Raw genomic sequence first — 126,683 nt, forward strand, 5'->3', positions numbered from 1 at the left:
CTACCACCAGTGGTGCTGGGACTGTGCCACTGAACTTCAGCCTGGGGAACAGAGCAAGACTCTGCCTCAAAAAAAAAAAAAAAAAAAAAAAAAAGAAGGAAAAAAAAAAGAACTAAACATGGTGGGCACCTCCATGCTTCCAGACTTTCACAGCAACTGCACATCAGATGTGGAATACTCCTGTGGCCCTTCCTGCCCTGGGACAGTGTCCTTCTCCAAGCAGTATCAGGCAAACCCTTGGCAACTGCCGGTCGGTGGTCACCATGGACCAGTGCCCAGGGCTTCTTTGCAGAACTATCCCTGTCTTTGGGAAGATTTGATCATTCATTCAACAATTATATCAGGGCCAAGTATGTTGGTTCACGCCTGTAATCCCAGCACTTTGGGAGGCCAAGGCAGGTGGATGACCTGAGGCCAAAAGTTCAAGAACTGCCTGACCAACATGTCGAAACCCTGTCTCTACTAAAATTACAAAAATTAGCAGGGTATGGTGGTGCATGCCTGTAATCCCAGCTACTCGGGAGGCTGCGGCACAAGAATTGCTTCAACCTGGGAGGCGGAAGTTGCAGTGAGCTCAGAGCGTGCCACTGCACCCCAGCCTGGGCAACAGAGCGAGACTCTGTCTCAAAAACAACAACAACTACAACAAACAATTGTGTCAGATACCTTTAAATGCTCACCTCCCTTTCTAGATCCTTCTGTCACATTTCCACTCTGTGCCCTAAAGGACCTACACTGAAGAGAGGGCCCTCTGACCTACTCCTCATCCATGCCTTCTTCGACAGCTCAAGCCCCTGATGTGTGCCAGGCACTCTACTGGGTGTCTCCGTTTCCTCATCTTGACACGGGTATGTAACTCTTTTCTGAGAGGAAGGAATGTGACAGACATAGGACTGTATCTGGAATGGGATAGACCTGTCCAATTTGGAAATGCACATGTAATGTATCTATCGTTTTTACAATGCAAACTGCAGAAAGATAGGTTTGAGGAGATATTGGCTGGCAGGAGCCACAGAAGATGGAGAGTGTGTTTTCTGAAAGGAGATGGAAACATCATTCCATTCAATGATTGAACTCATAGGACAGAATGGGGCAAAAAGTCTCCCAAGGGGAAGAAACCGAGGAACAGAGACAACTAGCCCTTCTTTTGTGGCGAATTGGCAGGAGAGGAGCAGGTGGTGATGTGGGGTCTTTATGAGGCTAGGACACCACAGAGCCCTGCTGGATGGAACCCGGCATCTAGAACACGTGCCAGGGCATGGTCAGCAAGTGTTCCAGGGGTTAACAGAGGCAGCCCAGGGGTGTGTTAAATATGGCAAGCTCACCCTGCTGTCCTCTCAAAGGTCACCATCTTTAAAGAATTAGGAGATCTCATTGGGCAGATGGGAAAACTGAGATTCAGAGTGCTTGGGAGGCTCAGGGTTTGAGTCGAGGTGGGGTCTCTCCTGGAGCAGTTACCGTTCCTGCTCTGGGCAAGCCCTGGTGGACTTGACCCATCCTCCTGTGACTCCCTGGCAGCTCCTTTTCTGCTCCTGAGTTCAGCTCTCTGAAGAGGAGGAACAAGGCTATGGGCCCGTCCCCCTCCCATGGCAAAGCCTGAAAAGTCCCAGAGAAGGGAGTCAGGAAGGGCAATGGCGTCAGTGCTCAGAGCATCATGACTGTATCTGCCTCCCTGAATGCCTTGGCATAGCGCCAGGAGGGTGAGGGGCAGGGTGGCACGGGAAGAGATCTGGGAAAGGGAAGGGAGGGTCTTGCCCCTGCTCTGCTGCCAACTTCCCATGCGGCAACAGACTGTCCTCACAGGCTATAGGGTCAGGAAGTGACAGAGGCACAGTGAGAGGCAGGGACTGTCAGGGTGGGGATGCCCAGCTACTCCAACCCCCTCCTGTATGGATGAAAAGCTGGCTCAGAGACAGGAGTGGGGGTGGGAGCCCCTTCTGTGGTCCTTTAAGAGAAGGATTCCTGCAAGAGGTGGGGTCTGAGAAGTGGCGGGGCCTAGAGGTGCGGATGAGGACAGGGCATCCTGGGGAATGGTCTGTGAAGAGATGGGAAGGCGGTGACCAGGGAGCTCCAGAGAGGCAGGAGGAAAGGGGACCAGTAAGCGAGCAGCTGGAGGCAAAGTTAAGATCCTGGTGATGTCTGCACTGTCCAGTGCAGTAGCTGGGGCCATAGTGGCTGCTGAGCCCTTGCCGTGTGGCTAGTCACTGAGGGCCTGAAATTTTACCTTTGTTTAATTTTAATTAATTAAAGTTTTAAAACCGATAACTGAGTCAGTTACTAGAAAACTTTTGAATATGTTTGGAATGATGTGCATGCTATTTTTTGCTATAAATTTTATGAAATCTAAACACTCATCAAGCATTTCTCATGAAAACTTAGCATCCAGCCAGACGTGGTGGCTCATGCCTGTGATTCTAGCACTTTGGGAGGCCAAGGCAGGAGGCTTGTTTGAGTCCAGGAGTTTGAGACCAGCCTGGGCAGCATAGCGAGACCTGTCTCTACAAAAATTTTTTTAAAAATTAGCTGGGCATGGTGGTGTGTGCCTGTGGTCCCAGCTACTCTAGGGGGCTGAGGTGGGAGGATCTCTTGAGCACAGGAGTTTGAGGCTGCAGTGAGCCATGATCACACCACTGCACTCCAGCCTCGGCAACAGAGAAAGATCTTTAAAAAAAAAAAAGAAGTTAAGAAAATTTAGCCTCCAAATTGAGATGTGCCCTAAGTGTAAAAATATACATGCAATTTCGAAGACTTAGTATAAAAAGAACATTATAATGATGAATAACGTTTATATCGATTACATGTTGAAATATTAATATGTGGACCATATTGAGTTAAATACACCAAAATTATTTCCACCTTAACTCTTTTTGCTTTTTTATGTAGCCACTAGAAAATTTAATGTTACATGTCTGATAATACCTCTTTAAATTCTAACTTTGGTGGTATGTGTTCTCTTTTTTGCTGAGTATAGTTATGTGTTTATTCAATTGATATTTTCCTTTTGACTTTGTGAATTTTCTGTTTTGTTTGTGTGGTTCTGATTTTGTTTGGTTCTACCCTTTATTATTTTACACCTTCTTTTTAACTTAGGTTTACTTTGTTCATCTTTTCCTAAGGTTTCACATGTATGCTTATAATTAAGATTCATCCATGAATTTTCTTTCTCCTATTGTCCTTGACAGATTTTGTGGTCAATCTCCCGCTGGCCTGATAAAATGTGTGCCGAGCGCTCGTGTCTTCTTTATGCTTCAGAAGATTTGTCACATACTGAAACTATTTCCTCATTAAAGTATGTATTAATACCTTCAGATTAAAAACATCACATATGTGACTTGCATTATGTTCCTACTGACAGTGAGGAAGGTCTTGAATGCTGGCCTGAATTTAGCATTAGAATCTGTACGAGCCCCTAAGTGACTCAGATGTAAGTGCCCTGGGAGGTCTTCCTGCTCCCCAAGAGTAAATAGGACTCCTTCTGTGTGCTCCCAGAGTACCCTAGGTTCACCTCAATGTTAGAAAAAAAGGTGCTATGATTCTAAGGCTTTAAGTCTATTTTATTCAAGATGCCTAGAGTCTGTGACTAAGATGTGTGAGCTGGAGTTCTGTTTCTAGGCTGCGGTATCCCCCACCCCTACCCCATGGTGCCCAGAGAAGTCCCGGTCCAGCCAGGCATGAAAAGCAGACATTGCCCACCCTTCCCACATCCCTTCCCCTGGCCTAATCTTAGCTCAGGCAGGCCCAGGGCAGGCATCATGGGCCCAGGCGTCTATAAGCTTCCTGTGCTGGCAGGGGGCGCCCAGGGGAGCACAAAGCTGGGGATAGCTCCTCAAAGGTGACACCCATCAGACCTGTCAGGTCTGATGCCACAGAAGGAAGACACAGGCCAGTAAAATATGACCCTAGTTCCTGTCTAAAAATGTCTGGACTTGGCTACCTGCACGTAGAGCCCACCTCAGGCTCCCAGCTTTGCTCAAAACTCCCCAGCCCAACACAGATTTGCCCAAGGGAAGAGGAAGCTAGGGCCACATCCCCCTTCCCCAGGTCTAGGGAGGAACCAGATCAGCTTCCCTGGCCTGTTACATTTCTCTCTGTCCCCAGTTTCTGTGGATCCTTTCCATGGCACAGGATTTTAATCAGTCCTTGAAATCATCTTTGACCTGGTCCTTGTCACAAGGAGAGAATCTAAAGGATGAAATTCTAAGCAAGGTAGTTTCTAGGGGCTGGAGAGCTGGACTGGAATTGCTGGGTGGCCTTGGGAGAGTCACGTGGCTTCTCCGTGCCTGCTTTACCAAGTAGGAAAACTCTCCTGGAATCTGCTCTTATGTCCCACACCTTTACAGAGGGAAAGCAAGCTGGGGGGCGCTGCATGCTTGAGTGTGCAAGCATGCAGAGGTAGGAGCTCTCAGCACCTGGCAGCTGGATCCCAGACCCAGTAAGAAAATGGCTGTCCTGGCCAGGCAAGGTGGCTCATGCCTGTAATGCCAGCACTTTGGGAAGCCAAGGTGGGTAGATCACCTGAGGTCAGGAGTTTGAGACCAGCCTGTCCAACATGGTGAAACCCCATCTCCACTAAAAATACAAAAGTTAGCCAGGCATGGTGGTGCACATCTGTAGTCCCAGCTACTCAGGAGGCTGAGGCAGGAGAATTGCTTGAACCCAGGAGGTGGAGGTTGCAGTGAGCCAAGATCGTGCCACTGCACTCCAGCCTGGGAAACAGAGCAAGACTCTGTCTCAAAAAAAAAAAAAAAGAAAAGAAAAGAAAAGAAAATGGCTGTCCTGTGGCAAGCTGGGTTTGCAAATCAAGATGGTAAGGGAACGTTGCTAAAAATCTGCTTCCCGTTTCTCTTCAAAGACTCCATTCTCTTTGAACACTTGGGGCACCTTACCTGTCTCTCTATAGGAATAGACCTATCTTGCTAATATATTCAGTCAAAAACATCTATGATGAAAAATGCAATTTTTCAAAGTTTTACAATTCCTAAAGCACATTCTCATTTTTTCTCTACACCAGATTCTGAGCATACTCTTCCTCTATAGACCAAGGTCTTCCCTGAGATGTCACCCACTAAATACTCCCTCTCTGGACCAAACCATCTCAGGGATGCTACAGCCTCACAAAGAGACCAGCCTCCTGCACCTTTCCAAAGTCCCCACCCATGCACTCCCCTTACCCAGGCTCACTGTAGTTTCCAAACATTTAGTAATGGAACCCTTTCTTTAAACGGATCCCAATGTATAAACCAGCTCTCTGAAGGAGGAAGGTGGGATGTTTAGAATCCTCCTACTCAATACCCCTCCCCCCAGCCCTCTCTGGGCAGCACAGATTGAAAAACAACTGAGGCGCAGAAATGACTGGGAGCCAGAAGGATTGGGCCAAATAGCATAGGCCATTGTCTTGCCATTGCCTTCAGGCAAGTCACTCCCCTCTCTGGGATTTAGGACCATTTTGGTCAAATGAGAAGGTCGGGATGGGTGGGTCTGAACTTCAGGTAGCTGTCCCCGTCTGGAGTGAGTCACTGCACACCTGGAGGGCTTTGAGAACCTGCTTACACACTAATTGCCCCAAAATATGTTTCCCGTCGTGTTTCACAATGTCTGAAATCCCATTAGCACTTCCCTTTGGATCCTCAGTATTTTATGTTCCCCTTGGATCTTGTTAAACTACAGATGTGTATCTGTAAGAGGCAGAGAAAGTTAATCAGATAAGACCTTAGTGAGCAGGAGCTGCCATCTGGCAGATATGGTATTGGGATGCCACCCTAGAGAGTCAACAGCCTAAGAATCAAAGACCAACTTTACCAACTTCATAACTTTCTGCAACTGACATGGACAAGATTCACCCAGTGCAGCCAAGCTTCCCCTACGAACTCATCTCCCACCCCTGCCCCATCCCTGCCTCCTAACCCAGCCAGCATGCTGTTCCAATTCAACTCTAACAACAATGACTGACCAAGCACCTACTGTGTGTGGGTGCTATTCTCTGGGCTGGGGATTCAGTCACGAGAGGACAGAGAAAGCCTCCACCCCCAGACAAAGACACACCATCAACAAGGAGACAACTGGGGGAGACAATTCAACCCCTTCTGGTGCTCCTCATCATACTTTTATATAAGCTTGAGAAAAAAATGCCAGTTGTCCATATCAAGCAGTATTATTTTGGGTGATGGCTTTGGTGAAGGACAGGTAATTATGGGGGAATCAAAGCCCCATACAGGGCCCCCTTTTGGTGTTGCCACTGGCAAGAGATGGGCCTAAGGCAGCCCCTCCATAATAGAGGAGTACTCTGACCTCAGAGGACTGGATGACCCACCATTTAATGGGAGGCTACTGCGTGTCAGTGCTGTGGTGAACCCCTGTTAGCTTCAACAGGGAAGGTACAAGGTTTGAGAGTTGGAAGAAGAGACGTGGAGCCAGCAAAGGAGGCATGGGGCTTTATTAGGGGCCTATATACAGAAAGGCCAGAGGTGGTGGACTGGACAGGGGAACCACCTTACATAAACAGTTCAGCAGCTGCAGGCTGGAAAAGAGATCCACCTTTCCACAGCCCAGTGGCAGCAGGCTGGGACAACGTAGCTGCACAGCCCAGTGGCAGCTGGATAGGAAAACTGCAACAGCTTGCACACAGCATGCAGTTTACATCACATTTTCACTTAACACCTTCCCCTTAACAGCCTCCACCTGGTAACCTTCATTTAACCCAAAACTCAGGGCCTCAATCTCCCGTGTGGCCACGGGACAGGCCAGGGGCTCAGATGTTCCTCATAGACAAGGAACCAATCTCCTGGTTGGCCACGTTGGAATACCCTAGCTCAGAACACACATTCAGGTGCATCTGCCATACAGGGTCATTCTAAGGGTATGCTTGTTATTGCTGTCAGGGGTGTTTACCCTACAGCCAGGTGCTGTGCTAGTCACATCACAGTGCTTGGCTCATTTCCTCCTCACAGCAACCCCACTAGGCAGGCATCACCCTCATTTCCCACATGGGAAACTGAGGCTGGGACAAGCTGTGTCTTGTTGAAAGTCACACAACTGTCAAAGAGAGGAGTTTGGATCCCAGTCCAAGCAGTCTGACTCCACATCCTCTTAGTTTCACCACCCTGCCTTTGAGAGAGAGACAGAATGAATGAATAAATCACAGGGTGCTAGGCATGCTTCTAGGACTTGAATTCAAAGGGAAGCCAAAAGATCATCTGAAACTGCAGCCAAACCCTTCCCCAGTTGACATAACAAGATCAAAAAGCTGCTCATGGCCCTTGAGGTTGGTTAAGCATAGGTGAACTCAGTCTAATTAAAACTGAAGCCCAGAACAAATCAACTCAACCCAAGAAGAATCTGGTTGATCTGCCCCTCACCCTAACCACCTGATATAGTTAGGCTCTGTGTCTCCACCCAAATCTCCTCTTGAATTATAATCCACATAAATCCTTACATGTCAAGGGAGAGACCAGGTGGAGATCATTTAATCATGGGGGCGCTTCCCCCATGCTGCTCTCGTGATAGTGAGTTTGCACAAGAGCTGATGGTTTTATAAGGGGCTCTTCCTTCCCCCTTCACTTGGCATTTCTCCTTCCTGCCTGCCTTGTGAAGAAGGTGTCTGTCTTCCCCTTTGCCTTCTGCCATGATTGTAAGTTTTCTGAAGCCTCCCCAGCCATGCTGATCTGTGAGTCAGTTAAACCTCTTTCCTTTATAAATACCCAGTCTCAGGCAGTTCTTTATAGCAGTATGAAAACAGACTAAAATATCACCTAACAGAGAAAAATGCTTATGTGTTATGAAAGAAACAAGCAAATAAAGGAAAAATTATTTTTTTATAGACTACATTCAAATAAAGTTTTTAAAAGTATTCGTATATATGAGGAAGTAGGAAAATACGTAGTGGTGTGCTGGAGCCAGTTCTGTTCACAAAAGCCAATTGTGCATATCTTTCTTAATTGCCTGTTCTGTCATGCTATATTGTGCTGGCAGCCTGAACTCAGCTATACTGAGAATATTTATACATGATAATTGGCAAATGCTACAAATCAGGGCTGCTGCATTGTTGCCTTGCTGCTGCTGCCTCTTCAGAGAGCCGATTGTTAAACATTTATAACATACCAATGAAAATATGACCTATAATCAAGAGAAAAAATAGCCACTAGAAGCAGATCAATAGATAGCCTAGTTATTTAAGCAGAAAGGGACTTTAAAGTAGCTATTATAAATATTTTAGGGAATATACAGAAAAAGATGGGCACAAAGGGTGAAGAGATGGAGTTTTTCAGAAGAGAAATAGTAACTCTAAAGTGAACTAAGTGGCTATAATAGAAATAAAAATTTTATTATCTGAAATAATTCATTTATGGTCTTAGACACTACAGAAGAAAGGATGAGTGAAACTTGTAGATCAATGCCAATTATGCAAACAAAAGCAGATAAAGAAAAATAATTGAAAAATAATAAATAGAGCATCAGTAATCTGGGGTTAATACTAAACTATCCATGTGTACGGTATTTGGAGTCCCAGAAGGAAAGGATAATGTGGAGGAAAAAAACATATTTGAAGAAATAATGTTGCATGAAGAGAAATATTAACTTATAGATCTAAGATGTTCAGTGAACCCTAAGCAGGATAAGTCAAAAACAGACAAAACATCCTAGGCATATCACAGTAAACTTGATAAAAAAAAAAAAAAATGAAGAGCATTGTGGTTTTATAACATATCTACAAATTACTTGATACCTATCCTTTCAAGAGGTGATGCCTAATTCATCCCCCATGAGTGTAGGTTTAACTTAGTGACTTCCTTCTGGTAAAGTGGGTGGCAAAAGAGACAGTGTGTAAGTTAAGACAGGGTCACAAAAGGTGCTGTGGCTGCCTCTGTGCTCACCCTTAGATTACTCACTCTAGAGGAAGTCAGATGTCATATAGTGAGGAGACTCAAGCAGACCCATGGAGAGGTCCACATAGTAAAAGAAAACAATGAGGGTTCTTGCCAACAATTAGCAAAGAACTAATGCCACCTCCTGCCAATGGCGTTTTGAGTGAGCCATCTAGAGGTGGATCCTCCAATCTCAATTCATCCTTTAGATGACGGTAGTTCCAGCCAACATCTTGATTACAGTCTCATGAAAGATCCTAAGCAAGTACCATGAAACTAAGCTGCTCTCAAATTCCTAACCCACAGATAATATAAAATAGTTGTTTAATTTGTAAATCACTAAGTTTGGGGGATAATTTTTTACATAGCAATAGATACCTAATGCAAAGAGAAAACCTGAAAGCAAATAGGGGAAAATGACACATTATATTCAGAGGAACAACAGTAAGAAATAACATTACTTCCAAAAAGAAACAATGCAAACTAGAAGATAATGAAACAAGATTTTTACCATGGTTTAAAAAAAACAAAAAACCTGTCAACTTACAATTCTATATGCAGCAAAGGTAGGCTTTAAAAATAACATCAAAATGAAGCATTTTTCTGATAAGTAGAATATGAAAGAATTTATTGCCATTATAGTCACATTAAAAGACATGATAGAGGATGCTCTTCAGACTAATGGGAAATTATGGCTGAAGGAAACACATCTATGGAAAGGAATGAAGATAGCTATAACTATAAAATACTCTTCTTTTTAAATAAATTGAGAAATTTGTAAATTCTGTAAATTTGTAATTTTTTTTTTTTTTTTTTTTGAGACAGAGTCTTGCACTATAGCCCAGGCTGAGTGCAGTGGTGCGATCTCGCTCACTGCTACCTCTGCCTCCTGGGTCCTGGTTCAAGCAATTCTCCTGCCTCAGCCTCCGGAGTAGCTGGAATTACAGGCACGTGTCACCATGCCCAGCTAATTTTTGTATTTTTAGTAGAGATAGGGTTTCACCATGTTGGCCAGGCAGGTCTTGAACTCCTGACCTCGTGATCCACCCACTATGGCCTCCCAAAATGCTGGGATTACAGGTGTGAGCCACTGCACCTGGCCTTGTAAATTTGTAAATTTCTAATAAGAGAAAATAAATTCTGCTTTTAGACACGATGCAGTAACAGGGGCTGCATATACCCTCCCACATGAAACAGTAACAAAAAATGACAAAATATATGAAATATGCTTTTCAAGACACTGGGCATCAAAAAGTGAAGAACAGTGATTCCTGAGATATGAGAACAAATGAGGGAGACCTATGATTGCCCCAGCATACTGTTTGAGTTTCCAGGATACTGGGGTAATGGAGGTTTCAGGTAGACCCTGGTAAACACCCTGAGTTGAGGAGATAGAGACAAGAGTCCAGGGAGACTGAGGCATCTAGAGTTTGCAAGACAGAGCACTAAAGAGGAGAAGATGGCACAGAGGAGAGACGAGAGATCTGCAGAGATCACCCATAGACTACCCAGCAGGGTACTGATCAGCAAGGAACAACTCGAGATGATTCAAGGGAACAGTGTCTAAAGCCCACACAGGGCTGGGAACAGTGCCTGCTTCCACCAGCCAGACTGGAAAATCTCACAGTTATAGGACATTGGGTAAAGCACTGAGAAGGGTCTTACCCTAGTGACAGGAAATAACTAGCTCTCAACTAAACACTGCTGGTTCTGTCTAAAAACATCTTAAAAGCAAGACCTGAGTAACTTTCCAAGTAACTTAATTGTGTCCCAAAACAAAGTTCAAGAATATTTATAGAAATACAAAAATTTTCAGCACCCTAAAAGGATAATTCATAATGTCTGCTAGACAATCAAATTACCATGCTGAAGAGAAGTGGGAAATACGATTTATGGAGTAATCAGTTAATAAAAAATTTACCATTTCTTTTATTGTTAAATAGTTCTTATAAATGTATTCTGTTTGTTAAAAAGTCAGAGACATTAAAGACATTAAAAAGACCCAAATTGAACTTGGAAAGATGAAGACGAAAAGTACACAGTAGCCCCCACTTCTTCACAGTTTTAATGTCCACAGTTTCAGTTCCCTGATATTAAATGAAAAATTCCAGGCCGGGCGCGGGGGCTCACGCCTGTAATCCCAGCACTTTGGGAGGCCAAGGTGGGTGGATCACGAGGTCAGGAGATAGACACCATGGTGAAAACCCTTCTCTACTAAAAATACAAAAAATTAGCTGGGTGTGGTGGTGGGTGCCTGTAATCCCAGTAATCCCAGCCACTCAGGAGGCTGAGGCAGGAGAATGGCATGAACCCGGGAGGCAGAGTTTGCAATGAGCTGAGATAGCGCCACTGCACTCCAGCCTGGGTGACAGAGCGAGACTCCGTCTCAAAAAAAAAAAAAAAAAAATTCCAGGCTGGACACGGTGGCTCATGCCTGTAATCCCAGAGCTTTGGGAGGCCAAGCGGGAAGGATCACTTGAGATCAGGAGACAGACCAGCCTGACCAACATTGCAAAACCTCATCTCTACTAAAAATACAAAAATTAACTGGGCATGGTGGCACACGCCTGTAATCCCAGCTACTAGGGAGGCTGAGGCAGGAGAATTGCTTGAACCCAGGAGGCAGAGGTTGCAATGAGCTGATATTGTGCCACTGCACTCCAGCCTGGGAGACAGAGCAAGACTGTCTCAAAAAAGAAAAAATTCCAGAAATAAACAACCAGCAAGTTTCAAATTGCACGCATGCCTTTCCAAATAGTGTAATGAAATCTCAGTCGTCCACTTGTCCAGCATACCCATCCTATATATGTGGCAAACACATTACTAACTTCATAGCCATATTGGTTATCAGATCCACTGTACTGCATTGAAGTGCATAGGTTCAAGCAGCCCTTCTCTGACTTAATAATGGCCCCAAGACACAGGAGCAGTGATGCTGGCATGTTGTTACCATTGTTCCATCTTATTATTTGTTGTTGTTAATGTCTTACTGTCCCTAGTTTATAAATTAAACTATCGTAGATATGTATCTTTAGGAAAAAACATAGTACAGTTGTCTCTTGGTATTCTCAGAGGATTGGTTCCAGGACACCCCCCTCCCCAGCCCCCATGGATACCAAAATCTATGGTTGCTCAAGTCTCTTACATAAAATGGCATAGTATTTGCATACATAGACTAAAAATAAAATCCTGAATCCCCTACCAACTGAATGGACTCCCTCTTGCCCAAGGGGACCCCAGAAAAGCCTTAAAAACAGTTCCTGGAAATGACAGGAGGTCAGACACCCCTCACTATATCTCCTCCCTTTTAGAGTTGAGACACAACAACAGACCACCATTGATATTAAAACAGACTGTAAGACTGACAGAACAGACTCTTTGTGGCAATAAGATAACAAATTATAAACAGGACCTCAGGCCATGCCAAGCAGGGTTAAGTTGCATCCCCCTACACTTAAAGGAGAAGCTATGTTCTAACTGCCACAAGGCTTTTCTTTCTAGCAGGTAAGCAAGCACTGGCCTGGAGACAAGCAAGATTAACACAACTTGTAGCTCCATCAGATGCTGGGTAGCTGACCCCAGTCCTTGTTCCACCATAGCTTATAGCTTTGATTGGACAAGAGGCGATTCCAATAACCTTCTCCTGATTATGGAGACCACTCACCGTGGACTGGTTCTGGCCGAGTTACAGAGGCCGTGTGTTGAGTGCCTTTGTGTCCCTGCCTCCCTTTTGACTTATAGGGCCTTATTGTAATACATTTAAATATGAAGGTGCCACCCTAAGGTGAACATGGGTTGTATGTTATATGCATGTTTGCATTCAGGACTACCTTCATGAATATTTATAATTTTCCCTGTAACCTGTTGAATATGTATATTTAGCCAATCCTTTCTGCACAAAGTTGCTACCCCAACCCCTCCTCCTTCGAAGGGCCTGGCTCTGGTCTTTGCCTGAGGCTATGCGGTCCAGCCTGCAGGATGGCCACCTTGCAGGCTATAACTTTTACAGGAAAAAAAGGCGCCTTTTCTACATTTATAGATCTCATGATTTTTAAAGTTAACACATATAATCTATGCACATCCTCCCATATACTTTAAACATCTCTATATTATTTATAATACCTAATACAATGTACATGCTATGTAGTTAGACTGTAGTTTTAAAATTTGCAGTTTTTGATTGTAATTTTCTATTACTTTTTAAAAGAAAATGCTTTTGATCTGCAGATGGTTGAATCCATGGATTAGGAACCCACAGATACAGGGGGCCAACTATACATAGAGGGCTTGATACTATCCAATTTCAGGTATCCACTGGGGGCCATGGAATACATCTCCAGTAGATAAGGTAGGACTACTGTACGTATTATCTGTTTCCATTTATGTGATGTTTTGGAATTAGCAAAACTCATCTATGATGTTAGAAATCAGAAGAGTGGCTGCCTCTGCAGGATGATGATTACCTGGGATGGAGCTCAAGGGAATTTTCTGAGATGATGGAAATGATCCTATCTTGGTTAGGATTGTGGTTACTAGATGTCTTTACTTGTCAAATTTCATAGAATTTTACACTTTAGGCCGGGCATGGTGGCTCACACCTGTAATCCCAGCACTTTGGGAGGCCGAGGCAGGTGGATCACAAGGTCAGGAGATCGAGACCATCCTGGCTAACATGGTGAAACCCCATCTCTACTAAAAATACAAAAAAATTAGCCGGGCGTGGTGGCAGGCACCTGTAGTCCCAGCTACTCAGGAGGCTGAGGCAGGAGAATGGCATGAACCTGGGAGGCGGAGCTTGCAGTGAACCGAGATCGCACCACTGCACTCCAGCCTGGGTGACAGAGCACAAAAAAAAAAAAAAAAAAGAATTTTACACTTTAGACCTGTGTATTTCTTTGTATATAGATCACACCTCACTCAACTTTTTAAAAAGAGAAGAGGAAGCACAGAGCAGGAATATGGGTATGCTGTTTCTTTAACTTTCCTGTCCTTGACCTTCTCTACCACTGGGTTCCCCTCATTCCAACAGTCAACATTCCCCATCCAGCATCAGCCTAGGTCCTGTTTCCTACATGTCGTTGGGTGACAATGTTCTGAGCAACAATCGTAGAATTGTTCACAGCTTTCTCAATTTGGAGCAGAAGTTGTCACTTGTTTAAAAATAACTCAACATACAACTTACAAAATTAATTTAAAGAAAATAAAAAATTCTTGAAAAGTTTCGCCATATTAAGAGAGAACTCGTATCTCTGCAAACACACATGGTAGTCCTCCGACTTAACCTGGAGTCTACATTCCTAGGCCCTAGTGGATGCCTGAAACCTTGGATAGTCCCGAACCCTATTATATACTGTTGTTTCCTATACATACACACCTATGATGAAGTTTAGTTTATAAATTAGGCACAGTAAGAGATGAATAATAATGAATAATACAGCAATTATACCAATTAGCCAGCATTGCTACTCTTGTATTTTGGGGCTATAATTATGTCAAATAACAGTTACTTGAACACAAGCATTAAGATACCACCACAGTGGATCTGATAACAGAGATGGCTACAAGTTACTAACAGGCAGGTAAGGTAGGCAGTGTCCATATACTAGGCAAATGGATGATTCATGTCCCAAGTGGGACAGAGTGGGATGGCGTGAAATTTCATCACTCTACTCAGAAAGTCGTAGTTTAAGACTTTTAAGACTTTGAAAGCCAGGTGCGGTGGCTCATGCCTGTAATCCCAGCACTGTGGGAGGTTGAGGCAGGAGCATTGCTTGAGTCTAGGAGCTCCAGACCAGCTTGGGCAACATGGTGAAACCATGTCACTACAAAAAAATGTGAAAATTGCCAGGTGTGGTGGCATATGCCTTGGTCTCAGCTACTCAGGAGGCTTGGCTGAGATGGGAGGATCACTTGAGCCCAGGAGGTCGAAGCTGCAGTAAGCCTTGTTCACGCAACTGCATTCCAGCCTGGGTGACAGAGCGAGACCCTATCTCAAAAACAAAATACATGAATTGTTTGTTTCTGGAATTTTCCATTTAATATTTTTGGACTTCAGCTGGCTGTGGGTATGTGAAACCTTGGATAAGGGGGAACTTCTGTCCACAGTGACAGCTTTGAGTCCTGCTTACACGATGCCAGCAATGATGAAGAGTCATCAGGAACAGAAGATCTAGAAGAAACTAATAAAAAGCTAACCAGATCCAACTTTTAGTTCAGAAGAAATCGATTTGATAACAAAAGAGTTGAACAAAGAGAAATCTAAATATTCCAAACCAGAGGTTGGGGGCTGAAATTTCAAGAAGGATGGGATCTCTGACAAGCGGCACTCCCCATACGGTCATTCATCAAGGAGTCAGAAGTCAACAGAAAAGAGTTTTTCACCTATCTCTCCTCCCACACAGGCAGACACTCCACTTTGCTATAGGGTTTCTTTCCTCTGCCTCTTCCTTCAATAAAGATCTTTATAGCCAGTGTATCCAGGAGGGCAGTTCACAGCACCGGGACCTCCTCTTCCTCCTGGTCTTTCAGAAAGCATCTGTGAATCACCTTCAGCATACTTGCCACTGGAAGATATCTTTGGCATTTATCCTGAAAATACTAGTGAATTATCTTCAGTGCTGACTCAGCTTTCAAAAGAGCCTGCTACCGAAAATCCAGAACCACAACAAGAAATGTCGGAATTTTGTCTGTCTCCCAAATTTATTTTTAATTATCTCTCATTTTTAGTTTAAGGAAGTGCTGTACCTTCAGTGATTACACTTCTGCCTAAATGAAAGCTTCACAGTATTATAATTCTTGAGCTAGTGTTTTGTAAATAAAGCTGATTTACATATTAATCCCATTGAGTGAATTATTTACTTTATCTTGTACTCTCTGGATAGTATAAATATTGTGTTTAATTTGATTAATGGTCCATGACACATGAACAATACTGGAAGTATCACATGCACAGTGCCGAAATTGAACATATTTGAAATGGCAAAGACATTTTTATACGTCAAAAGGTATATCACTGTAGTTTTAAGACAAATGTGAAGTGGCCTGATGTTTTTATTAGACAAAATAACTTGATGTTTACCTGAATACATTTAAATTGGAATGTTTAAAACAATAGAGAGTGAGAAAGTTTAATAGGACTATCTCATTATTTTAAGCCCTGTTAGACTATATGTAGCCTCTCCCCTTCTTTATCCCCCTACACAGATAACTCCCTATCCGTAAGTCCAGGCAGAACCTAGAGAAGGTTGGTAATGTGGACTAATCATAAGAATGTGCGTTTAAAAGCTCAGGGCCAGTACTTAGCAGCTGACCTTAGACAAGTCATTTTCCCTTTTGGAGCTGTGGTTTCCTTTGTCATGGGCCATGATTAACACCAACCTCTAGGAACAATTGAGATAATCAGTGGGAAATCACATCATTAAAAGAACTACACACAGGATTTAGAGAGGCAGCGTCTTGTGTTTGTTTAACATACAGGCTTAGAAGCCACTGCCTAGGTTTGACTCTAGCCTCAGTTTCTAGCTAAGCAGGGAAACCAAGTCTATTTTCACATTTTTTAAAGGGATGGACAAAGGGATGATTTCATCACTCAGAAAGTCACAGAATTTAAGACTTATGAATTGTTTTTGGAATTTTTCATTTAACATTTTTGGACTTCAGTTGACTGTGGATAACTGAAACCATGGAAAGCGAAACCGCAGATAAGGGTGGGGAACTTCTGTATATGCTAACGGCTTCAAGTCCTACCTAAAAGATACCAGCAATAATAACTATTTTTTAAAGGAGACAATCATAACATCTCCTCATAGGTAATCATGGAGAACGAAGGAGCTAACTCAGATGGAGCTCTTGGCGGGTATTTGACTTGCTACAGTTGCCCAGTGTGATGGTTAATATTAGGTGCCAACTTGATTGGATTGAGGGATGCCTAGAAGACTGACATAGCATTGTTTCTGGGGGTGTCTGTGAGGGTGCTGCCAGAGGAGATTAACATTTAATACAGTGGACTGGGAGAGGAAGACCCACTCTCGATGTGGGTGAGCACCATCCAATCAGCTGCCAGTGCGGCCAAAACAAAGCAGGAGGAAGGGGAGGTGGGTTAACCTTGTTCGCTGGGTCTTCTAGCTTCCTTCTTTTTCCCCTGTGCTGGATGCTTACCTCTGCTCCTGGTGCCCTTGGACCTCAGACTCCAGATTCTTCAGTCTTTGGACTGTGAGACTTGTACCAGTGGCTTGCCGGGGCCTCTCAGGCCTTTGACCACAGACTGAAGGCTGCACCATCTGCTTCCCTGGTTTTGAGGCTTTCAGACTCGGACTGAGCCACTACCAGCGTCTCCCTTCCCCAGCTTGCAGACAGCGTACCGTGGGACTTCGTCTTGTGAGCATGTGAGCCTATGCTCCCTATATACATACATATATCCTACAGGTTCCGTCCATCCGGAGAACCCTGACTAATATACCCAGCATACATTAGCATGCTTATTTCTTGAGATACTGACCACTCCTGTAGCATCAGTCAGTCCTGTGTTCACTGCTATGTGCTGGGAAGTCCACAGGGAACTTTAACTCACCAAGTGCAAACTCAAATCCACCATCCTCTCCCCAGCCCAGCCATTCTCCTCCTTTCATCACATCTCCCCTTGCAACCTCTGCCACTCTACCCCGCACCCCTCCCTTCCTCCATCCCTAAGTCCCCACCCTCCCTGAGACGCCAAATCTGGGGAACTCTTTCTCCCTCTGCAGAGTCCACAGTTTCTGCCACCTGAATCCCTGGGCCAAGGCCCCATTGTTCCAGGACCATGCAGTGGCCACCTTGCTGGCACCTGCTCAGTCTGCCCTGACACCCAGCCGCAAGGAGGCTCCCATGGCACAGCTCCAGTGTGGCCTCTCTCCAGCTAGGTCAGCACCCATGACTCCTGTTTCTTACAGAACAAATCTCATCTCTAGCACAGCAGGTCTTGCCCTTGTGGAGAGATTTTTCCCTTCTTGGCCGTGTGGTGTGCTGTTTGAGGGGCAGGATGAGGATGTGGCCACCTCCTGACCATACCATCACATACCTGACTCTAGGCCTTTGCTCACGTGGTTTGCTCTCCCATGTTTAAGGTCTCCTCCTCACTCCTAGGTCTAGCTTCCAGCATCCCCCATTCAGGGCACTGAGCTCCCCCCAACCCCCATTGCCACCCTACCGCCCGGCAATGCCAGGGCATGCTAGCCACAGCCTGCTGCATGTGCCAGCTCTGGCTCAGCCTGCTTTTTCTCTGCCCCATAAAGCATAAGCAGGACTGGATACATAATCTCCAGGGCCCAGTGTAAAGTGGAAATCAGGGTCCCTTGTTCCAAATCATTAAGAATTATGAAATGCATAAATCCTAATTGAGGGACATTCTACAAAAGACCCAACGAATAATCCTCAAAAATGTCAAGGTCATCAAAAACAAGGAAAGACTGAGAAACTGTCACAGCCAAGAGGAGCCTGAGGAGTCACAATGACTGTATGCCATGTGGGATCCTGAATGGGATCCTGGAACAGAAAACAGAAGGACATTAGGTAAAAACTAAGGAGATCTGAATGAACTTTAGCACATAATAATGTATCAATGGTTCATTAATTGTAGTAAAGGTACCATGCTAATATAAGATGTTAATAATTAAGGAGACTGGTTGAGGGGCATATGGGAACTTTCTCTACTATATTTGCAATTTTTCTGTAAAACTAAAACTTCTAAAATGAAAAGATGGCCTTTTAAAAATTCACAATAAAAGAATTTTGAGAAGGTGACAGTAGAGGCAATAAATATAACTTATTTATTCATTAATGTCCAAGACAGAATTGAGATTTGAATCCGGATCTGCCTGAGCCCAAGGCTTTTGTGGCTAACTGCTTACACTGCCTGAAGAGCGGTGAGAAGACCTAGGAGGGGTTGGCGGAGAAGACTGGGGAAGCTGGATGGAAGAAGAAGGTTGTTACAGTACTTAGTAGAGGTTAAGAGTCCAAGTTTAAAGACCCAGGCCACGTACAGTATGATTCCATTTATATGAAATGTCCAGAAAAGGCAAACTCATACAGAAAGTAGATTAGTGGGTGCCAGGGGCTGGGGAGGGAAGAATAGGGTTAATGGTATGGGGTTTCTTTTGGAGGTGATAAAAATGTTCTCCAATTAGGTAGGGGTGATGACTGCAAAGCATTGGGAATATACTAAAAACCACTGGATTGTGCACTTTAAAATGTTTAAAATGGTACTTTTTATTTTTTTGAGACAGTATCACTCTGTCGCCCAGGCTGGAGTGCAGTGGCACAATCTCGGCTCACTGCAACCTCCGCCTTCTGGGTACAAGTGATTCTCGTGCCTCAGCCTCCCGAGTAGCTGGTATTACAGAGTGCGACACCATGCCCGGTTAATTATTGTATTGCTAGTAGAGATGGGGTTTCCCCATGTTGGCCAGGTTGGTCTTGAACTCCTGACCTCAAGTGAGCCGCCCGCCTCCGCCTCCCAAAATTCTGGGATTACAGGCGTGAGCCACCGCGCCCAGCCTAAGAGATTTAGAATCCTACCTGACACATAGCAAGCACTCAACCTTAGCTCTGATAATATTATTACAAAGAGATGGTAAAGCATTAAGGACTTCAGGCTTAGGCGCTTCCCTTCTCCAGGGTCCAGGTTTTTGGGGTCCGTTCTGGACCGAACGACTCAGGGAAGACATCGTGAACTCATTCCCAAGCCTTCCCACTCAAGATCCTGCAAACGGAGTCGTCTGAGAGCCCTCTACCCTGACGACCCGGGGCAAGGACCCTGTCGGGGCGGCCCCAGGTGGGATGGGGCCAAGGCAATTCTCCCACTGCCGGAGGAGGAAGACTGGCGGCTACCGGGAAGCGTAAGCGGCAGCGCGCCGCCTGGTGGCACCTTCGCGCACACGGTCCCGGAGGAGCGGGAGGCGTCAACCCCAAGCCGCCAGCTACTCCTGCCAGGAGCCCCTACAGCTGCTTTTAAATCGTAATTGTTATCAAATAGTGAGTTTTTATACAGTCAGATTATTGGCCTTATTATTCTTAATCCTGTGAGGTAGTCATTATTCCTGTTTTACAATTGAGGAAACTGATGCTTGGAAAGTTTCAGTAACTGGCTCAAGATCCCCCAGCAGGTAAGAACAGCCCCCAGGTCTAGGGCCACAGCTGTCCAGATCCAGAACTCTTTCCTACACACTCCTGTGGTTTGAGAGAAGTGAGGGTAGCCGGTGGAAGCATCTGCAGTCCCCACTAAGGGTCAGAACTGGCTCTGGGACTGATTTCAAAGCAGATCTATGCCACAAAGCCTGCTCCACTTCCAGCCTCAGAACCCCCAGACCCAGGGAAGGTGGGTCTCACATAGCAACTCTGTAGGCCCTTTGACCATCAACCCCTTTCTCCCCAGCCTTATTAATGTACCCACTCAACCAACGTTGCTTGCATCCCTGCTATGCCAGAAACTGTCTTCAGTGCTAGATATATCGTGGGGAACAGGGAACACAGGGCCCCTGACTTCAAGCAACTCACTACCTCGTCCTCATGCTTAACCCTAGCAGGACGCCTTTGCTGTGAGGCCCACGGCACTGGGTTTGGGAACACCCTAGCAAATCTTAATCCTGCTATCTTAATGTGTCATCCCATGGGCAGGGACCCTGCACATTCTTCACCCATCCCAGGGAAAGTTATGGCTCAGGGGGAGTCTGACTCCCTCTGAAGCCCCCACCCTGGCCTCAGCTGAGAGCCTGCATTCTTGAGATGCCAGGGCTGGAGAGGAACCACATCTGCAACCGCTCAGCTGCAGGTGGCTGGAGAAGGGCCAGAGACTTGGTACAGGAGCAGGGACACAGAGCAGTTACAGAGAGATTCCCAACATGCAAAGTCCCCTGCCCTGATGCTGGAGTCCTGGAGGGAGAGCAGGGCCCAGGACCTCCCATGAGTGTATTTCAAGAATTGAGAGAGTGGTTAGGCTGCGAAGGGAAGTGGGGCAGGGACTGGTAGGAGAGGGGGTAATGCCCTCCTTTTGCTTGCCCCCTATCCTCAGTCTCCCTTCTCTGCAGCCAGGAATTAAACAAAGACATGAAACCTGATCCTTGGACTAGAAAGGCCTGCTGGGTACACTTTACCACCTAAACAGCAAAGTTCCAAGGACTGGAACTTTTAAGAAAAATCTCCAATACCCCACAGGCCTGAAGGAGAGAGAGAGAGAACATGCTGTGGTCTCTGCGTGCTGCCCCTCTCTGCTGAGGTCCCTGCTGAGCTCTCCAGCATAGGCACAACCTTGACCATGTGCCCGCATCCAGGGGATGACAGATGTGGGTCTTGGTACAGGCGTGCCTGTATGTGTTTCCTGGCAGTAGTTAAGTATCTAAATATCTATTTGTCTTGGCAGTCATCTGCCTATTCATGTTTTTAGCTGTGTGCGCCTGTGTGTTTGCTTTTTTAGGCATACATCTTTGGTATGTGGGTGTCTTTGGAGTGGGGTGCCTATTTGTAGGTGTGATGTTTCTGGAAGATGAAACATCGCACCTGTGTCTTTGTCGCATGTTTTCATGTGTGTACCTTTGCAGGTGTGTATGGGTGGGTAGGTGTGTGTGTGCATGTGTATTTGCAAGGTGGAGTTGTTTGGCTGTGCTGAGCTGTTGACTCTCATCCACTGCCCTTGCCTGGGCTGTCAGAGGCCAAGCTAAGCAACCTACCTTTGCCCCACAGCAGCCTTTCTCAATTGACGGAAGTCCTTCCCCCAGGGAGTCCAGGTCCACCCGTTGCCACTCTCCTGATGCTGGGTGCCCAGTTAGGGAGATGTGCTGATGGCATGCACGATCTCCCCTAGATACTCCAGACCCAGACTTGTGAAGGGAGTGTGTGTGGAGAGGGTACTGGGTAGCCCTGCCTTCACCTCACCTCTGGGGAAACAGCTAGGACAGTCCCCTTCGCACAGCCCAATCCATCCCCAGGGAAAGTGTTCGAGGGAGGCTCCCCCGTTTAAAGGGTTTCTTTCCAATCCCATCTCCCCTGTCCCCTTTGCTCAGTCACTCATTCACTCCAAGTAGTGTGATCTCTGGCAGGTGGCTTTACACCTCTGTGCAAAGTCCTCATCTGTAAAATGGGATGTAAATGGTGCTTACTTCAGAGGATTGTGAGAATTAACTGACATGATGCATACAGAGTGCTTAGCCCTGTGCCTGGCACAGGGAAGGTCTTTGCCTATGTTAGCTGATCCCCTTATTCTGACCTCTCTGGGTTTCAATCCCAAGACACTGCCCATCCTTCAAACCTCACCTGTCCCCACGTGCTCCTCGAACCACCAGTGGCTGGTTGGGACTTTCCCCCTGGAATCAGACTGGCTGGGAGGGGAGAATCTTGGAAAGAGATTATTGATTTTGCACTGCAATTTCCACACAATTTTAAACATTTAATTATATACCCCCTTATGAAATAGTTATCCTTTTCCTCCATTTTACAGATGATGATGAAGGCAGCATCCGAATTGTTAAGTAACTTGTTCAAGGTCACACAGCAAGTAAGGGGCAGAGTTCAAGTTTACACTGAGGCAAAAATGGCTGTCCCACTGTCACGTAGGATGCTGGTTTACAGCAACCCAGGATCAGAGTGCTGGAGGGTTTCCAGGGGTCTGGTTAACAGTTCTGCCGAAGATCATACAGACAAGCAGAGCCAGCCAGGACAATCCTAATCTATACCCAGCTTCACATTGCTGTAAGCCCCAGCGTAACCAGGACTTGGGTGTTCTCATTTTGGGAGCTTTTTTTGGAAAGATCCCCACATGTGGAAGGCAGAGCGCATACTACAGACAGGAGAGTCAAAAGTGAGAGTCCTACATTCAATCAGAGGAGAAAGCTGACATGGCCAAGCCAAATGAAGGCTCAAAGCCAGATTTCCTTAATTTGGGCCAGCGAAAATTGGGCCGCCTCCACGTCCAGTCATTCTCCAGCGGCCGGGTTTTTCAAAGCTCTGCGCCCGCCCAGTGTCTCGAGAGGAACCTCCCCCGGGGTACCCCAGCTCTGTCGCGGCCGCGCCCAGATGGCCGTCGGGTTCCCCCTCAAGGCCCCCCTGCCGACTCCGCCCTCTGCCGGCCAGGCCCCGCCCGGCCGCTCGCGGTCCCCTCGGCTGAAGAACTCACTCCTGCGAGCGAGCGGCGGCGCTCAGCATTGTGGCAGGCGGCTGGGGCCGGCTGGGGCGCCGGAGCCGCAGGCAGCCGCGGGGCTCCGAGAGGCGCGCACAAGGGCTGGGACTGCGCGGCGCCGCCGCTGCGAGCGCCACTGAGCGGCCGCGCAACTTCGGAGCCACAGCGCCGGAGCCAGGCGAGCGCTCGGAGACCCGGAGCCAGAGGGGCGCGCCGGAGCCTGGTTCGAGAGCCGGCGCCAGGCACCCACCGCGCTCCGAGTGCCAGGGGGCCCTCCGCACAGCGTGGCTGCCGCTGCCCCCACGGAAGGCACGGGCTGGCGCGGCCGGGCGCCGGGGAGGACGGCGAGGAGGCGGCGGCGGCGGCGAAGACGGCGGCGGCGAGGCTGGGGCCAGGGAGACAGCCCCGGGGGAGAGGCGCCCGAACCGGGCCGCGGGAGCATGTGGACCCGGAGCGGAGCTCGGGTCGCGCTGCTGCTGGCACTGCTGCTCTGCTGGGACCCGAGGCTGAGCCAAGCAGGTAGGAAGCGATCGGGCCTGGGGGCACGGGGCTAGGGGACCCTTGCGCCTCACTCTACCCTGAAGTTGAGGTGGTCTTTCGTCGCATCGATGCGCGCAGGGAAAGCGGCAAGGGCGCCCAAGTTAGAATGTAGATTTGACTGCCTCCCAAAGTGGGCAATGGCGCATCCACATAGCGGGAGGGGGGCGCAGGGAAGGGGGTTCACAGTAAACTGAAAACTCCCTGCTCGCTCCTGAAAGGGATCCCTTCTTCTCCCTGGAAGGGGTGTCGGAGTCAGGGTCTGAGTCTCCGGGAGGATCCGCCTCTTGGGGACCCCCGGCTCTCCGCGCGCCTGGCGTCCGCCCCGAAAAAAATCTGTGGCTACATAAGCAAGGTGTGCGCTCGCTGCCTTATGCCAGTAACTTACTAGTCTGGTCCCGGCTCGCCTAGGCTCTTACACGCTATAGGGACACGAATCCGCAGACCAGAGGGAGAGAGCGAAAGACCTGCTGAACACGGGAAGGGCTCCGGCAGCCGGGGGAGGCTGGCTTGCAGGGCTCCTGACGCGGGGAGGGCTAAGTCCTGCACACATAGCTTTCCCCGAGATCGCTGGGCCCGCAGGTCTGGATTTTTTTTTTTTTTTTCCTGAATGTTGGTGTGTGTGTGTGTGTGTGTGTGTGTGTGTGTGTGTGTGTGTTGGATGCGGGCGGGGGCTCCTAGGGATCCTGCGGAGTTTCCTTTTAAATGGGTCACTGACATTCTCGCTGTCCAGGGAACAGACTAGGTGCGCTCTCCTTGGTGCAGCGCCCGCTCTGGACCCACAAAGATGACTTCAGCGGACTGGTGGGCTCCTGAAATAAAGTCCCTAATCCGCCTCTCTCGCCGTGGATGAATACGTTTCTCGCTCGTCCTGTAACTGGACCCGGCGTCGCTGGCTGGGCTGCGTTTTCCCGGGGAGGCTGTGGACTGACTGGAGCCAGCCTCTCTCTGGTACCTGAACCCAAGCAAGTGGGCTAGCCACGGCCGCCGGGCGCCTCGGCTCCGGAGCCGGGTGGGGACGGGGACTCCTGCACGGAGTCCTCTCTGAGTTGAGGCTGAGAATGGAGCAGGAAAACTGGAGCGGAAAGTGGACGAGATGACGCAGCCCTCCCCACCTCCTACCTCCTGCTGCGATGTTGACATCCGCCCTTCCCCCCTCCATAGCCAAAGATTCCTCATTCTGGAATTAGTGATTCCCACGGCCAGGAGTGAGAGCTTGGCTTTAGTACATTCCCCACTTTTTTTTTTTTTTTTTCCTGGTGCAAGTACTGTGCAGTAGAGTTACAACACTCAACCATTTGATCCAACTTAATTATGATTTGGGCAGACTCTGGTATTTAAAGCAGTGTTTTGAAGTTGGAAGGTAATGATGGGGATGGGGGAAGGCAGGCTGCTGAATGTCCAACCTTGTTTTAAAGGGTGCAGTTAGACGTGGGAGGTGCTTGGTTGGGGTGTTGGTTTCTGGTTGGAGGGGGGTTGAGCAGATGATTGAAGGGTAGGGTGAAGTCTCTGTAAATGGCACATGGGCAGGGTTGTGTCTTGGGAAGCTGCTTTTGTACCAGCAGGACAGTGGGATCAGGAATAAATACTTAGGTTACCAGGAATGAGAGGCTGCAGTAGGAGAAAGACAAGACTGGTTGGCCTATAGTTCTCTGGGTGGGTGGGCTTGGCCAGGAAGGCTGGGGGTGGCCTGCATTTCCTGCTTAACAAAGCATCCAGCCCCCACCTTCCCCAGAAGAAACCCCAGGCCCAGGGCTTTGATGGATTTGGGCACGAATGGTGCCCAGTCAGAAATGGCCTCTAATACCCGGCTTTGATTTCTCACCAGCGAGCAGAAGCGGTATTGGAATTGTGCTCATTACTTAGCCCGGCAGGAGCTGCCTGCCCACCAGCCTGGAGAGGGGCCAACTGGTGGGGTCTGCCTGCAGCCTTCTCATTGCCCAGAATGTGTGGCCCTTAGAAACCTGCCTTCAGAAGGGAGAACATGTCCCTTCCTCCCACACAATCTTTTTTCTCTAATGCCACAGGCACAAAGCATCATTCTTTCAGAATGTTCTTTGGGTTTTTCCAGTGGATCTTTCACAAGCCCCATTTCACTGATGGGGAAAATCAAGTCCAGAGTGTTGGCTTTCTCCAAATCTTGCCTTCACTTGGCCACAGATTGAAGACTTGTGTGAAGGGCTCTTGTCCAATAGCCAGGCTGATTCAAGCCCAGCAGACCCTCCCTCCCATTCTTATCCACCCACCCCTCTGCCGTGAGCCTCATAACAAACTGAGGCAGGTGAGGCTCTCCCTCCAGAGATGGATCTTTACTAGGGGTGTCCAAGCTCCCCTCAAGTGGCAGGCACCTCTCTCTCCTTTTCCCCACCCTGACCCCATCCCTGGTGAATATGGGAATGAGCTCCCTTTACAGCACTGAGAATTTTTTTAAGCTGTAAAGTCTGATGGTGGAGAAATCAAAACTGGAACCATAAAACCCCAGACCCTTAGAAGGTGATTCAGCAAGTGACTAGCCAGAAAAAAGGCCACTTCAAAAGCTCTGGTTGGCCCTGGAAATCTCCTCCCACCCCACCTTTCAGTCCTTCCTGGAGCTTTTAATGAGCCTTTCCATGGCCTCTGGCTGGGATGGTTGAGAAGGAGTTGAGGTGTCAAGATAATACTTCTTTTTAAGGTGCAATTAAAATCAGAGTTTTTGTAGTGTCTCTGCTTGGTGTGTGTGTGTGCATGTGTGTGCTCGCGTGCACGCACTTGAGCACACACAATGGTAGCCTGTCCTCGTCTCCCTCTGCACTCACTGTAGCAAACACCCATCTCACTTAAACAAATGGAAAATCAAGTGTCTTAATGGGTTTTCTCATTAAAGTGAAAGTACCACTGCAGGGGAGCAATTTCTCCTGTAATCTCTCTCCTCCACCTCTCTCCCCTCCCCCGCAAACAGGGAATTCTGTAGGATAAAACAGTTCCCCTCTTTTCCAATCCACTTATTTAACTGTTGACACTTTGGTACAGGCCAACTTGCCCAAGGTCACATTGGGACTCACCGGTAGCACCAGGACTTGAACTGAGGCCTCACAACCTCAGTCTAGTGCTTCTAGCTCCTTCATCCCACCTGGACTAGAGACCCACCATCATGGGTGTGGGCTTGAGACTCTGAAATTGAGGCACCACTTAAGGCAGGCAGCTAAAGATAATATTGCTTCGATGGCTGCTTTAGACTGGAACTCATGGCAGGATGGAGGAAAGAGGTTGAGAGTTGGGAGGGTGGAGAGGTGTTCCAGGAGAGGGGAACAGGGCAGAGCCGAAGGTCTGCCACCAGGCAAGTGCCCAGAGGTGGCTGTCCCGACCCCCAGCATTGGCCTCCTGAGCAACTGCCCTGACCTGGGGAAGGGAGACAGGTCCCAAGTCAAGCTCCCTTGGGCTGCATGGCCAAATAAACATTAGCATTTTAGAGCTCTGCACCCATTTGTAGAGTTGGGGACAGAATATGTTTTTACGTTTTACTTATATTCAAAGCTTTGGGATCCAGTGTCCTGTCCTCCCCCACCTCTCTTTGTTGTTGAGTTTCTCCTGGACCAAAGGTCTTGTGACCCTTTTCCTGGGTGTCAGGCTTAAGATGAGGCCTGCCTCCTACTCCTGATTCCCTGAGCCACGGAGGTTTTCTAAGGAGGTTTGTGGACTGCCTAAGACTTTGGGGATGGGCTGTGGGGAGGTGGATCCTTTCCATTCCAAGAGCTCTCAGACAAGGTGAGTGATTCTGAATAGACAGTGCTGGGAACCTCCCTCCCCCAGGGCCCACAGGCAGCAGGTCTTTTGACCCTCAGAGTTGGGGTTGGGTGGAAAGCAGACAGCTTGGAGGCCACTGCCGCCTTCAGGAAAGGGCAGAGGGGGCTGGGTCATAGGCTGGGACTTGGGGGTGGGAGCCTGGGCCCATGGAAACTGCTGCCTGGGCAGATGGCCCCCAGAGGGTAGGGAAGAGAAAGCCGGCGCTCAGGCCAGAGCTGGCGCTTCTCTGGCGTCCTCCTCCTTCTCCTCCTCACCAGTTTCCTAAACAGCTTCCACAAATAGAGTCATTAAAGCTGTGAAGGCAAAATGAAACCAAACAAGTGCGTTCTGTGCTTTTCTGTTTCTTATTTTTTTAAGGAAATTAAAAATACCGTAATTAGAATAATACAAGGAGAGAGCACTTTCCGGAAGGCCTAGGGTATGGGCACTTCCCACCCACTGGGTTGGCTACAGAGGTTGGGGCTGGGGCGCCACCTCCCGCCCCGTTAGGGTCTGTGATCCGCCGGGGGCGCCGCGGGCTTTTCCCCCGGCTCCATGCATCCCGGCGCTGGTCTCGGCCCCCGACTGGGAGTTGGGTGGCGCTGGATTGTAACTCCGGCCCGGAACCGCCGCAGCCGCTGCGCCCCCGCGGGCAGACAAGCCCGGGCGGAGCGCGCTAAGCCACAGGTCCCCGTGGCGTTCCTCCTGGTCTTCGGGGATGCTAATGGCAGCGAAAATATTTGCTGAAGTGCCGGCATAAATCAGCCGCCTCCTGCTTCCCCACCCCCACCCCTTTTGTTTCCTCTTCCTTCTCTCCAAAAAGCGCTGGGCTGCTGCGAGCGCCCGAATTTACCTTTTCCAACTAAGCGGCCTGATTAGCATCTCCGCCGCTTGGGGGGCTGGATTCTACCTTCTCTTGCGCCCCCCACCCCCAGTCCCCATCTCCACCTCCCTCCCCAGCCGAGCTAAATCGGTCCGCTGGAGCCCCGGGAGCTCTAACACCACCGCCTAGCGAGTGAGTGCGCGGAGCCGCCCTCCTTCTCACCTCCCAGAACAGGCTGCCCCCAGCGCTTGCAACTTACCCCTTCGCGGCGCCGCACCGCTTGGCTCGCTTCTCCAAGAAGGCAGGCTTGTGGGTGTGAGAGTATGTATTAAGGAGTGTGTGTGGGGGGGGTGAGAATGTGTATTAAGCAGGTGGGCGGAGGTGGGAGTTTGCAGTTGGAGGGGAGGGTGGGTGTGGTGTTGCATTGGGGTGTCAGGTGTGTGTGGGGGCGAGCCATGCACTTGGTGTGTGCCAGAGGATGGATGCGTGTTTGAGGAGGGTTGTGCCTTTTGTAACTCAGGATGTGTGGTGTATAGGCTGTGTGTGTGTGTTTGGGTATGTGGGGGGTGGGCAATGTCACATGGGCACACTTGTGGTGTGTTTGTGTATAAATAGGTATATGTAATGTGGAGACAGTGAGTCACCGCCAGGCATGGGAAGCTCCATCCATTGTATTCTATTGGGGATTCCACTTCAGGATGGGACACAGGCCATTTGCCGTCAGCACTTAAGACACCTCATTTTGCCCCGCACCTGCACTGTGAGCAGGGTTTGGCCTGGCTCTGCTGTTGGAAGGGCAGAGGACAGCTTCCCCTGCTGAGTGTGGATGGGACAGGCCTGCATGAAGGTGGGTCCTAGTGCTCCAGGGGGAGGAAAGTTGGCAGAGATGGACCCTAAGCCAGCCCAGCAGCTTGGGCTACTGCCCCCGGGAAGACTAGGGTCCCAGACCTGGAGTCTCCTGCAGTCGACTCCCAGCTTCCCCAGAGCATGGGAGCAGCTGCGGTTTGGAGATCTGCTCTCTGACCTGGGTCAGCTTATGCTTCAGCCTGTCTCCCCCAAGGGGAGTGAGTTCGCCTCTAGAGTTTGCTGGAGAAGGGGCCAGCAGAGCTTGAGTGGGTGGGATCCCCAGTGGAGGACCCCATCTCAGGCTGACGTGGCTGGGGCCTGGAACTCTCAGTGGTGGCAATTGAAAGAGGACAGACACACCCACACACATGCTGGACTCCACTGTCCTTACCACTTTCTTGGTCACAGAAGCACTTCCCTGCTTTCCCAGGGCTGTCCACAGGAAGGACTTCCATCACTTCAACTCTAGGATAAGATGGACTGTTCCGGAGCAGGGAAGCCTAGAGGAAAATCACAGTCCCTCCCCCGACCCTGGTGTGCATGTTGCTTTACAGTTTACAAAACTCTTTTATATGTGCAATCTCACTTTGTCCTTATAAGAACCCACCGAGGAGGTGGAGGCTTTCACTTAGGAAGCTGAAGAGGCAGGACTGGGACCCAGGTTTGTATTTGTCAGGGTTCTCTAGAGGGACAGAACTAATATATATATATAAAGGAGAGTTTATTAAGTATTAACTCACAAGATCACAACATCCCACAATAGGCCGTCTGCTGGCTGAGGAGCAAGGAGAGCCAGACTGAGTTCCAAAACCGAAGAACTTAGAGTCTGATGTTCGAGGGCAGGAAGCATCCAGCACGGGAGAAAGATGTAGGCTAGGAGGCTAAGCCAGTCTCTCTTTTCACATTTTTCTGCCTGCTTATATTCTAGCCCTGCTGGCAGCGGATTAGATGGTGCCCACCCAGATTAAGGGTGGGTCTGCCTTCCCCAGCCCACTGACTCAAATGCTAATCTCCTTTGGCAACACCCTCACAGACACACTCAGGATCCATATTCTATATCCTTCCATCCAGTCAAGTTGACACTCAGTATGAACCATCACAAGGTCAGAACTCCTAAGCAGCCCTGGTCACAGCCCTCGAGGAGGTGCTGTCTGTAAGGGATGCTGATGTCCACTCTAGAAATGTTAAGTGGCATTCAGAGCATTGCGGATGCCATGTGAGAGTGACAGATGATATGCAAGGGAGAGCATAGCAGAGCCAAAGTTGTAAGGCATGGGGCTTCCTGGGGCGGGTGATGAGTGCCAGACCTTTACTCTGTCCTTTTCCGGTCCTTCTGAGAGCATGTCCTGAAGAGAGGATGGGATGGGGGGCTAGCCAGCTGGGCATGTGGGCAGGGGTGCCAGCCGACCTCTCCCTACTCTTGGGAAATTTGCACCTGTTAGCATCTGCGGTGTTTACCATCCTGGGGTGAACACCAGTCTTGGGGAACAGACCCTCTAGCCCATTCCACCTCCCAGCATCCCAGGTTCAACTGAACGTGTGTGCTTGGGTCACGAGTCCTCTCAGCTGCTTCTGACTCTGTGGGCTAGGACTGTGGCAGGGCCTGGAGGCAAAAGGCTGCCTTCTTCTTGGATCTCTCTGTGTGGCTCCCAAAGGTGAAACGAGCCCAGAAAATACTTTCTAAGCACTGGCAGGGATCATATTGGGGGTGGAGACTTGGGGAGGTATTTCTCTACCTTTGCCCTTCCCCCACCAGAGAACACAAAGTGGGTAAGAAGGGGAACGGTGGAATCCTCTGCCTAGCACTTCTGTGAGCCATTTGCCAGGGGTAGGGGTGGGGAGATCCTTTGTCATCACCACCTCTGGGAACCCCCAGCTGCTCTGTTTCCACACACACCTCTCACCGGGGCCTTAGCTGCAGGTGCAGAAGAGTGCATGGCATTGCCAATTGGAATTCTGAGGGGTTAACATGGCCTCCCAGCATTGTCATTGACTACGTGGTGACGTTGGGCAGCTCACCTAACTGGACTGTACCTCCATTTTCTCATCTGTAAAATGGGGGTAATAATAACATCATCCTCAGAATTGCCTTGAGAGTCTCATGAGCTGATGTATGGAAAAGCCCTTAGCACAGTGCCTGGCACACAGCAAGCACTTAGGGCCTGTTGGCACGCAGCCTGCCCCAGAGAGAGCCCAGCGATGCATCATCATCTTCCTCAACGGGAGTGAAAGCTGGGAGGTCAGGGCCAGGAGTCTCCGCCACTCCTGGCCGAGGAGTTAGGAGACTCTGGCTCTTGATCTTCATTTGCTGTGAGACCTTGGGCAAATGCCTTTCCCTCTCTGCGTTCTGATTGTTTGGTTTCCCTTCCTATCTGTAAGTCTGGAGTGGGGCAGAGGTGGAAGGATGATCCATACAGGATGTGGGGTTTTCGTCTGGTTCTATCTGAAGAGGCCCCAGCAGTCAGAAAGAAACAGAGGTAGCCGAGGCCCAGAACCACTTGTGTTTACAGAGGCCTCTCCAGAAAGTCAATATATTGACTGGAATGCCCTTGCACGCATTATGCGGCCCTGGGTGTCTCTCTCACCGAAGCCGTAAATCACCCTCTGGGAACTTGGTCCCTTTTTCCTGCTCCATAAGCGTCTCCTGCCTCAGAGACTGAGAACCCCAGATGCCAAGCAGGGCCCAGGAGGTAGAGAAGGGCCCCACTGGCAGAGGCAGCCTGGGCATGTGCAAGTAAAGGCCCGTGGTCCCCCACCCTTGTCACCCACTCCAAAGCTCAAGTACACCCTGCTGAGGGTGTGTTAGGGACAGACTTTGCAGACGTGGCCCCGTGTCATGCATGGCTTCATTTCTCAGAGGCCGGGGGAGGCCAATCTTGAGGATTGGGGAATGAGGACTCCTGTCTCCACGTAGGGTATCGGAACACCAGCCCACCCTAAAACCTGATGCACATGCCCATTCATTCAGCCTGGGCAAGTGCTGAGCTCTGTGGTCAGAAGCTAAAAAACCATGGGCCTGACTCTTGAAGAACTGATGGGCTTTGTGCTGCTGCTTGAAGCATGGGCCAAGTGCCTGGCCTGTGATGCTGGGGTACAAGGGGGGTTAGGGTGATGCAAGAGAGCAACCATTCAAGATGAGCCAAGATGTATGTGTCTTGGGAGGGGTCTTGCGTGATGTTTAGAGGGCAGGCTGTGCAGTCACATTACTTGGGTTCAAATCCTGGCAGTGCCACCATCTGGTTGTGTGTCTTAGAGCAAGTTGCCTACCCTCTCTGAGCTTAGTTCTGAGCTTAGTTCCTTCATTTGTAAAATGGGAGTAGTAACACCAATCTCATTAGATTTGGGGATAGATGAGATCATGCGTAAAAGTGCTCTGCATATTCTGAAGTGCTCAGTGACATTCACTGTCATCATCATCATCATCGTCATCATTATCATCATCATGTGGGCACCGTGTATTGGGTGGAATGAAGGGAAATGTCTCAATGTTGAGAGGAAGAAGCTCTTGCGGCCTGGGTGGTCAGAAAAGGCTTCCTGGAAGAGGGAAGGTTTGCACTTAACTGGCGCTTGAGAGATGAGAGACTTTGGGTAAATGGAGAGTGTGACCCTGGTAGGGGATGTGTACGTGAAGGTATGGGTGGGACTGTCTGGCACATCTACCTAGGAGACAAATTCTACATTCAGGTTCTGACTCGTGTCTGATCATCTAGCAACTCAAGACTTCCAGGGCCAGAGGTCTCTTAGTACAGTGGGAAAAGGCCCAGGCTTTAGGATTTGAATCTTCCAGAGGTGGCTTACCCTCTGTGCCTCAGCTTCCCAATTCATGAGATAGGCATGATTCTACCTTCATCAGGTGCTGATGTGACGTGAACTAACACATATGCAGTCTTGGCAGAGTGGGTGCTCTGTGCATTTCCATTGCCTTCCCTTCTCTTCCTGCCCCTCGTCCACTCCCCCCACCCCCAATCTGGCTGACCCCTGGATAGGACTAGGGCTGGGCCTGGGCCCTGATTCTCCCCCTATGCATCTCTGGGCAGAACAGGGGGACAGAGGGTCCCAAAGTGGCAGTTTCCAGGTTGGCCAGAAAGCCAGGGAGAGGGGCAGGAAGAGAGAGGCTGCTTTTTCTGGTCCCTGGTACTCATCTGGGCCTGCCCTGACCCAGGAGGCATCCCCAGGGGGTCTTCTGCTGAGATCACCCAGGAGCCTGCAACCCCCAGAGGCCACAAGCGGTGTCAGGAGGCATTACTGCCTTCAGGAGACAACACCCAAGGAAAGCAGTTCTGTAATGCGATCAGAGGCGTCCGCCTGCCTGGCTGGGGACCTGGACACCCATGCAGGATGCAGAGCTTACAAGAAATTGAGTCAGGAATTCCAGGAAAGTTGTCTGTGGCCCCCTCCCCCATCCCTGTCCCACCTTTGGTCATTCTGTGACACAGCAGGGCAGAGTGAGATTGGGAGTGAGCAGTGACCTCTGGTGGGTGGGAGTCTGTCAGATGGGGCAGCCTGCATTCTTTCCTTGTCACCAAAGCCAGGGCTCCAGGGTTGGGGAGACAGGTTCAGCAGGGGCAGGCAAGATGGATTGAAACTACTAGGTGATGGCAGAGCAGTCATGGCACTAGGTGACTAGGGAGGCTGGGTCTGATTTTGCTTACTCGTGTGTGTTCCTGGCACCCGGAAGGTACTGGGTAAATCTCTGTAGAACGGATGAATGAGAACTCATGGTCAGACCTTACTCACCCAAGAGGTAGCTGTGATTTTGTCCCAGCTGTTCATGGACCTGCTGCTGTGGATGAGTAACCAAAGAATTAGAAGATTTTTCATTCCCTTGCTTCCAGCCTTCCCCTCCTGCCTGCCTGCCTCCCTCCCTTCATTATCTGCTGCTTGCTTTCTTTGAACACTTAATGTGTACCCGGCACGGTGGAAGCCAGAGCCAAGTCTTCAGTGATCAGAGCCCCTAGGTAGGAAGGAATTTATTCACTAAATTCAGTGGAGCCACGGAGAATTAACCAAGTTTTGCAGTCAAGTGCCCTTGGCCCCTTTACATAGAGAAAGCAGACTGGCACAACACCTGCTGGGCTAGTAAACTTTGTGCTTATGTGCAAGGTGGCCCTTGTAAGGCACAGCCAGTCCAGGCCACTTTAAATGTTTGTTTCCTACTTGTAGCCACAAGCCCATTATCACTTCTCTCCACCTTGCCTTCCTGTGGCTCAAGAGAATGCCCACCGCATGGACAACAGACTCTGAGGCCTGAGAGCAAGTGTGGGCTGAGCAGGTATATCTAAAGGCCATGGCCAGATCTGACTCCAGGCCTCAGCCCTCCATAGTGACTGCTACCAGCTTCTTATCAGGATCTGGGCTTGGTGCAGGAGAGCAGTTCTGGCCATGGGGTCTGGCTGATCCAGACTCTCGGTGGCACCATGTCCCGTACTGACATCTTTGGGAGTAAACATCCCCAGGCAGCAGCAAGCCTGGCCCAGTGACCATCCTCAGCTGGTGGCTCACTGGTCCTTGTCAGGGGCCTCTGCCAGAGGCTGATTTGGAATTCCTCCCTGGCAGCCCAGGAAAGCCAGAGCTGCTGGGCACAGTGACCCCTGCTGCAAATTTGATCCAGCCCCACATTTTCCTCCCGGTCCATCCCACTTCTGACTTCTGTATAGACACACACACACACACACACACACACACACACACACACACACACACAATGACAGCAGAAAAAGCCCCAAGTTGAGAATTGGGAAAACTGGATTCTTTTTTTTCTTTGGAAATAAAATACTAGATTCTAATCCTAGCCATGTAGCTAGCTAATTTGCTTTGTGACATTGGACTAGTCCTTTCCCCTCTCTGAGCTTCCTCTGTCCAAATGAAGAGGTTCTGCCCTGGAATCAGAAAACCTGAGTTCAAGTCCTGGCCCCATCACGAACTACAATTTCATGAGCCACACTATAAAGTGTGCCCCCTGACTGGTTGTGGGGACATTAGAGGAAATGGGCATGGTCAGTAAAGGTCGCTTTTCTTTCCTTTCCACCCAGAGGGAAATCCACAAATTGCTGGATCCTGCCTTCTAGCAGGATTTTGCATTGCTGGATCCCAAATCCACAGAACCCGCCTTCTTTCTTTCTGGTATTCCCTTCTTGACATGGCATATTAGACATAAGGTAGAGTGGGGTTATCCTAGGGACTTCTGAGATGCCTTCCAGCCATCAAAGCCCATCGCTCTAAAGGACCGTGGGTACAGTTCAGGAAGTCCTGTGGAGTGACTTGGTAATCATCTGGGGGTCATCAGCAAGGGGAGAGCCTGCCTTGTTGTACACATTTGGAAAGAGCACTGGACTAGGAGTCTGGAATCTTCAGCTCTAAGGCCAAATCTGTCTCTGTGCGATAGGCAAATCTCACCCACCTTCTTTGAGCCTCAGTTTACCCATCACCAAAAGGAACAAAAGAAGCTGAATGCCAGGTAGGGCCAAGTGAGAAAACACCCAGAGAGGTGCTTCAGAAACTGTTCTCCAAACCCCCAGGGGTCGCTGATCTGAGGCAGCAGGAGGCCTACAGAACAGCCCCTGGACTATGTGGTCCATCCTGGGAACTGCTGCCTGTGTGGCAGGGATAGGAGGGCCCACATGCCCATTTCACCGGCTTCTCCCATGCGGGGCTGACCACAGCTATTGAGCTAAGTGACAAGAGTTTTGGCCACTTCTCATCCATCTTTGTGTCCCCATACCCTGACCCCATCGCACACCCCACATCCCAGAGCAGAGGAGGCCCGGGTGCCACGTCAGAGATGGTTAGTGTCAGTGCCGGGTTTGATGCTGTCTGAGCCAGCACACCATCTGCCATGCCCACCAGAAGTTACATAATCCCTCGGCCGGCTGCCCATTCTTAGAAAACGGGGCAGGCAGGACCAGCAGGGAGTAGAGAGTTAGAGTTTTCTTGTCTGCATTTTGTTCCCTCCCAGCCCACCACATCCCTGGACCAGTCTTCGCTCTCTGAGTTGCTCCCACACTGTTCAGAGCCTGAGACGTAAATGCCAAGGCAGAGAGAGGCTCACGTTGGAAGGGGACATGGGTCGTGAGGACTGCTTGCCACCATGCCACACAGACTCCAGGACACCCTGCAGATATGCCTGCTGGCAGCACACCTGGCTGGCCACACCTTGCCAGTTCCTCACACCGCTCCTCTGCTGAGCCTGTGGTGGGTTGAGGAGGACCACTCAAGCTTCTAGGACAAACAGAGTCTCCCCTCCACCCCCTAGTTCCTGCAGAGATATTCCCTTTCCAAAATCTTATCAGATCATAAGCATTTTTATTTATTTTTATTTTATTTTATTTTATCTTTTATTTTTGAGACTGAGTCTCGCTCTATCACCCAGGCTGGAGTGCAGTGGCGCCATATCGGCTCACTGCAATCTCTGCCTCCCAGGTTCAAGCAATTCTCATGCCTCAGCCTCCCAAGTAGCTGGGATTACAGGTGCCCACCACCACTAGACCTGGCTAATTTTTGTATTTTTAGTAGAGATGGGGTTTCACCAAGTTGGCCGGGCTGATCTCAAACTCCTGACCTCAAGTCATCTGCCTGCCTCGGCCTCCTAAAAGTGCTGGGATTACGGGCATAAGCCACCTCGCCCAGCCCATAAGCATTTTTAATAACTGAATAACAGCCAGATAACACCACCCATGTATCATTAGGGTCTTTGGAATCCCCGAGACCCAAGATCCCTTCCTGTCTCCTTCATTTGCTGGCTGCATGATGTTTGCCAGGCAACTTTACTCTTGTTTGGGTCAGTTTCCTCATCAGTGAAATGGGAATTATGAAGCCTGCTTCCCAGAGCTGCGTTAAGGATGGAATCAGATAATACTTGGAGAGGACAGAGAAAGTATTTAGTGATGGTAGCTCTGATCAGCGGCATCCAATTCCATTCTCTCTATTTTTTTTGAGACGGAGTCTCGCTCTGTCGCCCAGGCTGGAGTGCAGTGGCACAATCTCAGCTCACTGCAAGCTCCGCCTCCCGGGTTCACACCATTCTCCTGCTTCAGCCTCCCGAGTGGCTGGGACTACAGGCGCCCGCCACCACACCCAGCTAACTTTTTGTATTTTTAGTAGAGACGGGGTTTCACCGTGTTAGCCAGGATGGTCTCGATCTCCTGACTTCGTGATCCACCCGCCTCGGCCTCCCAAAGTGCTGGGATTACAGGTGTGAGCCACTGCACCCAGCCTTCCATTCTCTCTCTTTAACATCATGACCAGATCTGATTCATTGCAGGAATGCAAGAGTGGTTCCAAATGATATTTGATAACATGCCAAATTAATATCATGTTCCATATTAATGAATCTGAGGAAACAAAATCATATTATTATCTTCATAGATGCTGAACAAAGCTTGGATAAAATACTACACTAAAAGAAATAGGAATTAAGGGATACTTTTTAAATGAGACAGAGAGAGAGAGAGATACCATGGAATACTATTCAGTCATAAAAAGGAATGAAATAATGGCATTCACAGCAACCTGGATGGAGTTGGAGACCATTATTTTATTTTATTTTTTTTTTTGAGAAGGAGTCTTGCTCTGTTGCCCAGGCTGGAGTGCAATGGCACGATATCAGCTCACTACAACCTCCGCCTCCCGGGTTCAAGCAATTCTCCTGCCTCAGCCTCCTGAGTAGCTGGAATTACAGGTGTGTGCCACCATGCCTGGCTAATTTTTGTATTTTTAGTAGAGACGGGGTTTCACCATGTTCGCCAGGCTGGTCTCGAACTCCTGACCTCAGGTGATCTGCCCACCTCAGCCTCTCAAAGTGCTGGGATTCCAGGTGTGAGCCATCACGCCTGGCCAGAGACCATTATTCTAAGTGAAGTAACTCAGGAATGGAAAACCAAAAATCATATGTTCTCACTTATAAATGGGAGCTAAGCTATGGGGATGCAAAAGCATAAGAATGATATAATGGACTTTAGGGAGATGGGGGAAGTGTGGGAGGGGGTGAGGGATAAAAGACTACACATTGGGTACAGTGTGCACTGCTTACATGATGGGTGCATCAAAATCTCAGAAATCACCACTGAAGAACTTATTATCCATGTAACCAAGTACCACCTGTTCCCAAAAAACTATTGAAATAAAATAAAAATAAAAATAAATAAAAATATATTTATATACACACATACCCTAGTCCTAAAGCTAGTATCTTAATTAATGGGAAAACACTAAAGGTACTTTCAGTAAGATCAGTAATAGATACCCTGCTAGTATTCACCTCTGCTAGTATTTACCTCTGCTAGTATTCACCTCTGCTAGTATTCACAGCTAGAGGCATTAGCGAATGTGATTAAATGAGAGAAGTCTATTAGAAGCATTAGAAAGGGATAAAGAAGTAAAACTATTCCTACCAGATAGCAAAACATACTGTAAAGCCTCTGTAATTAAAACAGTGTGCTTACTGGTGTGTGAATTAGCAAATAGACCAAAGAGAATAGTAAGTTCAGAATTAGACCCAAATGTCTATGGAAATACAGTATATAACAAAGGTGGTATCACAGGTCACTGCGGTTAAGACAGACTTTTTAATAGATGGTGCTCGGACTACTGGGTAGCTATGTGGGGAAAGGTGAAATTTGATTCAAGTCTCACACCATACAGAGAGATGAGCTCCAAGTGGATTTGGGATCTAGATGTAAACAACGATACAACTACTAAATGAAAACATGGGCAAATTCCTTTTTAAACTTGGGGGTGGGAAAGGCTTTCTAACTATGACTTAAGATCTAGAGGCAATAAAAAAACTGATCGGTTTTATTACATGAACATTTTTAAATTTTTGACCAAAAAAAAAAAAAAAATCACAGAACACCTTAAACAAAGTCAAAAGACAAAGTACTTGACAAACTGAGAGAAATATTCAAAACATATGCCACAGACGAAGGGCTGATATTTATAGTATATAAAGGGCTTTTAAATACCAAGGAACAAAGGATCAAGCCCTAACAGAAGGGTGGAAAAAAAGACACGAGCAGACAATTCACAAAATAAGATAGAACAATGACCCTGAAACACTCACTCGGAATTACAGAAACACATATTGTAAAACTCCGAGATACCATTTCTCACTTACCAGATGGGAAAGCATTAAACACTGTGGCCTCGCATTCAGTTGTGGAGGGGGGCTTGAGCCCACAAGGGCGCCCATGGGGCCTGCTCTGTGCCCACCTTGGCCATTGTGTATGCATTGTCTCATTCAGTCCTTGCGATGACTCTGGGAGGAAGGTCTTAGCAGAAGAGCAAAATGGGGCTCGGGGAAGTGAAGTGACCCACCCTAATCTAGCTTTTAGTGTCAGGGCCTCATCTGGATTCAGCCCTAGCCTTTGGACTCCAGATTCAGTGCTCCTTCCATGAGCCCACCCTACACCCACTTCCCGAGGCAGGGACTGGGCCTTATCTCCCGCGCACCTCCCTCAATGCCCAGGGAGTGCTGGATGCTCTGGAGTTACTTGTGGAGTGACTGGGTGGTGAGGGAATCGCACTTGCAGCTGCTTTATAAAATGCAGACTCCTCCACCGACGTGATTGTTGTCTCCCTCAAGAGCTGTTGATTGATGGACGGAACTGGGCTTTTCCCACAGGCCAGTCAGCCAGCCCCAGTTAGCCCCTTTGCCATTTTAAGGATTGGTCAGGAAGAGTGGGTGTTTGTGGGTGCATGGGGAGCAACAAGCCCCAGGGGCAGATCAGCTGGTCTGCTGGAAAAGAGGCTGAGCCAGACCTCAGCTCCTACAGAGAGTGGAGGAGACCCTGGGAGGATGGTGGGGGCATGATTGCCAGAAGGTCCTGCTCCAAGCCTGAGAATTCTGCTTACCAGTCAGTACGTTTTTTATTACACCCTTGACAGTGTCCTCCTCCCACCCTGCCCCCGGATCCTGAGGAGCCTGCAGAGGGTGGGGCAGGGCCCACTGAGGGTCCGACCCCTCCAGGGAAAGGGGCCGCCGGAAGTGTGGATCAAGCCATCCACCCTCCTTCCCATCACAGCCCACTGGACCAGAGCGCTTGCCCGAACCCCCAGAGGCCCTGATCTCTGCTGGAAGAGCAGGCTAAACAGAAATTCCCTGGGACCCTGGGGCATCTCCCTCTCACCTCCCTGGACTTCCTTTCCAAGGCTCCTTCTAGGCAGTTGTTGTGCTTCTGGGCAGGGCGTGTAGTTCTCAGAGCTTCTTAGGAACGGCAGTCTGGTAGACCCTATAAAGGGGTGCATGAGGGCCCCGTGTCCCCTTGGCTTGAGTAAGAGCTGGTGGTGAGAATCAGCCCCATGCCATCTCTGGCTGTCCCACCATTGCTGGTCAAGGTGATTCCTGTTGCTCCCAGGCACAGAGCACTCATGCAAAAACACCTTCTTATTGACTCTGAGCTTCTCAAGAGCCCCACAAAGTCATCAGGGGGCGTGTTTCCACTGCCCTTTTATGGCTGGGGAAACTGAGACAGAGCTACCTCCTAACCTACACTGTTACCATCTGACTTTTCACTCTACTGCCTCTTCTCTGCTCTTGTCTTGGTTTGGTGGCTCAGAAAGATGAAGAAAAGAAGCATTGTAGACCATTCTAGATTGTCCTTCAAGGACACCCTGTCTTACCTCCGTGCTTTCCCTAGGGGAACTCAGTTGTGATTAGGAGGAACCTGAGGGCCCTTACTCTGATTGGTCAGAGTGAGGAGGGGTGCAGGCCTGTTCAGGAGCCAGGATCTTACCTCCACTCCATGGCTCAGCGAGGGAAGCTGTTGAGCCCTGAACACACAGCAAAGCCAAGGCCAAGCAGGTTGAAGACTGGCAGCCCTTAGCCTCTAGCCCTCCTGGCTACACCACAAAGGTGGACATCAGACTGAGCAGAGCAGGCCCATGGCCAAGGTCGAAATTGCTTTCAATGGCCTGTCCACCAAGTGACCTGGGGACCTAGCCTGCCTCTCTGGGGAGGGGCTTTCCAAAGACAACTAGCCACCTTCTTTTATGCCCTCCCCACCTCATCAGGCCTCCGGCCCTGGGTATGTGGGCCTCCCCCCACATCCCTGGAGCCTGGCACAGCCTCCCTTTGGATGCTCACCATGGGTGGACAGCTGGGACCAGCCTTCCCCATAAGGGAAATTCCAGATCCCACCAAATTCCAAATTCCATAGCCTTATCTGGCACCATTCTGTCTGACCTTTCATGGGCTTCCTTGTGTGGGACGAAGGACCTCCCGCCCACAGAAAGATTACGGGGCAGGGAAGCAGGGAAGTGGGGGTTCCCCACCTTCCTACCACTCAAGATCCCTGGGTGTGTCACAGACTTGTACCATGGCTGGAACACACAGGTTGTTTATATGGAGAGCAGCCGGGAACAGGGATTTGGGGTGTGGCTGGGGGTGAAGACAATGGGCTTGACAGTAGCAAGCGACCTCCACGGTGAAGTCATTGTCCCATTTAACCCTGTCAGAGCAGAGATGATACATCAAGGCAAATCACTTCCTCTCTCTGAGCCTCAGTTTCCCTGTCTGTTAAGTGAGGGGTTTGGACTAATGAACCATAGGATTCCTTATAGCTTTCAGCTGTGCATTGTAAAGTCCCCTTAGCCCAGCAGCCTAGAGAATTTCCTAAGGCCAGGCGCGGTGGCTCACGCCTGTAATCCCAGCACTTTGGGAGACCGAGGCAGGCGGATCACGAGGTCAGGAGATCGAGACCACAGTGAAACCCCATCTCTACTAAAAATACAAAAAATTAGCCGGGCGCAGTGGCGGGCACCTGTAGTCCCAGCTACTCAGGAGGCTGAGGCAGGAGAATGGCATGAACCCGGGAGGCGGAGCTTGCAGTGAGCTGAGATCGCACCACTGCACTCCAGCCTGGGCGACAGAGCTAGACTCCGTCTCAAAAAAAAAAAAAGAATTTCCTAAGGGGCAGGAGGTGCCACTGGCCTCTTCCAAGCATTTCCTGCCCGGCACCCTAAAAACACAGTGGGGGTGAGGTGGGGGTTGGCGAGAGTGTGGGCTCGGCCGCTGATAGAGTCGTCATTTCACACACCGGCAAACGTGCCTCTGGACGGAGTGCTCTCGCACTGAGCCTGGCGTGGCTGGCTCCTTGTCGTCCAGGTCTTGGTGCCAATGGCCCCTCCCCAGAGAGTCCTTTCCTGGTCCCCTGCCTCTTTTACTCTTCTTCCAGCACTTCTTGCCATCTGGAATGGTTGTTTGAATACAGACTTATGCATTGACTCCCCAGCCTGGGAGCACAGGGCTGTGTACACTCAGCAATGTACCCTCGATTCTCAGAACAGTCCCCAGCACACAGTGGGTCCTTGTGAACAGGTTCTCAGCAAATGAAAAACCACAATTGTACATAAAAATCTTACGAGTTTTTTTTTAAAATGCACATGCCTGGCCTCTACCCTAAAGGTTCTGGTTTAGGGACTGTGGGCCAGGTTTGGGCATACAAATTTTCACAAAACACCCCCGGTGATTCTGCTGCACACTTATGTTAAAAGAGACTAGCTTGGTCATTCTTAACCTTAGCTGGACAGTGGGATCACCTGGCACCTAGGTCCCACCCAGAGATCCTGACTTAATTGATTTTGGGTTCTGGCCTGGGCATCAGGATCTTTAAAAGTCCCCCAGGTGGTCCTCTTGTGCAGCTAAGGTAGAGGACCCTGGGACCTGAGGATCTCCAAGACCTCTCTGATCCAAAATTCTGCATTCTTGGAAATGCATTCTTGGAAAGCCCTGCGAGGTTAAGCCACTCTGTTCCACACAGCAAACTGAATTCTCTAATGGGAGAACCTCCTTGTTGAACCCTCCTGCAAAGATGAAGAAAGGGATACCCCTTTTGACCCTCGTAGATGAGTTTAAAGCATTGCCAGGAGCCTTGTGGCCCATCTCCGACGACTGCTCAGGAACTCCCAGGAATGGCCTGTGGCTCTGTGCACAGCCCCCTAGCACCTCCTTTCCCTGGCAAGCCAGCTGAGCTGTGTCGAAACCTGTCTTATCTCCTCCTCTGATAGCACACAGTTTTAAATAAGATCTTCATTTACCAGAAGTTCACACCACCACGTATGTGTTATATGAGAAGCAGAAATCTTGTGTTCATGAGGGAAATGCAGTCAGGGAGGGTGGAGGAGAGCCGATTGCAGAGGGAATGCACAAGGAGGGAGGAACTTGTGGAACCCGAGCTGGTGGCCCGGCCCCGGCCCCGGCCCCGGCCCCAGCCCTGGCAGTGCCATGCTCCTCTTGGCTCAGCACGGGGCTGGAGGGGGAGGGGCCCCTGCTCTGCAAGCTGACCTCAGCTGCTGGAAGGCTTGGAGCGAACGGGCATGTGATGTCACTGTGAGCTCCGCCAGTTGGCAGCCCTGGCCTTGCTTTGGGTCATTTACATGTCTTCAGTTGGCTAAGAAGGAACTCTTACTGCCAATTTATTAGTTGCCTCCTGCCTAGCCTTGGAAGCTGTGATAAGGAAGGGGTTTGGGGGCCATGGATGGATACCAGTCCCCCATGGCCATCCTGCCTCACTTCCCAGCACAGCCTGCCATGCAGCATGTCAGTGAATAAACCAATTCCAGTGGGATGGGACTTGACAGTTTCCAGGGTGTCCTCATGCAGTCCTCCCAACCACTCTGTGAGATGGGCATGATTACCTTGCTCTTGAAGAGGGAGAAAGTGAGGCTAAGGGAGCTTGAGTGCCTTGTACACAAAGCTGCGACCTTACTCCAAGATTTCTTTCAGCTCTGTCTGCACCTGATGGGGGACTGGTGGGCAGGTCACTGTCCCTCTGAATGTGATCTGGGGTATTTCTACTTCCACAGCATTTGTCCATTCTGATGGCCTAAATGCCAAGCGAGCAGGGATCAAGGACCAGTGTGCCCTGTGACCTTGAGCAAGGCTGTTTCTGCATCAGACCTCAATTTCCCAAAGGTAAAGCGAGAGTTGGACCGGGTGGTCTTTCAGGAAGGTAGGACCCCTTGGCTCTTCCTTGCAGGTTTTCAAATGTGTCCTGGCACCGAGGAGATGAGGAAGAGGGTCCTCAGGCGGCCCCATCACGGGGTCCACAGTACAAGGTCAATGCATTTGTAATAAATATTGAGCCAACCAATGCTGAGCCGCATCCCTAGCCTCTGAATAAATAAATCGTTGCTCAGAATAACAGTCCGGAAGATGCTGGTGGCTCCAGCCAGCTCTCACCTTTGCCTCTCCCACTGGCCAAGCCTGTCACCCGTCCCTATACTCCCTTGTCTCCCGCTTCCCTCCCCCTCCCCACTCCATAGTCCATTACTGTAGCTCCAGAGGTAGCCACCGTCACAGCCTGGCTTTAGTTGCTAGCTCTGCAGCCTGCGTCTCCCTCTCCCAGCCCCTCAGCTGCCACAGCAGCTAATGAGGACCAGCCCCTACAGATGGCAGCTGCGAGACAGGCCAGCCAGGTTCTGGTGGGGCTGGGGTGGGGCACAGGGACCTGGAGGTGGGGCACAGGGGGTATGCCTTTAATCCCCAGCCCCAGACAGAAGTCTTTCCTTCTGTGTCAGGACCCTTGCTGGCATTTCGTCCTGTAGCCCATCCCTGGGAGATGAACTGGTCCAACTCCTGCAGGAGGCCAGCCCACTCCAACTGCTCTTGGCTGAGGCCACCAGGAGATTAGAAACAGGGTCCACAAAGGAACCTGGCCCCAGGGTGCTCCAGGCCACACGGGCACACTTGGTTTGATGCTTCTCTGCCTGATGGGTGTGCGAGTACAGTTTTATGTGTTACATGGCTCCCTTCTTTTTACGACGGTTCGAGTTTCTCAGGGGCAGAGCCTGTTAGGTCAAGTGTGAAGTTACAAAATGTTAGCACTGAAGAGACATCTTCCTCATTTTATAGATGAGGAGATTAACCCCGGGGGTGGGGGGCGGAGATAAGGCCACTTGCCCAGGGTCACACAGCCAGGAAGCAGCAAAAGAGCCTGGATTTGGAGCCTGATTAGGGCCTTGGCCGGCACTTGACACTGCCTCCTCCAGGGGCTTTTGCTGGGGCCCTCATGGAAATGAGGCTTCATTCTTGGGATTCAGGCCTGGCCCAGAGAAGTCCAAGCCAGGGAGTCAAAGCTTCTTGGTCCCAAAGTTTATGGACTGCCCTGGGGAAACAGTGCCCCATCAGAAAACCTGCTCTCCACTCTATGAAAAGGACCTTCACCATGTCGAGAGGTTTCACTGAAAGTGTCCTGGGGGCCAGCGTAAGAAGCAAAGCCCCTTGTATGACCTTCCTTTGGTCTCTCAAGCTGTGTGAGAATCAGCAGGGAGCCCCTGGGGTGAGAGGCCCAAAGCCCCAGGCAGAACACACCTTCCCTTTGCAAGGCACTTTCTAGATGGAATCTCTAGGGAGAAGACTCATAGCTCAGTGCAAGAGGCCTGTGGGGTTTCATCCCCATTCTGCAGGTGAGAGCACCTAGATGCAGCTAGAGTCTTGTGGCCAGAGTCTTGTGACTAAGACACTCCCCCAGCCAGTTCCAGGCTGCTGGGTCTGGGGGCCCGGCTGCCTTGTTAGGAACTTGGGAGACTTGGAAACCTGGGCCTCTCTTTCTCTGTTCTGTTTGCAGAGGTCCCAGGGTCATTCTGAACACATCAGGGAGACCTATCCTAAGAGCTGGATTGAGGGGACAGGATTTGGCATCCAGATCCCCTCCCCAGCAGGCCAGATAGATTCCCACTGGTCTGGCCCAAAAGGAGAGACCAGCCCTCCCCACCACCAGCGCCCGGGGTGGCCCCTCCTCCCCCAGCCTGGCTGCAAGTGCCGGGCCTCTATTGCAGGACTCCCTACCCTGCTGCCGCTGCCTCTGACAGATATCCCGCCCCAGAAGATAAGGATCCTGTCTGGCGCCGGAGTGCTTTTTTTCCTCCTCCTTTCCAAATCTGTTCCCTGATTATCTGCAGACAGCCCCTCGCTAGGGGAGCCCCCAGGGAAGGGGTCCAGACCACAGAGAAAGACAGGAGGGGTGGGACTAAGAGGCCTGCAGCCACCAGACCTCCCTCTAGCACCAGCCCCTCCGAACCCCTCTGGGGGCTTGATGGTCATTTGCTGAGCCCCCACCGTAGCCAGAACCCTGAACTCAGCAGAGAGCTGAGGACTGGTTTCCCTGGGTGGGACCGACCCACTTTAGCGGGAAGAAGAGGGTATATGGACTGGAGGCTGTGCCAGCGTGGGCTGGGATGGGGACAGAGGGTGGGGTTCCTTCCGTGGTCAGCGTTCCTCAGCCTTGGGCCTGGAGAGCACCCAGAGGGGATGTGGTAGAGGCTTCAGCCAGCCAGACGGCCACATCCTGTGGGAGACGCTGGCCCTTCCCAGGCCAGACAGTGGGAGGACACTTAGGGACGGGTAGGGGGGTCCTAGGGGGCTCCCAGAGCCCAGCCTCCAGCTCTGAGGACTGAGCTTAGAGAATGGCCAGGGCTGGTGTGGCCTCTTGGCCTCAGCCTGAAAAGGAAGGGCAGCTCCCCACCAATTGGGCCTCAGACCAGGCACCATTGTGGAATTCCAGCCTTAGAGTGCCCGAGCTGTTGAGAGCCCTAGGGAGCACCTGGTGGCATCTGGGCTGTCTATAGACAGAGGGACTCATGTGGAAGGCAAAGGGATCATCCTCATCTTGCCCACTGGCATGTCAGGAGCCTGCATCATGGGTCTACTGCCCTGGGAGCTGGGAGCCCCAGTTCAGGTCCATACTCTGCCACTAATATGCTATGTGACTTTAGGCAAGTTCCTTTCCCTCTCTGGGTCTCACTCTTCAACTGTAAACTGAAGAGGCCTTCTGGTGGGGCAGGAGGGAACAGTAGAGATCTGAGTCCAAAATCCTTTCCAAACCTTGTCAAACTCCTCAGGGTTTTTGTAAGATTCAATGAGATATTGAAGGTGACACCTTGGTTTGGAGTAGGTGCCCCATAAGTATGAGTATGTCCAGCCCTTGACAGCTCAGACTAGGGACCCCCAGGACTGGGCAAAGCCTGCTGCCCAGAGCCTGGGCAGTTGAGTTCCCCTCTGTGAGAATGTGCTTGTGTAGCCTTAAAGACCCTACACCTTCCCTGCCCCCAGCATCCGTTGCCATGCCCGCCCCGCCCCACCTAAAACACCATGGGGGAAGGGAAGCAATGCAAGATCATTTTTTATGGCTTCCTGGCCCCGGAGCCAGAGGGCTGAGGATCGGGTGGTGTGGGCCGGATTCCTGAGCCCCCCTTCAGAGCCAGCTCGTAAATATGAAGCTGGGGCAGGGAGGAGCTGGCTGTTAAGCTGTCAGCAGAGGTCCACTTAGAAAGTCGTAAAGCGTTTCTCAGAGCTCCTCAGAGCTGGGACCCAGGGCCCTCCCACCCCACCCTGACTGGCAGTGGCCTCCTCACTCGTGGGTGCTGGGCTTCCCTGCCTGAGCCCCCAGTGGAGACTCCTTGGCTCTTGCCATTAACTGTGCCTTGGTTTCCTCTCTGTGCAAAGGAAGTCTGCTCTGCTTCTCTTCTGGGAGAATGGATGGGGAGGCCCAGTGAAGGCCCCAAGAGGCCAGAGGGACCCTGGTCCTGAGAGCAGTGAACCCCCATATTTATCATTCCCTTCTCTGTGCCTCGCTTCAAGGGGACCCAGAACCTACCCGCAAGGAGCTCACCAAATTCCACTTAGGAATGAGAGAAGATGCATGCCCCTGAAGAGAACACCACATTTTCTCCAGCTCAGAGGAGTGAGCTCCACAGCGGGGATGTGGAAGGCTTCCTGGAGGAGGTGGGGGTGTAGATGGGGCTCCAGGGGATTCAGAGGTTTGGAGAAGAGGCAGGAAGTGCAGGTGGGTGGGCAAACAGGCCTGCCTGGGTGGAGGGTAGCTAGGATCCCAGGCTGGGTGTGGAGTAGCAGAGGCCACGGAGCCTGTGAGCAGAGGCCCAGTCTGGGGACCAAGTGCACGTTCCCTAATGATCCCTGTTTGCCTGGTCACCGAGACTCCTGCTTATGTGGAAAAGCTCTGGCAACAGCATGGGTTCAAACACTACCCTCCCTACTTCCAAACCATGTGTTCCTGAACAGTTTAGCCCATCTGAGCCTCATCTTCAACCACAAAATGGAATTAATAGCAATGTACCCTGTAACATCTCCATGAGGTTTAAATGAGATTTTTGAGATAGAGCAGTCTCACTCAGTGCTTGGGCATTTTTGGAGTTGTATAGCCTGGATCTGAAACTCGGTTCCGCCTCTTACTGACCATGTGTCCTTGGGGTCACCTCTTAAGACCTCAGTTCTCTCATCTGTAAAGTGGGGGTAAGAGCAGTGAGACTTCAATGAGTAAATACACAGAAAGTCCTCAGCACGAAGAAGCTGGCAATCCTGAGTGCATTAACTATTATTATGCGAGGTGTTCCTGCAGCACCTGGTGCGAAGGAGGTGCGGTGAAGTTATTGGAAGCCTCCTGCCTCCATCTTCAGCCTGTGGCTCCTATAGGGTCGGGAAGGGGGTGGCTTTCCTGGGAGCAGGACTGGTCTTTACTAGGACTTCGTAAGTCCTTTATTCTGTCTTAAGGAATATTTGATGTTCACCTTAAGGCAAGTAGAAACAACAGTAAAACCTCGGCCAGTCCATCTCCCTCACTGGTGATGGGCCAGGTGAGCCTGGGGGCAGAGGTGTGGTACCTGGAGCTGGGGAAGATGAGGAAGGTGGGGAAAGGCTCCCGTCAGGCAGGTCACTGGGGATCAAGGGGCTTCCTGTGTCTTCCCACGGAAGCGGGCGGGAGACAAGGCAGCTTCCACTGAGTTGCCTCATTAACTTCACCACAAATAGCCCAGCAGCCTGTAACTCCCTCAGGCAGAAATCTGGGGCTGTTCAGAAACTAAATAAATAGGAGTGTGATCATTAAAAACTAGAGGTGCTGGGGGTCCCTGCCCTGGGTGGAAATCCTGTTTCCTGTTGGAAACACCAGCCTCCTTACCATTTGGAGCCACAGGAAGGGGTTGCTCAAAGACCTCAGGGGTAAACTGTTCTGGAGGGTGCCAAGGGTCATGAAAGTCGGGCAAACTCCCCACAGCGCCCACCCTGCCCATGGCTCGCTTCTCCACAGTGGTTCTTTTCTTCCCAGAGTTTCCAGTGACCCCAAGCTTTGCTGCTTACACTCACTCCTGTCCTCGATCCCTTCACTCAGAATGTCTTGTGGTTTCTGATTGGCGATAGGTCCTGCTGGAAGTCTGAGGCCTCCACTCCATGATTGCATTTGCATTTATTTATTTATTTTTGCATCTCACTCTGTAACCCAGGCTGGAGTGCAGAGTCGTGATCTCGGCTCATTGCCACCTCCACCTCCTGGGTTCAGCTTCCCAAGTAGCTGGGATTACAAGGATGAGCCACCAGGCCCAACTACTTTTTGTATTTTTAGTAGAGATGGGGTTACACCATGTTGGCCAGGCTGGTCTGGAACTCCCGACCTCAGGTGATCTGTCTGCCTCAGGCCTCCCAAAGTGCTGGGATTACACACCTGGACAGCATTTTCACTCTCTTGTACATATCCTCAGAAGATTAATTATTATTACTATTTTAAGACAGGGTCTTGTTCTGTTATCCAGGCTTGAGTGCAGTGGTGCGATCATAGCTCACTGCAGCCTCAACCTCCGAGGCTCAAATGATCTCCCACCCCACCCTCCCTAGTAGCTAGGACTACAGGAGTGCACCACCATGCCTGGCTAATCCCTAGAGGCTTTAGATGAGGGAGTTTAGGCTTCTGCCTGCTCAGACTTAGAAATGGAGGCCTGGTAACACCCTGTTCATTCCCCTGCCCTTGAGCTGTCCTGGGACGGTGGAAGAAAGGGTGGGTTCAGGTTTGAGTGGCCTGTCCCCCAGCCACCCTAAGCCAACCTCTGCCCCACGGTGCCTGTGACCGAGGAAAGACTGACTTATCATCTCCCTCAATGTGCCAGAAAACATCTCAGCTAGTAGCTACTTCAGTGCCCGGGGCTTACTGGCGCTGGGATGGCATTGGGGGTCGTGGATTACTGGCGCTGGGATGGCATTGGGGGTCGTGGGGTGGGTTTTAGCAGCGGCCCTGGGAAGGGGAAACGTTTTCTATAAAGGAACACCAACAAAGGTGACGCCCCGCCCCCAGGAGAACCTCGTTATGAAGAGGGGGTGCCTGAGGCGGCCGGAGGCCCTGGGCACAGGGAGAGAATGGGCCTGAGGGTGGCCATCGAGTTCGGGTGGGTGGGATGAGGGTCGCCCGTCCTGACTGAGCAGTTAGGGGCTCCTCATGTGCGTCACTGGCAGATCACTTAACTGCTTGGGCCCTGTTTCCTCATCACTAATAGTCCCAGCCTTATGGGAGGCTGTGCGTGTCAGTCAGAAGGTCCATGCCAGGCCCTGCCCAGCGCTGAGGTTAGCTTCTGGGGCTTAGCTGCAGTGGCTCAGTCTGGAGAGCCCAGTCCTCTGTTCAGCAGTGCAAGAGCAGGGCGTCTGTGGGGGCGGGCAGCGGGCACACACCCCTGCTGGATGGGTGGGAGCCCCAGAGATTACAAGCCGAGCATATGGTGGCTGGTGCCGGAGGGCCCCTGGGTGACCCTGAAGCCCAGATTCCTCCGGTCAGCTTCACAGGGTTCCCTCCTGTTTTCCTGTTGTCTGCATGTGAGCACACAGACATCTGGATTTGGCGGACCCTGTATATATACTAAACCACTGGGCCTGCTCTCAGGGAGCTGCTCATTCTGTGAGGGGACTGGCCCTGGGCTCATGGAGAAATAAACAGGCCCCCAAATAAGGCGAAATAAACAGGAGAGAGAAGCAGGAAAGACTGGGCTGGGGATCCAGGCAGGTGAGAGAGGGTGACATGTTAGCTGCTGTTCCTGCTGAGCCTTCCTTCCCTCCCCACCTACCCTACCTACCCTCACAGTCTCTCCGTTCTCCACCTCAGAAGCCCTGCTGCAGGAGGGAGCCCCAGAGGTTATGAGTCAGGCTTCTCATGTGCCAACCTGTGCCCCTCCCCCGTGGGCATGCTCGCTCTCCTGCCATGTGGCCTGCTGCATGTGTTTGGATGACTTGGGCAGCTATTGGTGTCCGGCCCAAATCTGCATCCTCTGGCCCACTGGCCCAGGCCAGCCACTCACCACCAAGGATACTTCAGTTCCTCTTCTCATGTAACCTCCAGAGCCTGATTGCCCTTCTCCAAGTAGGGGAGACCCCAGTAACCCCAAGAAGGAAGGAAGGCTCTCAGGGTGGACTAGCCATGGTGGTGATGCCTGTGGCCTGCCTCTGATAGGCGCAGGCCATGGGCACGGGGCCAGCAGGGTGGACACGGGTGGTGAGGCCTGGAAGGTCCAAACCCCATCCCTTGCCCTGTCTTCAGACTCCAGCCTCCCAAGGGGCCCTCACGATCGTTTCCTGTTAGGGTCACGGCTGAGCAGAGGCTACCAGCAATGATTTCCTCCCGGCCCAGCAGCTGCCTGCCGCCTGCTCCTCCTCCCCTACTGTCGCTCCACTACTCAGGCTCATTTCTAAAAGACCTGAGGGGAGGATGGGGGCAGGAACAGCAGAGGCGTAGCTGATATTTCTGGCTGTCCATCTGTCTAGCCTGAGAATGCCTGTGGCTGAGAAGCCAGAAGATTCCTTTGACGACCCTTAGAAGAAGATGGGGCAGGCTTCTTGGTACCAGTCCCCAAGGGCCAAGAAGAAGACTTTAATAGGAATTCCTGCCTGAAGGGCGAGTTTAGGATGGCCTGCTGAGCTTCTTGTAATTAACAGCCTGGGAATCCAAGATTCTGTAATTTTATTGTTGTTGTTGGACTTGATGTGTCTGAGAGTCCATCATCATGGTAGCCTACATGTATGCCAGGAACTGGTCAGATTACTCTACTTGTATTGATCCCATTCATCTTCAAAGCCTCTTTAGGCAAGAACTAGGCCCCCATTTTACAGAGGAGAAAACTGAGGCTTAGAGAAGTCAAGCAACCAGCTGGGTTTCATATCCTGGCTCCAGATGTCTCAAGGCTCCTGTCTTGAGACTCAGCTGTGATTCACTTTAGCTAGAGGAGAGGTTGCCTAAGCAGCCCTGAGAAGCTTGGTGGGTTGCCAGTGCCAAAGCCCCCCCCCCCCAGAGAGCCTGTAACTGAGCAGCTTCAGCAAGAGCCCTGCAGAAACGTCTTCCAGGCACCTGGCTTGTAAAGACACATAAAGACCTCCTCAAATGCCCCATATCCCCACTGCCACGCAACCCTCTCCAGTCAGAGGACTAGCTTGTGTCCTGGGTTTGTGCTGTCTCCACGGCTCTGGTCTACTCCGGGAGTGAGCCAGAGGCCCTGGTGAACACAGGTATTATCTGAGCAGGGGGAGGCTGCAGAGAGAGGGGAAATGTGCTTATCGGGCACATCTAGCTCTGTCCCTGGGAGGATGGGCTGGACTTGAACAATAACAGTAGTAACTGGCACCACGACAGAAGGCCTGTCTTCTACTTGGCCTGGCACCTCCCCAGGAGATCTCTATCTTTAAATCACAGGCTGTCGGAACTGGAAAGAGCCTCCCATTACCATTGCCCAAGTGGAGGCCCAGTGCTTCCAAGTGCCGCCCAAGGACGCATGATCATCATGGTGCGCCTGGGCCATTAGAGTGGGTAAAGGCCAGGCTAATAGTAATAATAAACTTCTAACAATAGAGATAATAGCAGTTAGTTATCTTGTATATCACCTCCTATGTGATTCCAGCCTGGAGGGAATGTGGGGCTGGCCTAGAGTCACCGCAGGAGGAGGTGAGACTTGCCCAGCAGTCCCTGGCTGCTAATGAGATGCTCACACATGGCCTGGTGCTCAGAGAGGCTGCACAGAGGCCCAGCTTGCTGGTCAGCTTTGTGGAGGCCTGAGGCCGTTCTTCCTAGGCCAACCCCAGCCCCCTGGAGTGGAGTGGGGAGGGGACATGGGGGGGCGTGGCATTCCCTCGCAGTCTGTCTCAGGCCCTCCCTGTGACTCCCTTCCTGCGTGGCGTGCTTCGTGGCGTGCTTCGGCGTGTCCAAACCCTGTGTCTGTTACTATGACATGTGACCTCGCCCCACCTCCCCCTGGGCGAGATGATCTCCTTTGTAGGGATGAGGAAGCTGAGGCCCACAGTGCCCAAAACGACATGGCCCGAAAGTGGTAGTGCTGTGAGGTACTTTGAGGTCCCCCGAGCTAGTTCAGCAGAGAGGAAAGACCACTGAGGGAGAGGAGAGCCTGGCATGGGCTTCTTTCCAGCAGCTGAGTGGGCAGCTTCCTCTTCATCTGGGCCCTGCACCAATACAGTCAGGTCTGCCCTCCTCCCTGGGCGGGGCCTATCCACCCTCTAGAGACATCAACACAGTCTGTGGACACCAAGATTCCAGGGGGATCCACTTTGTAGCTGGAACGTGGTCACCCTACAGTTCAGGCCCTTGTATAGCCATTGTCCCTGTGAGACCCTGGCTGTCCCTGCAGAGGGTTGGCACTCTGGCATGGCAAGCCAGGAGTGCCCAGTGCCCTCTCCTGCCACATCCGTTCCTGCAGACCATTGGGTCTGGACTTTTGGTCAGTGGCCCACAGAATCTCACACACACGTGCTGGAGGTGTCTTTATGGTGCCTGGGTGAGGGAGACTAGGCCATGGTGTCACTCTTCTGTCCTGGGCTTGGCCCTGCCAGCAGCAGAGCACTGGGTGTGTCCCAGCCTTCCAGCAGGTGAGACTATGGAACACCCAATGAGGACCTCAGCCCACCCACTCAACAGTCTGGGGAGCCAGGCACGGTGGCTCACGCCTGTAATCCCAGCACTTTGGGAGGCTGAAGCGGGCGGATCACCTGAGGTCAGGAGTTCAAGACCAGCCTGGGCACCATGATGAAACCCCGTCTCTATTAAAAATACAAAAATTGGCCAGGCGTTGTGGCTCAAGCCTGTAATCCCAGCACTTTGGGAGGCCAAGACGGGCAGATCACGAGGTCAGGAAATCGAGACCATCCTGGCTAACATGGTGAAACCCCGTCTCTACTAAAAAATACAAAAAAAAAAAACTAGCCAGGCGAAGTGGCGAGCACCTGTAGTCCCAGCTACTCGGGAGACTGAGGCAGGAGAATGGCGTAAACTGGGGAGGCGAAGCTTGCAGCGAGCTGAGATCCGGCCACTGCACCCCAGCCTGGGCGACAGAGCGAGACTCTGTCTCAAAAAAAAAAAAAAAAAATTAGCCGGGCGTGGTGGCACACGCCTATAATCCCAGTTACTCCGGAGGCTGAGGCAGGAGAATTGCTTGAACCCAGGAAGCGGAGGCTGCAGTGAGCTCAGATTACACCACTGCACTCCAGCCTGGGCGAGAGAGGGAGACTCAGTCTCAGGAAAAAAAAAAAAAAAAAGAAAGAAAAAGAGTCTGGGGGCCGCTTTAGGGCCGAGCAGAAAGAGAGCCTGGGCTTCAGGATCAGTTTCCCCATCTGTGCAGTGGAGGCTGTCACACCTTCCCTGAGAGCAGCACTGTGCAGTGGAACTTCTCGCAGGGCTGGGGACGTTTGCTGCCGGCACTGCCTAGTCTGGTAGCCACTAGCCACACATGGCTATTGAGCACTGGAAATATGGCCAGGGTGATGAAGGAACTGAACTTTTCATTTTAATTAAAGTTTAAACAGCCACATATGGCTAGTGGCCACCACGTTGGATGGCACAGCTCTGAAGGCTTCTGGGAAGATGCCATCCATCAAGTGCCCAACACCAAGGTTCTCAACCAGGGTGAGTTCCCTTCCCTATTCCCCCGGGGCCTTGGGAAGCCTTCGCCATCCCCTCCTCAGAGGCCACCCCACCTGAATGGCCAAGGTTCGAGGGACCAGGGTGGGCTGGAAGGAACATGGAGGAAAATCAGAGCCACAGCTACAGGATCACCTAAGGTCACTGGTGAATACTACCTTTTTTTTTTTTTTTTTTTTTTTTGAGACAGAGTCTCACTCTGTCACCCAGGCTGGAGTGCAGTGGCACAATCTCGGCTCACTGCAAGCTCCGCCTCCCGGGTTCACGCCATTCTCCTGCCTCAGCCTCCTGAGTAGCTGGGACTACAGGCGCCCGCCACCACGCCTGGCTAAGTTTTTGCATTTTTTAGTAGAGACAGGATTTCACTGTGTTAGCCAGAATGGTCTCAATCTCCTGACCTTGTGATCTGCCTACCTCGGCCTCCCAAAGTGCTGGGATTAGGTGAATACTACTTTTAAAATCTCTTCTGTGCCTTGTAATAATAACATTGCTTGAGTTTTAACCAAATACCACACACTGTGTGAAGGACCTTACGTATCAGGCTGCTTAACCCTTGGGGCTAACCATTGTTCTCCATACTTTATAATTGAGTGCACCGAGACCCAGAGAGGTGAAGCAACTTGCCCAAGGTCACACAGCTGGTGTGTGGTAGTGCCAGGATCTGCACCTGGGTGTGTCTGTCTCCAGAGACTGTGCCCTTTGTATAAGCCCAGGTCTCTCCATTTATTTAGCCACCACCTATTCTGCTGTATCTAGTACTGGGCCAGGCATCTTCAGGGACAGAGAATTGTGCAACACAAGGTTCCTGCTCTCTTAGAGTCCTTGGAGGAACTCCCTGCACAACACGCCCACAACAGAAATGATGTAGGGTGCCCCCAGGCCTAATCAGCGTGAGACTCTGAGCTCTGGCCTTCATAGGGTGGTGGCAGCTTCGTCCCTACATCCTGGGCCAGTGCCTGTTGGGTAAGGGTGGCCCCCCACCCCGGGGCCACTCAGACATTATGACGACACCCTAAACTTGGGTGTCAAGGTTTGGTTATAATCTCCTAAGATGACATCCAGCCCCTGGGATGTTGCCTGGCACTGCAGAAGGTTTACAGTAAATATCAGTTGGGTGAATGGCCTCTAATGTTGCAGTGAGCCAGGCAGAAGAGTCATATCCTACTTACAGAGGGCACAGATCTGGAGGAGCCTGGACACTTGCCATAAGTTTGCCCCTACTCAGGCCCCTGCTCCTTTCCGAGGCTAGCCGGGGAGCAGGTGGAAGGAAAACACTCAGCTTCCATACGTAGAGAGGCAAGTCATAAATATCACAACCTCCAAGAGGAGAAGAGGGAGGAGGGAAGGCGGATCCTGAGAGCAAGGATGTCCGCTTCCGAGAACCCGCGATCTGCCGCCGCCGCCAGCGAGGTCCTGCGGGTCCCGGGGACACCCTGTGTGCATGTATGCATGCCTGCGTGCTCCGAGCTGGCTGGCGGTGGGGGCGTGCTGGCGTGCTTGTGTGACTGTGGGCCACCACGGCACGCAGACGGTCTCCAGCTCCCGCTGGCCCTCCCCAACCCACTTCTCAGTTCTCCAGCAGCCAGATGTCTCCCAGATGTTCCTCACTTCCTGCCTGGCTCCGTGCAGTGCATGTGTGTGTTTATTTTGGACAGGCCACTAAATAATAACCATTTTAAGAAAAGCTTTTCATAACCTCGTTCCCACGAGGAGTCAGAGTTCAGGAAATAATCCCAACTCTATTCACTATTGTCCCCGGGCTCCCTTCTCTGACCTCCTCTCCCCCAACCCTGGGGACCACTTTTGAAAAGATTTCTTTTTATCCTACATGACGTGTGCTCTCTCCATAACACTGTCTCTCTGGGAGCTGGGGCTTAGAGCCGGGAGCCCCATAGAGCTCTGCCACCAGCATCACCTGGAAGCTTGTTAGGAATTTGAGGCCTCAGCACCGTCCCAGACCACAATCAGTCTGCGTTTTGACAAGATCCCAGGGTATTTGCACCTACATTCGCAATTACCATGAGCCCAGCTCTGTCTTGTTGATGGGGTAATAAGGGCCGAGTCTGGCAGGGGGGAGCCTTCTGTTAGGTCTTCCATAGCAGAATCCCGGTAGGGCCTGGTAGTACAGATTGAGAGGCCCGGAGCCCTCGGAGCTTGGGGTCTGAACTGCCCTTCTGAGTGGGCTGGCAGAGAGAGGCGGCCCAGCTAGTCTCTGATGTAGGGAGGCAAAGGGGTGGATTCATCCAGAGAATATACCACCTCATCCCTGGTAGCCAGCAGGGCGACAGACTGGGTGCCATGCCAGCCTTGCCGTGCCACGTGGCCACTAGGTTTGGGCCAGTCCTAGATCTGCTCTGTGGGCTCCTGTGAGTCCCTGCTCCATCCGCAGCTGCCCTTGGAAATGGGTCTGGCCCTCCCTGTCTATTCTGTAGGCACTCTGGGTGCCCAGGTGGGGTGCCAAAGCTGGTGTCCTCCCGTTCCTATGTGACCCGGCTTGTCATCCTGCCTCCTGTGAAAATAGAGCAAATCATGTCAGCTCTGTTGGTCTCAGGGCAGTCCCAAGGACCCCGGGGCTGCGACTGCTCCATACACCGCCAGCACCCTCCTCATGTCTGGGCTTCATGGCTCCTTCCTCTCTGTGTCTCAGTGAGGGTGTGCAGAAGGCCTGGCACACCTGACTGGAGGTGGAGGTGGGGGCGGCCCCAGAGGACTGAGGCTCAGGCTGTCCTCAGGCAGCTGGTAGCTTAGCTGGGAAATAAGACTCCCGCCTGTGGAAGCCTAAGGAGAAACCAGCCCCCAGTTCAGGAGCCCTGCAGTTGGTGAAGGCTGCCCTCAGTCAGGGAGACCTGGTAGGAAATCGTTCATCAACAAGACTGGCGTGGCCTGGGGGGCTGTATACTGTAGGCTGGGAGAGGTGTGACACTGAGGGGGCATGGAGGTCCCAGCAAGGTGGAGGACCCCAGGGGGAGAGGATCTGAGAGCTTCCTTCCAGAAGGATGGCTTTGTGGCTCTCCACGCCCAGGGGCAGGTGAGATCACGGTTGGGTGGGGGGCCAGGATGGTAGGGGAGCCCACCTGAGGGAGATAGGGCCGAATCGGGGAAGCACCTTGTGGGCTCTCTGAGCTCCCTCTCTGCACAGGGACCAAGCTGTGGGTCAGAGTCCCACATATTCAATATCCATTCACCAATAATCATTGGGGACAGCATTGGTGAGTGACTGGGTTGAGGGAAGGGAGAGAGGAAGGGAGGGACAAACTGCCAGTTGGATGGGTGGCTGGATAAGTAGATGGAAGGAAAGGAGGAAGGATCAACAATGAATATAATCACCCCAGCGCCCCACATCTGTCAAAACCCTTTCAGAGCCAGCCACATTCTTTTGATCCCACACCCATCCTTTGAAGGAGATAAAGCTGAGACTATATCCATAGTGTCAATAAGACTTAGACCCAGGACAGAGAGGGGAGCAGAGGGTGGCTGACCAGCCGGCAGGCTCCCTCTGGGGCGATCGCTTCTTTAAACACTCTGGGTTCACGGTGCTCCCTGAAGCAGGGAGGGCTTGGCACTGAGTCATTCACACTCCCTTGCCCACTCCCTGTGTGACCAGAGCCCCACCCTGCAGCCGTCCAGGACCTGTCTGATCACGCCCCTGCTACCTGGAGAATGTCAGCGCCAGGAGCTCTCTGCCTCCAGCCTTTGCCCAGATTCCAGTGCAAGCCAAATGAGGAAGTGCATGGCCCGGGTTTTTCACTGGGGCCGTGTTCAGGCCCAGCAGCATTGTCCAGGAAGCTCGGCCACTGAGCAATAATAGACCACCAGCTTATTCACAGAGGTTCCTTGAGACAATAGGTAGTAAAGGCCTATCCCTGCCCTGAACGTGCCTACAGAGTCAGAACAGAGAGGTCACTCAGAGGTGACAGCGTCTTGGGCTGCAGAGTGAACATCCAGAATATCAGGGAAGGCTCCCTGGAGCAGGTGCCATTGGCACTGAGTGTACAGAGAGGGCCATGGCTATCGGGAAGGCACTGTTTCATCTACCCAGCCTTCCAGCAGTCCCCTCCACCCTTGGCCCTACCTGGCTAACGTGCAGAAAGGAGAGGTGAATCAGCAGGCCTGGCTTGTTTCTTTCTTGCCCACTGAGGCCTCGCAGTTGGACAAGCTCCCAGATGTTGCAGTCAGCTGGAGGCCTCACCTTCTGAGCTCCCAGACCTGACCCTCTGCACTTTAACCTGGCATCCTGGTCCCAGCTGAGTTGGGCTGTTTCGGGAACCTGAGTCTGGGCCTTCCTCAGCTGTGCACCCCCAGTCCCCAGGCCCCAGCATGGATGTGAGCGAGCCACAGCACCCACACTGGGACCTCTGCATGGTTGGGAGTTCTGTGCCATAGAACAAAGAGAAACCAGGCAGCAAGTTCTATAGAAATCAGACCGGGGGCTAAAGAAAAACATGCTTCCTTATTTGCTTTGCCCTGGGATGTAGGACGCAGGTGAAGTAAGGCTCCCTAGTGATTTGGGGGTCTTACTTGTGTCCTTGAGACCTGGAAAACCCCTCTCGAGGCCACAGGGAAAAGGAGAAAGGATGGGAACACCCCATCTGCCTTTGGCAAGCTGCTGATTCACCTCCTCCTATGTGGCCTTTACTTTCCTACTCTGTATAATGGGGAGGGGTGGACTCAGTTGCCCCCTTCTCTCTCCCCTCTGCCAAAGTCTCTCTTCTAGCACTGCCTTTCCAGGCTTGTGGTATCTCAGGGAAGGAGATGCTGCACCCAGGTCCCTGGTAGCAGCTCTCAGCTCTTGATAACAGTCTTGGGGACTCCCTGGGTCCTGGCTCTGAGGAGCAGAAGAGGAGTTGAGCTCCCCCCACTTGCCCCCACCTCTCAGGTAGGCAGCCTTGCCTCTGGCCTTGGCAGCACTTTCCCAAGCAGGGACGCCCTGGGAGCCTATATGGCCAGGAGGGAGGCAGTACACACAGCGCCCTGGAGAAAAGCCCCCCACACCTCCAGAAGGGGATGAGCTAGCGGGAGGCAGGGAGAAGGGGGGCCCACTTTCCCCTTCTTCTCTTGAGTTGGCACTTTTCTCTTTGGGTGTTAAACTCAGCTCTTCCTTTTTCTCCTATTCCTGACTGCCTGTTAAATAATTTAAATATTTGGGCCTAAAGGGCTTCAATTATCCTTTAATTTACATTAGTAATTTATGTATTAGGCAGAATGGACACACGGTTAGTGTAACAACCCCCAGTAGACCGGCTAATATCTGCCGCACTCACTGTTCTTAAGAATGTCATCATTTTTCTTTGCAGCCCAAGGTCTTTGTTTTCAAAGTGGCTCCTAGGCATGCACTTTTACACAGACCTGTGTACATGCTCAGGGGTACACACCAGAGGATGCCTGAACTCATAGAGAACATTGACATGCACCCACTTACAGGCAGGCACACTGAAACAGTGGGTACAGGCTCCTCTCTCTCTCTCTCTCTCTCTCTCACACACACACACACACACACACACACACAGAGATGTAAAACACACACCCTGTCAGACCCGCCATCTCCACTGTCACCTGACCCCACTCCTTCCTGTGGGCTGTATGTATGCATATGCTTGTATTTGCATCTGTTGGCCAGGTGATCCCAAACATAGCTCTCTCTGGCAAAGAGGCTACTGGGCCCCAGCATGGCATTCATATGTCACATTCTGTGTCCAAGCTTTCAGTCCCTTTTTGCACGGCTCCACACAGGCACCTGACCCCAGGGTTGAACGCACTCATGAGAACGTGACCATGGCCACAGCTCCAGCGTGCTCACATGCCGCGGGCTGGCACCAGCTACAAAGTCCTTCTGGGCTTCTCAGAGCCTGCAGCCTGGGCACTAGTAACCTGGCATGGCCTAAGCTCTTGCCCTGACATAGCTAGGCTGCCAAAGGGACCCCATTTGGGATTGCCAGTTCCTGGCTGCCCCTCGAAACTTGGCCCAGCTGCCCCAGCACCAGCTTGCAAGGGCTGAGGGCTCCCCAGGGGGTGGGGACAAAAGTGACAGAGAGTGACACCCCTATGTGTGAGTGTATTTTCCAAGCTTGTTAAACTGGGATGGGCCCCTGGCCCTGTGAAATGCACCTTGCACCTCTGTGCTGAGACCATGCTATACAGGCAAGGCCCTTGGGATCCAGAGCCATCTCTGAGCATGTGGCTTTCCAGCTGTCATTTCTAACTCCAGGAGAGTACCCTGGCATGGTCTCTGGCTCCTCCTACCACGCTCATCTCTCTCCCACAGCCACAAAGCACAGAGCAAGTAGAAGGCAGGTAACACAGTGGGCAGTGCAGATATCTGATTGGTGGGGTAGTCCATTATACAGAAGGAAAAACCAAGGCTGCAGGAGGTTAGGGCATGGAACAGATAGATTACTTATAGAATCTTCTGGAAAGGTCCCTCTTAGGGGCACTGGCCATGTATCCCAGTGCCATGAGGGCTTTTGGAGCCCAGATTTCCCTCTTCCCACTCCGGTGCTCAGGCTGTGGTTCTGGCTGGGATGGGGTGGGGACGTGGTTCCTCTCCCCAAGCATATGTTTAGGCTCAAGAGAATAGCCCAGAGTTGCTGAGTGGAAAGTGCGTGGCCACAGGTGCCCATCTCTGTGCCTCTTCAGGAGACTGCCATGACACCAGCCATCTCACCACTCTTGAGCCAGGCAGGGGTGCTGGGAGCCCATGGCAAACCCCGCTGGGCCTGAGCCACCTGCCTGCTCTCGACCTTTTACCATATGGTGCCCCAGGCCCTGCTCCCCAGGATGCCTTGAATGAAGGGGCAGTGCCGGTCGGGGAGACATCAGAACCCCTTTCCCCCAGCCTAGGGATGACCCTGACCCCCCGGCCATTCTGCTGGGTCCAAATGGGATACTCCCTACTGGGTTGCATGAGTTAGGCCCCTCCTGGAAGTCCCCATCATTGCCCTTCTCCCAGCCTTGACCTCTCCTCCTCTTCATCTGTCTGGCCTGGCTTGGGTGTGTGGATGCTTCCTCAAGTCCCAGCTTAATTCCTGACTTTCCCAGGAATCCTTTCCTGATAGTCCCAAACTCCCCAGACCTGTATAGCCTGTACCTCAAAATCTAGGGCAGCAGTGCAAACAGTTTGTCTCAAGTGGCTATTTTGAAAGTTTGAGGGTGACTGCCCAGGGTGTCATGTTGAGAAATCTAGGGTCACATCTGGACTCATTTGCAGAGGTCAGCATTAATTAGTGATGTCTGCTGTGGTATGGGATGGGGAGGTGGTGGCTCTCAGGCTGGGCACATGCCAAAACAGATCCAGGGCTAAATTCTGAAGTGCTGTTGCTGCGCTGCAGTGATTTCCTGAAGGGTTATCACCCTCCTAGCTCCCAGCACCCCAAAATAGATTATAACTTTTCTAATTTGTAATCTATGGGAGTATACTTCTGTCTCCTATAGATTCTAATATAGATCTAGATACATAGTAGACGCTGAAGAGGGGAATACTTACAGCATGCTAGAGATGGAAGGATTTCTAGAGATCACTGAGTTCAGGGATGGCAAATAGGTTTCCTCCTGCTACCAACCCTGAACAGACAATAATGCCTTTCAGGAGCTGTGCTGATTCAGAGACTCAGATCAGGCTCAGTTGGGTCGATTAGTGATGTCTGTCATGGGCTCAGCCATGGCAGTAGTTGTACCAAGGTATTGCTATCCCTGTTTTATTTCAGTCTTCCAAATATATTCTTATGGAAACTAGGACTCAGAGTGGGTAATCTGTCAGAGGTTACCCCACTGCTTGCTTGGATGATTAGAGAATCCTCACTCCTGCCAAAGGAGTTTCCCTGTCAGAGGTCAAGGTAAGGAAGGTAGAATCCTCAAAGCCTGGGTAGACAAACTGATGATGTGTCTTTCTGAGACTGGTTCCTACAGCTGTAGTCTTCATATGTCTTCATGCAGTTTTTAAACTTTCAAACTTTCACCTTTTGATATAGTAGGTGGTAGGTACAATGTAAACACTGTACATGTCATTTAAAGGCAAATTGGATTTTCTTCTGGCAGCCACCCTGGACTTCAGACTTGCAGGCCCCAGAGCATGGTTTATCTCCCCATCTGCTAGAGCGATTTTCCATTTGCTCCGCAATGGGAAATAAGAATCCATCATGTGCCATTGTGTCAGGAAGGTGGTGTCTACTTTAATAAATTTGCTTTTAAATGCTGGCTGTCTCTGGAGATTGTTTCACTCATGCCTGCAGATAAAGTGATTAAAGTTGCAGAGTGTACACGGTTCCTGCAAAGACCCTGAGCGCCGTTCATATCTGAAACCCTTGCCACATAGGGGAATGAATGAACCGAGATAATTCATCTCCTGTGAGAGTCTCGGTGCCACAGGCTGAAGCACACGCAGGGAAGAATTGAGGATATTTATTTTTCTTTAAGTTGTTTTCCCTCAGGGGAAAAACCCACAGGCTGGGGATGTATACCTCAAGCCGTTCATTTTCTTTCCTCTCAAATTGACGTTGCTTTTCTAGGACTTTGCCTCTTTAAGTGTACCAGATGTGACAGCTTTGTAAGTAAATGAAGTACTATGTAATGTTCCACTTCACGTCCTCCAACAAAAAAGTGATTTGAAATATCGGTTAAAAATAAGTGTCACATATATATTACAATATTTTTCCAAATGCCCATGCTTTAAAGGGGGGTGAAGGGACAGTTAACACACTCTTCAGTGGTATCTAAATCTTAAGTTTTATCTTTCCAGGTCTATTCCCTACATAGCTGATCATTCATGGTGACTGTAGGCTGATCTCTTGCCCTCTCTGGGCCTGTTTTGCCGTATATCAAATGGGCTGACTTTGGGCCTGAGCAGCAGGAAGTGTGATAGATCACCAGGCTGTGAGGGTGGCTCCCTTTTGTGTCTTTATATTGGGCGGGATAGAGTTTGACCTGCTGCCTACCAAGTGTCCTGCCATGAGTCCCAGAGCCCTGCAGATTATAGCAGCCACGCCCTCCGCCTCAGTGCCCGCTTCTGTGAGAGCGCTTTCAAATCTCTCTTTCCTCTCATCTCACAATTACCCTGCGAAGGCAGGACTGGTATTGCATTGTACAAAAGAGGAAAGAAACCTGAGCTTGGAGAGGTTGCTAATAATGACAGCCACTAGCAGTTTTTCAGGTTTTATTATGTGCCAGGCACTGCGCGAGCTTGTCGTATACATTGCCTCATTTATTCTTCAGAACGACCCTAACCCTATGAGGTAGGCATCATTTCTCCCATCTTATTGTGAAGGAAACAGACTCAGAGAGGTGAAGTGATTTGCCCAAGGCCAGACCCCTTCACGGGGATCTGCCTTGCAAGAGGGCACCTGCAAGAAGAGGGAAGGTATTGGTAGCAGTGAAGTCCATTCCAGAGAGCAGGTAGGAAGTGACAGCAGGATCCCCAGAGACCCCCAGGACCTGACTCAGCCTGGCTGTCTGTTCAGGTCTCCCCAGGAGAGTAGACGGTGGATGGGGAGGTGAGGCTTGGGAGTTAGGGCAGAGAAGAGGGGGTTTTCCTAGAGAACTCAAGGGACAGGAGGAGAGAAGATATAGCACAAGCCCCAGGACCCATGTCCAGGACACTGGGCATTTCCCAGGACCCCAGGCATTTCCCCCCGTCCCTCTTAGCTCTTCGCTTCCTTGCAGCTCAGACCTCTAAAATCCTCCCCTCATTTCCACACTTCACCTCCTCACCTGTGGACTCTGGGTCTGCACCTTCTGCTTCTCACACTTCCTTGCTGCAGACTCCAACCTCAGGGGGAACCCCAAAGGCCCAGCCCTCCCCAGCATTGAGTATCAGAAGTGCCACAGCCCTGCCATTAACAGGGCCCACCACCTCCTTTCCCCACAGCTTGGTCTTAGTGATGCTGGCCACCCTACTGCAAGGCCCAGGCCCAGGAGTAGACAGTAACTGAGTTTGGATGTCCTTCCCTTCACCCGACACCATGCCCAAGGAGAAGCAGCAGCAGTGCAGCTTCCTGGGAATGAGGCTTTCTTTCCACCTTCTCGTCCATTGCCCTGGAAATACCTGTAGCAGGTGGGCAGGCTGGCAGGGAAGGCCAAGGGCATCTGATGTCACTGCTCCCCAGCATTGTTTTGGTTCCGGCCACAGTGGGGGTGGGGTGTATGTCTGTGTGCTGAGTCCACTCAGTCCCAGGGCAACCTGGAGCTTTGTCTCCCTGTCCCCTGCCAAGCTCCCTGGTTCCTGGCTGAAAGCATTTCCAGGGTGTCAGAAGCTGCTGGCTTCCCCAGGGCTGCCAAGGGGAGAAGGGGCAGGAGAGCTGGGTGGGGGTGTGGGGGTCCCCCTCCCCAGTGATCCCCATAGCCTGGGAGTGAGAGGTGGACACTGTACCCGTGGTCAGTAGGGGAGCAGGTGTCCCCAGGACACTAGGAAAGCTGGTTCACGCATGTCTCCCGGGAAGTATTCAGGGAGCATTTGCTAAGGTGGGGATCGCTGCAAGGTGGAGGGTCCCAGCGTCCCCCTTCTGGTTCTAGGTGTGGCCTTCCTGCTCACTATATCATGTCAACTCCATCAACCTTTAGCCAGGTCCGCGCTCACCAACCAGCAGTCCAGTTTCCCAACTCAGCACAGAGGGAAACTGATGCCTAGTAGAGAGGATAAAAATGAGCTCAAGGTCACATCCAGTCAGCAGTATTGTTGGGACTGGACTCCGAGGTCTGACTCTTGGTTCAGTGCTCTTTCCCCTATAGCTGGTGGTTATGTAAAGTCATGTAAAGTATATGCAAATGTCTGTGGCTTCCTACCTACACGTAGCAGAGGGAGTTGTGTGTCCCACTGGGGCTGGCGGGAGTCTTCTCCCATCACAGACCGTCAGTTCTGAAAGGGCTCGTGGTCATTGTTTTACCCACTGTCTGACTCAGGGCCTGGGCCCCAGCCTTCTGTGGAGATCAGGAGCACAAATGGCTCTGGGACCATGGGTACCTGGCATCCTGCTGGTGTGGGGGGCATAGGCCTGACAATGCCAGGAAATGGCCAGAGGAAGCCTCCGGATAGGCCCCTGGAGTCCACAAGACAGTGTGGGCCTGGCGCGGGGAGGTTTTCTCACGAGTCCTGGGAAGTCGGCTCACTGTCTCCGGGCCCCCTGGGTCCCCATCAATAAGCTGGCCTGAATGGAGAGGCTGGGTTGGGGGAAGGAGATTTATTTCCTGGCTTAGGAACCAGCCATTCTCCCTGCCTCCCATCTTCCTCCTGGCCGGAGAACAATGAGACGTCCCCAGAGAGGCCTTCCTGTGGCAACAGGTGCACTGAGCAGGGTGGACGACCACCACCCAGGCCCCCATAGGCTCCAGCTGTGCACGTGGCGAGCCTCCACCATTGGCCCTCCTTCCAGAACAGCAGCCTGGCGCCCTTAGAAACAACACCAGGCACTGACCCTTTCCCCACTATTTCTGGGTCCAGGAAGTGGCTTGTTTGTTTATACAGTTCAGATAATGTTGCCATATTTCCCCAAACGGTGGGAATTAAGGTCTGAAAAATAATCACCCTTAATCCCACCCAGATGTAACCACTACTTGCATATTAGTGAGTTTCCTTTCAGGCTCATGCCCAGGTTTGTTTTATGATGTCATCATGTACTTACATGTTTCATTTCATGCTCAGGCCTCTACACTTAACATTATTCCATGAACCTTTCTTGTATAATTACATAGACTTCATAATTAGCCATTAATACCTGAGAAGAACCCACATTGGGGATATGCTTTAATTTATTCAACCAGTTATCCCTTTGTTGGGTGTCTTACTGTGATAAATAACACTGCATTGAACATCTCCATGCTCATAGCTTGGTTGGGTTCCTTGGGAGAGATTCCCAAAAGTAGAATTCTAGGTAAAAAGACGCGCCCTCATTCTTACACGCTGCTAGATTGCTTTGTGGGTTTGATGCAAGTGTCATCACCAAGTTGTCATTCTCAGAAGTCCTAGCAGTTGTTCATGGACCCACAGGGTGGTAAGACGTATTTCCTAGACAGCCCAGACATCCAAATGTCACCAGGCCCACTGATGATGGGGGAAGGGAATGTGAATTGACACAAAAGGAGCTTGGGGCTCTCACTTCCAGGGTCCCTAACTTAGAAACACCCCGGGGCTTTAGGGACAGGATTTACTGAGAAGCCACTCCTCGTTCATAATTAGCACCATCCATCCCCAGTCAGATCTGGAACGAGCGGAAGCCCTTTAAAGTAATTTGCTCTTTTAATATCACCCCTGTGATCTCATTTAATTTTCTCAACCAAACTTCATTCACGGAGGAAGCCAAAAGCACTCCACCAGCCCGGACTGAATTCTCACTCTTTCCAAACAGTGGCTCTGGACTTCTGCAAGCTCTGCTGAGATTTGTCTGGCCTCCAGCAGCTTGCATCCAAAGCCAAAAGGGCTGTTTCTCTGTCCAAAAACAAAAGGCACGAGCATAGTGTAAAAGCTGTGGCTTTAAACATAGGCAAGCAGCTCCCACTGCCTGCCTGAGCCCCCACGGTGGGGAGGAAATCGACTATATATTGAGTCATACTCCCTGGCAGGCTCCGTGCTGGACATTTTTTTGGTTGGGCGGGGGCATGGTCTCAGTGATCCTTCTGTGAACCCTGCGAGATTGGTAGGATCACCCATTTTACAGATAAGGAAACTTATCTGTAAGCTCTGAGTCGCAATGACTTGTCAAGGTCCCTACCATAACCCCTTCTTTGGGAGACCTCCAGGTGACACTGCACATGGAGCTGGGGCACTGCTGTCACAATGTCATACCCCAGAGGTGACCAGGTGAGTGGCCGAGTACCCGCCACACCCCTACGCTGCTGCCACTCACACAGCCACTCCCAGCCCTGGCCCCAGCTCCTCCAGGAAGGGAGCCTCCCTCCGCTGAGCCAGCAGAGCTCTCAGGCAACTGGGCTCAGGAGAGCCATGGTGATTTATGGCTGCCGCGTCTCCCCAGTGCCCCGCCTGGGCCCAGTGTACTTACCGACTAATGGAAGCTCGAATGGAGGGAGATAATTCTGCCAGGAGCTGGTTCCAGTGACAGGGGCAACCACCATTGCCCCAGGGCCAGGATAGGTTCAGAAACAGAGAGGACTTGGGCAGAGGCCAGAGACAGAGGCGCTGAAGGCTCTTGAGAGCAGATGGAGCCCAGGTGGGGACTCGGGCATGCAGAGGGTGGCACTTCCTGGCAGCCCAGTCCCCAGACCCGCTTCTCCAGGCCCCCCAGAAAGAGCCAAGAGGTGAGCCAGGAGCCCAAGGCCGCAGGTGCCCAGCAGCACACCCGCCTGTGCATTTGGTGTGTGGGTTTTGATATTCTGAGAACATCCAAGCTTCTCGCCTAACCCCTCAATGGCAGATGGGGAAGTAGGGGCCCAGAGAGGGTCAGGGACTTGTCCAGGGCCACACAGCATGTTGGTTACTGAGCTGAGAGAAAAGCCCTGGGATGTCACAAGAACACAGCAGCCGGTGTGGAGTGAAGAGGAAGACCTTGGACAGGGCGGGTGGGAGGGTGAGCACAGAGCAGGGAAGGTGCAGGGGGACGACAGTCAGGGTCAGGGATTAAGGAGGAGGCTTGGGACAGCCCCAACAGCGGAGCCCAGAGGAAGGGGTGCAGCAGCTGGCATCGACCCTCCTGGCAAGGGAGGGTTAAGGGGGACCTGGAAACCCACAGCCCCATTGGGTTCCCTCTGTGAGCCAGCAGGTGCTTCCTGGCGCTCTGCCGGGCACTGAGGGGTGAGCACCCCTGGATCCCACCTTGCTCCTTTCCACTGATGTCCTCCAGCCAGCATGACCCACCACTCAGCTCTCCTGAGCCTCTCTCTGTGTCCTCTTAAATGGGACTATTATGCCTTCTTCAAAGGGTAAGTGGGAGGCACCAAAAAGACAGTGAATAGGGAAGTTCAGGTTGAGAGAAAGCCAAAGTGAAGAAGAGATGCCCACCTCAGTTCAGATGTCTCAGCACCCCTGGCACCTCTCTTGTCCCCTTCCCCCTCCAGGCCCACACAGACTAGTCACATAGGTTGCTAGTGCCTCAGTGTATCCCATCTGTGAAATGGGCTCCCCTCACAGCCCCTGGCAAGAAGGCATATCCCTGGCTGGGTGGTGAGCTCCCTCCTGCATGCCAAGCCCACACAGCATCTCCGAGGAGCGCCTCAGTGGTGAGCTGCCCCAGCCGGGAGTGAATTCTCACCATGGAGAGACGTACATACCAGGTGCTCCTTGGAGGTGCTGTGTGGGCTTGGAAGATGTTGTCCATGGCTGGGGGCCCAGCAGCCATCTGGGGCCTGACAACAAGGAGTGAGGAAACAACTGCGCCTGTTGTAGGGCAAAGAGGAGCCTCTGTCCCCTCCTGGAACCAGTGCAGGCTGTGGCCAGGTGTGCAGGGAACTCTTCCAGGTCATCTGGCTCAGCGGCTTCCACAAACACCTAGAATCCATGCTATGCATAGGCACCTGCCTGTGCTAAAGTCCTTTGATATATGTGAGCTCTTGGAGGTAGGCGATGTTCTGATACCCTCTTTATAGATGGGAAAACAGGCCAGTGGCTTCAAGTGCCGTGTCCAAGAAACACGTGCTTTCAATGGGAACTGTTTTTGAGAGTTTACCTGATGCCAGGTGCACAGGAGCTAAGGCATTACTTATCCTCTTATCTTCTAGGCTAGGGACTGTTAGCCCATTTTACAGGTGGACAAACCAAGGCCAGGGAGACAAAATCGCCTGCCTGAAGCCCCCACAGTTATTGATGCTGAGACTCTATCCTGCGGATGTTGGGCTCTTTCCACTGAGTAAGGTTCCCTCACTCTCTAGTGACACATGGGGTGCCCTCAGCCTGGGCCAGGGCAGGGCAGATGCAGAGACCCCCACTTCCCTCCTAGGATAGAGGAATCTGTATTGCTTCATGCTTGTCTCTGCCCACCTGCTGGCCAAGCCCAGGACAGGAAGAGAGGGCTCACAAATTGGGAGACTCTGGGCTGAAGACCCAGTGGTCTCAGCCATTTTTGTTTCTTGTGGGTCCCAAAACCATCCATTCCTCCTCCAAGCCCAGCCCTGTAGCTCCTCCAGGAAGCCTGGCCCCTTCCTGAGCGGTGTGGCCAGCTCTCTGTGCTTCTCCTGGAACCCCCACTCCAGAGCACCTGAGAGCAGCAGGACAAGCCGTGGCCTTGGGCAGCATCCTTTCAGAGGAGGAAGGTCCAGAGAGGGGAAGGGACTTGCCCAAGGTCACACAGCTAGCGACATCCCAAGCAACCCTGCTGAAGCTGGCACCCGCTTGCCCCCAGAGTCACCAAGGTCCCCACCCTGCCCCAACATTGCCTTTTCCTGAGGAGTTGATTCCCAGCCCAGCAGAGGAGCCGGCAGATGGGTAAAGACCCTCCCGCTGAAGAACTGAGCATCCCAAGCCCCTCTCATCCTCCCCACTCAGTGGCCGGCCAGGTACTGCCCTGTCCAGGAGGCAGCTGACAGGCAACAAGGGAAGAGCCGAGCCTCAGGGCAGGCAGCCCATGTGGGGCCACGTGAGCCCAATGTCACCAGAGTCCCATGGGGTGAACTGGGATAGAATGGCCCAGCCTTTCCTCATGGGCAGGGTGGAGGGAGGTGAAGTATGGCCATTCATTAGAAAAATAATGACTGGGCCGGGTGCTGTGGCTCACACCTATAATCCCAGCACTTTGGGAGGCCAAGGCAGTAGGATCGCCTGAGGTCAGGAGTTCAAGACCAGCCTTGCCAACATGGCAAAACCCCGTCTCTACTAAAAATACAAAAATTAGCTGGGCATGGTGGTGCGTGCCTGTAATCCCAGCTACTCGGGGTGCTGAGGCAGGAGAATCGTTTGAACCCAGGAGGCAGAGGTTGTAGTGAGCCGAGATGGTGCCACTGCATTCCAGCCTGGGTGATACAGCGAGACTCCATCTCAAAAAAAAAAAAAAAAAAAAGGAAAGACAAAAAGAATAATGACTAATCTTGGACTTGGGCAGCCCTTCATAGTTTTTGAAGCACTTCTGCATCCATAACAGAATGTGTTCTGTTCATTCAAAGACTGAGAAATCAAGGCTCAGAGAGGCGAAGTGGCTAGCCCAGTCACACAGCCAGGCAGACTGTGGGGAGGACTTCATCCTACACAAGGTGCATGTGAGTTTACTGAACGCTGCAGTCAGGCCCTGTGCTTGGTACATTCACATACGTGACTGTTTGCCATAACGACAGGCCTGGGAGATTCCTGTGGATTGTCCCATTTTATAGAGGAGGAAATATAGACCCGTGACTTGCCCAGGCCCCACAGGGACGGAGGGTGGAGCTCGGTAGCTCAGCCATAGCTAGGCTCAGCCCAGTCAGTGGGCGTGGGTCCCTGCCCAACTTGCTGAGGGTCTCCAGGGTACGTTCTGCCCACCTCCTGAGTTTGGGGTAGACAGCCACGGGGGCTGGATAGGGGCAGCTCCGAGTGCCAGTAACAGCACAGTTTGGGTTTGAGCTGGAGCCTTTAAGGGACAAACAAGCCAGCTGCCAGGCAGGAGCTTCATCACGGTAGCTCCTGATGGAGAGAGGTGGGGGGCATGAAGCATCAGGAGCAGAGGCACTGATGCCCTCTCCTTCCTGTGGCCCAGCATGGGGGTGGCCACTGCTCCGGCCCCTGCCCAGGGGCTGGCTTCTCTGCTTTTGCCAGCTGCCTCCAGCGCTCCTGTTTCCATGCCTGACATCCAAAACTCAGCTGGAGAAACCACACCTGAGAAATCCGGCATTCCATTCCTTGCCAGGGGCCTCCGGATAGGGGAGGCAAGCAGGAGTGCTCATCACCGCCTTTCCCCGCAACCCCAGGGAGGAGGTGGAGTGGGTGGAGGCGAGAGAGGCAGGCTGGGCCCGGGAGCACAGAGGCCTCTAATGGCACTGGGTGTGGCCCATGGTCCCTCTGGCTGGCTGCCTTGTTTCCTAATTAAAGTGCCCTTCTGAAAATGCCCTCCAGTCCAGGCCCAGCACTGCTGGGTGAGGCAGGCACCTCCCAAAAAATCTCAGCAGTTTTCCTGCCTTTCCTGCAGGGCCTCTGGGCTCAGGACCTTTGGTCATCTGGGGGAGGCTGGGGGGCGTCAGGGTTGTGTTCACCCTGTTATCATCACTGGGCTCCCAGAAGCTGCTCTCTGCGATCCCTTTGCTGAGGGCAGCAGGCCGTCCTCATTAAAGAGCCTCGGCAGCCAGGATCAAAGGCGCTATTGAAGAGGCTCCTAAGAGCTGGGGGACGCCAGGGCCAGAAGATGGGAGGAGGAGGTAGCAAGGAGACTGAGTCACTGCAGGCCAATTGTGGTGAGTGGGCAGTGGGTGGCTGGAGCCAGGTTTTCGGGCTGGGAGGGAAGCCCAGCCAAGAGGCCCAGGAAGGGGCGGGCAGGCAGCTGGGAGCCATGCAGAGAAGTTGCTGCTGTTGCGCTGGGACACCTCCGCCGCTGAGCAAACCTGCACCCCCGCAGCCCTTACGAAAACCACCTTCTGGTGAGGGCAGCAGAGCAGCCGGCTGGTTCGCTATTAGGGGCCAGCGTGGGAATAGGGAGAGGATGGGACCTTGAGTCCAAATCTTTCCATTCGGGAAGCCCATAATTGACAGGGCTGCACTGAGGGTGGCACGCTGGCAGTACCTAGAGGCTGTTATTATGGAATAAGGGCCCCTCAGTTCTTTAGGCAAGTCACCCCAACTCTCTGGACCCTGTTTTTCCCTTGGGTTAAGTGAGGGTGAATAGAATAGGGATTAATCAGATGGGGAGGGGGTGGAATATCTTTATCACTTGATTGGTTGTGGCTGAGTATAGTCCTGTGCTGAGAAGGAAGCCTTGTCCAGATGTACCACACTTGATTAGTGATGCCTGCCAAAGCCTCAGGATTGGCCAGGTGGCCGTGCATTTGCCCCTAGACTAGATTTACTCTATAGCCCTTGCACACTCTAATATCCTGAGATTCTGAGGCTGACAAGGCCCGGGCTGGCATGGAAAAGACCTCTCAAATGCTGGCCCTGACTTCCCCAAAGGACATCCTTCCCTGAGACGTCAGTGGAAATCTGAGCCTCAATTTCTTCATCTTTCAAAGGGAGAGAAGGACTCAGCTGGACCTCTGACCTGCTTCAACCTGCAAACCACATCATTCTTAGTATTAACCGAGTCCTTCCTTGTGCCCCTCCTTGTGCACAGTGCAGTGAGGGGTGCAAGATGGAGTGTACCTACACTCTGGAGTCTTGCCCTGTGCAGGCCTGGCTGGAGCCCTGCATCTGCCTCTTACTGGCTGTGTGACTGGGGACAAGTTACTTTAAGCACTGAACCTTGGTTAGTAAAATAGGGGTAATGGTACCTGTCCACAGGGTTGCTGTGCCCATTGAATACAACTACGTAAAGCCTGTGACCCCAGGCCTGGCACAGAACACCCAGCCCTTAGATTGGAGAAGGGGTAGAAGAGAGACCTCAGTTGACTTCTTTGCCTATTCTGACCGTGGCTTTGGATGGGAATTTGGATGGGGGTGGGGCGGGGTAGGGGGGAGGTGGGAAGATAGTTTCAAAGCAACACAGGCCCAGACTGTTTGCTCTCAACTCTCCAGAGACCGCAGCCCCAGCCTGAGCTGGCTTCTCCATAAACTCCCGGTCCCTTCCTTTAACCAGCCCCATAAAAAGGGAGTGGGGCAGGAGGGAGTCCGGCTGTAGACTTTGTAATTTGGCTTGGAGGTGGCTCCTGTTCGTTTTAACCAGGCTGTAATTACGGCTGGCACCCGACACCCCCTCATTACCGGAGCCTGGAAGGAGGACTCTAATTATAGCATACTGGGTCCCGGCTGGAGTGGGCTGGGGGAGGGAGACCACAGTGGAGGCCTGTGTAGGCAGAGAGGGACTCTGAGCTGGCTGGGGGGATGGGGCAGGGCCGGGGTTGGGCGGGGGGCTGTCCTGGGTTCCTCGTTTCTCTTGCTTTCAGAGTCATCGTTGGGAGGGATGGGGCATAGACCCAATCCAGGCCATTTCCTTGGGGAGAACAGGACCTAGAGGAGCCCGCCAAGGAGATTCATTCATTCATGCATGAAGGATTTATTAAGCATCTACTGTGTGCCAGGCTGGCACTGGGTTACAGCAGTGGGTAAACACGTGCCATCCAGCCAGAAATGGTGTTCAGGAAGAAAGCACAGTAAAGCCGTCTTGCTGCTGGGAATGTCTGAAGAAGTCCACATTGATGGCAAATGGCCACCGCTGTGAGCCTTGATTACCCTCTAGTCACCCCAGTCACTCCCCTGAACCCCCCGGGCCTCACTTGGCACAGCAGGGCTCCAGGACCCTCCCCCAGAACCCTGTCAGATTGTTGGCTGCCCACGCAGGTTAAATGTTGTGTGGCTGTCACTGAGCCTCTTCCCTGGGACCACAGAGTCGATGGGGGCACAAACCTTAAAGGAAATACACAAATAAGTATATAACTTGAAAAGGTAATGAGGGCAATAAGGAAAAGAGATGCCAGAAGAAGAGCCAGGGCGCTGGTTTAGGTGGGAGGGGTGCAGTCAGGGCTCTCTGGGGAAGTGACCTTTAAGGTGAGACCTGAAGAAGGAACAGGGTTTAGCCAGGTAGGAGTGGAAAGGCAGTATTCCAGGTGTCTCCACGGAGGCTTGCAGCCTGGGCATCCTACGTTCTGAGGTGTCCCCACGCTGGGGTGGAGGCAGTGGGGTTTCTCCTGCTTGTCATACAAAGAGCACGGGACTAAGTCTATAGACTTGGTGCTCAGGCCCAGCTCTGCCAGAGAACTGTGTGGCCTCAGGCTAGTCACACCCTTTGTGGGCCTCAGTTTTCCCATCTGTCCAAAGGGAGGCCCCTTCAGGCCACTGGCCCTCCCTCTCCAAGCCTGAGGATTTGAGGAGTCCAGCAAGTCCTGTTCAAATGCCACTTTTCCGGATGCCCCTGATGACTGAAAGGCAGCCAGGGCAGTGGGGAGGGGGCCAGAGAGCTCGAACTGAGAGCTCCAGACATCCCATCCCCTTCTCTGAGTTATTAAGAGCCACCCGGAAGCAGACACAAAGGGAATTGTCCTGAGCTAGAGTCAGCCCCCAGCCCCCAGCCGAGAACAATCAGAGAGGAAAACCAAGGCCATTTGTCCAACATGGAGTGCGGCAGTGACGGCGGCTGGGAAAATGCCGAGTATTTCTCAGCTAAAATTAGCCACCTACTAAACCTTTACATCAAGGGCAACCTGAAGCCTCTATTGTTTTGAACTTGGAATCCCAGAGGACTTGGGGGCAGGGCTTCAGGAGAAGCAAATGACCATCCCCTCTCCCAGGGGCTGGGCCAGCCAACACCAAGCCAACCCTTGAGCCACAGGGGTGCCCAGTAGGGTACCAGGGGACAAACGGACAGACAGACAGGGAGGGAGTCTAGCTGCCCAAGGTTACCAAGCGTTGGTGGCTGACACAGCTTCTGGTTGCCCCATTTGAGACATTCTTCCTTCACCAGTGATACTGATATACTCTGAGCTAAATGGGTGGCAGGGAATGGGGAATGTGGAACTAGAAGGAATTGCTGGAAATATAAGAAAATAATTCTTTATCCTTTCCAGAGGAAGCAGTCAGTGTGGGCATCCCTATTTGCTAATGGTAGACAGTTCCTGCCACTGGGGTGGCAAACCTGCCTTAGAATCTTTCCTCTGCCACTTAGTAACTGTCTGACTTTGCACAACTTTAGATAAACAATAGAGATGGCTATTGATACCAACCTCATAGGATTGCTGCAACAATTAAATGAGATAATATAGAAGATATAGGTATTAGCAATGGTAATTATAAAACAAGAATGCCGCTTTTATTCATTAAGTCTTTTTAACATGCCCAGCACTCCTCTAAGCTCATTGTGCGTATTAACGTGTCTAATCCATACTAGAAATATTATGACCCCATTCTGCAGAGAAGGAAATGGAGGCCCGGAGAGGCAATTTTGCAGGAACACAGGTGATGGCCATCATTTATTGTTATTGCCACACAGCAGGTCCTGATTCAGGCTCAGATAGCTAAAGCCTGGCACCATGCTGCTGTGTAATTCCTTCAGCTCCTTTTGAAAAGTCTCCAGCTGAATCATAGAAGTGTTAAGGAAAAGGAAGCTGACATATGTTAAGCACCATTATGTGCACTAAGCGTTTGATGTTTCTGTCGGGAGGCAAGAGAGCATAGAACCGTGTGTGGACTGGCAGCAGCACCTAGACATTTCTTAGAAATGCACATTCTCAAGGCGTACCCCACACCGACTGAATCAGAACCTCGGGGCAGGAGCCTGGGTTCTACCAAGCACTCCAGGTGGTCCTCGTGCAGGCCATGGTTTGAGTACCACTGGCGCCAAGGTTAAAGAGGATGGGCTTGGCCGGCCGCCGTGGCTCATACCTGTAATCCTAGCACTTTGGGAAACCGAAATGGGAGGATTGCTGGAACCCAGGAGTTTGAGACCAGCCTGGGCAACATAGTGAGACCCCTGTCTCTATAAAAAAAAAAAAAAAAAAAAAAAAGAGTATGGGACTTAGAGTCAAGGAGACCCAGATTCAAATGCTGACAACCCTGCTCTGTGACATTAGGCAAGTAACTTAACCTCCCTGTGCCTGCAAACTGGGGCTAATGGTAAGAATACCTACCAGAAAGAGTTGTTGGGAGGATCCAGTTAGATAATTATGCCAAGTACTTGGCACAGTACCTGAGAGCTAGTTAGCACTGTAAATGGTAGCTGTTAACTCATTACCTGAATTACCTGCTAGCGCTGAAGAGGTACTAAAGGGAAAGGTGGATCTTTGTGGCCAGGGAAGCCATTTAATCCCAGCTGGAGTGAAGCTTCCTCTCTAAGGCAACCTGGCGGGAGTGGAGGCCCGGGTAACAAAAGTAACCCTTGCAGACTGAGGACATCAGGGGTGGCTGGGATGGACACTTCCTCCCCACCTGGGCTGCCCTGTCTAGCAGGGGCTCTCCCTGTCTTCCCTGAGCTTATGATGCCAACCAAAGAGATGCATGAACTAAGAACTTTTCTCCCCCACTGTCTCAGGGAAACCAGCTCTGAGAATGACAGTGTGGTGATGTGGCGATCCCCAGACCCTGGGCTCATGGGGGCCTCGGCTGCATGCTGTGACCTGGCGGCTTCTGGGAGCATGTCTTTGCTCTCTTCCCCTCCACCCATGTGTTTTCAACGGCTGCTTGGAGGCCTCAGGGGAGCCGTGCGCTCCTCTTCCATGCCTTCCTCCCTAAGGAGAGGCTCCTGGGCCAGCTGGGCAGCGAGCACAGCGGACGGGCCCCACCTTCCCTGTGCTTCCACTGCTTGGTGAGGGCCTGCCCAGCCTCTGGGAGCCCCAGGCTCTTGGTGAGGCACCCCACCTCGACTGCTGGCTGTCCCCAGGTCCCCTATGCTGACCACACGCCTTAGTGTGATGCCACACTTTCTTTCACACCTCTCGCTTCTAACTGTCTCTGTGAGGTGGGAACGGTGATGGTGTACCCATTCTACAGAGAAACGAACCAAGGCCCCAGGAGCTAAGGCTAGGGCCCAGAGTCACCCACTGAACGGGTGGCCCAAAAGTGTTCTGGTATTTCCTGTCACTGGGTCGTGCTTCTGTCCTTTCTTTTTTTTACCCCTACCTCATACTTTCTTATCCTCCTCAAGAAATCCCTAGAAAGGAACTGACAAACTGAGTGCCTGTCGTGTACCAGGCTCATTTCATGAGATCCTGCAGCTGTGAGGGGAACCAGGCTCAGAGACAGGGGGTGGCTCCCCCAGCGAATGGAGGCAGGATGGGATTGAAGCAGGTCCCACACACTCCAGAGCACCTTCTCCTTGGCTAACCTCCTGCAGGTTTTGGGCTTTTTGCTCCGCTTCATCCTCCCGGCATCCTGGTGCCCCTCCCAGAGGAGCCCTCTCATGGTGTCCTCAGCTGGATGCCTGCCCTCTGACCCTTGCACCCTTCCTCTGCTGCTCACTGAGAGGACATGGGGAGCAGGCCGAGCCCTGAGCCAAGGCGGCCCCGCGATTACATCAGCAGGTGCAAACAAGCAGGCAGGAGCAGGGACGGGTGTCCCTCAGGGCTGGAGATGGTGCTCCATCCGCCCCACGCGAGTCTGTTTCATTCCCTCCTTCTAGCTTGCATCAGCCTTTTGCAGCTCTGTGTCATCACAGAGTGGGCCAAGGCAGCGGCTGGGAGGCTGGGGCAGGGGTGGAGGCGAGATGTGGGGCTCACCAGGGCCCTGGCAGCCTGGAAGGTCCACTCACTGTTTCTTCCCGAGAATAGAGTACAATAGTCCCCACTTACTCAAGGTCTCCCTGTCCACAGTTCAGTTACCCATGGCCAACTACAACACCAATATATTAAACAGAACATTCCAGAAATCAGCAGTTCACACATTTTAAATTGTGTGCGATTCTGAGTAGCATGATGGAATCTCCCACCACCAGGATGGGAACCATCCCTTTGTCCAGGGTGTCCACACTGTATACACCACCTGCCCCTTAGTCACTCAGTGGCTATCTCTGTTATCAGATCAAAAAAAAAAAAAAAAAAGTCTATCTACAGCTTGGTACTATTCAAGTTTTCAGGCATCCATGGGGGGTCTTGGAATGTATCCCCCACAGATACGGGGACTCCTGTAATAGAAGTTGGCTAGTGCCTAGGGCTTCCCAGTGGCAAAATATTTTTGTAGTTCTGACTTTGGTGTTTCCAACAGCCCTGTCAGTCAAAGCAAGTAGAAGTAGTCCCATTTCTCACAAAGGAAAATTGAGGCCCAGAGGGAAGTGGCTGCCCGGGGCTGTCTCGTGAGTCACTGACAGCACCAACTCATTTCACCTTAAGAAACGCATGGGATTATAAGAGTTTGGAGATTGAAAAATCCCTATAGTCGTCAAGGTGGAAGTAGTTAAAGCCTGCTTCCTAGAGGGAGTGAGCTGGTTCCTTGGCCGAGGAGGAGAGAGCTACTGAAAGAGCTATGGATTGATTTTTGCACTGATGCTGGGTGGGCAGGCAAAGGGACCATTACATGGCTATGGGGGTAGGCTGGAGGCAGACTGGGCACTGGTCTAAGAGTCTCGATGTCTGAATTCTTAACCTTGAAACTTTGCTGTGAGCTTTCCACTGGTGGAACTGAAGCTTGATCATTGCTCTCTGAGCCTCACCACAGGAATGGTCAAGAGGAGGCCCCCAGGAAGTATTTGATGAATGAGTGAATGAATGAATGAATGAATGGGAGTGAGTGCTTTCTCACCATCTGCCTCCCTCGAAGTGCACCTGCGCAGCCACACAGGCCTTCCCCTTGGCCAGTGCCACCTGTCTCCCCACATCTCACCCGCTGACAACTCAGCTGCTCACCCAAACCCAGGGCCGGGGTCTTTCCCAGAACTGGGACCAGAGAGGCAAACACAGGAACTATGGCCTACATGCCAGGATGCCCACATTCCAGTCCTGGCTCGGCCTCCTAGCTGCTGTGTGACCTCAGGCAAGTTGCTACCCCTCTGAGGTCCCCAGGATGTTCCCAGGACTCTGAGTCTACAAGGCCTGCCCTCCCCAGGGCCCATGGAACCTGAGCCCCAGTCCTGCCTTGGGAATAGAGGCCAGAGATGGCTGCCTTCCTCCCTCACCCCTGGGGACTGAGCAGGAATCCAGGTGGCTTCCAGATTCAGAAAACTCCAAAGGGAAGCCCCTACCCAGTTCCAAGGACCCCTTCTACTCACCCCCCAATGCCAGGCACTCTCAGGGGCTAGTTCTCCCTCTCCCCATGGCACCATCTCTACCTCTGTTTCTCTCTCCCATTTGCCCTCCCCTTCTCATGCCCATTTCACAGATCGGCAAAGGCCAGAGTCTGGCCACCCCTTGTTCTCTGTCCCTTCTGTGACTTCCTTTATGCCAGTGTGATGCCGAGATAGGAGTGACGCTGCAGCCACAGACTGGTTGTTTGCCCTTGCACAAGTCATTGCCCTTCTCTGGCCTCAGGGTCCCCGACTGGAGGTGAAGGACTTGGATGCAGTATTGAGGGCCCCATAGCCCAGGGTCTGAACTGCCTCCTGGTGGTGGTGCTGACAGCAGGCAGCAGGCAAGGACTGCAGCAGTTTTTCCCCTTGGAAATGTGTTTGGCCGTTGCCTCCCCTTTGCAAGGAAGGGTTGTTCGGTTCTAGAGTGTGGCGCTGAGGGAGGCAGGGGAAATTTGTGTGCCCTGGGTGCTCTAAGAACAGCCTTAACCGTGGACTTTCAGGGCAGCATGGGGGTGTAGGCACCCTGTCTGGCCTAGTCCGGGCAGCCCCCAGACCCAAGACTGTACCAAGGCATTTTGGGCTTTTCTGGGAGAAAGTGACAGGACACTGGGCATCTTCCTGCCCAGAACCCAAACACACAGCCAACTTGACGGCATTGCCAGGCTCACTCCCCATGCCAGCTCTGTGTCCTTCAGCTCCTCCAGCAACCTGAAACGCGTGGCAGGAGCAGGCAGCCCAGCTGGCCCTCGCCCGTCTGACACGTGTGACCATGCGGGGGTGGAGGTGGGGAGACGGAGAGAGATGCCCAGCATGCTCTGCTTATGATTCAAAAGTCCTCAGTCAACAGCCTTTAAGGGAAAGCACAGGATATGCAACTTACATGGTGAGACCAGATTTAGGTAACTAAATATTTGTGCATCTAAAAAAGTCAGAGAGGATCAACATCCAGTGTAACTCAGCTGGGGTGGGAATGGGGTGGCTTTTATTTTCATCTTTTTTTTTTCTAGATTGTTTACAGTGAGGCTACTTACCTTTGTAATCAGAATAAACCCAAAAATCTGTTTTCACTTAAAAAAAAAAAAGGAGTTTAGAAAAATGAAGTCCCCGCCGCCCCTTTCCTGGGAGTCTGCTGCACAGTTTCTCTTTCTGGCTCTGCTGCTCAGGTGCTGTGTGATCTGAAGCCAGACCACACCCTCTCTGGTCTCCATCCTCGAGGGCAGCTATTAGATGGTCTCTGAAGTTCCATCAGTTAGTGGAGTCCCGCAGCATGGAATTTCCCAAGGGATGGGCTTCTGTAGCCCACGTCAGCCCTCTTACCCGCCCTCCACTGCCCAAACCCCCTCTGACTGCTCCCTCCCCACTCCACCTGCCACCCCAGTGCTTGTCCTGTGTCCGCAGTGGACCCATCTACACCACAAACAAGATTCCCAGGCCCTCGAGGAACTTGCCTTCCAGAAAGCAGACTTGTCCAGAAACAGACAGCAAGCTAACAAATGCATACACAAAGAAGGTCATTCCAGAGGGAGGTGAGCCTGCCAAGGGGGAAAAAGGCATTGGGGAGATAGCACGGGGAGGGTAGAGGATAGTGCATTTTCACTGGGTGGTCAGGGAAGGCCTCGCTGGAGAGGAAGCATTTAAGTTGGGATCTCAATGACAAAGAGCCAGCCAAGAGAATATGTGTGTGTGGGCAGGGTTGGGGGAGGCGCTCCAAAAGAAGAGACCAGCAGAGGCGCTGAGGCTGGAACAAGCAAGGCATGTCCCAGGGAAACACGCCTGGTGGGGCTTGGAGCACAGTGAAAGATAGGTGAGTTGGCCAGGCGCAGTGGCTCACTCCTGTAATCCCAGCACTTTGGGAGGCCAAGGCAGGTGGATCACCTGAGGTCAGGAGTTCGAGACCAGCGTGGGCAACATGGTGAAACCCCCTCTCTACTAAAAACACAAAAAATAGGTGGGCGTGGTGGCATGTGCCTGTAATCTCAGATACTTGGGAGGCTGAGGCAGGAGAACCCAGGAGGTAGAGGTTGCAGTGAGCTGAGATCATACCACTGCACTCCAGCCTGGGTGACAGAGTGAGACGGAAGGCAGGAAGGCAGGCAGGCAGGCAGGCAGGAAAGAAGGAAGGGAGGAAGGGAGGGAGGGAAGGAGGGAGGGAGGGAGGGAGGAAGATTGATTGGTGAGTCCATGAGGTTGGAGGGTTCTGGGTAGCTTAGGACTTTCTCCAGGGGCACAGAGAAGCTGCACGAGGCTGTACACCACTAGAGGGCGGGGTTTCTCTCTTATGAGATCACTCTGATGTTAAGAGGAAAGTGGGTTTTAGGAGCAAAGGAAAGATAGGGAGCCCAGGGAGAGGAAGGGTCCAGGCAGGAAGACCTGGGCTGGGAGACCTCAGCAGGTGGTGGGGGCAGTCGTGCAGTGTGAGGCATATCTTCCAGGTTCATCTGGCAGCACCAGGTCCCTCCAGCAGCACAAACTGGAAGTGGGGTGAAGTAAAGGGAGCCACCAGGCACCCTCCCCAGATGGGACCTGAACAACTGGGCGCTTGGCAGAGTCTAAGATTGCAGCTCAAACTCACCCCATGCCAACCCTGGGTCAGGGAGAGGTGACCTTTAAAATAGCAGGTCTGAGTCACAGGTGGGGAGCCTGCCATTGCCTTAGGGGGACAGCAGCATTGACACAGGCCCACCCTGAGAAAGGCGCCGCGGTCCCAGCCTGGGCGGGGCTCTCAGGGTGTCCCTGGAGATAGCTGTGGATGTAACCTGGCTGGGCATGTGTGGGCCTGTTGGTGTGAGCGTGTGTGTCTGAGGGGGCTTGCCACCTGTCACTGAGTGAGGGGCCAGGCTGGCCCCAGGCCTTACCCCTGGATCTCGGTTTAGGAGGGGCAGGTCCACAGAGCAAGGGAAGCCAAGTGCTGGAGTCAGGAAACTGAGACCTCGTCCCCTCCAGCAAACTAGTGAGCTCCTGAGAGGACAGACCAATAGCTGCCCCTGCTGGGCCCTCAGGGCCATTGTGGGTTTTGGTGGCTGTGACCTTGAACACGTCCTTTCACTCCTCGGCCTCAGTTTCACATCTGTAAAATGGAACAGCTTCGCAGGGTCATTGTGTTGATGATGATGTGCACTGTCTCGTTGGAACACACAGGATTTTAAGTGTCAGTTGCAGGAATATGCTTATTACCCGCAGGAGCATGGATGAGAGGGCTTTGAGCTCCTTGTCTGGGAAAAGAAGGGGAAACAGAATATCCCTGTCTCAGGGCCCAGGCCTCTATCACAGTGACCCCATCAGACCTGAAACTTGGAAAAGGAACCAAAAATTAGCCCCAAGCCTGAGCCAAAGGAACCCAAAGCCAGAGGAAGGGTCTGGAGGGAGGGCCTGGGGGTGGGAGTCGGGGTGGCCAGTGACCCAGTGACCGTAGTGCCCTTTCCAGCTCTGTAAGCAGTGTGGTCCCCACAGCCGGGTCCGGGCTCATCCCAGCACTGCACCTGCCCTGGGGCCTCGACCCCAGCCTCCCATCCACTCCTTCACCTGCCCCACAGTCCTTCGAGGGAGACGTTTCAGAGGAGCAGCTGGACACACTCTTCAGGATGCAGGCCCCTGCCCCAGCTGGCCACCTTGGCGAAGCTGCTTCCTGTGGCAGCAGAGGAAGTGATGTCAGGGCACAGATGGGTGCAGAGGGTGTGGGAAAAGGGCTGCGTGAGGAGCCGCCTTTGTTAGGAATGACTCGGCATCCCTCGAGCCCGCCAGCCCCCATTTGTCATCGGTAACGGCCATTGTGACCGCCTCCGAGGGGGCCCCAGCCTGAACCCCACAGCCGCAAGGAGCCAGGGCCAGATGGAGGAAGGGCTTTGTGTCCAGGGAGGGGTCCTTCCATGTGGGGTTGTGTGTTTTTAAAACATAATAATAAATGGGCTTCTCTCCCCCAACTCTCCCCGCTCCCCACTGAGCACATCAGCCACACAGTGAATGGGAGAGATTTTCCATGCAGTGGGAGGTCAAGTCTGGGGAGAATCAGCCAGTGTCCAGGGGCTAGAGAAAGACTGTGATTACTGATGATAAATGTGCCCAGCGTGGGGCATTTCTCTGTCCTCACCTCCCGCCTGACTCCTTCTGCCCTCCCTGTCCTGAGCCAGTCAGCCCTGGAGACACACAACCCTGCATATGGCTACAGATGCCCACCCCTGGTGGTAAGCCTGGGGGTCCCAGGCCTGCAGACAAAAGCCAGCAGTGGGGGTTTCAGGGCCTTCCCTACCAGACCACAGCAGCTTCCCTCTGAGGTCTCCACCCTGGGCAACAGGTCTGACCGGAAGTGGACCCGGCTGAGATGGATGGCAGGAATTTCCATCCCAGGCATGGGAATCACAGAGCCCAAGCCTTCACCCACAACCCTGCCGTGGTTGTGCTGTCTTTCTGGGCCCGCTCTCCTGCCTCAGTCCTGAATCAGCAACTGGGCTCTGGTCCAGCTTGGCTGTTAATTTGCTGTGTGGTGTTGCATTAATCACTTCCCCTCTCTGAGCCAGTAGAATGCAGGACTCCAGGGGCTCCAGGCTCTCTGAACATTGACTTTCTATGTGTCTCATCTACTCAGGCTCAGGTGGTGCTAGGCCAAGGAAATGGCCCGTGGGGTGTCTGACCTCCCACACACAGTTCAGCTAGAGAACAGCTCCTGCCTGCTGCCGCTCCCGGGCACTTGCACTGCCTGTTTGTTTGTTTGTTTGGAGATGGAGTCTTTCTCCATCGCCCAGGCTGGAGTGCAGTGGTGAGATCTCACAACTTCTGCCTCCCAGATTTAAGCAATTCTTGTGCCTCAGACCCCCATGTAGCTGGGATCACAGGCACCTGCCACCACACCCAGCTAATTTTTGTATTTTTAGTAGAAACAGGGTTTTGCCATGTTGTCCAGGCTTGTCTCGAACTCCTGACCTCAGGCGATCCGCCGGCCTTGGCCTTCCAAAGTGCTGAGATTATAGGCGTGAGCCACCGCACCCGGCCCACGGTGCTTGTTAAGAAAGATATTTGCATCTGTTTTCTCAGTTGACCTTTCACAGCAATACCCCAAAGTTGACAGAGCAGGAACTGCTAGTCACTTCTTTATAGATGGGGAAACTGAGGCCTTGAGAGGTCAAACAACCTCCCAAGGTCTCAGTGCAGGGTGAGGCTTGGAACCAGGACTGCTGGCTCTTGGGTCAGCCTGGGCCCAGGCTCAGAGGCGTGGTAGGGGCCATAGCACTCCCTGGCTTCCCCTGGGAATAGTGACAATCTCTCGCTTAGGAATGTTGGAGCCGCTCCCTCCTCTCAGAAGACCCTCTGAGAAGTACAGTGTCTTTACATTTGTCCTGAACTCACCCGTTCGCCTCCTGGGCCCTCACTCCTGCTCATCCAGGTGGGTCAGAGTCTGACACCTCTTCCACAAGCCTGTGTCTCCACAGCAGGCGCTGCACAGGCCCAACCCCTGGGAAGAAGCCTACAGATGGGCACAGGGCCTGCTGTCCAACCAGCTCCACTCCACTCCCAGAAGGCGCCCTGTTGCCCATGGGGGACACCAGGAAAAGCACAGTGTATTCCCTGCCCTCTAGGAGCAGCCACCAAAACTGCGAAGGAGCCTTTGAGCTGTCTGACTCCAAACAGACTTTCCAGAAGCAGGAAGGTGCCCGCTAGACCCTAGCCTGGTCACCTCATCCTCCTGCATTTTAAATGGGTGGTGACATGAGGAACTTGTCCATAAGGAAGCCAGCATGGAGGTGAGGGGTGCAAAAATGTGTCTTCTAGAGAATATTTGGATAAGATGCCCTGGGAGACCAGGCTGTAAGCTCCAGACTGGGAAGTGCACTGTTTAGTTGGAAGTGAGCTGTTTAGTTAGTTTAGAAGTTAGAATTCTAGGCCAGGTGCGGTGGCTCATGCCTGTAATCCCAGCACTTTGGGAGGCCAAGGCAGCTGGATCACGAGATCAGGAGTTCAAGACCAGCCTGGCCAAGATAGTGAAACCCCGTCTCTACTAAAAATACAAAAATTACCTGGGTGTGGTGGCAGTGACTGTAATCCCAGCTACTCGGGAGGCTGAGGCAGAGAACTGCTTGAACCCGGAAGGCAGAGGTTGTAGTGAGCCGAGGTTGTGCCACTGCACTCCAGCCTGGGCCACAGAGCAAGACTCTGTCTCAAAAAAAAAAAAAAAAGTTAGAATTCTAGCAATGGCTGGAATCTCAAATTGCAGCTGAGAGTAAGGAAGGCTTTTCTAACTATTAGGTATGTCCAAAGAAGAACCTTGCTGAGAAAAGCAGTGATGAGTTCCCCGTCCCCACAGGTATGTGAGTCAAGGTTGGCTGAGGAGTTGATGGGAGACGTTGGATGAGATGGCCCTTTAAGTAACTTCAATAAAGACCTCATATGTGCAGGTAAAGGCAAATTAGAGGTGAGAGTTTGAATGGCGCCCCTCGGAGGTCCCATCTACAGGTGCTGGTGGTCATTTTGATCTAAGGCCTGGGATGGGTGGGCTGGAACATGGTTAGGAGAGCCCAAGGGTAAATGTTTTCTCCTCCTCCTTCCGCGGGTTCTACCCACGCTCTGCTTTAAGACCACCCTATAGCAAAGGCAAGGAAAGGGACCCTAACTTAAGCAAATGTGCTTTCTGAAGAAAAACATTTACTCAACTGGACATTTTCACACATGAACAGATTCCCCTTAAGGGATCTTTAAACCTCCAAGTGTTAGAAGCAGAGGAGGGCTTCAGAGACTGACTTGGCCAACCTCCTCATTTGACAGACGGAAACTCCAGGGCCTGGGAGAGAACAGCCACACAGCAGTGCCAGTCCCCAGCTGGGATGCAAACCCAGGGCCTCTGCCTCCAGCGATTTTTCCTGTCCTTCATTTGACTGTCTTGTCGTTACATCTGTGCAGGGATGTGTCCTCTTTCACAGCTTCTTGGCGGGATATCTGGACCATTCTTGGATGCAGCTTTAAAGGCAGGCTGCACTTTTGCAACTTAGGCCCAAACGACTTCTACTATTAGGAAAAAACACTTTCTGTGGGAATTTTCCTGCCAGCAGGAAACCCAGGCCCGGCCTGGCTGAGGCAAAGACTTCTAGGGGAGCCTATCTTAGATGCGGTTCCTCTGTAGAGACAGAGCGGCAGTAAGTCCTGCAGAGAGGCCAGGGAGGCGGGGCTGAGAGACATGGCTCAAGCCTTGCTTCCTGCCATCGACCAGGTGACCCTTCATGTCCCTTGTTGCCCCACGTTTTCATCTGTAAAATGGGAAGAGTTGTGAGGAGTAGCACATAGTAGACTTAAATGCCCATTTCCAGTTCAGCAGAGCTCGGAAGACAGATTCTGGTATCAGATTCCCCGAATTTGCCCCCTAGCGACGCCACTTACTAGATTTATAGCTCTATACCAGTCACTTAAACACTTTTGGTCTCAGTTTCCTCATCTGCACTGTGGGGATAATAATCATATCCAACTCATAGGCCTGTGGTTCCCAAACTGTGTGCCAAATTATCCCAGGGTTCCTCAGCACCCTCACAGGGGAGCCGTGGGATATTTTCAATGTGGGAAACACAGTAATGCTAGATAGCTGTCAGACACTGCACCAACGAGTAGCTCACAGTTTCAATGTCCTGTCACTCTGCTTTCCTTTATTTGGCACCATATCTTTGCACAGCTGGGATTGTGGCATTTGGGAGTAGCCCACGACAAACAATAAGAGTAGTGGTGTCCACTCGGATTCCAAAGTTTGAGAAGTTGTACAGCGCCCGACGGGTGCACACATCCCCGTTCATAATTCTTTGTGGCTATTTAGGAATGGGATAAAAATATATTTTTTCTTTCAATTTATCCTAAGATTTTAGAATATAAATATTTACAAAGCTGTTGCGATCTAATACATTCCTGTTAAGGACTTCTTTTCGGCCTTGGGATAGCTTTAAAAAATTACTGATATGCTAAAAATCAAAACGTTTCTGCATCTCTGCCTAGGATTATTGTGGAGCTCATTGAGTTTATATGAACCACCCTCTGAGCAGCGCCTGGCAGGGTAAGCATCCAGGAACCCCAAGACCCCATTATTCTCCCACCCAGCTGGCACCTATGCAGCCTGGTCATGGGTTGCTCTCATCTAGCCCACCTTTCAAGCCTTCCTCAGTCCCTGGGGCCCAAGCCAGGGCCAGGGAGAAGTGAGGGCTCTGCACAGGCCCTGGCATGCCCCACACTTACTCCCTTACTGTTTTTTGTCATTGTCGTTTTGGAAACAGAGTCTCACTCTGTCACCCAGGCTGGAGTGCAGTGGTGCAATATCCACTCACTGCAACCTCTGCGTCCCGCGTTCAAGCAGTTCTCCCACCTCAGCCTCCCGTGTAGCTAGGATTACAGGTGCACACCACCATGCCCGGCTAATTTTTGTATTTTTAGTAGAGATGGGGTTCCGCCACGTTGGCCTGGCTAGTCTCGAGCTCCTGAGCTCAGGCAGTCCACCCACCTCAGCCTCCCAAAATGCTGGGATTACAGGCATGAACCACCGCGCCCGGCCTACTCCCTTACTCAAGTTGCACTCACTGTGCACCTGCTGTGTGCTGGCCAGCAGAGTCTACTCGTGGTCCCTCCAGGCAGGAACCTCAGGTGGGCCTTTCATTCTTTCGTATCTCCTGGCAGTCTCTGCCTCCAGGACACCTAGGGTATAGGGACACAGCAAGAGGGCAACAGCTACATCAAGAGCCATCCAGTGCTGCTGCAACAGAGAGGCACAGAGGGGACACTTGGCCTGCGTCCCTGCCAAGGCCAGAGCTGAATCTTTGCACCAGGGCTGAGAGGAGGGGCAGGGTGGGAAGAGTGGGGCGGTAGGGCTGCCAGACGCAGGGCCTGCTGCACTAATGGATGTCTAATGTTTGCTTTCCTCAGTCCTGTCTGTACCCACTTTATAAATGGTCTGCATTAGAGTTATAAAACAAAGTCATAATACAGCCTGCAGTGCTGCAAAGCACAGAGGCAGCTGTCACCCTGGGGCTGGGGGCGGTACGGTTAGAGATGGGTGTAGGCACGTGACATGCACCCATGGGCCCCTATGCCCCTTCTCCTGTGGCTGTGACCCACCCCCAGAGGGAGGCTCAATCCCGCCGTTTCAAAGACAAGCTGCCTGAGGCCAGCAAGGGGCTGGTTCAGACCCAGGGGCCTCTGAGTCTGAAGGCAGAGCTCTGTCCCACAGCCCTCAGGGCTGAGATGGAGACAAGATGCTGGTGGTCAGTGGTGGCCATGGAGTCTGCTGCCCAGATGCCCTCCTGGCTCCATCCTGCTCTCCCAGAGCTGCCTGGCCTGGCAGGGAAGCCTCAGTGGCCATCTCAGGGTGTGCACAGCAACCAGCTCTCAGGCCACTGGAAGCCAGTGTTCAGCTCCCTGGGCTGTGATCAAGTCACTGTGTCATCTCATCAAATCCCCAAGCAGCCCTAGGGGGCTACCAGTTTGCCTACAGTGAACGTGTCCCTGTACCTGGCAGTGGGAAGCAGGTGTCAGAGAGCCCTGGCCTGGCCTCAGGAATCTACCTTGCTGTTCCCACATTAGCTGCCCGCTCACTGGGTGGCCTCAGGCAAGTCATGCGAACCATTTGAATGGTCTTCGGTTTCCTCTGCTTTGAAATGAGAACAGTTCCAGCCTTGCTGGCCCCTTGATGAGAGAGCCCTGTGGACTATGGAGTTCTGGTCACTGTCAGGGTGCTATTAGGATTCCCGGGTGTGGAGACACCCACACCGTTACAGAGCTACATCAATGATAGGTGGTGTGGAGTCTGAGACAACAGCCCAAACGGTGAAGTCTTTTCTCAGGTTCAAACTTTTGATCTGCCACTTGTTAGCTGTGTGAACTTGGACAAGTTGCTTAACCTCCCTGAGCCTCCATTTACCCATCTCTAAACTGGGGACTAATAGAACATACCTTACAGGGTTGGTGCCAGAATTCAATAAGTTAACAATTTAAATTCCTGCAAACATAGCACCTAATGCTGGGTGAGCATTAGTTGTTCTTTCAATGCAGCAACATGTACCTACTGTGCACCAGGCCCCACCTAGGCGTTCATGCATGTTTATCTCATGCGATCCTCAGAGCAGCCCAGAGACAGGGGAAGGGTGTCCACCTCTTGTGCTCATCAGGCATAATGAGGTAGGAGTTAAGGTTCTCTCCCTGGGCCCTACAGAACATGCTGGATGGAGCTGGAGTCATGTGTCATCTTGTTAGCTCCCCCGCCCCCACCCCCCATACACACTGGCCAGGGCCTAGGCCCCAAGCCAGTGACAGTTTATGCATTTTCTCGTAAGCTCACCAGTTTCAGCAGGCTCTTCTGGTCCACAAAGAGAAAGCATAGTCAGACTTTCTGTTCTTGGGAAACCAGGTGTCCCCTTGGCCCCTCTGCCTATAGGGGGACTCCCTAGGGCCAAATATGGCTTTCTAGACCAGAGAACAAGTGCATGATCCCAGTGGCCACACAGGCCTCCCGGGACACCACCCTCCCCACTACCTCGGCTGTAGGTGGGGCCTCTGGCTGGAGGGGCTGGGCAGCCATGCACCACCCCACAGCTTCATTCACTGTGTCCTCTGGGCAGTCAGCAGAGGAGGACAGGCCCCCGACAGCTTGTGCCCAGCCACCTGATCATTTGGCATTTGGCGCTGGAAAATTCGTTTTCGGAGGTGGATTGTAAACCAGCAGCTCTGCGGCCCGGTTTCCCGACTTTTGGGCACTGGCGGTGGCCACACCCCTCTTCCTGTTTGTCTCACCTCCTGAGGTGCAGTTCTTTCCAGGGAGACCGGGTGGGCCAGGATTTCCATTTGGCCCCCTTCGTGGGAGGAGATTGCCACAGGCACAGCCTCGTCTGCTCTGAAGTCTCTTCATCCATTGTGCTAAGGGCTGGGGTGGGGGTTGGGAAGAAGAGGCCAAGGGTTGGGTGAGAGCCACAGACCATGGGAGGTGAGCTCTGTGGGGAGGCTTCTGGGAAGGAGGGCTTCCCCTGGGGTAGGAGACCTGCAAGGGGCCGAGCACCATGGAGTCCAGGCCTGGTTCAGCCGGCTCACCCCACCCCTGCCCCGCAGCCCTGACTCCTGTCCTGCTTGCCAGCCTGGCAGGGGCTGCAAAGGGCAGCTGTGACTCCAGGGCAGAGCTGGCCTGGTTTGAGCTCCAGCCCCAGCCCCGTTTCCAGCCCATTGCGTCTGGTGGCGTCACCATGAGGAACTGGATAGAGGCCGGGCAGGGACAATGGAGCAGACGCTGGGGGGTGCCCAAGGGGTATCCTCACCCAGACAGATTGCCTCCCCTCCCGGGACCTCCCTGGCCTCTCCATCTGTAATGAAGTACAATCACACAGCATCTCAGAGCGGGAACTGGCTCTTTATAAAGCCTAGCCTCTTAAAAGCAGGGCAAGATGGGAAACTGAGGCCGCAGGAGTGCCAGACTTGACCCTGGTTGCAGATTGCGTCCCCAGCAGGGCTCTGGTTGCCCCACCTCTGCCTCCCCTGCCCTCTGCATCTGCGGTGGGTCCCTGGGGTGGGCGAGGGGTGCCACAGGGCCCTCCCAGCACACAGCCTCATGGAGGTCTCCACTCACTCTGCAGGCACTGATTCCGGCAGCGAGGTGCTCCCTGACTCCTTCCCGTCGGCGCCGGCAGAGCCGCTGCCCTACTTCCTGCAGGAGCCACAGGACGCCTACATTGTGAAGAACAAGCCTGTGGAGCTCCGCTGCCGCGCCTTCCCCGCCACGCAGATCTACTTCAAGTGCAACGGCGAGTGGGTCAGCCAGAACGACCATGTCACACAGGAAGGCCTGGATGAGGCCACCGGTAAGCCCACCCCACATGCCTGGAACCCCCAGGACCCCCCAGGCCCAGAGGCACAGGCCTGGCTCCATGTGAGACTTCACACAGCCATGGTGCCCCCTGGTCCTCAGTTCCCCACCACCCACCCCGGGCTTCACCTTGGATTAGCATTTCCCCAAATACTGGCCACGTGTCCCAGCCTGACTTTGGGACCATCCCCACTGCATTCGATAGCACGGAGTGCCCCGTGAGCCCTCACTCCCTTTCCATTTTCTCTCCATCCTTCTGCTTCTGTCAGGGAGCAAGTTCCCGTCAGGTGGGGGCTCTTGAGCCCTCCCAAACACCTGCCAATCTCCCTGTTTAACAAAGAGGGCAGGTTTCTGCCTCACGGCCCTGGCACCCCACGGCACCGACCCAGAATTCAATGCAATCGTTATTTTTACAGTTCCTTCTGTTTGTGGAAAGTGATACTGGTTTCCATTCACAATAATGATACGGCATTTCCTGCGTCGAAATAAATTGTTTTAGGTTAAAAAGAAAAAGTTGAGAGTATTAAGTAAATAACCGTTCAAGTGGTGCTGGGATGTAGCCCAAATCTGGAGGGAGAGAGGAGAGCAGCCGAAACTGGGAAATGCGAGGAAGTGTGGGGTCCCTTCCTTCTCGGATGTGTGGGGGACCCTCGGTACTCCCAGAGGAGGAGGCAGAGCCCTGGGGTTCCCCATATCTCCCAGAACTGAGCCTGCCCCCAGGGTGCCCTCGAGTCTAAGTGAGGGGCTCTTGCTCACTTGCCACCAGGTCCCTGTTGATAGTGCAGAGCCCTCAGGGTGAAAAGCCCTCCCTGGGGCTTAAGACAGGCAGGTGGGACCCCGCTTCAGTCACCGGACAGAGCCCACCCACCCCAGACTCGGGGCTCCCGGGCAGCCTTCCTGGCTTTTTGTTTTTCCCATCTCTGTCTGGATCCTTTGCTTTCTCTTTCTTCGGCTCTCTTGATTTCCCTGCCTCTCCCTGCTCATTTCTCCCTCTCTCTTTTCCTTATGTGCCTGCTTTCCTTCTTTCTTTTTCTCTCCCTCCCCCTCTCTCTGTCTCAGTCTCTGTCTCCCTGGCGTGCTGTGTCACTGTCCTTCTTTCCCCCTTCTTTAGTTTCTGTTTTGTCATGTAAAGCTCACAGATTTCAGAACCAGTCAGGCTTAAAACCATACTCCAGAATGTACTCAAGGTCACTGAACCGTATTTTACAAATGGTTAAAATGCTAAGTTTTATAGAATGTGTATTTTACCACAATTTAAACATAATTTTAAACAATAGATTTGGAGTCCCATGCTCACCCAAAATATAAAAATGGAAAAGGAAATTTTTTTTTTTTTTGAGACAGAGTCTCGCTCTGTCACCTAGGCTTGAGTACAGTGGCATGATCTCGGCTCACTGCAACCTCCACCCCCCAGGTTCAAGCAATTCTCCTGCCTCAGCCTCCCGAGTAACTGGGACTACAGGCGCCCACCACCACACCTGGTTAATTTTTTGTATTTTTAGTAGACACGGGATTTCACCACGTTAGCCAGGATGGTCTCGATCTCCTGACCTCATGATCCTCCTGCCTCGGCCTCCCAAAGTGCTGGGATTACAGGTGTGAGTCACTGCACCCAGCCAGAAAAAGGAATTTTTAAGGGGAAACTAAACAACACATATTTGCCAGCTGCCCCCACTCTTTGACTGAGTGACCCTGGGGAAGTCACTCAACCTCTCTGAGCCCCAGTTCTTCTCTTTGTAAACTGGGAAGTTGACTGAAGGTCCTGGTGAGGGTAGAGCCAGGTGGCACACATAGCACAGAGCAGCATGCCAGGGCCCAGCAGGCAGTCAATAAACACCTGCTTCCTCTGTCCTCTTTCTGGGCTTTCCTTGGCCTCTTTCTCTCAAACGGTCCTTACCTCTCTGCCCACTGAGCTCCTCTGGCCTGTATCAGAGGTCAGCCATCGGGGTCTGGACAAGGCAAGGGAACAGTGTGCCTGCTGGGGCCCCTCACGGGCCGTTAGTATAGTAATAATACCCCTGTGATTATTACTAATAATAACAGCATGGCTCTTACTTCCCTGCCACCAGGCACACAGGCCCTGCCAGCCCTAGAAATTGGGGCACTGTTGTCCCCATTAGCTGCAAATAATGGGCAGAGCTTCCTTGGCAGTGGTGGGGCCTGATTCCACTTCAGCCTCCTACTCTCTAACCCTGGCTTTCCCTAGCACTCTCTGAGGCCTGAAAACAGAAGAGGACGACTGGAGGCCAGGAGAGGCAGAACAGCCCCCCACCAACTTGTGCCAGATCGGGGCAGGCGGCCCAACCCTGGGTGTCCTGGTCCAGACATTGCTATGCTTGGGAGGGCAGTCTGGTGCTAGACCTCAAGCCTGGGACACCAGAGGTCCCCGTCCTATGCTCCCTGCATCTCTGCTTGCTGGTGATCATGGACGAGGTGTCGCGCCTCCTCCCTGGTGGTGGTTTCCTTCTGTCCAGCTATTGGTGCTGCTGAAACCTTGCATGGATGACCCCCTTAAAAGGGCCCACTCTTCCAGGTTCACAGTCTGGTAAGCAAGGGGCTGGGCTCTGCTCCCTGGGCCATGCAGCATTGACTGTGGAGCCAGCCCCCGGGCAGCCATGGCAGGCAGGCACTGCCACCCACCCCTGAAGCAGCCTCTTCCCTGGATGGCAAACCCCTAGTCGCCTCCCATTTAGATCCTTGGCCATCAGGACGGGGCTGTCCCCCCTGTCTGGACTCCCTGCACAAGAACCCAACCCTCCTCAACAATAGGAGAGTTACAGCAGTGACTTCATCAGGAGAGGTCCAGAGAGGAGTTGTGGGTGAGGGGACCAAGCTCTAACCTGGGAAAGATGCCAGGGAGCTGACCGCTCTGCAGCAGCTTGCTGGGGGACTTGGTGCCTGCCACCTACCCTCTCTGGGCCTCAGTTTCTTCAAAGGTAACAGAAGAAGCTGGTTGAGATCCAGATGACCTGCCAGAGTATATTTGTGTCTGGCCCGGGCTGGGCGCTGTGGCGGAGTAGTCACCATAACTTGTTTAGAGTTTACCTTGAGAGTTTACTATGATGAGGGAACCGAGGCTCAGAGAGACTGAGTAACTTCGCAAAGGTCACCCAGCTGGGGTTTGAGGGTGGGGCCAGGACACAAACCTGTCCAGCCATCCAACCCTGTCCTTACCCACCATGCCACCGGCTGTGCGTACCTTAACAATCCATGGTGCAATGAGAGGATGAGATAGGACACATTGTGGCAGGGAGGAGCAGCTTTAGCAATTCTGAGACACAAGGCAGTCAGGGAGGCTTCCTGGAGGAGGAAGAGGCCTCTATAACCTTTGGGGAGGAACTTCAGATGAATGTCCCCATTCCTGGCAGGTTCCCTGCTTTCTTGAGCATGGAGGGCTTCGTTGAGGGATGGTTGACTGAAATCCTACTGACCCCCTTGTATAGGCTGGTAGGTCCTGTTATGTAGGAAGTTTCCCAGGCCCTGACCAGGGAGCCATTGAGAGATCAGGGGCTCCCTGGAAGAGGGACCTCCTCAGCTCCGCGCCCACATGGCCTGAGTAGTGATCAGGGAGAGCAGGTGTCTCACCTCTGCACGTGCTGAGCCCCCTTTCTGTGCCAAGCCCTGGGCCACAGCAGTGAGCAGGACAAAGCCCCATCTTGTTCTCCTGCAGGAGACAGACATTTAACACATGAATGCGTCCATAAATAATCTGAGTCCAGCTAATGGTGGGTGCTGGGAGGAGACGAGGCTGGGTAGGGGAGTGATTGCTGCATAGACAAAGTTCGGGTGCAGTGAGGGGAGTGCCGAGCAGTGCTGGGAGAGCTGTGGGGGAGGCGCAGGGTGGAGGGGCCTTTCCTTGGGAAGTGAGGCTGATCCGAAATCTGGCAGGGACTGAGAGGCCACTGGGCCCAGAGGAGACAGAAGAGTTCCAGGCAGGGGACTGATGTGCAAGGGCCCCGTGGCTGTGTAGCCACAGAGCCAGGGAACATGAGAGCCTGGAAGACACCGGGTGAGGCTGCAGTGGGGTAGGGACGGTGAATGCACAGTGCAGCTCAGAGCCACTCCTGGGGATGACCCTACAGGCCTGCAGGCCACTGAGAGCCCACATGAAGGGTCTCATATCAGGGAGGAATGACACACCGCTTGTGCATTTTGGAGATGACACTAGCTGCCAGGTAGAAGATGCACTGGAAGGGCAGAGGGCTTGTGTTAGCCACTGCAATGTGCAGGTGAGTGGCCATGAAGCTTGGGCCAGGGTAGAGACAGGAGACAGGAGGAATGGATGGAAAGGGGCACTTGGGTGAGAGAGCCAGCAGGACCCGAGGTGGAAGGCCTGGGGTGTCCTGTGCCTCACATCCTTGCTTTGCCCCTGCCCCCTGACAGCACTCTCTTCTCCTCCCAGGCCTGCGGGTACGCGAGGTGCAGATTGAGGTGTCGCGGCAGCAGGTGGAGGAGCTCTTTGGGCTGGAGGATTACTGGTGCCAGTGCGTGGCCTGGAGCTCTGCGGGCACCACCAAGAGTCGCCGAGCCTACGTCCGCATCGCCTGTACGCCACCCTGACCCCCACCCCGTCCCTGCAGGACCCTTCCCCATCCCCGAGGATGCTGGAGAGGGAACTTCACATCTGTGGGGCCTCCTCCAGCATCCCTGGCTGAGGATGCCTGTGGCAGAGACATCCCAGCACATGGATGCCAGCTCAGAGAGGGCTCCTAGACCCAGAACCTGGGCCTCTTTTCATCTACTTCTGTATAAAAGAAGCTGGCAGCTTCCTGCCCCATCCTGAGCCACTATGTGCTTAGGATCCCAGAGTCAGGGAGGGAACCCTGTTCCCCTAAGTCTGCCTGGTGAGCCCCTCCTTTGGAGTAGAGGAAATTTCCCAGGCAAAGGACAGGTGGGCCCATGAACAGTTCCCTGGGTCTGCGCTGCCACCCAGTGGCCACAGTGTAGCACATCAGGTTCCAGTTCTCCCCACACCTGACTGCCTTGGGACCCTCTCGCTTCTCCCAGACCTGCGCAAGAACTTCGATCAGGAGCCTCTGGGCAAGGAGGTGCCCCTGGACCATGAGGTTCTCCTGCAGTGCCGCCCGCCGGAGGGGGTGCCCGTGGCCGAGGTGAGCGGGGACGTAGAGACCACTGAGCACAGCCCTGTGGCCATGCCTGCAGAGGCCAGGCAGGCACGGTATTTACCATCAGCCATGGTGCTGGTCTCCCAGAGCCTTACCCCTTTCACAGATGAGATTGAGGCTTGGCAAAGAGAAGAGAACTGCCAGCTCTGCAGAACACAGCAATGCCAGATCCCAGCTGGGTCTGCCACAGGCATAACCCCACAGGATGGGGTGGCTAGGGCAGAAATCCCCAGAACTCAGGAGCTCCTTAGGTGGACCTCCAGCTCAGTCTCCATCTCCTGCCCCACCCGGAACCCAAGGCCTCAGCTTCCTGGATGCCAAAGGGTCCTATCCTGCATGTGGATGAGTGTGTTCTCCCCCACGAGCCGGTCACCCCTTCCTGAAACCACACAGTCTTTGGATTGCCTGTCCTCTCTCGCCATCCTTACCTCTGTTCCAGACATACTCCCTGCACTGGTGGTCCAGGGAGTAGAGCTGCATCTCAGCTTTGCCCAGTGGAGTGAACGGTTGGGGTAGTCAGGACCCTGACTTCCAGCCTGGGATCAGCCCTGTCTGATCCCAAAACAGTGCACTCATTGCTCAGCCTCTCCCAGCCCAAACCCTCCTCTGCACAGTGGGCTCAGACAAACATCCCTAGCCCATATATGCTAGGCACTTGGCATGCTGGTCTCTGCAACAGCCCTGCAAACTGATGTTACCATTCCATCCTACAGCAGGGAAGCAGGGCTGGGAGGGGCCCAGTGGCCACCTAGGGTGAGGTAGCTGGTGAGTGGCAGAGCTGGGGTTTGTACCCAGGTCTGCCAGACCCAGGGACCTTCTTCCTATCACCTTCCAGGCTTTTTATCCTGGCTAGTAGAGCCGGGAGGAGTTAATGATAAAGACAGATACTCCTGGCTAGCGCTTATTTAGTTAGCTTAACTCAACTTACTCTGAGTACTGTTCTCGGCACCTTACACATTCTAACTCGTGTAATCCTCACGATGGATCCCTGTGGGGTAGGTGCTATTCAGTTCCATCTTGCAGTCGATGAAATTGAGGCCCTGAGTGGTAAGTCCCCTCCCAAGACCACCCAACTGACAAATGGCGCTCTTAACCCTGGAGCTGTACAGTGTCCAGTCCCACCGAGGCCCTGCCTCACTGCCATGACCCTGATGTGGACCCAGGTAGAACTGCCCTTCTTCTGTTTATGGTCAGACCTGCCCTGGGCCCTCACTGCCCCCTCACTCCCACTCTTGCAGGTGGAATGGCTCAAGAATGAGGATGTCATCGACCCTACCCAGGACACCAACTTCCTGCTCACCATCGACCACAACCTCATCATCCGCCAGGCCCGGTTGTCAGACACTGCCAACTATACCTGCGTGGCCAAGAACATCGTGGCCAAACGCCGGAGCACCACTGCCACCGTCATCGTCTACGGTGCGGGCCTCTCAGAGTGGGAGGGGCAGACACGGTCAAGGGAGGGAGGAGAGCCTGGGGCTAGGTGGGACCCCTGGCTTGGTAGGGAGGATGCAGCCCAGAGAGGGGAAGTGAATTGACCAAGGTCACAACACAGCAAAATTCATGGCCAAGTTGGGCATTCCTGGGTTCCCAGCCAGGAGCACTCCCCAGTTCTCAGGATGCATTGCCTAACTCTGAAGGAGAAGAACCAACTCTCTCCAAGTCTGGGGACTGAGGCAGGACCCAGTCAGTACGCCCAGAGGCCTGTTGTCCTTGTAGAGTTAGGGACCAATGCCCAGGCTTGTGAGCTGTTCTCTGCTTCTCCCTTGGGCCCTGTGGGTGGGAGGAGTGGAGCCACAGCTGAGGTGACTTTACAGAGTTCTAGAAAGAGCCCTGTACTAGGTTCCAGCTCCAGGCACAGTCCCAGGCCCCCATTACTCCCGGGATGACCCTAGGCAACTGGCAGCCCTTTCTGGACCTTCCTTGCCATCTTACAACAAGGTGGGGCATATACAGTGACTTCCCGGGTCCCCTCTGGTGCTGATGGTTGCAGCCCAGCTCTGCCTGCCACTTCTGAGTCTCTCACACTGTAGGCAGATGGGGTCTCACCAGAGAGGCCGGGCTTCGGCAGAGGGGCCTTGTCAGGGTGAGGGATGGGTTTGGGGGAGGGCAGAGGGTTCCAGAGCCAGGCCAACCAGGTGACAGCTGCCGCCTTGCAGTGAATGGTGGCTGGTCCAGCTGGGCAGAGTGGTCGCCCTGCTCCAACCGCTGTGGCCGAGGCTGGCAGAAGCGCACCCGGACCTGCACCAACCCCACCCCACTCAACGGAGGGGCCTTCTGCGAGGGCCAGGCCTTCCAGAAGACCGCCTGCACCACCATCTGCCCAGGTAAGGTGCCTCATCCATGCCCAGCCCCACCCTGAACCCTGTCCCACCTTCTGTATTGTGTGCCAGAGCCAGGACAGCCGTTCTCTCCCTAGCATGGAGAGCAGAAGGTGCTTGTCCCAAGCCCACAGCTGGCTGCCCAGGCTGACGAGATGCTCTGATCTCTGACTTATTCTGCCCTGGGCTGCTGGTGAGATAGAGGCAGAGGGTCTGAGTGGTGGCCCCTTCTCCCTGACCCTCTAGCCTGGGCCTTCTGTCCTCCAAGCTGAGGGTTCTCAGTGTCAGTGTGTCAGCCCCAGGCCAAGGTTTCAGAGGGGCAGCCTCAGGGACAGCCTCTTGCCCCTAACTGTTAAGACACACCGTGGCCACAGACCCTATTCACACTGACAGCCATCCTCCTATTCCTCTCTCTGTGCAGCCCCTCTGCTCCCCTACCCCCACACATGTGCTGTGTTCTCTCCCTTGGGTTGTATGTTTGTGCCTACACTGTTTTTCTTTACCCTGGGTTTGTGTCTTTGTGTGTAAATTGTGCACTGGGCTGTATCGTGTTGATGACCTTATGCATCTATCTGTACCTTCTTTGTCCACCTGCCAGGTGCATCTGGCTGTTCATTGGCATGGGGCTATGTGGATATCATGTGGATTTCTCTGTGTGGCACACATGTGTCCTGGGTTCCTCATTTCCTTCCACAGTGTGTATGCATGCATGTGTGTTGGCACATTGCTGTGTTCTGCACACGTAATTATGTGTGCACATGTCCCTGCGTGCACATGTCTGTGCGTGCACATACTCCTGTATGCCCTGCTCTTACAGTCGACGGGGCGTGGACGGAGTGGAGCAAGTGGTCAGCCTGCAGCACTGAGTGTGCCCACTGGCGTAGCCGCGAGTGCATGGCGCCCCCACCCCAGAACGGAGGCCGTGACTGCAGCGGGACGCTGCTCGATTCTAAGAACTGCACAGATGGCCTGTGTATGCAAAGTGAGTCACAGGGAAGGTGGAGCCCTGGGGGTGGGGACTCTGGAGCCATGTAAGGGTCCCCCCAAACCCGGCCCCATGCCTCAGTGCCCAGCCTGCAGCGTGGCAGTCCTCAGGGCCTCTGTGCCCCCCACCACATCCATCATCTCATCTCATCCTTCCCATTGCCTTCTCTGCCACTATTTCCCTGTCACCTATGTCATTGTCTTTCCCTTTATTTCCCTTGACAGATAAGAAAACTCTAAGCGACCCCAACAGCCACCGTAAGTCCCCTTTCATGGCTGTCCTCTTTCCTCTGGGGGATCCCTGGTTCTCTTTGGCTGGCTTTTCCCGGGATCAGGGTGCAGGGCAGGGAGAGCTGAAGGTGCCGCCCTACCCACCCTCCATGGGACCATCTACACCTGACACTGCATGTGTCTGCACCTCCATCACCGGCAGACAGGCAAACCCTTGGCTGACAGAAAAGAAAGGCCCTAGGACACCCTACTGAGCTTCCTCTTATAGGAGGGGAAACTGAGTCTCAGAGAGAAGAAGGGACTTGGCCAGAGACACAGGCAAGAAGTAGCAGAGTGAAGATTTGAACCCAAATATTTTTATAGCCAAAGCTGGTTTTCTTAACCATATGCTCTTGGCCCTCCTCTCCGGACCAGGGCCGGGGCATCACCACTGCAGTTCCCCCTCACGCCCCTTGCTGTACCTCCGCCCCAGCAGCTGGGCCAAGCCTCCCAAATGGTCTGTGATGCCCGCTGCCCTGCGTCAGCTCCGGGGGGTGTGCTCTCCAGCCCCAGAGGCTGCACCACCACTGCAGTCATACCAGAGCAGCAAAGCCACTTGAGCAGATTGGCCCATGGTAATTAAACCACAATTTCCAGATAGTTCTGGAATCATAAAATCAGTGAGGCCCTTGGCCGAGCTTACTGGGGCTCGGGCTGGGGATGATTCAAGTGTAAATCACCAGGCAAGTGGCCCCAGTGTTAGTGAGGGCAACAGGAGGCAGAGCCAAGCTGGGGGAGCCATTTCTTTGCTGAGCCAGGAGCCCAGCCCTGAGGGGGAGCCCAAGAGTGAGGGCTGCTGAAGAGAGATACTGGGGGACAGAAGTTGGAAGTGGGCAGACATCCGGGGCTGGGAGCCATGCCCTGCCTTGCTGAAAGCCTCAGGCTGACCCCAAGTGCAGGGTGTGGAGGACTCCAGGCAGAGGAAGCAGGCCTACTTCTCTGAGGGCCCCCCAGGGAGGGAGCGCGTGGACAGGTGCTTCCTGGAGCTCCTGAAGGAAGCAAGGGGAAGAGCAGCCATCTTGGCCGCCAATTTTGCTCTCCCTGAATTGTCCAGTGTGGAAGCCACCTGCCACGTTTGGCCGTTTAAACTTTTATTTAGCTTAATTAAAATTAAATAATTTTTTTCAAATTCAGTTCCTCAGTGGTACTGGCCACATTTGAGTTGTTCAGGAGCCATACGTGACTAGTGGCTGCATACCGGATACTGCAGACATAGGATATTCCACCACTGTAGAAAGCTCCACCAGAGAGCCCTACTTCAGACCCTGCCACTTTGACCTTGAGGCTTCCTGCCTGGCCATGTTTGCCTGGGGGAGGAAAGTGTAGCCATGGGTTACCTCCCTGGGCCCATCCTTCTCCCCACATGCCCACCTCTTCTCCACCGCATTGCTGTGCATCTCATTCCACTCCTTCAGCTCCCCATCCCTCTACCTCCCACCCTCAGAGCATGGAATGGAAGAAGAGTTCAGAACAGCTACTTACAAAGATAACAGAGGCAGAAGAGCTTATCCACGTACCAAGCTAACAGAGCCAGGGCCTTTGGTCCTATGGAAATTGCTGCAGACTCAGAGGTTTCAACCCCAGCGCTCACAGGGCAAATTATGTTGCCGCATGGCCTCGAGCCACAGACCCTGTCTCCTCAGCAGCGAGCAACAAGTTAACACATGGTGTGAACATGTTTGTTCTTTTCTTCTCATGCCACAACTAGAAGGGCAGTAAGGCAGGGACTTCGAGCCCATTTTACTGATAGAGAGGTTCAAGGCTAGCCTGAGGGTGCCAGCGTGTGTAGGCGGGGCTCAGACTGGAACTCAGCACCGTGCTGGTTGGCCCTGGGCCCTGCCCTTTCCAGGGACCCAGGGCCTCCCTGACTCCCCCAGGGCCTGGTGTCTGTGCTGCCCCTTATGTGGTCTTCCTGTCCCCGCAGTGCTGGAGGCCTCAGGGGACACGGCGCTGTACGCGGGGCTCGTGGTGGCTGTCTTCGTGGTCGTGGCAATCCTCATGGCGGTGGGAGTGGTGGTGTACCGCCGCAACTGCCGTGACTTCGACACAGACATCACTGACTCATCTGCCGCCCTGACTGGTGGTTTCCACCCTGTCAACTTCAAGACGGCCAGGCCCAGTAAGAACCGGAGGATGTCTGGGGTGGTTGGCAGAGGCAGGATACCCAGAGGGCTCTGGTGGTACCCAGACCAGAGCCAGGCTCCTGACTCCCTCCCGGGGTTTTTCCATAGAGATAACTATGTGGATGGGTATGGATTAGAGAACTACAGAGAAGGAAGGGAGTGACCCAGGCTGCGGGATTCCCAAAGCTTCCCGCAGCTGGCAGCAATTGAGCCTTTCACAGCTGGACATTTGGGTGGGATTTTGCAGTGGGAGCTGGGCCAGTGAGATGGGGCACAGCTGGGTCTGACTATAGCCCCCACTCCTGCAGACAACCCGCAGCTCCTACACCCCTCTGTGCCTCCTGACCTGACAGCCAGTGCCGGCATCTACCGTGGACCCGTGTATGCCCTGCAGGACTCCACCGACAAGATCCCCATGACCAACTCTCCTCTGCTGGACCCCTTACCCAGCCTTAAGGTCAAGGTCTACAGCTCCAGCACCACGGGCTCTGGGCCAGGCCTGGCAGACGGGGCTGACCTGCTGGGGGTCCTGCCGCCGGGCACATACCCTAGTGATTTCGCCCGGGACACCCACCTCCTGCACCTGCGCAGCGCCAGCCTTGGTTCCCAGCAGCTCTTGGGCCTGCCCCGAGACCCGGGGAGCAGCGTCAGCAGCACCTTTGGCTGCCTGGGTGGGAGGCTCAGCATCCCTGGCACAGGTGAGCCCCTGCTCTGCTTGTGTGTCAGCCTGGCCTCAGCACCTCCTCTGCGGACTGCCCCCACACCCATCCAGCAGAAGACAGGGCTGCCCTAATCCCATATCACAGATGGGGAAAGGGAGGCCTGGTGGCAGGAAGTGAGTATAAAATAGAGAGGTCTGACTAGAAAAGCTAGGCTTCAGGCCTGCCTGTGCCCTCACTAGGGCAGAGGAACCCTGGGCCAGCCACCTTCTAAGCTTCAGTGTCTCTGTTGTGTGAGAGAGAATAGTACTATGTAGTTCAGCAGACCTACAAAGCACTGTCCTAGAACTAGCAGCAGAGGGGCAGGGGCGCCCATCTTAGTTTGCAAAGCCAGCAATTAACAGCTTCCCAGCACCGTACACTAAGCTAGGAGTAGGGCTGGCACTTGGACCTCCAGACCCCATAGCAATGTCAGAGACCCCTGTCTTCCTAGACAAGCCAGCACTGGTCAGTGGCCTGGCCTCTGCTTGCATCCAGTCCCCAGACCCCCTCCCACCCCTGGCTGGTGACCACCTGGAGCTCAGGAGATATCTTTCTCTCCCAGCCCCAAACTGGGGCCAATTTCCCAAACCCTTGTTCTCCTGAGCTCCTGGACTCCCTGCTGACCTCCCTCTCTCCCTAGGGGTCAGCCTACTGGTGCCCAATGGAGCCATTCCCCAGGGCAAGTTCTACGAGATGTATCTACTCATCAACAAGGCAGAAAGCACCCTGTGAGTAGAGCCCCAGCCCCTGCTCCTTTTTCTTCCTCCCATCCCTTGCTGCGTGCCCACACTTGGCGCCCCTTCTAAACCTGGTGCTAAGACCAAACAGTCCTCCAAGGAAAGCATTAATCTTACTGGGTCCATGTTTAAAACTTGCAGAACCAATACCATAAATCGTAAAACTCAAAGGCAATTGACAAGCTGGCTACAAGTATGACAAAGGGCTGAATATCCTTACTATGTAAAGAGACTTTGTAGATCAATAAGAAAAAGTAAACATCTCACTGTGAAAATGGGCAAAGGATATGAACAAGTGATTCACACACACACTCTCACACAAACACACTGGCCAGTAGGTTATGAGAAAATGTTCAGTCTAATTTGCGGTCAGAGAAAACTAATGAAAAAAAACATGAGGTATATTGGGATTTTATTATTATTGTTATTATTATTATTAAGGAATTTGCAAGGACCTTTTTCCGAATGATAATACCCTCTTGCTGGCAAGAGAGTGGGAACATGGCCTTCTGTGGCACGTGGGCGGGAGTAGAGATTGGAACCAGCTCTCTGGAGGGCACTTTAGCGTAACCTATTGAATACCTTCCAAAATTACACAACCTTGGAAAATGTAAGCAAGGAATTCTGAGCTATGATAATGTTGCAGTGAAACAGCAAAAATCTGGAAACAACCTCAAGATTCATGCCATTTTCTTTGCCTCCTTTGCCCCCATGACCTCTGGGAATGCAGAGTCCTGAGTGGCAAAGAGCTGCCCTCCACCTCCCGGGCCCTGGGCAGGCTTGGGAGCCCAGCAGGAGCCTGCACCTTTGCCGAGCTCTTCACTGCCTCCCTCCTACCCTGTGTCCTCCCCCAGCCCGCTTTCAGAAGGGACCCAGACAGTATTGAGCCCCTCGGTGACCTGCGGACCCACAGGCCTCCTGCTGTGCCGCCCCGTCATCCTCACCGTGCCCCATTGTGCCGAAGTCAGTGCCGGTGACTGGATCTTTCAGCTCAAGACCCAGGCCCACCAGGGCCACTGGGAGGTGAGGAGCCAGGGTGAAGGTTGGCCCAGCTCTCCCAACCTTCCCAGGGAGGCAAAAGAAAGCCCTTTTCCTCTGGCCCAGCCTCAATAACTGTGACCACTACCCCACCCTTGCTGTCCCCTACAGGAGGTGGTGACCCTGGATGAGGAGACCCTGAACACACCCTGCTACTGCCAGCTGGAGCCCAGGGCCTGCCATATCCTGCTGGACCAGCTGGGCACCTATGTGTTCACGGGCGAGTCCTATTCCCGCTCAGCAGTCAAGCGGCTCCAGCTGGCCGTCTTCGCCCCTGCCCTCTGCACCTCCCTGGAGTACAGCCTCCGGGTCTACTGCCTGGAGGACACACCTGTAGCACTGAAGGTAGGGCCAGCTGCAGGTGCCCACACAGCCCTGGCCGGCCAGCTGCATGATCTCTGCCAGCATCCCCCTCACCAGGCTCATGGGCCCTCCCAGGAACCCTTCCCCACCACCAGCCTTATTAGGTCACGCATGCGGCCCTCACACACTGAAACAGCTTTGGGCACAGGGCCTGTCTCCAAGATCCAGGTTAGAGGTGGGAGGCAGACCAGGGATCCCTGAAGGCTCTGATGGGGTCTGCCCCAGGACCGAGGGAGCATGAGACCAGGAGGGGCTTGGGCTGGTGGGGAGGGTCTCTGGGAAGGCTGACATGTAGGAGTTTCAGCAGAGAGGAGTGAAGGGCATTCCAGACTGACGGAAATGGCTGCGTTTCATATGCGTTTCAGCTGAAAGGCACAGGGAATGTGTGAATGTGAGGGCAGGAGAGATGGGCAGGGCTCAGCCTCCCAGGAGCCTGTGCCAAGGAATTTGGAATCCACGCGGCAGGAAGGGGAATGGACCTGGTAGACACCTGTTCACAGGTGCTCTTTAGAAAGCCCCTGTGGCTATACTTGGGGTGGGTAGATGAGAGGGACTGGCCCCTGGGCCACAGGGAGTGACAGCAGCCAGGAGAGGCGGGGCTGGATGCTGTGTGTGCTCAGTGGAATGGACAGACTGATGGGATGGGCAGTGGGAGGGAAAGTTAAGGCTGACAGCCAGGCTCCTAGCATGTGTAGAAGGATGGAGAGCCATGCCCCAAGTGAAGGAAGGGTCGTGCAGATGAGGGGTGGTCGGGACAGGAGGGAGGGAAGCAGAGGGGAGGGTCTTATAGTACCGAGAGCCTGATGATGGCAGGTATGGAGCCCTGTGTTAGCACCATTATTCCCTGCCAGCCTTAGAGCCCTTGTGCATTCCCCCATTCTCAGGAGCTCAGGCTCATCCTGATGTAACCCTGGAAGCATACAGATACTTGGCTGTGTGTGAGCCCGTTCCCCTCCCACCTACCATCTGCCCTCCTCAGTGCCTCATGGTCCTTTCCCATGGCTCCATGCACCTCCCATTTCTGCTGCCTGGCCCCATCCAGCTCCTTCATCTCCCAGACTCATGGGACTTGTCCCAAAGCCCACACTGCAGACAGCATAGGTGAAAGAGGCCCATGGGAGAAGGAGTGTCCCTTGCTGGGAGGACACTGGCTTGAGATGCCAGTGGTCCTGCGATGGGTGGGAGGTGCCTGGGAAGTGCTCCTGCAGCTGGACCTCTTGGTCCTGGGGCATTGGCTAATGGCCAGCTTTGGCCAGAGAGTGCTATAGAAATCAAGAGGGAAGTTACCAGGTTTTGGCCTGATGGCATTCTTTGTTTATTCAACCCTCCATCCATTATCCATCCATCTGTCCGTCTGTTCATCCATCCATCCGTCTTTCTGTTCATCTGACCGTATACCCATTCAGTCAGCAGCCCATCTGTTTACCTATTCATTACTCTTCTATCTATTCATTTATCTTTTCTTCCATCTTTCTATTCATACACCCATCCTTGTACATCCATCTGTATATTCATCTGTCTATCTTTCTAGCCATCGATCTGTTTATCCATCCATCTGTCCATTTATTAGTCCCTCTAGCCATACGATCATCTATGGATTCATTCATCTAGTCATCTTTCCCACTGTCTGTCCATCCATCCATCATCCATTCATCTTCTCACACCATAAGCCCTCTGTGAGCTCTTGCAAATGCCCAGCCACGCACTCAGATGGGCCCCTGACTCCTGCCCTGCAGAGTGCAGCAGAAGAGGCCCATTGGCCAAGTGTGATGGGTTCCCCTTCCCCATGCCCCTGGCCCACAGGAGGTGCTGGAGCTGGAGCGGACTCTGGGTGGCTACTTGGTGGAGGAGCCGAAACCCCTGATGTTCAAAGACAGTTACCACAACCTGCGCCTCTCCCTCCATGACCTCCCCCACGCCCATTGGAGGAGCAAGCTGCTGGCCAAATACCAGGTGAGGGCTGGGCTGATGGGTGGAGAGGGGCAACACTTAAGGGCTGCCTGGGAAGACCAGCTCCCTCCTGGGCTCTGCCTCCCGGCTCTGCCCTGCGGCCTCCCTGGGTCTCTCACAGTCTCTGTCTTCTCCCAGCCCAGTCTCCAGGCTCCCAGCCATCCCCAAGCACATCCCCAAATTCAGGGCAGTGGGTAACCACATGTACACTTCTGCCCTGTCACATCCCTACACGCACAGATGCCTGTGCCCTTCATCCTCACAGAGGCTCCCCACCCTTCAGGGCATGCCCTCCTGGCAGACTGTCCATCTCATCTGTGACAGCCACAGCCTGCTGCTGCCCACGCAGCAGCACCTGAGACCATGAGGCCCCCCAGCCCCCAACACACACACACCTGTGCCTTTCCTTCCCTCACGTACCCCGCCTCAGCTCCCTTCTGGAACTGAGGGTCTGACACCAACTCAGCTGGCTAGCTTAGGGCACTTGACCTCTCCCCATCTGGGTGGAGAGACCTGAACTGCCCACCGAAGCTCCCCGAGCTCTCCCTGAGTCTCCATTTCCATAAGGACAGGGCAGGCTGGCCTTGCCTGCCTGGTCCTGACCCCCTCCTCCTGCAGGAGATCCCCTTCTATCACATCTGGAGCGGCAGCCAGAAGGCCCTCCACTGCACTTTCACCCTGGAGAGGCACAGCTTGGCCTCCACAGAGCTCACCTGCAAGATCTGCGTTCGGCAAGTGGAAGGGGAGGGCCAGATATTCCAGCTGCACACCACTCTGGCGGAGGTGAGGGAAGGGGGGCCAGATATTCCAGCTGCACACCATGCTGATGGAGATGAGGGCCAGAGGACACCTCTAGGGTTTGGGGCTGGGCTGCAGCACGCAGACCCCTGTAGTTCCCTCTCACCTCCCAAGTCTGAGCAGACATTTGGTCATGTTTTGCTAACAAGCATCATGTATTGATTGAGTGTCATTCACATGCTTGGCATATACCAGAAAACTTACATGATCTCACTAAATCTTCACGAGCACCAGGAGATGCATGACAGATATGATCCCCACCTGGGAGGTGAGAACGTAGGTTTTAGGAAGGGCAAGGATTTGCACACTATGCACCAATGGCAAGACTGGATTTGAACCCAGGTTGATGCAAGGACCAGGCCTATGGTTCTCAACCGTTATAAACCTGGATTGAGATGAAATCCCAGGCCACCCAGGGTGACAGCACTAGATCCTCCTCGTGGGGCATTGTGAAGAGCACTGGATACAGGTCTGGACCCAGGTCTGCCACTAACTTGGCATGTGGCCATGAGCAAGCCACTCCCCTTTTCTAGACTTCACTTTCCACCTGTACAAATGGGTGCATGTGGATTAGACTGTGGCTGGGGCTCCTTGGGGCTTCCTAACTATGAGGCTGCATCTGCATTTGCCTGGGGCCTTAGGTAAGCATGGTGCATCCCCTGAGGCCTGGAGGATGTCCATGCAGGCCTTGCCCTTGGGAACCGACCCTTCAAGTGAGAAGCCCCTGCCTGAACAGTGGGAGCCTGTCCAGAGGAGGTGGGAGTGACTCAAGGCTCAATGAGCTCACAGTCCAAGGGGAGGGAAGCTGGAGAGCAGTGCCCAGCGCTGTGCCCCTCTCACTCTTGGTCCCCACCCTTGCAGACACCTGCTGGCTCCCTGGACACTCTCTGCTCTGCCCCTGGCAGCGCCGTCACCACCCAGCTGGGACCTTACGCCTTCAAGATCCCGCTGTCCATCCGCCAGAAGATATGCAACAGCCTAGATGCCCCCAACTCACGGGGCAATGACTGGCGAATGTTGGCGCAGAAGCTTTCTATGGACCGGTGAGTATCCCAAACCACAGCCCACCCCCATCTGCCTTCGTCCTCAAGGTCTCACAGGGGCAGGCAGGGCAGGCAGCCTGACAGCCAAGACCAGCTCCCAGACCAGCCGCCCTTTTGCCACCATTTGTGGCAAATCAGGAACTCGGGACTGGATATGCAAAGTTCAAGAGTACTGCTCCCTCAAGGAGCATCATGCTCAGAGCACTGGTCCTCGAGCCGGGCAGACTCTCAGGCCCTGCTCTTTTCCCATTGTGCTGGGATAACGCTCCACCTGCCCGTCTCACAGAACAGCAGGAGACTCAAAGCCAGGGCATCAGCTTGGTGCCATCATTGTCAGCACCTGGTGTCTAGGACAGAGAAGGTGCTCCGGAGATGCTTGCTGACTGGCTGAGATACACTTTGGTGTCAAAACTCTTTTGGAGAACTTCAAATGCTGGATAAATGAATATAAAGCCAATGATAATAAGTATTATATGTATTGAAAGATGTGTAATAAACCTGCATTGAGCAGATGCTTTAGATAAGACGTTTACTAGAAATGAGTAGGACTTACAAAGATGGCTAAGGCTTTGTTCCTCCTATCAGGGGAGTTCATGGGAGCAGGAGGGAACACAGGTGGGAGGAATAAGCACATGCTACATGTGGTCATTCTCTCTTGGGGCCAGTGTCTTTCAATGATAATAACGATGATGATGAACAAGATAGTTACATGCTAGAGACAACGCTAGACCCTTACTTTATATGATCTTGGATCTTGTTGAGAGGTAACTGGCATTGTTCCAATTTTAGAGACAAGGAGACTAAGATTCTGAGCTCTAGGTTCTGACTTGCCCAGAGCCACACAGACCACAACACAGTAGCTGGAATTCAGACCCAGGACAGTAGGACACCAAAGCTCACAGCCTTCCCACTTCCCCTTGTGCCCCTTCACCCCCAGGCTCCAGGAAGGAGCTAAGTGCTTGGGGACCTCAGTGCCCTCCTTCTCTCTGCCAGGTACCTGAATTACTTTGCCACCAAAGCGAGCCCCACGGGTGTGATCCTGGACCTCTGGGAAGCTCTGCAGCAGGACGATGGGGACCTCAACAGCCTGGCGAGTGCCTTGGAGGAGATGGGCAAGAGTGAGATGCTGGTGGCTGTGGCCACTGACGGGGACTGCTGAGCCTCCTGGGACGGCAGGCTGGCAGGGACTGACAGGTGGCAGGTGCAGGGAGGCCTGCGGGAGCCTCCTGATGAGGATGTTTGGCCTCTGCTTCCTCCCAGTTCACAGCCAGAGTTGCCTCTCCTCCTCCTCTTCCCCAACCCCCAGACCACAACCAGCCTTAGAAAATCCATGTACTCTGTTGTTAGAGGGCCCAGAGTTCCTTCTCCATCCCCGTTCTCTGTCTGTTGGCCTGAGATCTCCGTGCGGGAACCAAGATGGGGCTGAAGCCTCTGGAGGCGGTTGGGGCAGGGAGGAGGCCCTCCCTCCACCCCCCTACCCTCAGCCTGGCAACTTCTGAGTTCCATGGGTTTTAGTTCCGTTCTTCATTTTCTTCCTCCCTTATTGATTTATCCTTTCTCCCTAAGCCCCCTTCTGCTTCCACGCCCTTTTCCTCTTTGAAGAGTCAAGTACAATTCAGACAAACTGCTTTCTCCTGTCCAAAAGCAAAAAGGTAAAGGAAAGAAAGAAAGCTTCAGTCCGCTAGTAAGGCTCAAAGAAGAAGAAAAACACCAAAACCACAAGGGAAAAGAAAAACCCAGTTTCTTAGGAAACGCTAATGATTTATTATCCAGATTATTTGGATAGGTCCTTTTTAAGAAAAAAAAAAAAAAGAAAATGAAAAACAACACAAAAAAATAGAAAACTCTTTTCTTGAGTGTGGATGAGAATGGGCACACACTTCTGGCCAGGAGTGAATGTGCCTCTGTGTGTATGTGTGTGTGTGTGTGTGTGTGTGTGTGTACATGTACGCGTGTGCATTGGGGAGAGAGAGACTGAACAGAGAGTACTTTGCTGCTAACAAATCCATCTTGGACTGAATTCTGACAAGGCCTCAGTTTCCCCAGTTGTGCAGGGAGTAGATCAGACAGGGTTTTCACTGTCTAGATTTAGCTGGCTAGATTTCCCTCTAAAATCTTAAGCAGATGCTGAATCTGTAAAGCCAAGGAGTGCTAAGGGCTGGAGTGGGTGGGCCCTCCCTCCCACAGCCCCAGGGAGATACCTCTGGGCTCCTGGGAATCTGGATTAAGAAAGTTGGGATGAAAGAGGAGGCTGGCTGTGAGCCAGGGAGAATGTTCCAGTCTGGTTTTGGTCTGGTGGCTCCTAGAAAGGGATGTGGCTCAGAAGTGGGACTCAAACAGAGAGACGAAGTGGGGGAGGAAAGTCCTCTACAGACATCTCTCTCCTGGGGGCTGGATAGCTTTACCCTAAGGTGGGGCCAGCCCTGACACCCTCATCCCATCCTCAGCCCAGCAGCCTCTGGAGCAGGGTGACGCTCTCTTGATGGCCAGGAATCCAGAATCTGCCCTTCCCGAGCCTTGGTTTCTCCTTCTGTAAAGCAGAGTGATGGCTGAGAGGTCCTTTCTAGCTCCAGAAGCCGGAGCTTCCCAGTGTCAGTCAACCCTGCAGTGTGGGAGGCTGGGAGGCGGGTGGCCTGGCTGTGCTTTGCATGCCCAGGAGTGGAGGAGGAGGCTGAGAAGCTGGTTTCCCAGCTCTGATCTCCACAGGCACCTCCTATAACCCTCCTCTTACCCACCCCGCCATGGTCTGGGAGATCTGAAATAACCTTTCCCAGTGGGTGGGGTTGCCAGGGTAGAGGGGACGGCACACACTACCCCCACCCAACCTGTTCCAGGGGCCCTGCATAGTGCAGGATGAGTCTCTGCCCTGTGCAACTGCCTGGCAGTGGCTGGGACAAGGATCTTGCAGCCAGCACAGAGGCCTCATCAAAGGCCTCTCCCTCTTGGCACTCCAGGCAGGGCAAGTGCCAGCTTCCCCAACACTTCCGGGCAGTGACCCTAGGGCGTGCCCCAGCAGGCCTCTGAGCAGCCACTGGGACCCGTCTCAGCACATCCTGGCCTTTGAAAGTCTGATATCCTGAGAGGAGGGCAGGTTTTAGGGCTGCAGTTCCAGCCAGCGTCCCCAGCTTGGCTTCTCTGCCATGGACTCGGCAGCTCGCGGGGCTTCTTACCACCCACCAGCCCCCTGGGGTGTGGCCTGGCTGTGGGCAGAGGAGGACTTGCCTGGAGATTTGAGAGAGGATTCCTTCTACCAGGGCTGCTGAGGGCCAGGTCTGCATCAGGGGCTGGACCCTGACTGGGTCTGGAGGCTGAGACTAAGGCTCTCAACCCTGGTGCCTCCAGGCACCAGGATGCTGCCTCGGATGAAGGAAAGTGCCAGATGACGGGCATTTTCCCTGCCGAAGTGCCCGTCCCATGGGCTCAGCCTCACTGGTCACTGTTAGCCCATGCACACGTGTGGGCCTCGGTCACGTGGCTTTGAGGGCAGTCTGACCAGGCTAGACCACACGTGCCGTGACAGGGGGTGCCATTCCACATGCAGCCTGGCCGTCCAAAGACCAGGAATCGAGTTGCAAATCTGCCATTAAACTGCTGTGCGACTTCCGGCATATCACTGCCTTCTCTGGGCTTCAGTGTCCTTTTCATACCTAGAATGCTGCAGTCTGAGGCTCTTTGGGTTCAGACACACCGTTGTAGGCTTCCGTAGGGGACCCTGTGATCTGCCGTGCCCCTCCTCCCTGTTCTTTTCTGTCCTCCCCGCCCCACCCTCAGAAGCTGCTTGCTCTGCCCCCAAGACAGGAGCTTGACGGATGAGGTGCAGCCAGCCACCCAGGTGCCATTTCCAGTCTGACTTCTGGAAATGTGCACCATGTCCTACAGCACAGACCCATTGACTGGAGCCTCCTGGGAGGGTTCAAACCGTCCAGCTCTACGAGAAATGCCCAGAAAGAATTTGCCAACTCCATCCGTCTGTGGAGGCTGTCTGCCTCCGGGGTGGAATCGGTGGTTTCTCCTCCAATTCAGACCCGAGAGGTAGCCCCAGAGGGCGTGTACCTGGTGGGCAGCAGCTCAGGTACCGTTGGGGGTTGCAGGGCCCTTACGCAGGTGTTTCTCTCTCTCTCCTCTCTGGGGTGCGCGTGTGCGTGCGCGTGCGTGTACCTGTGCTGTTCTCTGTGAGCACATCAGGGTGCCCCTCCGAGAACACGTGCACGTGTCCCCACCTGAGCAAGCGTGTGTGTGTGCTCCTCTGCGTCCCAGGTTTGGACGTCTGGAGGTTGGTGTGCCTGTCTTCTGCCCTCCCTGAGCCCACAGGGTCAGTCAGTGTATCTTCTACGTGCCTCTCCCTCTGCCTTCTCTCACAGTGCCCCCGGCTCCAGAGCTCAGGGGTAGGGGTTCTCCTGAAGGTACAGGGGACCCTCCTCATCTCCTGGACCCTCCAGGGCACTCTGGTCCCTATTCCCCAGCTCCCAGGCAGCTGAGCCGGGTCTCTTAGGGGAGGTGACCAGCAGCTTCGGTGCAGGGAGCTCTTGGTGGGGCAAAGGGCTGGACCCCTGCCAGGTCCGTGGACATGGTTATATGCCCGGGAGGGGCGGGTGCAGGGCCCCAGGGATGGCCCCCAACCCCACCTCTGTTTATTCTGTAAACTACAACCTATAAATAACCTTTAGCATTCCTATTGTAACAAAATTAATTTTTATGAAATAAATTATATTTCCTAGTCTGATAAAATCTGGGTTGCATTTGGCTGTCTTCCTGTTGGTAATTGGGAATGACTGTGTTGCTCTTCTCAAAATTCCATGGAAGGTGGAGGTGTCATTGTCAGTTCAGAGCTATCTGACCCCCAGGAGATGAGCAAGCCCAACTGCCTCATTTTATAGAAGGGAAAACTGACTCAGAGAGGTGTGAGGACTTCCCTAGAGTCACACAGCAAGGAGGAGCCCGTGGTGCATCTGGATCCCGGTCCCTGTGCGTCCGGATCTGTTCAGGAGTTCGTCGTGTGAGTCTGCCAGGGGCTAGGTAATGGGTGAGAGGGATGACACAGAGATGAAGCCCCAGCATCCCTGACCGTCTCTGAGGAGTTCAGAAGGGAGTATCCCCAAGGGTGCTGAGGCTGCAGGGTCAGTTCAGAAATCTCACCTAGGATATATGACTATTGTGCAGGCTGAAAGGAAGTGATGGGCAGGTTGGGATCATATGACTCCACCCCAGGCTGCCAGGCATGGTTGGGCAGGTAACGCACTGGGCAAGAGTACCATATCTAAAGGGGAGGGTGGCTCCATTCCCATGTATGTTGTAGATTTGTGTATTTGCTGAGATGTTTCCAGCAGATGGCAGTAAAGGAGTCTTGTGCTAATAAAAGGAGTACCTTGCTATCGAGGAGAGGTTGTTCTAATGTGCACAGAAGTGTTGTAAGAAGACTAGCAGCGGCCCCATTTCAAGCTGGTCCCCTCCGGCCTGTGGACCTCAAGTCTTTCCTTTTGTGAGTTGAGTCTGGCCTGAGCATTTCCCAGCATGGATTGCCTGCTCCATGAGTAGGTTCTTTAAATTTGGGGTGACAGCACCCTCTGGCCCCATCTTGGACAGTCATGTTGCCCATCAGCATGTTAAAGGCTCTGAAGGCCCTGCAAGAAGAAGCGGGTCTCCTCATATTAATGGAGATCCCAGATATATTTGACCTTGGAACTTGTTTTCACAACCTGAGTATGTGGTGCCTATAGGCCCTGCCAGCCCTGACTTTCTGGGACCTGTGGCTCTGGGTTCTATGTGGCTGTATCACCTAGCTGTCCCCCTGGGAATGGGGAACACCTGTGGGCTCGGTCTGAGACTGAAAGTTACCAAGACGAGAAAACCCACGTCTGTCCTCTGGCAGAGGAGGTGGGGCAGGCAGGGCACAGTGGCACCCACCTGCATGCAGATCCCCAGGCTCAGATCATCATCTTTCCCTGGGGACCCAGAGGACCTGGAACGGTCACATTCAGCATGACCTTCCTAGCAGAGATGATTTGGGAGTAAGGATTTATAAGGGAGAAGAAGAGGAGAGGGACAGCTTCATGAGGATGGGGGGTGAAGGGAGGGATACAGGGGGCGGGCAGCCGCCCAGCTAAGGAGTGGGCAGAGCCAGGCGTGGAGCAGCTATTCATGCAAGTAGCCCCCACAAGCAGGCAGACAGTCTGGGGTCCCCCGGGAGTCAAGGGGACCCATTTAAATTCCTTCATTCTCTACCTGCCACTGTCCCTTGGAAGCTCACCTAAAATCAGGTTGGGCAGCAGGTGGGTGCAAAGAGTTCTGGTCCTGAAGGTTGGGGACCTGGGTCCCAGCCCTGATGCTGTGGAGTCACTATCCTTCCCTGAGCCTCAGTTTCCGCATCTGTGAAATGTGGGGTGTAGACCTGCTACCCTGTGAGAGCCCTCTGGCTGGTGTAATTCTGTAATTGGCGGGGCAGGGGTCAGGGTCCTGGCTCCAGGCAGGAGTGTGACAGCCGCACCCCTTGAAACCTCCTTTCTGTGCCAAGCCCAGGGGATGGTTGAGGGACAACCAGGAGAAGGCAGCAAAGGGGCTGGTTGCAGCCTGGGGCTGTGTGGGTGCCCAGTGAGGGGCCAGAGCCAATGGCACAAGAACCCTCCCAACCTGCCAGCCTGTCAGAGCCAGCACACTGCAGGCCTGTCACTCGTGAAGGTGTGCCCCCTTCTCCACTAGGGACCCTAAGAAGAGGAAATCCACTCCAACTCCAGCTGACAGCTTGAGGTCAGACACAGGAAAACCTCATCTAGTACTGCCCAGCAAAGTTTCAAAATCTTTGTCCATTTTAATTGAAAATGATACAGCCTACCATTTTAAAAAAAGAAATCAAGAGGTACAACAGAATCGGTGAAAAGTAGATTTCCCTCCTTCCTCTGTCTCCACTTTGTTTCCCTCTCCACCCCGTCCCTAGTCCCCACCCCACTCCCATAGAGGCAATTGCTACAATTCTTCTGTAGCCTCCTAGGAAGATCTGTGCATATACAAACACATATTTGTAGGTGTAATTATTTAAATATAATGGGTTTGATCCAGAAGCCTCAAACCCTTGAGGTATAAACATGAAACAGTTTTATTTTTCCAGTAACTGCTTGGAAACTCATTTTGTCGACGCCGTCCATCCCACTAGCTAGAAGGCTCCCTTAACGGCACGTGGAGGTCCCTGGCTTTTCCCTTGCTTGCTGTTACTAAGACGGTCTCATTTTGTTGCTAAGGCTCAACCAGACTATCCTGGAACTCCATCATCACCTTTAACTAAAGCTCTCCGAGAGCCCCAGTGCAGGACACTGAAGGCTGGGGCTGCCTGCCTCCCCCTCTCTCAACAGCGATGTCTCCCTCCTTCATCATTTGATAGGAAAAGCTGCCATCAAAACGCTTCTGTCTCCTGCACCAGCACGGGCATCTCACACCAAGACCCCAGCCTCCCTAGAACTGGGCCTGAAGAATCCAGTGACTTTTTGTTATCAACAAGACGCTGTCTCTTTTCTTTTTTTTTTTTTCTTCTTTTTTTTTTTTTTTGTTGTTGTTGATACGGAGTCTTGCTCTGTTGCCCAGGCTGGAGTACAGTGCCATGATCTCAGCTCACTGCAATCTCTGCCTCTCAGAGTTCAAGCGATTCTCCAGCCTCAGCCTCCGGAGTAGCTGGGATTACAGGTCCCCGCCACCACACCCAGCTAATTTTTGTATTTTTAGTAGAAACAGGGTTTCACCATGTTGGTCAGGCTGGTCTTGAACTCCTGACCTCAGATGATCCACCAGCCTTGGCTTCCCAAAGTGCTGGGATTACAGATGTGAGCCACCATGCCCGGCCAACAAGACGCTATTTCTACCATAACACCTGCCCTGCATAGCATTCCAGGGACAGGCGGACCTGGAGATGAGGACTTCCCAAGTCCTGATTTTTCTTTTCTCTTTCTTTTTTTTTTTTTTTTTTCCTGAGATGGAGTCTTGCCCTGTCGTCCAGGCTGGAGTGCAATGGTGCAATCTTGGCTCACTGCAACCTCCGCCTCCCAGGTTCAAACGATTCTCCTGCCTCAGCCTCCTGAGTAGCTGGGATTACAGGTGACTGCCCAGCTAATTTTTGTATTTTTAGTAGAGACAGCATTTCACCATGTTGGCCAGGCTGGTCTCGAACTCCTGACCTCGTGATCCACCTGCCTTGGCCTCTCAAAGTGCTGGGATTACAGGTGTGAGCCACTGCGCCCGGCCCAAGTCCTGATTTTTCAAAACACAAATAGTTTAGGGGACAACCATGCTCTGGTTCAACAACCCATTCAGCCAATTGCATTGGTCACCTCCAGGGTAAAGGACAAAAGTTGCACAAAATGCCCTTGGGAGGCTACAATCAAAAGAGGAGACATGTCAACAGGGTGAGGGGCTTTGGAAGCTCAGAGGGACTCCTGACCAAGCCTGGGGGTCCAGAAAGGCTTTCTGGAAGAGATGATATTTTCCAACACTGGGGTTGGTTTCCCTGAGGCACAGCTTCTCAGGTATGCATTTTGTGGGAGACACTTGTAGGCAAAAGTTTACAATAGCTTTCTTTCATGAAACTTCTTGGCTGGGTGTGGTGGCTTACACCTGTAATCCCAGCACTTTGAGAAGCCGGGGCAGGAGGATTGCTTGAGGCCAGTAGTTGGAGACCAGCCTGGACAACACAGTGAGACTCCATCTCTACACAAAAAGTTTTAAAAAATTGCCAGGTGTCACACACCTGTAATCCCAGCTATTTGGGAGGCTGAGGCAACAAGATCCCTTGAGTCCAGGAGTTGAAGGCTGCAACTTCAACATGCAGTGACTACTGAATGGGGTCACTGCATTCTAGCCTGGGTGACAGAGTGAGACCCTCTCTCTAAAAAAAACAACAAAAAACCCTTCTTACTAAGAAAAGATGCTGATGTCCCTTTAGCAGGCTAGACGTGAAGGCTGCTGTCTGCCAGAGGTGCTCAGATGGTCACAGGCCCTACTCGCGCCTGTTTATATGAATGTTAGTTGATGTCCTCTCAGTGACCCCAACCCAGGAGCTGGGGAATCTGGGGAGGGGCACCAGTGAGTTCCTGCTTTCCTGCAATCAGGAGGGGCTAGGCATCCAGGCCCACTGGGGCTGGCTCGAATCTGCACAGCCTAGTTCCTCAACTTAAAAGGCTTCCTCAACATGAGGGTCCTCAATACCTAGAAATTCAATAAATACTGCTCTAATCCCCAGATGGGCCCAGCACTGGGGGAAGGGGATACATCAGGCCTGGACTCAGCCCCCAAGCAGCTCACAGAATACAAAGTGAATTCACATAGCTGGTACCACACACCCTGAGATGGTACCAATAGAGTGTGTGGGGGCAGGAAGATGGGAAGGGTCCCTCTAGCTGCCCCGCCTCGAGAGATGGTGACGTGTATGCAGGTGGAGATTGGGGCTGGGATGCAGGGAACAGTACTATCCTGGGTGCAGCGTGGAAAAGTCCGGCATGGGGAGAGTGGCTGGGGGAATCCGAGAGAGGACAGAAGGAGCCTGGATCTGGGAGGGACAGAGGGGTGTGGCTCCCTATTTGTCACCTGCTCTGGGTTCACATAGATGTGCTTCTGGGCACTGGAGTCAACTCACAGAAGCTGGGCCTCAGGAGTTTGTCCACAGACCACGGGTCAAAAACATGAATGTGTCCAGGCTGCTCAGTCATGTGAATGAGAGAAGCCGCCAAACCAGCAATTTACTTCACAAAGAAATGTGCCTGCTCGGCTATTTCTTGAAACATCAGGCTGTCTCAGCACATCATTCATTTCTCACTTTTCTTAGCAGCATGGGTCTCTACTTGAGTGAAATAGAGAACAGATAACCTATTCAGTGGCCTCTCACATTTGGCTGCAGTGCTATAGGGAAGCAATAGGGAGAAGTGGGGACTACAGCCAACTGGTGACCACAGAGCCCACTGGAAGGGGTAGGCTCTCACTACCCATATCTGTGAGTGCCCAGGACTGCTCCATCCTCCTGCTTTTAGAAACCAGAAACCAGGATTCAGAAACATACGTGAAATCATTCTATTTGTAACTGTTGGCTCCAATTATTTGTAAACTGCAGGCCAAACAAGATCCATCCACTTTGTGATCCGCTGGGCAATGGGAAGCTATGGGAAGGTTTTGAAGCTGGGGAGAGTCAGGCTTAGGTTCAGGGATTTGCTGGCCAGGACACAGTCCTGAATCCCTGGCCCTCTGTAGAGACTGCCAGGGGCCCCTGCCCAGGTGTTGCCTTCCCGGGGTTGCATCAGGGGACCATGATGCCCACACCAGCTACCTCCCTCCTGCATTCCTCTGCAGGATGGAGGGTGAGGCTGGTCCTCTCCCCACGAGCCTCTTCTATGCCTGATGAAACTCAGGGCAGGGCTTGGCTACCAGGCCCTCAGGTTGCAACAATTCCCCTGCTACCAGGTTCCCAGGGACAGAGGCCCAGCACCCACTTCAGTAAATACTGCAATTACCCAAAGGGGGTGCACCGGGCAGAGGCTATGGCCAAGGACTTCAGGGGTTCATCAGGATCTATCTCACAGGCTTCTAGGATGGCAGAGATGCGGGTCCTTGGCTGCTATCTAATCCATCCTCATCTGATTCCAGAATTCCCTCCACAATGGCTCAGACAAGGGCTTCCCCAGTTTCTCCTTGAATATTTCCAGAGATGAGGAACACTACTTCTTAATTGTAATAATAGCTGGCATTTTCACTGTAGGGGCTGATTTGACCCATAGGAATCAATGGGAGTAAGTCTAAGCTTTCCCCACCCTGCCTCTTCTCCTCCTCCGAAGTGCTCCCAGTCTCTCGCATGGCTGGGCTCAGCATCCATGTGCCCACTGGTGCTCCCTCGGGGTTCTGGTGGCTTGCCTCCATTTCCTCAATTCCCACAGGATAATTATGAAGCTCATATTATCCATAGTTCCAGCTCGCCTGCAGGTTTAAGGGAACAAGCTTTGGGGTCAGCCTGACCTTGGTTTATGGCCACACTCTACCATCTGCTCTCCATGTGACCTTGAGCCAATTGCCTAAACTCCTGGAACCTTAGATTTTCCAGCAATAAGGATGACAAGCCCTTCCTTATAGGCTTCCTGTAAGGACTAAATGAGGTAATATGTGTAAATATTAAGAGAGTAATCATATGAATCTCTTTCCATTTTGTCATCATCGGGATCAATAGCAGTTGCAGGTGTTTCTCTGGATGATCACTATGACCTCTCGCCCATTAGATGAAGATAAGAAGGAAGAATACGCTCCTTGCATTTGCAGACACCTGAGATTACAAAGCACCATGTGCCCTACATTTTCTCTTTTTATGTAGCTAGGAGAAGGCCAGCAAGCCACATGGCTAGAGCACTGACTTCCAGTCCAGTGCTCCCACTACAGCCTCACGCAGTGGGAAACACAAGCCAGCTGTAGCCCTTCCTCCCCAGTCTGTACTGCCCCTGACATTGATGTACCTTTGTGGCATTCCCCAAACACCTTCGTACCAATGCTCTCCTTGATTACCAGAACTAATCCCACTGCCACGCCACTGGAGACAGTCAGGACAGGGACCCTACTCTTGGCCTCATAGATGGAAAAACACAGGACAATTAGTACCTTGCCCACCTGGGTTGGAACCAGAACTCCAGAGCATCTAAGCTAGCGTAGATGATTAGCCAGGTTCAATCTCAGCTCAACACAATCGTGCTTCCACTAAACAAACATTTACAGTTCTCATGTTGGTGGAAGGAAGACAGACAATTTAAAAATGTTATATGTAAAGATACACAGAAAATAAAGGCAGGTTATGAGTGAGGATAACTGCGGAAGTCAGGGCAAGACCACTTCAGCACTACCAAAACAGATACGGGGATCTGAGAAACCAGTATCTTAGAGAGAAGGGAAGCTCAAGGAAATTGGATATTCTGTCCTTCTCCCCTCACCCCAGCCCCTCTGCCCAAGTTACTTACTGATTTCTAATCAGTGAGTGCCAAACTGAAAGCAGCGGCTAAGAGGCTGAGAAACCAAGCAGAGCTTTTGACAGACCCACCACTACAGGGGACAACACTGGGAGTGAAGGGGGAGCCCTGGTCAACAACCCAGCCTTTGACCTGGGGTCTCTGAAGGGCCACAGCCTAGGATAAGAGCAAACAGGAAGCAGATCAGGCCTTAAAAAGACTGAAACCCAGCCATTCTTAATCCCCACTCCAATCACCTACCAGAAGCTAAAAGTAATCCTCCTTGTGGGAAGATCAGTATGCCTCTAAGTTTTCATTTACAATGTCTAACATTCAGTAAAAAATTACTGGACATCCCAATAGACAGGACCAAGAAAAATAACAGATAATAGAAACTACACATACATACATCTGAGTGAGCCCTGATTCTGGTCATCTTTTTATCCCCTGAGTCCAGACATCTAGTGTACTCAGGACCCAGTTCTGCCCACCTGCCCAGAGAGAGAGAGACTGCAGATCTTTGACACCAGGGACTATATCCCAAGCCTGACACTGGACAGAAGATCCTTGTTCTCACAGATGCTAAGTCCACTTTCGCATGAAGAATAAATCCTTACCACACAGAGAGTAGAGCCCTAGACTTGAATCTCACCCTCACCGGACATCTGGTTGACCCTGGAAGTCTAGACCCCTGATTGACTCTAACAGCTGGCAGGTCCAGACCCCCATGAGGACAGAGAACGAGTCCTCCTACGCACCTCACTTGAGACATGAAATCCTCACACATACCTGAACCAAGTCCTAGACACACAGAGTCCAGAGCCCCAGACAAGAGCGTTACCTCCACCCAAAATCTGGCTGACCTGAGACCGCATGTATATACATATGTATATGGGGCTGGGGACAGGGTGGCGAAAGAGTCTAGGGTCCAGACAGCTGGTCAACCTTTGGGTGAAAGAGAGGTCACCCACCAGCCCCCTGGAAGTCCTGCCCTTTGGGCACTGCGGCAGGATTGGATCCCATGTGTGGCCACAGGTCCAGTGGGACAATATGAAAGCAGCCACCACTGCTTTCACATTGATGCGACTGGGACCAGGAAGGATCTGGATTCCCCAGGCTGGTGAGAGCCCTGGATGCTGACCTCCTTCCCAGTGCCCCTCAAACTGTGTTTCTCTTTCCAAGGAGGTGGGATGGTGGCGGGGCCAGCACCGGGGCATCCTCTCCTGGCTCGACTGTACCTTCAAAGGAACAGTAAGATTCATAGCTAGCTTCTTAACAGAAGCCATGGAATGCAAAAGGCAGTGAAATGATCTTTAAAGTGCCAAAAGAAAATAAGCACCAAACTAGAATTCTAGACCTGGTGAAAATAGGGCAAAGGGCATTTCCAGGCCAATAAAAATTGAGAAACTTCATTGCTAAAAGACTGACATTAAAAAGAAATGGAGTCTTTGGGCTCCAGAAATGTAAGCCTTTGGGCTTACAGGAATGACTCCAGGAAGAAGCAAATGCAGGAAGGTATGAGGAACAATGAGAATGGGTAAGTATGTGAGTAAATAGAAATTAATATGAACTGTGAAAAAAGAAAAAAAAGCATCTTGTGAGTTTTAAAATAATGTAAATCATGTTAAAATGGTAACACAAAAGTTGGGTCAGGGTGAGTGTAATTAAGGTATTCTAAGGCACCTGCAACACCTGGGAAAGTGGGAAATGTACTACTAATTGATATTAGAGCCTAGTAAATCATGTATGGATAAATATAAACTCTAGAGAATATTTAACTTAGAGAAGTGAGAAATAAATAAGTTTTAAAATTGATCAATCCAAAAAGAGACAAGAAAGGAGGGGAAAAAAGGAACATAGACAAGGTGTGCTATTGGGAAAAAAGTAGTAGCATTAACTCAAATATATCTGTCTATCAGTAATTATATTAAATATAAATGGACAAAAGACTTCAACTTAAAGGTAAAGATAGCCAGAGTGGATTTTTTTTAAGTATATGCCCCATTTACCAGAAACACGCCTTACGTATAAGGATATATGATAAAATTATAAGAATGAAGAAAGATATATCATAGAAACATGATTCAAAATGAAGCTAGTGGCCGGGCGCGGTGGCTCAAGCCTGTAATCCCAGCACTTTGGGAGGCCGAGATGGGCGGATCACGAGGTCAGGAGATCGAGACCACCCTGGCTAACACGGTGAAACCCCGTTTCTACTAAAAAATACAAAAAAAAAAAACTAGCCGGGCGAGGTGGCGGGCGCCTGTAGTCCCAGCTACTCGGGAGGCTGAGACAGGAGAATGGCGGGAACCCGGGAGGCGGAGCTTGCAGTGAGCTGAGATCCGGCCACAGCACTCCAGCCTGGGCAACAGAGCGAGACTCCGTCTCAAAAAAAAAAAAAAAAAAATGAAGCTAGTGTAATTCCACTAAAATTAGAAAATACACATTAAGGCAAAAACCAAAACAAAACACACACTACAAGAAAAGAAAGCCATAGACCAAACTCTCTCATGAACAAAGATGCAGAAATCCCAAGCAAAATACTAACAAAAAAATTAAGCAACACATTGTTTTAATTATTTATTTAGCTATTCATTTTGTGGAAACAAAATCTTACCATGCTGCCAGGCTGGTCTTAAACTCCTGGCCTCAAGCAATCCTCTTTCTTCAGCCTCCCAAAGCACTGGGATTATAGGCATAAGTCACTGCACTTGGCCAGAGTAATATTTTTAAAAAGTGATACATCATAATCAAGTTGGGTTTATTCCATAAATGCAAGGCTGATTTACCATTTGAAAATCAATTAATGTAAATTTACCACATTAATAGAATAAAGACAAAGATCATATGACCATCATAGCAGATTATATTTTCCAACTATCACTGCAATAATATGTACCACTTGACATGCTCTTCTTCCAACTTGACCTTGGCACTCTTCCATCAAGAGGTGAAGTCTATGTCCCCTCCCTCTGGATCCTGGGTGGACATCGGTGACTCCTTGACCAACACAGAACAGCAGAAGTAGCCGTGCCTAACTCTCAAGGTTGGATCCTAAAAACACCCTGTATATCCTTAAGCCTAAGAAGCCACAGAAAGAGGTCACTTGAAGGAGTTGTGGACAGTAATCCCAGCAGAAGTCTAGCCCACAGCCAGCATCAATTGCCAGACACAAGAGAGGGAGGACACTTTCAGATGATTCCAGTTCCCAGCCTTTGAGTTTTCCAGCCGAGGCCACAGCCATGGTGGTCGAGTGAGGATGCAGCGCAGAGACAAGGCATCCTCATCCCGCCCTGTCCATTTCCCAACCCACAGAATCTGTGTCATAACAAAGTTATTTTGGCACCACTACATTTGGGGGTCATTTGTTTTGTAGACATAGTGACCAGAGGAGAGGGGTTTCTAGGGCTTTAAGAGTGTTCACTTTCTCGTTCCGGGTGCTGGTGAAACAGATGTCACCATTCTGTGATCAGTCATGAACTCTACACTTATAATCTGCACACTAATCTCTATGGAGGTGGTACTTCTATAAAAAGAACTCAAACGGGAGTTCCAAAGAAAAGGGGGGAGGGGACGCAGAGCAATTTCCCTGTTGTAACCGTGCAGCAGGAGATAGATTGGCGCTGAGAAATGAAAGCATCCCTAACTGGTGGCCTCTGTTTTCTCCATAAAGACCATCTCCGGGAGGAGTGTGTTCAGGGGCCTGGGCCACGTGGAGGAGGAAGATGGCAACGGTTCTTTGCAGCAAGCAGGAGCCAAGACACATGGTAGGCCTGCAGGCAATCCTCAGGCCCATCTGGTGTTGATAACTGTGAGTTCCAAGTGGACGCGCCGGTCTGCTGGGGACTGTCCAGTGAGGATCATTTGTCAGCTGTAGCTGGGCTCCCCCAGGGTGGGCCCACGCTGCCACAAGATGAGGGACATGGGAGTTTAGGGTACTGCGAAGATGTTACTGACATGGTGGACCTTGGGATCTAAGCTGTCTGAGGATGGAAGGAAGGACATGCTTGACGGATGTAGAGGAGACAGGAGTCAGTGCTGGCGTCTCCTGGAAATCCAGAACATTCCCAGAGGGAGCCACTGACCAACACACAGTAAGGAGAGGTGGTTAGAGTCAGAATGGGGACTGGAATTCAAATCAGTGATGTGGGCCATCCATGGTGGCTCACACCTGTAATCCCAGCATCTTGGGAGGCTGAAGCTGGAGGATCACTTGAAGCCAAGAGTTTGAGACCAGGCTGGGCAACATAGTGAGACCCCCATTTCTAAAAAAAGGAAAATTTTTTTAATTAGCCAGGAGTGGTGGCCTGCACCTGTAGTTCCAGCTACTCAGGGAGGCTGAGGAGGGAGGATCACTTGAGCCCGGGAGCTGGAGGCTGCTGGAGGCTACGATCATGCCACTGCACTCCAGCCTGGGTGACACAGCAATACCCTGTCTCTTAAAAAATAAATTAGTGATATGGAAGCAGAGAATGTATGAGTTCACAGTTATGGCTTTATCACCGTAACTACTAACCTTACCTCTCAGAATCCTTGTGCCTCACATGGGTATCCAGTAACCCTGGAAAGAAAGACCCTAGTGAGTGAGTGACCCCAATATGTGAGCATTGCAGTGATAGAGAAGTTGCACGAGATGGCAGCATCTGCCCATGAGCCTTATGCCTGGCGCTCTCCGAGCCCCCAGCCCCGCGGCCCCTGGCCCCGCCTCCTCCCCCAAAAGGAGCCTGTGAGAAAGATTCTGACTCTTCCTGATTGTTGTATTGCCTGTAGGTCAACAGACCCTGGGGAAGAGAAGAGGAGAGCTTGTAGGACTCCAGTCTTAGAGGAGAGGGCTTGTGTGAGCCCCACTCCCAACCACTTTTCATGGAGTCTCCTGGGTGGGTTCTGGAGGCAGAAAGGCATCCATGTGAATTTTGGCTCTGCGGTTGACCAGCTGTGTGACTCTGAATGAGGTACTAACTTCTCTGTGCCCCACTTTCCGCATAAGATAAACGGGGCTGACAGCTGCACCGACCTCACGGTGTGTGGTGGATTCTACGGGATAGGGGGCGGCGGGTGGGGGGGTTGGGGTTGGAGCCAGAGTGGGAGCTGTGTCCTCTGGCTCACTGTCTTTAATAGCAATCCGTACACCTACTCTGTGCCTCCTAGAAGGCTGTTAGGTTGTTATTATCACCCCCTTTACAGATGAGAAAACTGAGGCTTGACTTCCTAGGGCCACATAAAAAGCACATTAGCCCAGGTCTGTCTGACTCCAGGGCCCAGTTCTGACCACCAAGCCAAGAGGCCTCCCTATCGGCTGCTCTGGCCAGCCTTGGCATCTCATCTTCCAGTTCCCTGGACCTGGAGCTGGTCCTCTTGTGATAGTGGGATGGCTTCTGCCAGCACTCAGAACCTTTCAGGGCATTTCCAAACCAACGAGAAACAGGGTGCTTTTTTCTTTTCTTCTCTTCTTTTTTTTTTTTTTTTTTTTTTTTTTTTTTTTGAGACAGAGTCTCGCTCTTGTTGCCCAGGCTGTAGTGCAGTGGCACAATCTCAGCTCACTGCAACCTCCGCCTTCTGGGATTCAAGCGATTCTCCTGCCTCAGCCTCCCAAGTAGCTGAGATTACAGGCGCCCACCACCATGCCCAGCTAATTTTTTTTTTTTTTGTATTTTTAGTAGAGACAGGGTTTCACCATGTTGGCCATGCTGATTTCAAACTCCTGACTTCGTAATCTGCCTGCCTTGGCCTCCGAAAGTATTGGGATTACAGGCACGACCCACTGCACCCAGCCAGCGTGCTTTTTCAAAGGACTAAAGATTGTAAAATGTCGATCCAGTGGAAAGTGCTTTGGCCATTTGGAGTTTTCCTTCCTTCTCTTCTCCTTCTTATCCTCCTCCTTTTTCTCCTCGTGTATAAGAATAAAGATGCCTAATGGGTGTAGTACTTTACCATTTACAAATATTTTCCCTGACCTTCTCCAACAATACTTGAGCATAGATGGTTGCTGTCATCGACTCTGCTTGGTTGCTATGCCTCATATGCCCCAGTCAGATACAGAGTTGGGGGCTCTCAAGGCAGAAAAGCATGACCACTGCATTGCTAGACACAGATGGGGTTCAGGACACACTACCCCAAACTTATAACTGTAGG

At 52.3% G+C, this 126,683-nt stretch overlaps 1 protein-coding gene and 2 long non-coding RNA genes across 5 annotated transcripts in view; 2 read left to right on the forward strand and 1 right to left on the reverse strand.

Moving 5' to 3' along the window:
• The window catches only part of LOC110744131, a 5,978-nt gene extending 2,347 nt beyond the window's left edge, over positions 1–3,631 (forward strand). The window contains exons 2-3 of the long non-coding RNA XR_002524326.2: positions 693–848; positions 3,183–3,631. This is a non-coding gene — a long non-coding RNA (uncharacterized LOC110744131). The remainder of the gene's footprint in view (positions 1–692; positions 849–3,182) is intronic.
• A 19,362-nt stretch (positions 3,632–22,993) lies between these two features.
• On the forward strand, positions 22,994–113,328 carry UNC5B (unc-5 netrin receptor B). Of its 3 annotated transcripts, XM_003903814.5 has the most exons (17): positions 22,994–23,523; positions 90,917–91,141; positions 95,549–95,692; positions 96,154–96,257; positions 97,511–97,691; positions 98,432–98,599; positions 99,411–99,575; positions 99,803–99,835; positions 101,772–101,966; positions 102,279–102,668; positions 103,312–103,399; positions 104,263–104,431; positions 104,558–104,791; positions 106,613–106,762; positions 107,378–107,542; positions 108,419–108,600; positions 109,594–113,328. In XM_003903814.5, exons 1-17 carry the CDS (start codon positions 23,445–23,447, stop codon positions 109,757–109,759), a joined length of 2,838 nt encoding a protein of 945 aa, XP_003903863.2. In that variant the 5' UTR covers positions 22,994–23,444; the 3' UTR covers positions 109,760–113,328. The 3 variants fall into 3 exon arrangements, with proteins under 3 accessions (XP_003903863.2, XP_003903864.2, XP_009213003.2); XM_003903815.5 differs by lacking the exon at positions 99,803–99,835 and having other exon boundaries at positions 23,000–23,523; XM_009214739.4 differs by lacking the exons at positions 22,994–23,523; positions 90,917–91,141 and adding an exon at positions 92,705–93,691.
• Positions 27,650–28,626, reverse strand: LOC103887547. Its single transcript, XR_651687.4, has 2 exons — positions 28,386–28,626; positions 27,650–28,024 (listed from the first exon to the last, which is right to left on the reverse strand). It is a non-coding gene; the product is annotated as an uncharacterized LOC103887547 (long non-coding RNA).
• Positions 113,329–126,683: the final 13,355 nt, after the last annotated feature.

The sequence above is a fragment of the Papio anubis genome, chromosome 11 (genome assembly GCF_008728515.1).
Source record: "Papio anubis isolate 15944 chromosome 11, Panubis1.0, whole genome shotgun sequence".
NCBI lineage: Eukaryota > Metazoa > Chordata > Mammalia > Primates > Cercopithecidae > Papio > Papio anubis.

Bases quoted from the DNA above. Each gene is read 5' to 3' on its own strand.
- UNC5B (XM_003903814.5), top strand. From the start codon at position 23,445: ATGTGGACCCGGAGCGGAGCTCGGGTCGCGCTGCTGCTGGCACTGCTG. The intron at 91,142-95,548 runs GTAAGCCCACCC...TTCTCCTCCCAG, and splicing joins AGGCCTGGATGAGGCCACCG to GCCTGCGGGTACGCGAGGTG. The intron at 106,763-107,377 runs GTGAGGGCTGGG...CTCCTCCTGCAG, and splicing joins AGCTGCTGGCCAAATACCAG to GAGATCCCCTTCTATCACAT.